Below are 144,179 nucleotides of genomic sequence, written 5' to 3'. Positions count from 1 at the left end.
AATGGAAAATTTTAAAACCACAACAGAGTATCAACAAAGCCCACAGATGATTATTTGAAAAGTCCAAATAAGTTTGATACGGTAAACCAAGAAAGTTTGATAAGTGATCAAGAAAGAACTAAGGAAAGAAAAGCACAAATGTCCACTATCTACCCTTCAAATCATATTATGAGGCTAGCATTACCTTGATACCAAAACCTGAGAAAGTTACCTTAAAAAATGAAATCTTGGGTCAGACTTTCTCATGTGATAAATGCAAAAATCTTAAAGAAAATATTAACAGGGGTGCCTGGGTGGCTCAGTCAGTTGAGCGTCTGACTTCGGCTCAGGTCATGATCTCACTGTCCCTGAGTTCGAGCCTTGCGTTGGGCTCTGTGCTGACAGCTCAGAGCCTGGAGCCTGCTTTGGATTCTGTGTCTCCTTCTCTCTGCCCCTCCCCCACTCATGCTCTGTCTCTCTCTCTCTCTCTCTCTGTCAAAAATAAATAAACTTTAAAATATATATATATATATATATATATTTATATATAAACAAATATTAACAGTAATGTAATGTATGAGAGCTAAGTTCAGTTTATTCCAGGAACTCAAAGTTGGTTTAATATTCAATCAGTTCAGTAAAGCCAACCACAATAATATAGTGAAAGAGACATCTCAATCATCTTGATTCAGAAAAAGCCATTGATAAAATTCAACTTCTAATAAAGAATATTCACAAAAAGAAATTTTCAAACACCATAGTAAACTTCACACTTACTACAGTAATGGTGAAAATGTTTCCTTTGACATCAGGAAGACACAAAAGGCTATTTGCCATCATCATTTCTATTCAACGATTTACTTACTGTAAGGACTATGCAAAGTATTAAGACAAAGGAAAAGCCAAACAAAGGGAATAGGACTGGAAGAGAATGAAAAAAATGTCAGTATTTTTGGGTACTGTGATTGTGTTATTCAAAAGAAGCTAAAGTATTTTAATCAATCAGGGAGTTTAGCCAGGTTGCTGGACCAAAAAATTAAATGTGTATCTGTTTTTAGCAACAATGATTGAAATTTACAAAATAACATAATTTGTAACAGCATCAAAAACATCAAATACACAGAAAATGCTTCTAACTAAGACCTAGAAGAGCACTACTGTAGGCTATTTTTCTGTTAATACCACACTGGTCTTATTGTATTTTATATCTGAGAAGGTAAATCTTCACTCCTTGTTCTTTTTCTTTAGAGCTGTAAGTTTATTTCCCTATAAATTTTAAAATATTTATGTTTGTAAAAAAAAAAAAAAGTAAAGATTTGGTATTTTTATTATGATAGCATTGACTTTATGGAAAATTGACATTATGATTGATATATATATGCCTATGTACATACATGAGCAAGATACACATCTTCCTTTCTGAGTCAAAAAAAAATAGAAAATTCTTTAGTATCTAACTGAGATGGTTACAACCCCTTTTCATGTATGATATATAGACCATCTACATGAACTCAAACAACCATCATTGGATGGTACTCTAGATCAGGACTTTTCCAACCACATGTTATATGGTTAGTGGGTTACAAACACCCTTTTACTCCATCAGATAGAATTACCAAAGTGCTTCTTGTGCAGTGAGATTAAGCAGTTTTTCATCAAACTTTAGCTTAGGGGCGCCTGGGTGGCTCAGTCAGTTAAGAGTACAACTTCAGTTCAGGTCATGATCTCATGGTTTGTGGGTTCGAGCCCCACGTTGGGCTCTGTGCGGACAGCTCAGAGCCCGGAGCCTGCTTTGGATTCTTTGTCTCCCCCTCTCTCTGCCCCTCCAGCACTCATGCTCTGTAACTCTCTCTTTCAAGAGTAAATAAACATTTTAAAAAAAGAAAAAAAAACTTTTACTTAAGCAATATACACACATATCCACACACAAATATCTATACAGATATATAGAGACTATGATGTAAAAATGTGTTTCTTATTGGGGTACCTGGGTGACTCTGCTCGTTAAGTGTCCAACTGTTGATTTTGGCTCAGGTCCTGATCTCTCAGTTTGTAGGATCCAGCCCGGTGTGGGTTGTGCGTTGACAGTGCAGAGGCTGCTTGGTATTCTCTCTCTCACGCCTCTCTGCCCCTCCCCCACTCACACACTTGCTGTCTCTCTCATTTAATATAAATAAACTTAAAAAAAAAATCTGTTTCTTATTGTTGGTTGCAGTCCAAACATTTTTAAAAACCATGTTCTGGAAACTATTCTTAACATAATTCTAAGTGTCATTAATGTTCAACACTTGGTATTTACTATAGCATGCACTTTGTAGTAATATCGTTTTTGCTTTAGCTCAAATGTAAAAGTTAGATTTGTGAATAAGTGTGTGATGGGGTAAAATTAAATTAGTTCATGGTGAAAACTGTAGGTCTTCAATGAGTCCATTAATTAGAGATGATGATAACAATCTCATGGAGGTCATGTCTGTGAAAGAGAATGTTCAAGAACAACTGAACTTGAGCTCAAGGAGGGTTCTAGAAGGGGCACAAAGTGTTTCAGAGGCAATGAGTGAAGATAAAGGACGGGTCAGAGGAGGCATTTCTCCAGCTCTCCTCTGGGTTCCCATCTACTGGTCTTTTGCTGAAAACAATCCCTGAGCTATACTCTTTATGCTTTTTACCTGCTTTAGTCTTCCAGACTTTTCCTCAGAGGCTAAATGATCATCCTGCCACCAGATCTGGATCCCCACCTTTTCCCTCAAGAACTACCCTGGCAATTTGGTCTCCTAGCTCTCTGGCTAAGACCTCTGTCTCCTTTATGATGTCTCCCAGGCCACCTCAGCTAGAGTTTAGGCCAAAAATATTGGGGTGATGAGATGAGAAGAAAACCATCTTTAATCTCAATTCCTGGGCTTGAACTTCTCCAAAAAGAAGAAATCTTATCAGTCAAATATCGGCATATGGTGTAGCAATTCATGAAAAACATTAGATTTACAGAACTAATAATCATAATAATAATGAGTTAATATTTCTTGAGCATCTGTTTTGTGCCAGGCATTGTTTCAAACAGTGTACGTGAATTAACTCACTTAATTTTGCCAGTAACACTGAGGAAGGTAATGTCATCCTGAGTCTGCAAATGACACTCAGGAGTTTTTAAGGAACTAGCACACAGTCTCACAGTGAAAACTTGCAGACAATATAGGGGGAAAAAAAAAAAACAAAACTAAGTCTCTTTTCCCACCCACCTCCAAATACCAGCAGGGAACTCATTTCTCAAACTCTTCACCCACAAGAAAGACCTGAGAACTTTTTTTTTTAATTTAAGAACAAAAAGGTCAGAGAGTTAAAACACAGTATCAGTCTCTTCCGAGACTGTGGTTACAAATCCGTGATCATGAAAGAGTTAAAACTCTGCACTGTTTAAGAACAATCAGTTGACCTTTAAACACGCTGGTTTGAATCCAATCACCTTTCAACAAGCATGAAATCTGGCACAAAGTGTACTGACACACACCAATTATTTTCATAGTGTACATGACTGAGCTCACAATGTCCTGTTTAGAAAAAAGAATTAATGTTCGTTTTCCAAAAGCCAGACTTAGAGGCTGGGTGTCTCTGTTGGTAGGATTATCCTTTGGTAGCTATCTCCAAAGGTGCTATTAGAGAAGGCCTAACAGAAAAAGAACAGTTTTTTAAAGAAAATAACTTTTTCATCTTCTCTAAGTTCTGTTCTATGAAATGATTTTGTCCCACTTTTTAACATCGAAAGTAAAAACTCCTGGGAAATAATTCATTTCTATGCCCAGTTAAGAACTTCACAGATCTGTTTAAGAGAAAAACTATCCCTTCCAGGCAAAGGGTGAAATGCCCAGTCCTTCTCTGAGCAAATGGATTAAAATGCAGAGATTCAAAAGCAATTGTTGAGTGCCTGCTCCTTAAAATCATTCTTTGCTTTTCAAAAGTGATTTCCCTGAGGTTCTTTTAAGTGGTGATATTTCCTCATGCCTTCGAAACAGAAGTGAGTTTACAAAAATTCTGTCTTGGGCTCTTTAAGAACATATTGCCTGGCTGTTTTGGGGCCAGAGGTAGGAGCCCTCTGTGGAGGACTGTGCCTGGCAGTCAGGGAGGGAGCTTCCGGTCAATTCCAAGACTGTGTTCTTTATTGCCTCCATTGCTCTCTATCTCCAGATGCCCTTTGTGTCTCATCCCACCCCATTCCCATCAGACGGTTACATGTAATGCTAACCCCACACCTCAACCATATTCAAGACCAGATGTGTTTTTTCTTTGTTTAATCCTTTGCCTGAGGACCTACTCTTCTGAGGTTCCTTCCCAAATCTCAGCATCATCCTCTGTCAGCATTCCACTCCAGGGACAAACTTCTGCTGACCATGCCCATGTTTGCCAGGCCCTCCTTGCCACAATATTTGACTTCCCTCATTCACTCCCTGTCATCTGTGAATCCAGAAAAAGAACCATCAGGATCTCATAGCAACATGGGCAGTGACCCCAGGCAGGTGTCCAGATCACCATCACCCACCAGGCACTTCTGCTTGGGGGTCAAGGGAGGGCCTTGGTTCAGGAGAGGGCACCGTACAGCTTGGGCACTGCTTACAGACCACGTCAGAACACATCCAGCAGCCTGAGGCCCTGGCAAAGAAGGCCCCTTTCAGTCTCCTATCAGTACAACTTGGTTACGGGGATAGTCATGAGGACTCCTCCAAAATGAAAGGACACTTCGGAGCCCTGGATGAGCGGGATCATTCCATAGATGTGCCAGGCAAAACAGGCAACCAAGACTTCCACAGGCCTTACTCCCTGCCCCTGTCCTATTTCTTGTTTCTTCCTAAGAACCAGAGCTCTCTTGCTCACTTCTGCTAAGTAGCCACCAATTCCCATCCCATTTTCCTACCTCCAGAACTAATTATGTGTTAAAGTCTAAATATAATCATCAACCCCAACTCACAACTGATTCCCCACCTCCCTTTGCCTTGCCAAGATCTGGGGGGGCAGGGAAATGAGGGTGTCTCTGTGCTATTACCAGCTCAACAACTAACAGAGACACTCCTGTCACCTGAGTACAGGTGTGAATCACCACCGGGCCCACATTTGACTTTTGTAGTTTTACTCCTTGCAGCAGACAGGGACTCCCCTGGTCACATCACCCTAATATCTGTGACACCAAAAAAGACTCCAAGCCCTTTATGTGTAAAGAATGGCATGGCCATGTATCTACTTAACATTTTCTATTTCATTAAGCAGGGCACACGATTCTGTGTTGGATGAGAGCTGCTCAGGATTCCCAAGCCAGCCACCACTTCCTCTCCTTTGTCAGCACCGTGCACACCCCAACCCCCACCAGAAAAAGCAGTGTGGCCATGAGAAAAATCAAGCATGAGAGACCTGAAGACAGAAGACTGAGGATTCAGTCTCAGTGTTGTTTTTAACTGAGTAATTTTGGCCAAGTCACTACAAATCACTTAAACCTCTGAGATCTGCCTCCCCCACCCTTTCACACTAGCAGGTAAAATGTTCAGACAGAAAAACCTCAAGAAGATACATACACCAAAATAGAGTAACCTTAAGATCTGTCAAAGGGAAGAGCTGCTGTCATGTCCCAAGGTGGTGAAGAGCTCCATCTGAGTGTCAAGTTTTGAGGCTCTGATGGGCCTGGAGCCCAAAGTTCTCAGCAATCCCATTTCACCCCCTGTGGTGTAAAGACCAGAGCAGCTGAAGGAGAGACTTTGAGAGTGGGGTGAGACAAACACCCCACCCCATGAACTTACTTTATTCCCATGGCACATCAACTTCAGCAGAAAATTCCAGCTTTGTGTTTGCCGCCTGGTCCCACTTGAATGGGAAGTTCTGCTGAGGCCCAAGATAGAAAACAGGAAGTCAGCAGAACTGATTTTCTTAAGTCTCAAATGCAAAGCAATGCACTCAGTATGGATGAGAATTACAGTGAGGCGTAAAGTGCCTTTTTAAAAGGAGATCACATGGCTACTGTGTACAAAAGACATCTACTCCAGGGAAGAAAGGAGCCATGGCTTAACTTCCTTCTTTCAGAAAGGAGAGAAGCAGAGCTGGATTGACAGTGAGGTAAAGGCTGCCCAGAGTGTTTTATCAGAACCAACTGCCACTGAAAATAACAAAGTGCCTACTTTGATGCCCAGACACTATTCTGAGCTGGTTCCTCTGAAGACACTTTTCTCCAACGGAGCAGTTACTGAAGTGGCTCGCCTCCCAACTTCCTGATCACTGTTCACTGTATCACTAATTTCTTAGGGCCCCACATTAGAAACTTACAAGTTGGCACTCCAAACTCATCCCCAAACGTGCTCCTTCGGGGAGTTTCCAGCAAATATAGACAGCTCCATCTCGTTGCATGGGACACAAATAAGCCAGTTCCATTGTAGTTCGACTCTGATTTGCCACACCGGGCCATTCCCTGAGCCCTCTCTGGTCTGAATCCTTTGTACCCCAGTCTTTCCACCTGCTTTTATAAGACTGCCAGGTGAATCTTGGCAACATTCGCTTTCCTCCCATTATGCCCCACCTCCCAGGTCTGCTTCCCCAGTGCGCAGTGATAAAATTTAACTTAGTCGTGAGTATTCTCACCCTATCAACCTGGCTCTGGTGGTGTGTTCGACGAGAGGTGCCCGAGCTGGCACCAAGTAGATTGGGTAAGAACCTATCTTCAGTAAGCTTCACCACACTGATTCACTCTGAGAATGTGAGCAAAGTAGGAAACCTCTCTGCACCGCAGTTTCCTCATTTGTGGAATGAGGATACTAGCCCCCATCTAGTTATGAAGGATCAAATGGGTTAACACATACAAAGTCACCAGAGTGGGTTCTGGTAAGAAGAGTAATTAATGCTTATGGAGCGCTTCCCACATTCCAGGCTCTGTTCTGACTGCTGTGCATGTTTTTATGCAGGTATTACGTTATCCTCACTGTGCAGAAGAGGAAATTGAGGCAAGAGAAAGTGAAGTCACTAAAACCACATAATGAATCAGTAGGAGAGCCAGCACTTGAATTCAAGCAGTCTGACTCCAGACGCCGAACATGGAATTCCTCGTTTTACTGCCTCTCCTGAGGCAACCTGTCCTTCCCTCCTGCTTCCACTGGCTAACACTGCCCACACATGCACCCTAGGCCTCCCCTCTGTCCAAGCTTTGTCCCACAGTCCTGTTGCCCCGGAGGGACACCATGTTGCACTCTCTCTCCAGTCTCACCTGGCGTCTTCAAAGAAGTGACTCTATTTTCTCTACAATCAAGTATACCACCCTCTCCTCTTTGTATCTTGCCCCCACTTATGCATCAGCTTGTAACTGCTATCCAGTTCTGTCATCTATTTCCAGAAACTCCATCAGAAAAAATGGACCACACCCCCAAATTCCAGCATGTCGCCCCAAGAAACATGTTATTTCCACTAACACCTAGCTGCTGTTACCAAGCCACATCTCCCGACTTCCATTCATTTATCCAGCAAACATTTACCACACATCAGCCATGTCTGTTTCAGTACATGAACATTACATGGGCCCTGTCCTCTCGGATCTCACAGGCAAATGAGATCAATGTTTATGTAGACAACTTTAACAAGTTGTGATAAGTAGGCAACGCATGCTGTTAATGGGTCCTTGCTCATGCATCCTTTATGTCGGACACACAGGCTACCACGCTGCCCCTTCCTTTTCATCTCCACGGCCACCCCATGGTTCACTGCTCCCTACCTTATTCCTCAACTATTGCAACCCCCTCCCAACTTACCTCTCTTATTCCACAGAACCAGCCCACCCACCTCCTGCTGCCAAATAACCTATGTGGTCATGCTCATATTTGAGGAGTATACACATTGATAAACCAAGCGCAAGGCCCTGATCCTGGACAAGCAATGCTGCCTAGGAACTTCCCTGACTTTCTATCCTGGCTTTGCCCCGTTCCCTTCCGCATACATGCACTTTGCCTCACATACCACACCTAAGAGAGACTTCCTGCAGTTCTCCAAAAATCATTCACCTTCCTTTTTCCTTTTGTGCCCTTTGCCGACTATCTCAGTCTGTGAGCTTATCTTTCTCTCTGAAATTCAGATGTTGCTACTAGATTCAGGCGAAGTCACCTCCTCCATGAAGCCTCCTCTGCTTCTCCCATAAGGTGTGATGGTTCCTGATTTGCTAAAGTCATGCATTTGGGTCTCCTTTATGGCACTTTACTTGTACCATGCACTAGAGTCACTGAGACATTTTTCCTTATGGCCTCTTATCTTCAGAACAATGCTTTGTCCTTATGATCTTTGTCCATACAGCACCCAGCAGATTGTCTCAAACATAACAGGTGCTGAATGAATAATGAATATGCTCTTTAGTCTTTTTATGTGATATTGTGAGAGAAGCATCTCATGAGGACAAAGGAAAAAAACTGTTTTTTTCTTTTTTATTGTTATCATCTAATCATTTATACAACAAATCTTTTAATTTTTTGAATGTTTATTAATTTTGAGAGAGACAGAGCATGAGTGGGGAAGAAGCAAGGAGAGAGGGAGACCCAGAATCTGAAGCATATCCAGGCTCTGAGCTGTCAGCACAGAGCTCCACAGGAGGCTCGAATTCACGAACCGTGACATCATGACCTGAGCCAAAGTTGCATGCTTAACTGACTGAGCCACCCAGGTGCCCCTATCCAACAGATCTTTCACCCCTAGGCAATATACTAGGTATAAGGAGTACAAAAAACAAACAACAAACAAACCCTGACACAAAGGACTGCACTCAATAAACATACATTCTCTTTCAGGGCCATTGGCACCAATTACACATAAAATAATAAGATACATACAAAATAATATGAGCTCCCAAGTTATGGCAACTCTGCCACCAACTAGGTGGGTGACCTTAGGCAAGTCAGACTCAGTGAAGGAAGAGTTGGTAGGTGTTAAATGAAAACTCATAGGCTGTCCATTAATTGAGGATTTTAACTGTTGTATGGCATGCTTTGCTAAGGGATGGTACTTCCTAATAAGTGCCAGTATATTTGCAAAAATTATTCATGCTAATTAATTCTATGGAAATCGAGTAGGCAGCAACTAAGGAAAAGTAAAAACCAGAAGCTGTAATTGATAATTAGTGAGAAAAATTATAAATGCTTCACCAGCACAACCACAGAAGTGAACCAGTGACATTCAAGGCCATGAAGTTTAAGGTGGTACCTGTGGCTGGGCTCCTCCACCAGCAGACATATGAAGGCTACTGTGAGATGCCCCTCCTCCTCCAAAACCCCCAAAATGGATATTCAATTACCTTCCAACGGTTCATGATTTCAAGTATGTAAAAATTAATAACCAGAATGAAAATATATTTTGTCACCTTAAAGAGAGTCAATGGCTGCCAGATAAGCAGAACTTATCTTCTGGTACAATTGAAAACACATCTTCTTACAAAATGACTCAACACAGAACGGTTATCACTCACATTATCATAGGAAAGCGAGGCCACAGTGGCAAACGCAGGCAGTGCATAAAACATGAAGGTCATTGGGGCGCCTGGGTGGCTCGGTCGGTTAAGCGTCCGACTTCGGCTCAGGTCATGATCTCACGGTCCGTGAGTTCGAGCCCCGCGTCGGGCTCTGTGCTGACAGCTCAGAACCTGGAGCCTGTTTCAGATTCTGTGTCTCCCTCTCTCTCTGCCCCTACCCTGTTCATGCTCTGTCTCTCTCTGTCTCAAAAAAAAAAAATAAAATAAAATAAACGTTAAAAAAAAAAAAAAACATGCAGGTCATTTAAGAGACTCCTCTAGGCCCAATTCTGTGCTCATTAGGCCTGGTTACTGACGGATTTGCTATAAGGTCTATCAATAGAATCGGATGATCCAGCTGATGAGCATTTTGGTTTCTGGGACAGTTGTCTTTGTCACCAGAAATATGTTATTCTCCTTGACCACATGAGTCTCATTAGCTAATTAATGTGACTTCTCACCTAAGAAGCAGATGCACTCTCAGTAAACTTAAACCAAATCAAGTTTCTGAACCTGGTCTAAACCTTAGACCTTGGAAAATGCTGCTGCAAAGACACCTTGCTAAGGCTCCAGAAACACAACTGGATGCCCTTGTGTTAGAGGTCTACTTCCCCCTGGCACATAACATGTACCCTGTCTGTAAACTCTTCTAGCTGTTACTTAAACTAGGTATGGACCAGGTTTCCTTTTCCTTGTGCATCATGGGGCTTAGTTTGGAGCAACCCTCTGGTAAGCTGGAGAGGTGCTCTCTCCAGGGCTCCCATATTCTACCACCAGTATTTCCCACATGGAATTGGAAACATGTGTGTGCAAGTCAGCCTCCCTCTGTGACATGGGCAAGGACTTCTTTTTGCTCATCTCTGTATCTCCACACTTGGTGCTTGGCACGTTCAAAGTATCCCGTCAATGGTTGAGAATCAAGCCATCACTCAGTATCATCAAGAACTTACTGAGGATTTATACGTACAAAATTCTGAACTACAAATGGTATGGCTCCTATCCTCAAGCAAAATCAATGAAAAACTTAAACTTTGAACCATGATTTGGTCGTATGTATGGGCCTTTATCAAAGAAAAACAACTCAGCAACCAGAAGTAATTTCTACACAACATATTCTCTTTCTCCCTTTCTCAAACACTGTTGAAGGGATTCTTGCTTGGTGCACAGCAGCGATTCATGAAGACCCCTTCTTTTCACAGTCTTACTTCACCTCACACAAGCTCTTTCATGCCCCTCTTCTTCTGATGCTCCCCACAAAACACCTGTTCTAGATCTGGTCCTCAGAGCTCACTCCTACTATCCCTCCATCCTTCCCCTTAATTCTGCATCACAATGGCCCAAGAGAACTGGTTTGATAGTATCAACCTTGCTTGAAATGTAGAGAAGAAAAAGAAAATGAGTAAGCAAAACCAGAAGCATTCTTCATAGACAGTGAAAGAACACCTTGAAACTATCATACATTAAAAATGTTGGCCTGTTTAAATACAGATACAACTTACAGGTGCCAAAATGAGCAAGCAACGGTCCAAAGAAAAGAGTTTACATTTTTTAAGCATCCACAGTGTTAAGAGACTTGTGAAACTTAATCACAAAGTATTTATTGAGCACCTACTCTAAGAACTGCTTTGGAAAAGGATGTGGTGTTGGGGTACCCAAGACTATCCCTACATTCAGACATGTACCACATGAACTCACAGAACTCGGCTTATTGTTATTACAGCTAAGGTTTTGTACAGCAATATACTAAGGATACACAGCCTATCATAGGGAGAAAAGACTTAGGGCAAGCCTGGAGGACTCCATATACAGACTTTCTTATGCTCTCTCCTTCCCATGAGAAGTCACAGATACAACGCATCCTTCAGCAACAGAAATGCAGCAACATGTGTACAATGATTCAGCCTAGGGAAGCTCCTTAGAGACTTAGTGCCTGGGGTTTTTACTGAGGACTGGTCATGTAGGCACTCTCTGCCTACCACATTATAATTTTTTTAACATTTATTTTTGAGCGAAATAGAAAGAGAGAGACAGGGGAGGGGCAGAGAGAGAGAGAGAGAGACACAGAATCCGAAGCAGGCTCCAGGCTCTGAGCTGTCAGCACAGAGACCGACATGGGGTTCAAACTCACGAACCATGAGATCATGACCTGAGCCGAAGTTGGACGCTTAACCGACTGAGCCACTCAGGCACCCCTAGCACATTAAAAATTCCAGACTCCGGGGCGCCTGGGTGGCGCAGTCGGTTAAGCGTCCGACTTCAGCCAGGTCACGATCTCGCGGTCCGTGAGTTCGAGCCCCGCGTCAGGCTCCGGGCTGATGGCTCGGAGCCTGGAGCCTGTTTCCGATTCTGTGTCTCCCTCTCTCTCTGCCCCTCCCCCGTTCATGCTCTGTCTCTCTCTGTCCCAAAAATAAATAAAAAACGTTGAAAAAAAAAATTTAAAAAAAAAAAAAAAAAAAAATTCCAGACTCCTAGAGGGAAGCAGTGTTCAAGCATAAATTGTATTTTTGCACAAAACTCCAGGCACAATGAGCCATAGCTGTGAACCAGCACAGTGAACCAACACTCAGAAAAGCAGGTCCCTAGATACCAGCCAAGAGCCAACCTTGCCATCAGTCCTTTTTAAGGGTAGCAGCCTGAGGTCTCCTATGTTCACTCTTTTCTGCAGAGATACAAAGACCAAGTTCTTGCCCTTGAGGCAAATAACATTTAGAGAACTAAGATGTATACCTTAAACAGGCAGAGCCCCACAGTAGATGTAGCATGCTAACACGAAAGCAACATTTCCCAAAATGTACTCGATACCACCTTTATCACAATCACCAGGGTGTTGGTCAGCCTACTGGCTAGAGCTCAAAGCATCCAAAGCAGTTGAAGGATGGAACATGAGTCAGATCCAGGAGTTCTGGTGAGATTACGGAAAACCCTGGATACCACCATGAGAAATTTGAATTTGATTTCACAGCCATGGGACACCAGTGATTTTTATTTATTTTTTCTTCACCAACTAATTATAAGTTCAAAGCAACACTGTTTGAAGACGCATTATGTAGAAGAGAGTAAAAGGGGAGGAGACCGTAGGCCAAGAAACCAGAACTTCAAAGGAAAGAAAATGATCATAACTGATACCAGGGGCCATGTGCTAGGAGTTAAGCCACTGGCCAGGTGCATTCATTCTTGTGTTGGCCTTCTATGGTAGGTACTACTATCCCCATTTCACACATAAGCTTGCCGATGGCACACAGTGGATTTGAACCTGGATAGTGTGATTGTAGCACTCAGGCACTTACTCAGTATCCAACAGAAGATATGCACCAACACAACATCAGGATAACAGAAAAGTGGTGAGCCAGTGCCCATAGCGAGGAAGTGATCATGCAAACTTCTATTATCTCATCCTTTCCTCCTTTTGGATGCCTTCTTCTAAGATTGATAGAAGACAGAAAGAGAAAGGTAAAACCAGAAATGGTCACATTTTTCTGAATGGGAGGTGAAAAATCAGGAGTCACAGCTGCTTCTTGACCCAGGTAGATAGTAAGAAACCAAGTGTCGGGGCTCCTAGGTGGCTCAGTCTGTTCAGCCTCCAACTTCAGCTCAAGTCATGGTCTCTCGGTTCATAGGTTCGAGCCCCACATTAGGCTCACTGCTAACAGCACAGAGTCTGCTTTAGATCCTCTGTACCCCCATCTCTCTCTGCCCCTCCCCCGCTTGCACTCTCTTTCTCAAAAATAAATAAAACAAAAAAGAAACCAAATGCCATGTCGCATCTTGATTTAAAGAAAGGAGTGGAGACTGTGGCATTTTTTTATCTTTAATATCTCAGAGATTTACACTATACAAATGCTCCTTCCTGTTTATTTCCTTCTGACATAATTCAACCCAAACATCACTTAATAACTGGACAATGCTCAAGACTTTGATTTTTAACACATCTAAAATTAACACTCCAGAATCATCACCAGCCTCATCAAGATTCATTTGTTGATCACTTGACTGCATAAAACGTTTTGCAGCTGCTAAAGCAAGACACCGACCCCAACGACTTCAGAGGACACAACACGGTAATTTGCTTAATCGATAAATCTCTCTCTTGGTTCTTCATGAAACCCAGAATTAAGCAACAAGACATGACAAGCCACTGTTTATGGGGAATTAATCTGCTGCCTCAACTGACATTAAGCAGGAGGCCAAAGGCCATTAAAACAAGTTGAAATTAAAGCACCAAAATAACTCAGTCTTAAGACACCAAACTTGTCATGTTGGAAATGACTCTAAAATCTCTATTAGCTATTAACACAACTTCTAAGCGAGCTGTCCACAACTTCCGCATTCTGATTCCCTATTAGCCCATTTCAACACTCAGAAGTATGGCTAAGAAATGACAAAGAGAAACAACTTGAACAAAACCCCCAACAGCTTTGACATCACCCCACAGGCCTGTGACATGTATTGTGCTATTGGGGAAAATTCTCTTCCCCTAAGGAGTCGTGGCTGCAAGAAGCTACACGCTTCTTTACTGTTAAAATATGGCAACAGTGTACAAAAGAAGATACAACCTGCCCTCCAGGAGTCTCACAAGGAAGATGGGGCAGATACAGCTTAAAAAACAATTCAAACAGGCACAGGTAAATATGCATCAAGAGCAGTAAAAGCATGGGCCATGGAAATCCAACGGCCTCAAGATGAAGCCTGGCTCCACAAGTCACCGTCTTAATCAAGTTTAATAACCCTCCCTGTGCCTCAGTCTCCCCTTCTGAAAAACTAGCTGAATAATAATAATACCCACCTCACGGATTCTTGTGAATCATGAATAAGAAAACATAGAATGCTCAGCACTTAAAAGGATATCAACAAATGTTAGCTGCTCTTATCACAGAATAGTTGTTTTTGTTTTTACTATTACTACTCCTCCTCCCACCATGGCTACTCCCATCCATGTCTTGCCCCATACCTTAAAGATAAGGAGGCTTCCAGGCTGCAGGAAGTGGTCCAGTTCTGAAGGAATCACTCATCTCAGGCAGGGAAGCTAGGAAGCTCATGGTTTGTGAGAAATGTCAAAGAAGGCTATTTCAGATGGAGGAGATGGCTGTAAAGAGGAGTAAGCATAGCCTGCATAAAAAGGATAAGTCTGCTTTAAATGGCTTCTTGAGCTGAGGAAAGGCACATGTTCACAGGTCATATGATTTTCCAAGCTGGAAAGTAACTTAGAAATCCTTAAGTCACTCAAAAAAAAAGAAGAAGAAGAAGAAAGAAAGAAAAAAAGAAAAGGAAAAAAAAGCAGCTCTTGGAAAGCCACAAAGATCTTATGCCCTCCTCTAGTGCTGTTTGAGATTTTGGAATAAATTCAGTACGAAGAGGGGGGGTAAAAACGATGGATCCAAGGGTACCTTTGAGGGAAAAAAAAATTGTTTCTATTTTGAAAGAACCATATTCCTTGGCTGGATCATGTGGCAACAATGTTAACACTGAATGGGCTCGTTCACCACTAGCTTTCCTTCCTCATTTATGGGGAAAAAAACCCCCAGTGCCGGCTACTCTCATTGGCAAGCTCTTTTGCTGCTTTTTATTCAAATGCCCTAAGACACCTCCACACTGCCTCTGACACACCCCAGGACAAAAAGACCCTGAGGGTCAAGTGACTGGCTCTTAGCCACACAGATAGTTGATGATGGAGAGAAACAGGGATCCTGCTAACAGAGAGGAAGGTTCAGAGGAAGAGAGGAAACAGAAACGACAGTAAGGGCTTAGAATAACTTGCTGTGGGAAATCAAACGGCGTGAGCAACTACGTAGATCTGAGCAAAAGCCAGACTGGAGCAAAATGATTTTTAAGGAAAAGCATTTTTACTGCTCTATGAAGTACACAATAAATTAACCCTGTCAGATTCCTTAGCTTGGCACCATTTGCTATCAGAACACAAAGCGAAATAGCAACACAGTATATTTAAAGGTAAAAACCAGGTGTAATACTTCTCATTTGAGAAAGTTTCCTTTTCTAATTGGTGCCTAACCCATTCCAGGAAAAAGTTGAAATGAGGGTTTTTGTTTTTTGTTTTTCCACACCTAGTTATAACAAACTTTGGTTCAGCGCACGATCTCACAGTTCGTGAGTTCGAGCCCCACATCAGGCTCTGTGTTGACAGCTCAGAGCCTGGAGCCTGCTTCAGATTCTGTGTCTCCCTCTCTCTGTGTGCCTCTCCCCCTCTCATGTGTGCATACGTGCTCTCTCACTCTCTCTCAAAAATAAAAAAACATTAAAAAAAGTTACAAACTGAGTGCACAAGAACTTGGACTTTTTTGGGTGTTCCCCAAGTCCAAAGTCGAGTGAGTTCTGCTTCCCTTAGAAACGTCCTCTTGTTCTGGCAGCTTGAAAACATTTAGAATGCTCCTCACCTTATATTTTCATTTTAAGCAACTGGTGGCAGGGCATTTTCCAGGCAGAGTCCTCATTTTGGAGACCTTCTTCCTTCCCAGTACAAGTGTGTGCATATTGACCTAGACCTGTGCTTGCGACAGATTCTTAGCAAATGTTTGATGGTGACCCTGGCTTTCTAGGGTCAGCTACTACCCTTAGCTATGCTTCATAGCCTTTTCTCAAAAGGGACAGGGTGAGAAAGGGACTTCAAGACCAGAATTTATTCTGCTTAGCGACTTCCCCTACTACTTATCAAAGGCTTGGCCGATGGGAATGTAGGGCAAGATGCACACACCCATTTTTCAGTTACCATCTAAAATCAAAGTTTAACACACTTGTAGCATTCTTCCTGCTGACCAATAAATCATAGTGTTTTCTCGAAAGACAACTTTTTTCCTGGAGACTGGCCAACAGAAAAATGTGGGCAGCTCCATAGTTTCTATACAGGAGGAGACTGGGAAGGAATCTATCAAGAGGAACATAGGGGACTTTGCTTAAAGCTGTGTTTGCAAACATGCTTCTGTTACACTCATTGCAGGTTTATAGGGCCACTACTTGGGCTCCCACAAACAAGGTACCCTCTGGCCTCCAACTGGAGAATGAAGGAAGAGATGAAGGGCCGGAGCGGGACAAACTTGGCAAATGATGAAAATCTAATGTCAGTGTGTCCACTCCAGTATGAATCTGTGTTTGGGGCAGGGAGGCTTCCAGACACAGGCAGTTAAATAGTTCAAAGGCCTTGTTGGAGGGATGCAAGCACATCATTTTCTACCCATCCTCAATATTTTTTACCTTATTCATATTCTATGTAGGTTTGGGGGGAAATATAACATCTGTGAAGAGATACCACCACAAATGGTAGAGAATTCAAAAGTTACACTAGAAAATATGATGAAATGTAACACCCTTCCCACCTCTATCTCCCAGCCACTCAACAACTGTTACAGTTTCTTGAATATACTTCCAAAGCTGTTCTATGCACATACAAGTACATAGGTACGTGTATTTTTATGAACATTTATAGAAGACACATGGAGGAGTAGTTTTCAAAAATTTTTTTGGTGATCCACAAAAAGCAAAGAACCTTCTCTTCCATTCCATTGACGTTACTATGTATGCCCAGTACCAGGGTGCTGTCATCATCTTAGCTTGGTACTCTATGTTCCTCAGAGCATTTGTGTCCTCTCATTATTGCTTGGATTCAATAATTTCCCTGTGTATTCTTCCCCTTTTATTTATTCATATAAACTTTACAGCTTGTCTAGACATGTGGTCCTATCCTGCATTATAGCCTGATACCAATTGTTTTTGTTTGTATGGGTAAGGACTACTGACTTTTTTTTTTTTTAATCAAGCTACAGTACTCAATTCTCTTATCATTGCTGGCAGTGATCCTTGTTATTTTTGTTTCCTAGGCACAATCGTATTATTTCCAAATATGATTATTTTACCTCCTCCTCTCCAACTTATACATATTTCTCTTCTCTAAAATGTTGGCTAGTACCTCAAGACTGGCATTCAACAAAGTGAGGACTGTGACATCCTTGCCCTGATTTAATTTGAATACTTCTATTGTTTGTACATTAAGCATGAGCTGACTTTTGCAATAAGATAAATGTTATATTAAGGCAGCATGAATTTAGTTATATTTTATGAGGTGTTTTTCCATAATCAATAATGGACTCTCATAAAATTTTCAGCAACCATGGTTGGGAGCACATGGCTTGCTGTTTTAATACACTACTACAGTGAATTACATTAGTAGGTTTCCTAACACTAAGCTAACCTGCCTTTGCTCAAATAAACCTCACTTACTCATATTTTACTCTTTTTTTATTGTCATTCTGAATCCTGTTAATATTTCACTCAACACCTTTGCACTGATACTCACAAGGGACATTGGTTTTTGGTTTTCTTTCTTTTCATTGCTGTTCCATAGCAGATTTTTGTGCTTATATATCCTTTACTCTGTAACCAGAAACCAGTGGCTTGGCTTTATCTAGAAAAGTGTGAAATCAATTGAGTAATCAATTAAGGTTTGAAGAGTTGATCTGGGAAAACATTTGCACCTCATAGTTGGGGAGAGAGGCAGCCTCCACACAACTTTTCTCTTTTTTTCTAGTATAATTCATCTCTTTAGGTTTTCAGATTTTCTGGGGTCAGCCTTGGAATGTTATCTTTTCTATACATTAAATGTTTTATCCAAGTTTTTAAAAATGTATTTGAACATGATTGACCAAATAAGTCTCCTATAATCTCCTTTAACTTTCTGACATTATTTCTCTATTCTTGTTTACTTATTTCATCCATTCCTGCTTTTTTCCCTTGCAAAAATAAATGAGTGCTGCAACATTATTCACAGTAGCCAAAAGGTGGAAGCAATCCACCTGAAAATAATTCAGACATAGAAAAGGAGGAATGACATATGCTAAGTGGATGAACCTTAAGGGCATTGTGCTAAATGAAATGAGCCAGACATTAGAATTGAGACAAAAAGACATTGGAATTTACCATAATGTGGGGGGATGGAGAATGGGAAACTATTGCTTAACAGGCACAGAGTTTCTGTTTAGGGGGATTAAAAACATTTGAACATAAGTAATGACGATGGTTGTACAACATTGTGAATATAATCAATGCCACTAAACTGTATGCTCTAAAATGGCAAATTCTCGTTAAATATATTTTACTACAAAAACACTAATTCCAAAGGATATGTGCACCCCTGTTTACTGTATTTACAATAGTCAAATTATGGAAGCAATCCAAATGTCCATCAATTGATAAATGGATAAAGAAGATGTCATATATATGTACAATAGAGTATTATTTAGCCATTAAAAAGAATGAAATCTTGCTATTTGCAACAACATGATCATGGACCTTATGATTTCACTCACATATGCAATTTAAGAAACCGAAGGGGAAGAAGAACAGATCAGGAAAAAAAACAGACTCATATAGAGAACAGTTACCAGAGGTCAAGTGGATGGAGGGGGACTGGTGAAACAGATGCAGATTAAAAGTACACTCATTTTTTTAAGTAACTTATTGAGAGAGAGAGAGAAGGTACATGGGAGCACACGCGGGGGGGGGGGGGGGGGGGGGCAGAGAGAGAAAGAGACACTCAGGCAGCCTCCATGCTATAAGCATGGAGCCAGATGCAAGGCTCAATCTGACAAACCATGAGATCATGACCTGAACCAAAATCAAGAGTTGGACACTTGACTGAGTCATCCAGGCATCACAGAAGTATACTCATCTTGATGAGCACAGACATGGAATTACTGAATCTCTATATTGTACACTTGAAACTAATATAACACTGTATGGTACCTATACTATAATTAAAATTTTTAAATTTTTAAATTTTTCAAATAAAATCGAGTGTAGCCAACAATATTTTTTCCAGACCCAACTAATAGACTTAGTTTCACCATTTTAAAAATTTCTACAATTCATTTGCTTTTGCTTTTATCTTTATTAGTGTCTTACTCTGTTTTCTCTAATTCACATTATTTCATAAATTCTGGTTTTGGGTATTTAAAATTCACTAAATTCTTAATTTTAAGTATTTAATGCTATGAATTTTCCTCTGCAATTTGGCATTGCTTTATCAAGATCTCAGTCTCCAATATGGTGTTTTAATTTTTGTTAATACAGAGTTAATTTTTCTGACTGCTCAATCAATACTTCAAAGGACAGTATAACGTTTTCTGAGTATATAGCTTAATGTGTATCCATTAGAGCTATCCTACTCAGGTCATTCAGAGTCCATATTCTTTCTTTCTTTTAGCTTTATAACTATTGGCCGTAGTTAATAGGTAAGATTTAAGTTTTCTGTTATTTGAACATTTCTATCTATTCCTATATTTTCTGTAACTTTGGCACTGGTTTTCATGACAAATTTTTTAACACATTAAGTTATATCACGAGTTACATCTTTTACTGTAATCAAATGTCCTTTGTATCTAATTTAATGCTTTTTATTTAGAACACAACCATATAGTTATGATTGTTGCTTTCTCTCTCCCTCTCCCTCGCTCTCTTGGCATTTTCTTTGTTGTCTGTTTTGTTGGCTTGGGCCGCCCTAAAAAAATACCATAGACTGGGTGACTCTAAAAACAAAAATTTACTTTCTCACAGTTTTGGAGGCTAGAAAGTCCAAAATGGGGGTGCCAGCATAGTCACATTCTGGTAAAACTTTCCTGGCTTGGAGACTGCCACCTTCTGCATCTTCCCATGGCAAAGACTACATTCTAGTGTCTCTCTTTTTGCCAGGGCACCAGCTCTATCAGATCAGGGCCCCACCCTTTCAACCTCATATAACCTCAACCACTCTTTAAAAACTATCTCCAATATATAATCTCATAGAGGGGTTAGGACTTCAACATATAAACTGGGGCGGGGGGGGGGGGGGGAGGCAGGTTGGGACATGACTCACACTAAAGCAATCACTGCACAACTCTACACCTTCAGCCTTTCTGGGCTTCACTGTTCTACACACGTCTCCTATATTGCATAGAACTGAACTCCACATTCTTTGTAAATACGAGTCTCTTAACAGGTGAGTGGGACAATTTACATTTATTGTTAAGGTTATATGTTTGGTCAAATTTGGGGACTCATTTTGTTGTTTTCTAAGCCTTTGCTTTGGGACATGATGGGAAAATCTTACAGGTACACATGGCAGAGTAAGACATGATCATAGTTGAAAGTGAAGACAATCTAATCAGAAAGCTTTAATATTTGTCAGCCAACGTTGAGGCTCAAGTCATGAGTGGGACATGCAAGAAGGCTGAAAGGGATGGTAATTAGTATTCCTCTCCTTGTTTATCCTCTCCTACTGAAGAATCCACACCAAACTCCTCATAACCCTTCTCAAAAGCAACAATGTCCTCACAGGCCTCAGAAAACTCCCCTTCCTCCATGCCATCACCCACCTACTAGCGAACAAAGGGACACTTGGCATTCACCAGGTCATACTTGTGGTCCAGGCGAGCCCAGGCCTCAGCAATGGCTGTGGTGTTGCTCAGCATACACACAGCTCACTGTACTTGGGCCACATCTCCACCAGGTACCACAGTGGGGAGGCAGGTAATTAGCACCAACTTTGAAGCCAGTGGAGCAGCAGTCCACAGACTTGATGCTGCACAGGTCTTGATGGGGGCATGGCAGCAATGCACCTTTAGGAACATGATGCCACAGCATGACAGGCAGTAAGCCATGTATTTACCATGGTGGAGGTCACATTTCACCCCCTGGTTGGCTGGCTCAAAGCATGCATTAGTGACCTGTTCTATACAAAGCTGTTCATGGTAGGCTTTATCAGCAGAGATTACAGGGCATATGCAGCCAGAACAAAGTGGATGCAGGGTTAGGGCACCAGGTTGGTCTGAAATTTTGTCAGATCAACATTCAGGGCTTCATCAAATCAGGGAGAAGCAGTGATTTAGGAATTCAATAGCAAGGTTTCGAGAACAGACACCACAGATGGACTCATTGCCATGAAGGCAAAATCAGACCGCTCCACGGTGGGATGGGTAGTGAAGATGGAGTTGTAGAGCACAACTACATCTGTGGACATCTGGGGGGCTGGGTAAATGGAGAACTCCAGCTTGGACTTCTTCCCATATCAACAGAGAGAGGGAGGTGGACCCAGAACCAGCTCCCCCTTCAAAGCTGTGGAAACCAAGAAACTCTGAAGACATATGCACTCGTCAGCCAGTTTCCAAAATCGGCCCAAGACAAGGTCAATGATCTCCTTGCCAGCAGTGTAGTGCCCTAGGGAGTAGTTATTGGCAGCCTGTGAAGACCTGCTCAGGGTGAAAGAGGTGATGGTAGGTGCCAGTGCAAAATTCATCAATGATGGTGGGTTCTGGATTTACAAACACTGCCCTGGACACATGTTTGCCAGCACCCATCTCACTGAAGAAGATGCAAGAGTCATCCCCTCCCCCAGTGGTCTTCTCACTTGGCATCTGACCATCAGGCTGGATGCCATGTTCCAAGTAATATGGCTCCCAGCAGGCACTGCCAATCTGACCACCAGCCTGGCCAACAGGAATGAAGATGCCCTCATACATGGTGGCTACAGCTTAGCAGGCACCAGCTACAGAAGCAGACACTGGGTCCTGGTTACTGTTGCCAACAAACTAAGAGTCAAGGTAAGTCGCACACTCGGGTACTCATATTTTATGTTCTTATTCCCTTCTCTTGCTTTTGATATTCCACTGTGTAATCTGTTTTGCTATAATGTCACCTTGATTTTTCCTCCTTTTAATAGTTTTTTTTGTTTGTTTGTTTCTTTGGTTTTTGTTTTTGTTTTTTTTTTTTTTTTTTTTGGTTTTTCTTGCCTAAATGAAAGACTTTGTCTTCAAGGGCCAGTAAATGTCCTTGGATACGTGTCAATGCTAATCATTCTGTATCAGTTTTCTCTGGGCCACAGTGCAGCCTTTTCATTTGGAGACTCAAGTCTTATTTAATTTTCCAAAGCATTTTACTGAGTATCATCTCCAGGCTTCTTCTTAAAGGATACCAATAATGCATACGCTGCAATTCTTTTGCCTTCCAGATCTTTCGGATTCTCTTTCATCCGTTCTATGTTTGTTCATTTCTAGTCTATTTTTGCTTGCTTTTCTTAATCCTGTTCCCCTCTTCATCACGGATGTCAGCAGTGCCTGTTCTCCTTTGCGTTTATTCCAAGGTGCTTGCATTTCAATGGCGGCTCTATTTTTCTCTTCTGCTTCCTTCCTGAGCTCTAGAAGTTCTTGTTTCATCTCCATCTGTGATGTCCCTGTTATTTTCCCCAAGCTCTCACTTGCTCTGCTTACACCTGTTTTGTTAACTTGCCTTAATTCATAGCCATTTACTTACTCATCATTTTCAACATCTTGGTGGCCACTTATTATTGTGAAGAACCCTTTCTGCCATACATATATCTGTCCCTCCCTCATGCCTTTTGTCTTATACCATCTTTACATGGAACCTGTTCTGGTTGCCTTTGTGTACTCATCTGTCAATTACATACACTCTTCTGGGACTTTGGAACTAGTTCATGTTGGGAAGGGGCAGGGCAGTACTTCCAGGCTAGCAGAAATTCTCCCTGGTTCAGGGAGAAACCCATCATGACAGGGTTGTATATGCAATTAACTTTAGCTTTTCCCTCTCTCCAGCCAACAAACACAGGCAGCTACAGCGCAAGGCATAACTTGGCTTCTCTTCCACCCACCTCACCAGGAGACAGACAAAAATGGCATTTCCACAGTTTTTTTTTTAATTCAACTCTGCCTTTCCCATTTCTCTGTGTGATGAAGTAAGGTCTAGGGATCTAGGTTCCCTACCACCACAAGTAGATGCCATTCCTATGATTCCAAAGAAGAAGAAATTGGTTTTGCCCCCTCAGAACACCATCTGTGTAAGAAAATGTTTTCCTTCCAACTGTGTCTGAAATCTACACCTACAAACACCCCTTCCAGGAGCCTTCCTGGACCTGTACTTGATCTTTACTGCATTGGCAGCTCTCCACATGTATTATCTTTTGCAGGTTAGTCTTTAGTTTTATCAAAGGTGACATTCTTATTTCTGCCCTCCATTTTTCTTTCTGGAAAATTCTAAGAAGTATAGAAAAATATCTTTAGTATGTCCTGTTAAATCAAAGCCCCAGTATTTATAAAAGGTATAGATTAAAGTGAACACAAAGATTAACTTTAGGGAGAAAATGTGCTGGCAGGCAGACACGTATCCTGAGAACTGATAGTGGAAGGGAGGGAACAATTACTTTATCAGTGCCTCAGCTGAGGATAAAAGAACCCATGTTCGGACTATGTATATGCTAGTCCCTCCCTGTAAACTCATTTCCCCCCAGCACCAGTGTTTTGTCTTATACCTCTCCTTAGAAACTTTGGTACTCAAAAGGTGGTCCGTGGACCAGCAACATCAGCCTCAGATGGGAGCTTGTTAGAGATGCACAATCTTAGGCCCTAACTCCAGCTCAAAATAGGAATCTGCATTATAACAAGATTCCCAGGTAACTCACATACACAGTAAGTTTGGGTAGCAGCATCTGGTCTCAGCTCTAGTATCCCTTCCCTCCGCTGACCCAGTCATCTGAGGCTCCTTTGTTGCATACTCCAAAGACATTTCTTCTGAGCTCTCACTCTGTAATTATCCATTTACTAGAATATGTTTAGAAAAACATATTCATCTGTATGTCCCCCACTAAGGTAGTGCCAAGCTCCCTAACTATCCCACAACCAATAAATAAATATTTCCTGAATGAGTAAGTGCATGTCTACCATATTCTATTTATGTCTCAAACCATCTTCAGTGCCCATTGGCCCTTGCTCATTCTCCCTTCAGTGGCCTCCATGCATCAACTCATCCATGTCTATATCCACCTGCTAGAACTGAGCAAGGAAACAAAGGAATGAATGGTATCTCAGAAAATCCAAGAAATCTCATCATTCAGTGCCATTTTCCAACATGTTACATACTTGTAAACGGCACAAAGAGATCCTGTTACCTGAGTGTTATTTTGGAAAATCTCATCATTATTCCTGTGTGGGAAGGGAAGACATTTCCCTGGCACTGGAGCAGACACCCAGCGCCCACAGGCCCAGCTCAGAGAGGATGTGCTGCAGCAGGAAGGTCCCAGTGACAGAGGAGGGGCCAGACGGGGTGGGAGACACTGAGAGGAGCTTCCCCTGCTGCTGTGCTCACACTCAGCTCCAGTAGTGCAATTGTTCCTGTCCACTGCCCTCACCAGGTGTAGGGGAAAGTGCCATTCTCAGCTGCAGGGGGCTGTTTTGATGAGCAAGGAATGAAAAGTGACAGCTTGAAACTAGTTTCCCTACGTGGATAATTAAACCTTTACTAAATATAGTAAGTTTAAAATGAATGTTCACAACACTGAAACAGAACATGCTAATTCTAAAAATACAGACTCCCTTGCTGTGGAAGTCCTCTCAGGAAAAGGGGACAGTGAAGCTCAACGATGATTTCATCCCTCCTGACCTCCACCCCCCACCCAGTGAGCCAATATGTTCCAAGAGGAGGGTCACCACATGGCAGGGGGAGAAGCCAGAGCTGTTAGCAGACACTCCATGAAACTCTGAGGAAACTAATGGTAGGAAATCAAGGAAGGAGAAGTGATAAGGCAGAAGTGCTCTCTGTGGGATCCTACCCAGCACCAAATCAAGCCAACAAGCTCTTGTTTTTTTAATCAATAAATGCAAATCTTGAGTTCGTATGGGAAAGAAATTTCATTAGCTTTGCATTGGAGTCCATGATGCATTTTGTTAGAAAGGACATTCCAGTAAGAAAAACTTTCTTTGAGGAAAGTAAACTCTCTAGGGAGGAACTTTCCTGAACGATTTAATCACAGATGACCTTGACTCTCTATGACCTCAAAAGCGATTACACCCAGATCTCAAAGAAGGCTGTTCTTTGATCATAAAATTCTCCTTTGCAATTTACGTGGTGTAATAACAACCTGTCAACAAAGCTTCAAAGAGTTGTCTTCACTTGGTATTCTTGTCTTCCCAACCTGCTCTCTCTGGAGCCCACTGCGACCAGAGTCAAAGTGTGTATCATGGGCATAATGTCCCCATGTTGTTCCTTCCAGTGGTCAGCCCCTAGTTGTGCCAGGAGCATGTGGCAGGGCTGGTCACCCCCTTCCTGAAAATCCTCACCTTTCACTCATCTGGTTCTTGATCCACCATTCCCTGATTCTCCTCTGACCTCAATAGGGACAACTTCACTGGCACAGAAAGTTGCATTTTGCTGATATGTGACCTCATCTTCAGTGACCATGCTTTCTATTTTTGGAAGGCTTGAGTTTTCTTCACAGCAAAACCAAGTATGTGAATATGATACTTTGCTCTTCCAAAATGTAATGTGTCACTGAAAGTCACATTGTCTCTTCAGAAGGCACCATCCTCAGGGGTCGCAGCACTGCTACATCCTCTGTGGTTCAACCTCAACCCTTCAACTTTCCAGTCTTCCCTCAGCACCAGTCCAGTGCAGTAGCTCAGTGGCACAGCTCTAGACAACAATAGCCAGTTAATTCTCTACTGGAGAGAGGGGAACTCAGACATCCACATAAAACTCTGGCTACCCTCAGCCCAAAGGGTACAAAGCCGGAAATTTATTTCCTCCATAATTTCATGCCACGAAGTTATTTGTACTGCTTATCACATCTATACTTAAAGATGTGATAAATACAACTAAGAAATTATTCCAGAAGAGAAGACAGCAAGAGTTTTGGTGTGTTTTTGTTTGTTTTTGTTTTTAAAGAATTGGGGGCAGGGAATGAGGGGGATTTGGGGCCAGGAAAACTCTTTTTCAGGGGTACAAAGGGCTACTGTGCTCCTCCCACTCTGTAATTCTCAATATAACAATCTGCCATCCTTCTTTTCAAGGAAAAAGGCCATGTTCACAATAAGCTCACTTCACTTACTCCTGTTTTAGCACTTGTGACATTCCTGACCTGTCCTCCAACTCCACAGGCAATAATCAAACCAGATCAATTACAAGAAATTACAACAATTTTACACATTCTGAAACTAGCTGCATGAAATTTCAGTTGTTTTTTTTTGTTTGTTTTCCAAATATATCAGTCAATAAGTTAGACTTTAAAGGAAATCCTTGTTGTTTCAAGAAGTCTTTTACCTCTGTGTGAAAATTACTTCACCTGACAAATGCTCAGCCATCTTCTGTAAATGGTAACTCATTTGTAATCTACAAGTTTATAGAGCTAAAGAATTCTTTTAGCATAACTTACATAAAAGACATTCTTAACCTCTAAAATTTAATGGGTGTTTTATATTGTGTTTACTTTTTCCATGGGAGCCAAGAAAGAAATCTAGCATGTCTGACACTTTTAAGAGATGTGCTTGTTCTGTATTCTTAATCCAATTCAAAATGTTCAAAGTTCAAGAGAAAGTGCTTAAAAGGAAGTAATTTCAATGTATATTTATGCCACAATGACATTTGTAACATATGTATTATATAATGTATAATTTATAATTTCTAGAATTTACTTTGTAAAATTTTCAAATAGGATCTATCAATATTTATGAAAGGGTGGAAGGAGTTGAGATATTATCTACTTTTTTTTTAAATACTCCCCTTTTACAAGCATATGGTCAGTTCTTTGTTCATTGTCTTAGAGAAGTGGTAAACTGAGGCAGAAAGCAGACAAGGCCTCTGAAATTTCCTAGCATTGATTTCTGAGTATGTGTGTGACAATAAACACTTAAGGCTAAGAAAATGAACTGAGGTCTTTACAAAGTGTCTGAGACAAACTAAAAAGGAAAAGATAAGAATTTCTTACCTCACCTTACCACCACTCCAGAAGAAAATAAAAAGGCTTCTCTACAAAGGAGAGCAGAGCCTAGGGGTCAGGGTGTCCTAAGAAAAGGGTCCCCCAGAAAGACAGTGGCTGCAGCCAGCCTCCATGCAGGGATTCTGGATTCTCAGCCCTTCAGAAAAGTAGGAAACTGTACCAACACAGCCCTCCAAGTAGAGGATGACTGTAATAAGACAAGACACCACAGTAAAAATGCCATGCAGACAGGCACTGGGAGTGACTGGGCAGGCTTCTGCAAGGCCCAGGGACTCAGGACCAGGACCACATGTGTAGACAGTCATTCCCCCCAACAAGTGCTTAGGACCGAGTCATCTTCAACATTATCCACATTTCCTAGAATAAAATATTTCCCGCAGATAAAAAACATTAAGACATAAAAAGTAAACAAAGCAGGTGAGTGACAGAACTGAACGTAGTTCTGTTTTCTTTTTGATATATCGTGTCATCCTCAGAAAGTATTCCAACCACTGTATCATGAGACATCCTAATGGCCAATATAAGTATTGTTTAACTAACTGTCTGGCATCACTAAGTCTAGAGACATTTGCTTTCTCTTGTTGAACGTAGCCACGTACGTTCTCATGTTGAACGTAGCAGGGGAAACCCTGCTAAAAATCAAACATAAAATTTAAATGTAGGTTGTTGAATTTTCAACTTCAGCAGAAGTCACAATCTTGCCCAGGCTCTTATGTGAAAATGACAGCACGGATTTGGAAAGAATGAAGTCCTAGAATGTGGAAAGACCACAGCTAGTTATACTGAAATGAAACTTACAAACCTGAAGGGCCGGTTCCCCCTGAGTCCTCCCTATCAGTGGAAGTAGCCTGCCTTCTTTTGTCTGGGGACATCAGCCTCTTGTAGCCACTCTCTTCTCCAAAAGCATAATTCTTATCAGGCTTCAGGGTGTCAGGCACACAATGTAACACGGGAGCAAAGAGCTCACTCTCCAAAAGAACTCAAAGATTTTGCTAAATTATTGGCATAAATCTAAGAAATACACGTGGAAGTAGATTCTAAGAGTGTTAGAATAGGAGGACCAAACAATGTTAGATTGGGCTACATTTGTTGATAGGAGTGTATTTACTAGAGATTCTGAATTTAATGTGTTAGCTCATGTAGAGAGAAATGGCTATAACAACTGATGTGGCTGGTTGACTGAAACTTGGTCTCAAAAGTGGTCTACATGTAATGAGGTTGAAATATCAGGGAATACCAAAGCTTAGGTAGATAGGAACGTTCAAGCAGATTTATCATGTGTTAGCTGCACAGTCCCAATTATATTCCCCAAGGCCCAGAATATACTCACTTCATTAAACATTGGTAAGTATACAATTGGGTAGAGCACCTGTAACCTCAAAAAGGATTGCTCACCTTGCAGACCAAGAGTGACCATGAAGAGTTTCATTGATAGGAGACCCCTGATGTCAATGGGAAGATAGGATTCCAGAGGAAGAGAAGGCATGAGGCGGCAATTTACCACCAAAGACCAGGAGAACACACTCACAATGAAGGGGACCAGGGATGTAATGGTGATCTGTTAACAGGATTTAGCAAGAAAAAACTCTAGGTCTGGTGGCCAAATACCTAGCTTGAGTTGAAAGGGAAAAAGTATGGGGAAGACTTCTCAAAGAGGGCATAGTGGGAAGAAATTTATCTTGTATGTGAATTCCTACCCAAGGGCATCCGCTATGGAAGTTCTTTTAAAAAATTTTTTTAATATTTATTTTTTAGGGAGAAAGAGAGATAGAGCATGAGCATGGAAGGGGCAGAAAGAGAGGGAGACACAGAATCTGAAGCAGGCTCCAGGCTCTGAGCTGTCAGCATGAAGCCCAACATGGGACATGAACTCACAAACTGCAAGATCATGACCTGAGCTGAGATTGGATGTTCAACTGACTGAGCCACGCAGGCACCCCATCTATGGAAGTTCTTTAAAACCATGCTGGCTGACACCAGTCACATTCTTTCCCAAGATATTCCAGTGTTACTCAAAGGCCCCCTGAGCTTAGTGGCCAGAGTATCAGGGTTGGAGGCTCTGAAAAAACAAACCAGATCTCTCCTTAGTAAGGCTGACCTGGCTACAATTACTGCCTATTTTCTCATCAGCCAATAGCAGAGATCAACACTGAGCCCGTGATGTGGTACCATTTACCAGGGGAACCAGCCAGCCACCTGGTAACAGCTTCATTACCTTGGACTTATTTCCATTAAGGAGAGAATGGGGATTAATCCTCACTGTACTAAACCCAAACTCTGGATAGGGATTGGTCTTTCTGCCTGTAACACCCCTATAAAAACCACCCATGAACTAAAAAAATGCCTCATCCACCATCATCATATTCCACACAACACTGCTTCTGATCGACTTATTTCATAGCAAATTAAGTACAACAGTGGACTTATGCCCAACTAATCCTATGTTATTTCCATCACATACACCATTGCCCAAAGCAACTGGGCTGATTCAAACTCTGGATGGCTTACTGACCACTCAGTTATAGCTCTGTTTGGGACAAAACACTGTGAAAGACTAAAGCTTATGCCTTGACTCCGACTTCGTATGGTGCTCTCTCCCCCATAACCAGAATACATGGAACTGGAACTTAAAGGGTGGAAATAAAAGCAGCTCTTCTCACTAAATACCTAACAATCCTTTTGTAGAATTTTTGCTTCCCTTCCCAGCCACTCTGAGCACTGCTGACTTGGAGGTCTAAGTTCTCAAGGAGGCAGCACTTCTACCAAGGGACCTAACAATGGTTCCATTAAACTGTGGGGGAAAAGGCCACTTTGAACTCCTTATGCCACTCAGTCAACAGAGAAAAAAAGAAGTACCTCTATTGGCTGAAATGATTCTGTTTACCAAGAGAACTGGGGATGCTACTAAACACTGGAAGCAATGAGGACTATATCTGACATACAAGGGACCCTCTGGAAGCAGCAGCAAAGTTAATGTTAAACTATAGGAATCAACTTTTTCAAAACTGCTATTATTGAGAACTCAGACCCTTACAATGAAGGTTTGGGTCACTCAACCAGGTAGAGAACCCTGATCTAAAGGCAATGAGAACAAGGGCAGGCAGTAAAAGAGACCAACCACAGGTAGTAATGACAGCCTCTTAATTACTGAAATAAGAACTGTATAGTTTGTATTTTCTCTTTGTATGCTGTTTGTAGGAGTTTATATTAACCATTTTTCTTTTTTCTTCCTTTCTTCCCTTCACTATTTTATAAATAAGTTGTTTAACTTAGCCTGTAGATAAGAGAACACCCAATGGGATTGTGACTGAATTTGGAAATTAAGTAATACAGGCAGCTAAGGATACAAATGACTGTTGACATTTTATGTCTCCTCATTCAGAGGAAGGGGTGAGAACTTCTGCTCTTCTCTGAAGAACAGAGTTGGCTTTGTGATGTACAAAAGTTCAAATGTGGGGGTGCCTGGGTGGCTCAGTAGGTTGGGCATTAGACTTCAGCTCAGGTCATGATCTCACGGTCTGGGAGTTTGAGCCCCGCATCAGGATCTGTGCTGACAGCTCAGCACAGAGCTGACAAGAACCTGGTTTGGATTCTGTGACTCCCTCCCTCCCCCTCCCTCTCTCTGCCTCCCTCCCCCACTTTTTTAAAGGGGCACCTGGGTGGCTCAGTTGGTTAAGTGTCCGACTTGGGGTCAGGTCACATTCTCACTCTTTGTGGGTTCAAGCCCTGCATCAGGCTCTGGGCTGAGAGCTCAGAGCCTGGAGCCTGCTTCAGATTCTGCGTCTTCCTCTCTCTCTGCCCCTCCCCCACTTGTACTCTCTCTTGCTTTCTCTCAAAAATAAACATTAAAAAACACTAAAATTGTTTTTTTTTTTTTTAACATTTATTTATTTTTGAGACAGAGACAGAGCATGAACAGGGGAGGGGCGGAGAGAGAGGGAGACACAGAATCTGAAACAGGCTCCAGGCTCCAAGCTGTCAGCACAGAGGCTGACGCGGGGCTCCAACTCACGGACTGTGAGATCATGACCTGAGCCAAAGTCGGACGCTTAACCAACCGAGACACCTAGGCGCTCCGAAAAAAAAAAACACTATAATTGTTTTTTAAAAAGTTCAAATATTTATCAAAGGATGTGTGTGGAGACTAAGGTGCCATAGTAGTTCACTGCCAGTCATTGATTTATTACCTCCCAACTCCAGATCCACCCTTCCCTGCCCTACTCTACACCCTGGGAACACCTCTCCCCGGACAGCTGGTGCCATATTCTGTTTTGTTGGTACAATTCAAGGGGAGAAACAGCAAGGTATAGCAGAATGAATATTCTTCCATTCTTCCTGGGTCTTCTGTCACCAGCTGCATGTAGGAGACCCGGTGGCACCTGCCCTCCGGCAAATTTCACCAGCTCCCAATGAGGGCTTCCAAATGAGTTTCACTTCCATCCCAGGAGACCTCTTTCTTGCCAGCAATATGTAGAACATCCAGTGGTACCCCCTTCCAGCAGATTTGCCAAACCATAGTAGGCACTTTCCTGCTCATGGTACTAGACCGCTGGCACCCCAAAAGACAGCTGACTGTTCAGCAGCCTTGGCCTCTGACACCTGAAAGAATTGCACTAGGCAGCGGGCTACACACAGCCTGTCCTTCTCCAGTAACATCTGGATCTCAGCCTTGGGATGAGGGTGAGTGAACCATCTCTATATGAATTCCTTCCTTGAGGATTGACTGTCAGCTCTACATAGAGTAGCCACAGATACTTTATTATGTGGTAGTTATCGTAGCTACTTCCTAACTTGGTATTCCTGTTTTTTAGAGTCTAATCTACCCCTTTTGTAATTAAACAGGTTTTTCTAACTAATAATTCGCCATATTAAATTTTCCCTATTCAAATTACTGGTGTGACTTTGGTCTCCTCTCTGGACACTGAGTGATACAGTTCCCTTGAAGAAAGAATCCCCTTTAGAAAACTTCTAATTTTTCTAATTTTTCCCCCCCACAAACGAATATCAAAACACTACAGGACTTTGAACAGGATGTTTCACAGTTGGAATTATAATATTTGCCTTTAAAAAAAAATGTAGTGTTTATTTTTGTGAGAGAGAGAGAGAGAGACAGATCGAGTGCAAGCGGGGGAAGGACAAAGAGAGAGGGAGACATTGAATCCGAATTAGGCTCCGGGCTCTGAGGTGTCAGCTGACTGAGCCACCCAGGCACCCCTAAAATTCAGAAAACAGTCTGACAGTTGCTCAAAATGTTAAACATCCAGTTCCCATATAATCAAAAATTCCACTTCTAGGCAACACATGCAAGAGAAATGAAAGCATACACCACACAACTTGTCCATGAATGTTCATAGTAGCATGATTCATAACAGCCAAAAAGTAGAAACCATCCAAATATCCATCAACTGGTGAAAAAAATGTGGTATACACATAAAATAGATTATTTAGCCATAAAAGGGATGAACATAGGGCACCTGGATGGCTCAGTCGGTTGAGCATCTGACCTCGCCTCAGGACAGCAAAGAACCTGTTTTGGATCCTCTGTCCCTTTCTCTCTCAAAAATAATTTTTAAAAAATCAACATTAAAAAAGAGGGAATAGATTTACATGTTTTAACATGGATGCATCTTTAAAGTTTCATGCTAACTCAAAGAAATCAGAGCCAGTTATCAGAGACCATACATTGTAGGATTCCATTTGAATGACACTTCAAGGACAGAGTGATCTATACAGACAGAAAGTTAATTAGCATTGCCTAAAGCTGGGGCAAGAGGAATGAGCAGGAATGGGGACAGACAGCTAATGGATATGGGATTTCTCATGGAAAAGTTCTCAGATTGTGGTAATCTGTACAACTCTGAAAAATATGCTCAAAACAGTGAACTGTACACTTTGAATACATCAATTTAAATGTATGTGAGTTATGTCTTAATACAGCAGTTTTGAAACTCTGCCTTCTAAAAGTGGCTTTAGCTCTGCCAGCGTAGCTCCTGAAATGTATCCAAGGGAAGCGAAAATAAAACCAAGAACTAAACCCAATAAATCACAAAATCTTTTAACATTTTATCTATTCCTTGGTTTCATTTGATTTGCTTTTAATAAAAATTGTTTTTGAAAAACATCTGAGAGGAGAGTGGATGACTTTTCTCAGAGGTTTTGTAATAGTCTGTTTCATCCAATTGCCTGAAGGGTATGCTTTGTGAATGTGATTTAATGATTCTAAATCAATGGTAAAGATCACCTCAAAAGAGATAATAACCAGGAAAGTGTGATGGAAAATGCCACAGGGTGTCCCTCTGGTTCCAGCTCTTTGAAGAGAGACTAGAGCTTTGGAAGGCACCTTCACCACCCTGGACCTCTCTGCTCATCTGTACTATCAGCATGTTGAGAGAAATGGTCTCTGAACATCTGTGTCCCCAACATTCTGGGAGGCTGAGATTCTGTTGGGGGGGGGGGGGGCGGCGGCGGAAATGTAAGCAAATTTTGCAAATGAAAGCAGACTTCTGTTGAATACTTTGGTGTGATGGCCTACATGAGTATCAGATATACCCAGGGCCATGGTCCCTCCAGGGTCACCAGAGAGGCTCTTCTTTAGGAAGCCAGACAAACATCAAGGACAGGCTAGATGACAATCAAAAAGTAAACTGGACTCTTCAGATTGAGGACCTTTGAATGAGGTTACAAAACTTGCTGTACTTGTTACCAGTTTTCCTAAGTAGCTAATTCCTTTTTTTTTTTTTTTTCATAAAAGCTTCTGTAGTTATTCCTGGTTTTAAAAAAATGGGCACTTTTGAAATAATTAAATCCTTTATATAGTTTTCTTTCACATTACTCATCTATTCTTTGCTCCCTGAGGATCTTGCAAAGCAATGAACCTCAGGAAAAGTATAGGAAATACAGTTACTTTCTTTCTCCTATTTCTTTTTTGTGTGCAATAAAAGATTCCCCCTAAGAGCTCTCCATCTTAACTCCAAATGGACAAGCTAAATCTAATTCTAATTGCTATTCATATTAACTAATCTCACATTTAAATCATGCTGATGCCATTTTATCAAGGCTTTGAAAATGGCTTAAGCAATTTGTCTACTTCAGTGAACTGTAAGCTAGCTGTTGCTCAAGGATTTTTCAATTTTAATTTTATTGCTTCAAATTTCACCTTACTTATTTTCCTAGGTATGCACAATGGTCAGATGCTCATTGAATGAAAACCTTCAACCCAGAAGACAGAAAGGGGACTGGACAACCTTTATCAGATATAAAATAAAAAATTAAATATCCACTATTAATATGCTTTCATATGTACAATATATGTAGAATTTGTATGTAGAGTATAAAAGTATATCAAGACAAGTATGTATAGGATATTTGATACAGATATACATTAATGCCGTAAGATACAGACCTACAATAAAAAGTAAATACTTCTTTTAAATGAAAAAAATACAACAAAGTACAAATGTGTAAAAAGTGATAAAGATAACAAGTGTTAGAAAATTTGGGGAAAAAATATATTTTTATTAGTTGCCTGATACATTTCTAGAATACTTTTATTCCTATGGTTTTAGCTGAATACTTGCTGGGTGCCTTGTCCTAGGACAACATTTTACAAAACATTAAGAACCATCTCTTTTGTCCATTGTACGTTCTGTTGGGTCCTCTGTCAGTATGACGGGATCATGATTCTGGAAAAAGTCATTAAACATTGTTGAATGAAATATTGCTCACCCTAACAAGTCCCAACAAAAAAAGGGCAGGTTGTATCAAAATCAATAACCTGGTCATAATGCAGTCTTGACATTCACACCCTTCTGTTGACTATAAAACTTGGCTGTGTCTACAGTGTCATATTCATTTTCCATCTGCTTTTTCACTTTCTGCTTGAGGAGGTCCTGGTTCTCCTAGACATGTGGGTGTCTTGCCTTCAGTTTTTTTAACTGTAATTTTTGGTTATCTTGTTTCTTTGCCCTATCTTCATGATTTTGAGCATCAGAGCCTTTAGTTTATATAGTGACATGGTTTTTTTATTTTGAAGCTTATGCTACCTTCTTTCATCCAATTTTTGTTTTTTCTCTCTCTCTAGGGAGACTTCTTTCATATCAATAGTGTCATAAATTATTTAATAACTTAAATAATATCAAGTATAAAATATCTAACTTCTACAACATAATTCATCTGTCATCAGAACCTAACAAAAACAAGAGCGGGCAAACTCTTTAGTTAATAAAGGGTCACATAGTATATACTTTTCAGCACTGAGGGCCTTACAGTCCATCTTAATGACACAACTCTACTTTCACAACACTAAAATAGCCACAGACATTATGTAAATATATGGCCATGACTTTGTTCCAGCAGTAACCTGGATTTGGTCCCCAGTCCATAGTTTGTCAAACCTTACCCAAGAGCAATTTTAATGTTTATTTATTTTTGAGAGAGAAAGACCGAGTACGAGCAGGGGAGGGGCAGAGACAGAGGGAGACACAGAATCCAAACCAGGCTCCAGGCTCAGAGCTTTTAGCACAGAGCCCAACGTGGGACTCATATTCGTGAACCCCTCAAACCCACAAACTCCAAGATCATGACCTGAGCCAAAGTTGGACACTTAACCAGTTGAGCCATTCAGGCGCCCCTCAAATCAGTTTTCAAACTGCTGCTACATTCTATTGACCTACACAATTACTCCTACTACCAATCTCCTTTAACAATTCTTAGATTGCGTACACTGACTTATTAGTGAATATTAGGAGTTTGGTCCCCTCGACACTTCTTTCTTCTGTTTTCCTTCATTGTTGGCAATAGGGTGAGCCATTTCCTCTGGAACCATGCAATTTCAGCAGCATAGGATACATGGGAAGTGCTGAAACAATCCAATACACTAGGAAGCTTAAAACACGTGAGCTCACATACATACTATTTGCAGTATAGCAACAGGTTTGAATCTTAATCAGAAATTCTGATAAACTCTATTTTGTACATTTCCTCTCAAAAAATATATGTATGGTGCACTGGTAACTGATATGCAGTAAATGTATTGTTGACAGCAGACAATTACCATTTGACTGGAAATTAATGAAAACAAACTTAGCAGTGTACAAATTGGAATAGTTTCCCCAGACTAACTTCTGGTTCTCTACCTTTTTAAAAAATGTTTATTTTGAGAGAGAGGCTACTTGGGATTCCTTCTCTCTGCCCCTCCCCAATTTGTGTGCACGCACTCTCTGTAAAAATAAACTTAGAAAAAAAACCAGAAAATAAACCGGTTTACTCTACCAAACATCTCCCCCAAAATGTTTAAGTGAATAAAGTTGCATCCAAGTTCACATAGTTGGTGGTATAGGACATAATTCTGCCCTATCCTCTGTGCAGTATATCTTCCAGTTTTATGAAGACTGTACATGAGACAGTCCCAAAGAAGAGTTTTTGAAACCACTCAAAAACCTTTGAGTGGCTCACACTCAACCATGGTGGCTCACAGAACCCTGTAATGTAACCTGCCAGCCCCCAGAAATAAATTACAATACATGTAAGTCAGCATTTTCCAAGCTATGGAAGAAACAATTCTTAAAATACAGTTGTGAGTAAAAGTTTTATGTTCATTAAATACACACAAAGAACCAAGATGCATAGATTGTTTTAAAGCAAAAATGTATTTTTTTTTTTTTTACACTCTAAGATACAAAGTCCCCAAAATAAAGACTAGAATCAGACTTTCTCATACTCATTACTATGCAATAAAATCAGGAGAGTCAGCTCTGAAAAATAGGTAGATCCATCAGTCAGAAATTTTCCACAGGGTAAATTTGTCAAGTACAAATACTGTGGGTGCTTCATATATGTTATGGATAGAAAATAGGGACTTTTCCAACCCAAACTATTGTATAAGAAGGAAAGCTATGTAAGTTTCTTCCTTGGACTGCTGAAGCACAGCAGGGGGTGTGAAGCGGTGGGGAACAGTAGCCAACATTCACTGTGAATGGACTTTTGCCAGACATGGTGCAGGGCATTCTAGTGATATTAGCTCACTTAATCCTCCTCACAACTCCATTATATAGGCAAAGAACGTTAAATAACTCCCATAGGTTCACAAGTTAAGATATATACTTCTACAGAACTCAGAGACTCAAATCACAATAGAAATTAGAACACATTTCAAACTGACTTACAATAAAAATAATACCTATTAAAACTCAACCGAAGCTACTAAAGCCGTGCTTACAGGAAAATTTATAGCCTTATAGGCATTTATTAGAAAAGATGAAATCTGGCTGCAGGCTAAGTGTTTATCTCACACAACTGAATCAAGAGCAAATTAACACAAGGAAACCAAGTGAAGACAATAAAGATAGGACATAGAAAACAAATATACAATACAGAGGCAAAAAAGCCTAAATCATGTTACTGATAAATAATTCACTTTAAAAACCTAGGTGAAAACAAGCCCACAACCACGCTCCTGGGCCTTGGTCTGCTCATAATCTCCATGGGGTTCAGGTAATCATGAAGTACATCATTTTTTAAAAAGCAACTCTGACCATTTGTACAAGATAGGACCAACACAGTAAGTCAAGTCTGCTTTTACAAGTGGATTTCGACAGTGAAATCACTGTTATTGCAACACATTTGCAGAGAATTTTTTGAAGCCCACACCTCTTCTATGTTAAAGTAGCTCCCAAGTGTTTTATAGGGTAAGAGCCCTTAAAAAGTCAATTGTAGCTTATGTGAAATAATATATTTCTTATACTGAACAGAAAACAATTAGGTTACTGTTTTAATGCAAAAAAGAAGAAATTCATTAAATAACATTATGGGATCAATAAATTTAGAAAACTGAAACGCCATTTCACTGTTAAATGCCTAGGTGAAAGGAATTGTATGTGCTTACCTGAAATGTTCCCCCAAGTCCTCACAGAACACTCCGAACTCTGGTATATGTAGCAAAAATTAATTCTATGACTCACTGCACTGGTTTCTCCTTTTTATTTAGGGGGTTTACAAGCCCATTGGAGCATAAACTCTCGTGGGTCTCGGGGTGTGGTCTCGCGACAACACCATCTCTATCACCTGGGACTTGTTAGACATGCAAATTATCGGGCCGCATCTACAGAACCAACCTTAGCTACAGAACCAACCTTAACAATCTGGGCTCTAACAAGCCCTCCAGGTGATTCTAATCCACACTGAAGTTTGAGAACCCCTGCTCTAAGGTAAATTGAGAAAGACTTCCAGAAGCATCTCAAAATGGCATCTCCACCTGAAGCTAAAGGAAACGCACAGGGCTCTGCCCATCCACAGGTGTGGGCAGTTTATACAGAGCTCTTAATGGCTCTGACTAAAGCAGGAGCCTAATTATCAAAGCAGAAGCTTCCACAGCATCTCACATAAGACGGGTTCTACCTTGCAAAAATGTGCTGTAAATAGCACTTCCCTGCATACTAGAAGAAATGACAAGAAATTTAATGAGCTTATAACAAGATATACTTGCCTGAATAGTTGATCATTCGCCAGAGTAGAGCTGTCCTACCCCTAAAAAAGGACATTCATAGGAAAATAGAAGCAAAGGAGAAAGCTGAGAAAACCACCATTCCAAGGACAGCCAATTAGTAAATGGCTTGATTGAATGAAAATAAGATCCACCAGCACTTTATCACCAATTATCCTAAGGCGACAATGGCTATATTTACTCCTTTATATTTTCCTCTGCCTTATTCCTGCCTCTATTTTGAGAAGAAAATGAAGAAAAATGTTTCCCCTGAGTTTCCCTAAGCTCACATTTCTCCAACTAACAATGGTCACAACAGCCACGAGGGGTCCCTGGGGGGTTTAGAAACATGGGCCTCTTAACAAAGAAAAGCAAAACACTTGCCTTTCCAGCATGGTGTTCTTGTTGTCCTGTTTTTATTTATTTATTTTTTTAATATACTTTGTCCTTTCCAAATCAGACGATAGATTAAACTGAAGTTCTGAGTGGAGCTCACTGATGATTAGGGGGGAAAGGGAAGTGTGCACATTTTACTACTCTTTCTTTCTCTGCCTGATTTCTCCCACCACGCACACTGCCTGTAAGTAATTGCAGCACTCAGTGGAATTTTCTAAAGGTCAAGCCTCTCTCCTTCCTTCAGAGAGCCTGTGGAACAGTGAGCTAGGGAGGTAACAGCCCAACATCACAGCCCGGGTTCTAACTCTGTACCTAGACCCTGAAAGAAAAACATCTCTTTTTAGTAACTATTTTGTATTCCACTTTTTTAATTGCAAAACTAATACATGCTCATTTTAACTGATAAAATAATCCAAAGATGCATCTGTGGTATAAACAATATTTAACATAAACACATTTGTAAGGGACATTGGTGGGGAAATCTTTCATTGTGTGAATTTGGCTGTGAACATGTTAAAGGGGGAAACAGTATTCTCTTCCCAAAGGATTCACACATCCCCACCAACTGGTGTCTGGTGCAGAGCACACACACACTCAGCTTGCACCAACACCCCTAGCTGGACTAATGCATTCAACGGAATTGAGAAAAGACTCCATGGCCAATTGGTACCAGTAGGGGTAAAAGTCTAATGGTGGCCATGCTATTATGGACATTCTAAACCACACTGCTCTGTGACATGACCTCTGTTGTGTCCTCCATGGCCAAGGTCCCTGCCAAATTCCTGAGCCTAGTTCTTCTATATTAATCTTCCAACTACTTCTGTGAGCCCCATTTAGCACATAATTTGGAATATTCTCAATACTGGCAAAATCTTTTGCCTTTAAGGGTAGATTTGAGTTTTGAAACAGCCAAAAGGCATTTGGAAAGAAGTGATGATACTAATGAATACTATGAATACTATATATGGACATACACACTCACAGACACATGAATGAGACATGATTATTATGAAGTTAAAGAAAATGGTGCCAAAAATGTCTTGAACAATGGAAACATTGTTAAAATGAGTGCATTTTAACATTAAGAGCTCACTCTTTAAAAGGATGAAATTAATGCCAATGTTTATTTCTATTTTTGTAAATTAAAATCAGTCTTACTACTACCTATCTGGTATGCATTTTATACGAGCCCAGGCATAATGGGACCTCATGAAGAGCCTAGAAATTCTTTATTTATTTAAAAAAATTTTTTTAATGTTTGTTTATTTCTGAGACAGAGAGAGAACAGAGCATGAGTGGGGGAGGGGCAGAGAGAGAGGGAGACAGAATCAGAAGCAGGTTCCAGGCTCTGAGCTGTCAGCACAGAGCCCAACGAAGGGCTCGAACTCACAAACCATGAGATCGTGACCTGAGCCAAAGTCGGTCGCTCAACCGAGCGAGCCACCCAGTCACCCCGAAATTCTTTATTTTAATAAGAAAAAGACAGGCTTCCAGATCCATAATTTAATTACTTTAAACCTAGAAACTACAATTCAGTTTTGGTCTGCCCAATATTATATTTTCTACACTATGATAATAAAAACAAAATAGCTTTCTCCTGACAGTACACCTACATAAATAAAACCACTATTTGGAATAGCATTTTTATGACCTTAAACAGAAGCAAATGTTTGGATTATCTTATTTTAAGTTGCCGTGCACTTTTGATACTCATATCCATCCATGTATAATTGTCTAACATTTAGTGGATGCTGGAATACATTTTTATTTTCAAATCTATTCCATGAACTGGGCACGAAGTTTTTTATTTTCTCCAGTGATTGTTTTTGTACCAGTTTTATTTATATGTTTCACATACCATACAATTCACCCATTTAAAAGAGCAATTCAATGATTTTTAGTATATTCACAGACTTGCTCAACCATCACAGCTGTGATTTGTTTCAAGAGGCAGTAGCCAAAGCAATAAGAGACAGAAAAGGAGCTCCCTTTCAAGTTTCAAGCCGAACTCAACACCAAAAAAACAAACAATCTGATTTAAAAATAGGCAGAGAAGAGGTGACTGGATGGCTCAGTCAGCTAAGCATCCAACTCTTGTTTTTGGCTCAGGACATGATCTCACAGTTTGTGTGTTCAAGCCCTGCATAGGGCTCTGCACCTGGCAGCATGGAGCCTGGGTGCAATTCTCTCCCTCTCTCTTTCTCTCTCTCTCTGCACCTCCCCCACCCTGTTCACACTCTGTTGCTAAATAAATAAATACATACATAAATAAATAAATGTTTAAAAATGGGCAGAGGACCTGAAAAGACATTTCTCCAAAGATGATATACAGATGGCCAACAGACATATACACAAGCCCACATTGTGGCTATTTTGTCTGATGAATCGTATATAGCTGTGGAGTGGAAAATTCATTCTCCCTACATGGAGATGGCATGAGGAGGGAGAGAAGGGAAGGCAAATCAAAGCAGTTTATTTATGGTTGCTAGTCTCATCTTCCTAACTAGACTATCCTGCTGGGCAGTAAGAAACTCAGGATTTAAATTAACTAAATTTAAACATATTGGATAACTTCTTATCTGATGCAATCAAGATTAATATTTGATTTAAAAGTTAAAATGAGAAACTATAAAATATATAACAAATACTATAATCATTTTCATTTAAATCATAAATACATACATTTAATAAAGTGAGTCCACTTAACTTGTCAAGATGATACATGATTTTTCACAACATAGTTGTTCCACTTTTTAATTATACAACTATTTTTAACTCTTGATTCAATCTGGTACTTAATAAATGGTAACATTTAGGACTTTATTGACCTATACTAGTTCTGGATTTGATTCTCTCTTTGCTTCTCCTCTTTTTCAAATTGAGATAAATTAATTTAATTAAGATTTTATATGATTTCTACATTATTCATGCTATGGCCTTAGTGTTTATGTCCCCCAGTAAAATTCATATGCTGAAACCTTAATCTCAATGCAACTGTATTATGAGGCAGGACCTTTGGGAGGGTTCTAACTTCAGAAATGGCATTAGGGCCCATATAAGAAAAAGTTAGAGGTGGACCTGGGTGGCTCAGTCAGTTAAACATCTGACTTCAGCTCAGGTCATGATCTCACAGTTAGTAAGTTTGAGCCCCAGGTCTGGCTCTGTGCAGATAGCTCAGAGCCTGAAGCCTGCTTCAGATTCTGTGTCTCCCTCTCTCTCTGCTCCTCCCTGCTCATTCTCATTCTCTCTCTCTCAAAAATAAATAAAACATTTTTAAAAATTTTTAAAAAAGAAATTTAGAAACTCCTTCCTTCTCTTGACAAAGTCAAACTTTCCATGCTGCCCACACTATTTTAAAAAATACAACTACCCTATGATCCAGCAATTGCACTACTATTTACCCACAGAATACAAAATTCAAAGGGATACATGAACCCCAATGTTTATTGCAGCATTATCTGTAAGTGCCAAATTATGGAAACAGCACACACAATGGAATATTACTCAGCCGTAAAAAAAAATGATATCTTGCCACTTGCAATGATGTGGTTGGAGCTAAAGAATCTAATTCTAAGCAAAATACGTCATTCAGAGAAAGACAAGTACCATATGATTTCACTCCTATGTGGAATTTAAGAAACAAAACAAAGGAGCAAAGGGAAAAAAGAGTGAGGCAAACTAAGAAACAGACTCTTCACTATAGAGAACAAACGGATGGTCATTAGAAAGGAGGTGGGGGGAGGTTGGGGGAAATAGGTGATGGGGATTAAGGAGTGCACTTGTGATGGAAGTGTTGAATCACTGTATTGTACACCTGAAACTAATATTACAGTGTATGCTAACTAAAATCTAAATAAAAACTTTAACAAAATTCTATCATAGTTAAAAGCTGAACACTGAATCTTTGCATTCTTATTATAAAAGTCTTAATCCCACTCCTAGTCCCATAGTTTCTCACACTCCTACCCTCACTACAGAAAGATGCCTTGGCCTGACCAGGAATAAAGTCATATACACAGAAATTCAGGACAGGAGAGTACATAGAACATTTCAAAAAAAATTACCCTCTGTTAAACACTTCTACTAAGTGAAGATAATGAATAAATAAGTGAACAAGGGCAAGATAAACTTGCATAAGAAATAACAGGACAGAAAAGAAGCAAGCTCACAGAACACTCAGGAATGTTTGCTTGATACATAAACAAAGTCACTGAGACCATGAACCGCTTCCCATTATTTGTCCTTAGGAAATAAAAATACATCAAAAAGAATTGAAATCAGGATCTCAAAGAGATATCTGTACCCCCACATTCACCACAGAATTATTCACAATAGCCAAAATATGGAAACAACCTAAACGTCCATTGACAGATGAATGAATGCATGAAGAAGATGTGGTGTATATATACAATGGAATATTATTCAGCCTTAAGAAATGAAGGAAATCCTGTCATTTGTGACAACAGAGATAAACCTGGAGAACTCGATGCTAAATGAAATAAGGCAGACCACAGAAGGACAAATACGTTGTGATACCATTATATGAGAAATCTAAAGTAGCCAAACTCCTAGAACCAGGGAGTAGAAGGATGGTTACCAGGGACTGAGAAGAGGGGAAATAGGAAGGTATTAGTCAAAGTGTACAAAGTTCAATCATGCAAGATGAATAAGCCCTAGAGGCCTACTGAACAGCACAGTGCCTGTAACAATACTGTAGTATGTACTTAAATACTTGCTAAGAGGGTAGATCTTACGTTACGTGTTCTTACCATACACTACACACACACAAAATAAAGAAGGTAGAAGAAAACTTTTGGAGGTGAAAGATGTTTATGGCATAGATGTGGTGCTGATTTTCATGAATGTATATTTATCTCCGAACCCATAAAACTGTATACATTAGAAACGTACATCTTTTTGTAGGTCAATAAAAACTTAATAAAGTGGCTTAGAAAGGAGATAGAAATAAAATGCCACATTTTATAAAATCTGGGACACCATTAATTTTTCCACCACTAAAAAAATTTTTAGATGCTGCCAATTAAACAATGACTCACCACCAACTGAGAGATGCATCCTAGTTTCAGAGATGCTAAAATGTGGAGAAAAAAATGTCTTAGGTGGAATAAAATATGGTAGCAGAGATGAATGAATCCTAAAAACAAAAATTAACTGATCACTTTCAGTTACGTTAGAGATACAAAAAAAGATTGCTACCAAAATAAAAAAAAAAAAAGAACTAGAATAATCAAAAATATTTTCGCCATTTCTATAACACACAGAATACTACAGAAAAATGTAACAAGGATGCAGGGTTTTGAAACAGGTATTTAAGGTCTTCCAAAATGCAATTAAAAAATGAAAAGGAATATAACAAAGTAGAATCATGGAAATGCCACTTCTTCCTGGAAAAGCTGCTGAGCGGTCAAAATCGTCATAGGAAAGCACCGGACTCTGTCTTCCCGCGGAATGGCTGGTTCAGGAGGTTTGCAAGGTCTGCGAAAGCACCCAGAGCTACTCTGAAAGATGTTTTCTTTCTTTTTCTTTCTTTCTTTCTTTCTTTCTTTCTTTCTTTCTTTCTTTCTTTCTTTCTTTCTTTCTTTCTTTAAGTGTATTTATTTTGAGAGAGAGAGAGAGAAAGAGTACGAATGGGGGAGGCGCAGAAAGAGAGGGAGAGAGAATATCCCAAGCAGGCTCTGCACTGCCACACACACCTCGATGTGGAGCTCAAACTCACGAACCATGAGATCACGACCAGAGCCAAAGTCAGACAGACATTCCATCAACTGAGCCACCCAGATGTCCCTCTAAAAGATGTCTTCTGAGACAATTGCACAAGCTGTAAGACGTTTGATGATCTCTAGATACATCTTTTTGCCTAAAGAACAGCAATACAAGTCCTGCTGATTACATCCTTCCTTACCGGCTACAAACTGATAACATGCATAGTGATGGGAAAAGAGTTTCTTTACATTAGTATATAAATGAAGCATCCAAATGAGTTTTCAAACTATACTATACTATACTCCATTAAAAAAAACTGAACTACAGAAAGGCATAGCATCTAAGTATGACCAATGTTAACTGCTTCTAATTCAATGCCCTGCTTATATCTATGAGGGGCTATAAAAGTTTATAAAATTGGGCTTTTGATTATGAAAATATTCAACCCCGGTAATGGGAATATTCGCATCTTTTCACACATAAAAAGGCTATCAAGTCAAGAACATTTTAATGAAATGAGGAATAATTTAGAGATGCTTATTTAATACTCTCATTTTATATTGAGTCAATTAAAAAAAAACTACATAACTTTGGTTTTGACTTAATGATAAAATTCAAAACTAGGCATTATGACATGAGTCATTTGATCTAACAGGACAACTTGAAGCTCTGTGCTCACTCTATTACCCATGTGGCCAAGCTACTGAAAATTGCCATGAATGTTAATAATGATATGAAAAGGGAGTCTGGTTTATATAAATGCAAGTCAATACGTATTGGGAAAGGACCATTTATTGTGATGGATGTGTTCACTGAATGTAAAAAGAATATTATTGAAGAGAGAGTGAAAGGAAGAAATCTATAAATATCCAGACTCCCTGCAGTCGAAGGGAATTAACTACATGGAAATGAAAGAAAAGCTAAAGGAAAACACAGAGGTCGCATGTGGAGAAAATATTAAAAGCATCTCACTGCGGGCAACAAGATTAAGGCGATGCATTTGTGGAGCCAGTTCTAACATTCATTAAATGTTATGAAACGGAACAGTACAGACCCAGAGGCATGGAATATATCAGGCTGTTGAGGGTAAAATAGAAACGGGCAAATAAAAGGATCACTCTTTTAAATAAAGCACAAGGAAGGTTCATCAATACCAATGATTTTTTGCAACCTTCGTAAATACACCAGTATAAATGAACACAGGCATGCCTTGTGAAAACTTGGAAAGAGAAACCATGATGTAGCCCCAACCTAAGCAGGATTCCAAAGCAAATTCCAGAGAGCACGGTGTCTGGATGTACTGGGCAGGAATAAAGTAGAAGAGGAAGTCACCTTGGAGATGTTACTTGAGAGATGCGGTAAAGCTCCTCACTTAAGATAATTCCCTGCCTGCTCTACCACAGGTCATGAGATCCCCTTATCAACCACTCCTTTAGATAAAGTCATTTAAGACTCTTTATTAAAATACTAGTATTATACTGACAACATGGAATGACAAATGACTTCTGACTGCCACTAGTGCCTTATTTTGCACCAGACCCACCTAGGAAATGTCTTTTTGCCCTGCCTTCGTCCTGGTGGACACGTTTTTCAGGGCTCAGCTTAAATATTATCTCCTCAGGGACATCTTCCCTATGCCTCCAACTGCCCTGGAAAAATTGCCTTTCTCTTCTCTGTGTCCCTGCATGCTACGGGGCACAGTGGCTCCAAGGTCATCACCTACAGTTACGTGGAGGCATGTGCATTTTCCTCACTGCTACATGCCTTCAGAATTAGACCTTTCTTCCTGCATCATTGCTGAGGGTCTGCATATTAAGGGTCTAAAAACCAAACCAAAACAAAACAAAGAATAACTGCAACAGCTCTAATTATTTGGATAGCTAATAGTCTTTCTGAAGAAACGAAGTGCAGCCTGGATTAGTTATGCTGAGGGCAAAGTCGGCATGACAGTGGAGACCCTGAAGTGAGAGGGCAGCACCATGCAGACACTGGGCCCTTCTGTCAGCTCGTAAAGGGCGTCTCATATAAACACCAATGCTCAGTACATACATGAGCATGGCTGACATGGGGGGTGGGGGTGAAAAGGACCCCAAAATGAAGGGGCACACATGGAGGATAGAGGGAACCCCCCCAGAAGTGCCCTCTTTCGGAGATCTGCTTGGATCAAGCCCACATACCTCACCTGACAGCAACAGGATTAGTGTGGTAAAATGCAAGAGTATTGGATCATCAAAGAGAAGAGCACACCTGAAGTTCTGCATTAGTGTCTGAGCACTTCTCTGAACCTGCCTCCTCATCTGCATCTATTTGCCCGCTGGGATTTGAAAAGAGTTTGTCAGAAAATACAGGTGAAATCACTGCACCAAGGGCTCCAGAAATGAAAAGTACTGGGTTTTTTTTTTTGTTTGGTTTTTATTTTTTGTTCTTGTTTGTTTGTTTGTTTGTTTTTTGGTCTAACCAACAAGACAATGTAGGTAATGACAACATAAAAGCCACCTGTTAGCGAAAATAAACATATGCACAGAGACTGAAGGCTGGCTCTGGCAATTTCGGTTGGCACGACCGAGTACCGAAAATTTGTGAATATTTTGTAAACAACTGTGATGACAGGTGCAAACATATAACAGAAGTATTGACACTGATGAAGAAAAATGTTCTGGTAGCTATTGGGGATTAAACCAACCAGCCTAATCCTCTAAACAGAGACAAACAGCAGTTCAAGTTAAATTAGGCACATTCTTTTTTTTTTTTTTAATGTTTTTATTTTTTTATTTTTTCTTATTGGTGAAGGAGAGAAATACAGAGTGTGAGCAGGGAGGGGCAGAGAGAGAGGGAGACGCAGAATCCAAAGTTGGCTCCAGGCTCCAAGCTGTCAGCCCAGAGCCTGACACAGGGCTCGAACTCACAAACCACGAGAACACGTCCTAAGGTGAAGTCAGATGCTTAACTGACTGAGCTACCCAGATGCCCCAGGTTAGGCACATTCTAACAAGCCTAAGGATGAAGATAAAATTTCTTTTGGAAAAAGGCGATTCATGATGCATTAGCATTCACTTTAAACTTACCCTGACAGGCTTTCTTCTATTTTCATATAGAACTGAGTGTGCTAACATGTGTTTTACTCAAAACAAAAGCAGAAGAGCTCAAGAGACAGAAATAGGAAAATAAGCATAAAGCAATAAGGGGCAAAGTGTGGGAAAAGGTTTAAAAAAAAATCACGAAACACCAGAACCAGAAGAGACCTCACAACTCACCTAATGCAAATTTTGTCATCTCTGCCCATATTATTTTTTTGGCCAACACTGGCATTTGGCATTTTGTTTTTGTTTCAAATACTTTGGCGTAGGACTTGAATGTTCCATCTTCTACTGGCCCTTCTACTACTCACAACCTCTACTATCTTCCTGTCCCCAGAAGACATTGGAGTTTGTGACCTCTGAAATCCAATCCCTTCATTTTACTGAGGAAACCAAAGCCCAGAGAGGCTGTGATTCACTCAAGTTAGCGTGACTCACTAACCAATATTGGTGCTACAAATTCTAGTGGGAAGGACCTTTCGGTAACAATTCAGATGGAAAGAAGGGACTAAGAGTCTTGCCTTAAGGTTGACATTTGCACAGCAAATATACCATTTCCTTAGTTCTGTTTCTTTCAGGTGCGGGAGATGAAAGTCTCCCCAAGCTATGCCCTGGTACCACTGCCACTGCTCACAGTGTTCTCTCCACTCGCCTGTATATCTCTGGTAAAGTCACTTAATCTTCTCAGTGACCTCTAAGGTGTTTTCTGGGCTACGCTTGTTGGACTCCTTGCAGTAGGTTGGTGTCGTCAACTCCAAAAGCATCGTTTGCAAACACGTTTTATCTCAGATTCTACTTCTGCACTTATTATAAGGTGCTTGGTAAAGAGATGAAAAATGAGTCTGAGGAATAAGAGGTAACCAAGATTTATTCTAAGGAAAGAGAGCCGGCAGTTACTCCCACGTTGTAGAAAAGACAGGCGACTTGCACAAAATTATCCTACCTCTGTTGTTGTTTTTTTTCTCAAACTCAATTTTGTAGACAATTTTTTTCACTTTAAAATCTAGTAATCTGACATTTAACCCAAATTATCCGCTGCTGCATTGAGATAACTGTTTATTCTCACCATGTAGATAGCCCACTTTTGGAGAGTGTTTAGCAAGCAATAGAGCCCTGTGAGGTTTTGGAGAAAAATATGGTGATACAGGAGTCAAAACAGTACCCATAGTTACTTATGTTACAATAAAGTTTATCAGTTTTTAAGTTTCTTCTTTCCACAACTAATGGATTACAAATTATATAAAATATACATAACTTTTAAATAAAATCCCTAGCTTTTCCTTTATGGTACAATCATTACCAACACAAGACTGTTCCCACTGGGTCCATCTGTCCCAAGTCCTGGATGGTCAGGACTTGTGAAGAGTCTTCCTAAACCAGACACCTCCAACAGCTTTTAATAGATCAGTGAATTCCATTCTCTGTGAAGAGAAGAGTGAGGAACTTTCTGAAATCAAAGCCTTTATGGTCTTTAACCAATAATGGTGGTTAATCATACTTGGCATTTGGATGAGTAGAAAGTTCAAAGAAATTTACAAATGATGTCAGTGTATGTTTCAAATGTTAATTATTGCTTCAGGTAATTATTAAGAGGTAAACAGTGAAAGCAGTATTATCCAATCAGATTTTACCACCCTCTACATGCCATTTAGAAAAGTCTTAAATTTTTTTCTAAGTATCAGAAAGCTTTTTTTTTTTTTTTTTTAAATAAGATTGAATCTTTAAGACAAACTTGCATATGGGCAAAATCCCAGGTTTGATTAAAAAAAAGGGGCGCCTGGGTGGCACAGTCGGTTAAGCGTCCGACTTCAGCCAGGTCACGATCTCGCGGTCCGTGAGTTCGAGCCCCGCGTCAGGCTCTGGGCTGATGGCTCGGAGCCTGGAGCCTGTTTCCGATTCTGTGTCTCCCTCTCTCTCTGCCCCTCCCCCGTTCATGCTCTGTCTCTCTCTGTCCCAAAAATAAAAAAAATAAAAAAAAAAAAACCGTTGAAAAAAAAAAAAAAGGCAGAATCAGTAGACAAAAAGGCTCATTTCTGCTGTTATTGTCCTCTATGCCTCATATTACGGTCTGTTTTAAGATCTCATGTGAAGAAACTTTCAGCCACATGATTCTAATCTTCAAAACATTGTTCGCATGGTATGACTTTGCTTTTTTTAATAACTGAGTCTAAAACACACCTGATTTTTTAAAAATATAAATACATATATATATATATATATATATATATATATATAGAAATAAACTGGAATCAAAGGCTCTTAAAATCACAGATTGCATTTTATCCTAACATAACTGTTTTTCACAGGAAATTGTTCTGCTACTTTAGTAAATTATCACTGAAATGTTTGTTGCAAAGAGTCTTCCAAAGGGCACAAGTTCTTAGTTGCAAACAGTGAGCAAAAGACCTCTTCATTCCCATGTCAGATAACCCTACACTGATTAAAAGTACTTCTATTTTAAATATCAATTATAGTTTCCTAGTTCTTATGAAAATAAAATAATCTTCAGTCTCTGGTGTTTTCTTTGTTTTACTAGAATGCTCAAGAAGACTACCTTGTTATTACTATGAGAGAGAGGCTGGCAGCTATAAGGAAAATTTGTGGAGGTTGGAAAAGGGGAGAACACCTTCTGTTATATGCTCTAGAAAAGTATCTGGAATCTGTTCTCAGTTTTAAAAGAAGAGGCCCAACAGAGATATTATATAATGAATACACCCAGCCAAACACATATGTTATTTTTTGCTTTGAGACAGGTATGTTTTATGGGAAATATAATTTATTCTAGGTCCTCAAATGAGGCAAACAATTCACTTAACAATTCTCCAAGATGGAATTTGCAAAAACTATAGTTTTTTAACTAAATCTTAGATCCACTGAATTATGAAACTTACAGAGCAACACAAACGTACACTGAACAAGCAACAACTTTCATTTTTTAATGGGCTAGTACCTTATTATCTCATTGTTGTTCCCATTTCATTTCCTCAAATGGAAAGTTGAAACACTGAGGTTATACCGACACTAAAACACACAAAAAATCCACGAGAAGTTACTCATTGTATTCTTAAATTAGTGAATATACACTCCAGTTATCCCAGGGAGTATATTTCTTCTACAAAATTAACTAACAAATGCATTTTCAAGTTGATAAAAAGAAGCAAATTCTCTGTTTATTAATGCTGTACCAGATCCCAACTTACAAATTACTTGCGTACCCAGGAGCAAATATTTTCTTTAAGTCCTAATAATCATAGTTTGTTTTACAGTAATTTGTTCACCTGGGAGACCCAACATGTAATGATTCAAGGTAGTATACTTTTTTGCAGGTTATGTTGTCTTAGGCAAGTAAATGCAAGTGCAAAATGATTCCAAATGCCACAAAATTAGAATTTCCAATGCTTCATTTTGAAGTAAACACTTCAAATTTGAGCCAATGCTATAATGATGGAGAGACATACAGTTGAATTGCCTCTTGCTACTCATTGTAGTAAATAATAATTATTTCGTAAATAAATATTTATTTAGTAACAATATTGGTTTTAGTAAATTACTCCAGGACTTTAATGTTTAATGTCCGTTTTTGTTCTTCAAGGCAAAAGGAAAGATGTTAAAGATTCAGCCACCCCATATAGTAAAGAGGCATTTTAATTGATTCCTTTCTCAATCATGCGAAAAGATTTTGTGCTCTTCTAAACATAGAAATATTCAGTTTCCTATTCTTATACATTAACAGTTCACAAATACTGGCTCTTTTTAAGTTACATTTCCTATAAAAATGTATAGAAACGCTCTTCTGGCTGTGGGAATCCAAACAGAGCTCCGGGAGGACACAAATGCTAAGTCATGACTGATACATCTGCTACATTTGCTAGAGCCCAAATATGACTTCCCTGAAGGTAGATTCAAGAACACAATGATGTATGAGAAATGAGAATGAAGAATGGCTGAATTCCATTACATGGGATATACTCAACCTTGAAATGTGCCTTAGAACCCTCAAATTTTCTGTATGGAACACTCGTTTGATAAATTCCTGATCGCAGTCTCTCAGATCAATGATAATCCCTATGACATTTTCTACTCATCCTGCCTATCACAATACCTTAAAAGGCATACCTACAAAGCCAATACATGACTGCACCAGAGAGCTTCTACCAAACACTCTAGTTTCATCACTGTTGCAATTTTTTTTATAGGGATATGTAGGAAATTCAGTGAAAAATCTTTAGTAGATATTCATAGAAAGTGACCAGAAAAAGAGTGGAAATGAACTTGGCAAGGTAGGTTAGGGCACTGAAAACACTGCCAATAAAAAAGAAATTTGAGTTCTTAAGTTTTACAAAGCATAGGCCAAAAAAACGTCTTGTGTTACACAACGTCTGAGCTTATACACAAATATCAAACGGTGCTCATAAAAACCATGAAACAACGCTCAATGGGAGACAATAAGACATCGGAGTCAGGAGCCTGGACAATGCAGTCACAGCTGGTCGTGACCGCTTACTATGCTGTTCACAAGATGGGTGATCTTAGGGCAGTTACCCAACCTTACTGAGTCTTGTTTCCTGAGCTGTAAATTGGATATAAATTCGAAAGTAGCAAATACAAGAATTTAAGAGTAGACTAAACATACCTGAAGAGAAATGTGCTGGAATGGAAGAAAGAGTAAAGAAATTATCCAGAATGCAGCACAGAAAGGCAAAAATATGGAAGGTACATGAGAGATTAAGAAACAGAGAATAATATGAAAAGATCTAAAATATGTTTAAAGAATCAAAAGCAGAGGAGAGATTGTGAGAAAAGGAATATTTAAGAGAGTAAAAGACCTTGATCCTCTTATTTAAGAAGCCCCACAAATAACCAATCAGAATAATCACTCAAAGAGTACATTATATAAACCAGAAATGTCATTGTAAACTGCAGACCACCAAAGATAAAGAGAAAATCATAAACAGCAGCTGCCAAAACATGACACACTATCTATAAAGACTGTCAACAGACTTCTCATCAGTAACAATGGAAGCCAGCTAACAAATGAATGACTACAAGGTACTGAGATACAAAAACCTTCAACCTAGAATTCTATAAGCAGCAGAAATATTTGTAAAGAATGAAGGCATTCTTTATACAGAATTATACGCTTAAAAATGATTATAATGGCAAGTTTTGATATAAGAAAAACATAAAACGTAAAATACTAAAAACCACTGAATTATATACTTTAAAAGGGTTAATTACATGATATGTGAATTACATCTAATAAAGTTATTTATTTAAAAAAGGAATGAGGACAAAATGAAAAAGACAAAAACCAGCAAATACTAAGTTCTGAAGAATGGACTCTAAGGAGAAATGTGGTAAAACATGGGTAAGTCTAATAAACAAATACTATATATAAAAACAATATAGTATGAGGTTTAAAAATTATAAAGTTAAAATATATCAGAAGAATAATACCTCATTTGGGAGGGTGTTGTTAGTGCTTTAAGGTCCCTGAACAGCCTCCGTGGAGGGTAAAAGGTATTTACTGACATTAAACTTTGATAAATTAGTATGTAAAATGTAATTTCCATGGACCCAATAAGAAAATTAGAAACAGAATATTGAGTTTCAAATTAGAAGAAAACATGAAATTAGGTGTAAGATCCAAAAAAAGTCAAGAAAGTAGAGACAAAGAGGCGTAAAACATCAATAAATGTTTATACCCAAATATAGAATTTTATTAAATATAATTTGTTACAAAATTTTGACTAGAAACAAAAATTGTCAAGTTGGCATCTTAAAAAATAATCTATATGATGGTTATAAGGGACACAACTAAAATATAATATGGAAAGACTGCAAACAAGTACATTGCTAAAGATAAAGAGTGACAGTTTATAATAATTCTAAAAAATGAAGGAGGGAAGGAAGAAAGGAGGGACGGAGGGAGGGAGGGAGAAAAAGAGGGAAAACGAATTGGAAGGTGTATTGTATCTATCACTTCATAACAAATTACCCCCAGATTAAGTGACTGGAAAAGCCAAATATTTATTATCTCACAGTTTCTGTGGGTCTGGAATCCAGGCACAATGAAGCTGAGTCCTCTGGCTCAGGACCTCAGGCTTCAGTCAAAGCGTCAGCTAAGGCTACCTTCACCTCAAGGTTTAAGAGAGAGTGTGCTTGCAGGATCACTCACGTGACTGCTGGCAGGCTTCAGAACAGCCACTTCCAAGATTGCTCACACAGCTGTTGGCAGGCCGCACGTCCTCGCTCACTAGAAGGCAGAGACAGGAGTTCCTGGCCTGAGGGGCCTCTCCAAAGAGCAGCTCCCGCAGGTCATATGGCTTTCCCCTCAGAGCAGGCCTGGGAAAGAGAGAGGGAGGGCAAGCAAGACGAAAACTGGGTCTTTATGTACTCTAATCTCAAGAGATATCCTATCACTTTTGTCATATTCTATTTGTTACAAATATGTGACTACACCCAACTTAACATTCAAGGAAAGATTACACAAATACCAACAGGCAGGGGTCACTGGGGACATTTTAAATGCCACAGACTGCAGAAATGAAAAACAAAAACTGTCATTGTTTGCTTATTATGTAGTGAATATGTAGGAAATTAAAAAAACACACTAGATGTTTAGAATTAATAGGAAAGACTAGGGGCACCTGGGTGGCTCAGTCAGTTGAGTCCAACTTCAGCTCAAATCGTGATCTCACGTTTCTTGAGTTCAAGCCTCACATCAGGCTCTGTGCTGACAGCTCAGAGCCTGGAACCTGCTTCAGATTTTGTGTCTCCCCCTCTCTCTATGCCTTCCTCTCTCTCTCAAAAATAAATAAACATTAAAAAAAACAGGAAAGCCTAGCAGGGAGTTTGGATACAAATATCAGTACACAAAAATCAGTTTTATACTATATATAAGCAAGAAGCTGAAAGTGGAAATTTTAAAAATAACCCCCTTCACAATAGGATCAAACAAGAGGTATTTTTCAGTTAAATAATAACTAGTGAAGTTAGGGATGGATACTATTTACTTTTGCGTATACTTGAAATTTTTGATACTAACATATTTTTTAAAAGTATCAAATACCTAGGAACACATCTAACAAACGATTTGCAAACCTTTGCAGAGATTTTTTTTTCTCATTTATTCTAAATAAATGGAAAGATAAACTATGTTCATCCACTGGAAGACTTAATATTGTAAATATAGCAATTATCTCCAAATTGATTTATAAATTCAGTACAATCCAAATCAAAATCTCAGAGGTGTGTGTGTGTGCACACATGTGTAAAGCTTGACAGGCTGATACTAAAATCTGAATAAAAATGGAAAAAGTAAAAAAACATATACAGTAGAAGTCTTTGGCTAAACCATACCCATAACACAAAGTAAAACCATAATGAGATACCATTATACACCCACCACATTGACAACAATTCAAACTCTGACAATAGCAAGTTTTGGTGAGGACATTAAGCAAAAAGAACTCTTAGACACTGTCAATGGGAAGGTTTACCGGAGCGCAAAGAAAGCAGAAGTAGACTTATTCTTTGCTCTAAACATCATTCTAAGATCTGAAAACAAATCCTGAAATACTAAAAATCTCCCATTCCTTTACCTATTCGGAGGGAAAGGTGGTATCCAAACCAAGAAGAATACTTTTATCCACTTGTAAGTAAACAAAATCTGAGTCACATGTAGGAGGCATTCTGCAACAAAAGAACAGGGCCAGAGCAAAGGCAAGGGAATTCAGTCCAAAGCCAACTAGTGACTGTTACTCTTAAAATTTAGGGCAATTACTTATAGAAGAAGGCTTCCAGATGCTTCAATCTAAGTGTACCATTATTTGCAAAAGGGCAAAGCAAACTGGGTCTTTAGGTACTCTAATCTCAAGAGATATCCTATCACTTAGCCACAACGGACAAAGGCTCCTGAAGGCTCATAAAAAGCCTAACATAACTCATTTTATCATAGAAATAAATGAATGATGTGAGGACACTGGCCAAGATGATGAACTTCAGCATCTGAAGATGTTTTCTAATTGAACGAAATAAATACCAAAAAAGAAACACCACAGAGCATAAAAAAACAAAAACCAGTATTTATTTACATTCCATTTACTTTCCAAAGGATGAGGAAGGTGGGAGAAATACAAAGGAAGTAGTCTTGTTTTACTTAACCTATTTGTGCTTTTCATGAAACAACAAAGACCTGACTCACAATCACAGGAACAAGGGGACCCAAAAAGATTACTCAGTTCAATTTTCCATCTCCAGCCAAGACTGAAATGATACCAGTGCAGGCAAATGAAAATCAACCCCAAATATAGGTGAACACCAGTTAATATATGTTCTAAAAGAACCAGCTTTAGTTAAAGCTGTCATAACATCCAACGAATCTGCAATAAAAGACACAGTCATCATAATGTGGAGCCTTAAGACTCTCTGTACAACAATGAAAACCAAATTTTACACAAAGAGAAGTCACAACTATTAAGCTGTGAAGTCAAGAGCATCACAGTAGCAGTACCCAGTGTCTCTCTTATTCAAGTACATACACTATTTTTAAAACTTGGTTATAACAAAGACATCAGTAACTGAAATGTACAATTATTTTATTAACACCATGAAAGATAACAAATAAAAAAATAAAACTACCCACAAATTTTGTAACAATTACAGACATGCATATTAACCATACCACTATACATTTGTCTCAACTTTTAACTGATTTGTACACTTTAAAAATAGCATTGGGTTTTACAAAAATACTGATAATGGCTCAACATTTTAGGAAGTCCGGTAACTTTCTATTTTCCGTAGCCTCTATTTTCTGCTCTTCTTTCTTCCATCGCCATAATCCTCCTATAACCACCAATTTGCTCGAGGCAACAGCAACAGAGATCTCTAAGAGCTATGTAAGCACTACATCCGAAAACTTCTAGTTCTTTGAAATGGTTGGAAAGGGTTTTTTAGTGCCCACATCAGGAGCTGTGGTTTCGGTTTCGGTTTTTCAGGAAACAGAAGTGCTTCACTTTCTGGTGTAGGAAATCGTTCTTGGTAGACTTCAGGATAGGATTTTTGAAACTAAAAAAAAAAAAAGATTCAAGATGAGTCAAAAAAAACCCACATAAGGGCCAATAAAATTAGGCGATCTAATTTTAAAATTAAAGACTTTCTGATCTGATTCCATACAAGTTGTTTTTGTTTTGTTTCAATGTTTATTGTTCTCTATCAGAAAAGAGAATAACAAGACAACTAATCGTAATCAAATTCACTCCAACACAAATCCATTTCTTTTGGTAAGATCATTTGATTCCACTTGCTATAGATCTAATTCAATTTAAATTTAATCAAAGCTTCAAATACACTTCTCATTTTGGTCTTATTTCTTAAAATTTCCCCCACTGCTAACTATAAATAGACTTCACTTTAAAAATATTCACAAGTAATCCTGACTTGAAAATAACTTATGTTCTACACAGTTAAAGAAAATTTTGGCCCAACTACATTTCACGATCTCCCAGCTTCTCCAACTCAGTCCCACCTGCTTCTGCTCAAATGGAAGGGAAAACATTCCAGTATATATGACTTTATGAAAAGCTTAAAGAGAGGCAATATGCTTTTCCTTCATCCTCAACACTGAACTCTTCTCCAAAATTACTGAGAAAAATACGATTGGGAGTCTAGAACTCTGGTGATCTGTGTATAATCCTATATGCATGATGTGATCAGGGATCAAGCTTGCAGGAGTCAGACTTCAAAAATAAAAACAATTCACTTAATCTGGAATCAATACTTTAAGAATGGTCGAAGCAAATCTAGTGTGAGTTAAACACTATTCAATGAAACCCTAAACCTTGTTCCTAGCAGGAACTAAAAACTTTTAGTGCTGCCTGAGGCAAAAAAACAATTTGATACTGGTGATCTAAAACCAAAGCCTTTCCAGTTTTACACATTTTCTATTTGCAAATTCAGTATAATTTGCCTTTCAAAAAAAAATCAAAAGGAACCTGTCCTCATTTGATAGCTTCTCTGAATTTAAAGTAATTACTCCACTAACACATCAAGCCGCATACCAAAACAAAGGACAAATAATAGAGAAGAGCTCCACAAATGAAGAGTTCAACAATGGTAAAATATCTACACTGGAAAATAAAGACGTGGAAAACAATGGTAAAATATCTACACTGGAAAATAAAGACGTGGAAAACAGACCACAATTGTGTAAAACAATGAGACTGCCAGAATGTATAAATTGAGTAATATACTTTCAAAACTGCTATGTCATAGAAGATGAGATTTATATGAAACTTAGTAAAACAGAGAATAAAGAGAAAAAATGTAAGAACAGCAGGCAGAAGAAATGACTTCTAAAGAATATTCTTCTTTTACCTGCTTCAGTTTTTTCTTCTTCTCTTTGCTGGAGAGTTTGGCATCTGTTATGACTTCTTCCAGCAAGGCTGCCAGAGGTTCCTGAGAGCCGTATGCTCTCTGGTATTCAAACTCCCCTGGACTGATCTGACGGCAAAATGATGGAGCAGATAGAGTGATATCCATATCAGCTCCTGGGTATTTTATCTAAGGCAAAAGGATTAATAGTGAATGGAATAAGTATATTTTCACATAAACTGCAAAAATTAGTTCAGATCAAATACAGCATATCTCCTACTAAGAGTACCACATCATTCTTCAATTTGGGGAAAACTCTTTGGTAAAAGGTAACAGTGTTTCTATAACTTCAAAAAAAATATCACAGCCACAGTTTTAAGTAAGAGATGTTTACCTTTTTAAACCCAAGATCCATTTTAATAAATAAAAAACCTGCGTGTTCTTTTAAATAAAATCTTAAGTTGAAACATAAACTAAACATGTTGACAAAAATGATTCAAAACAATTATAATATTGACCACACTTAGTGGATCCCTTCCCACATCTGGAGAATCTGATCCTCTCTTTCTTGGGGATGGACAGAGAAACACATATAGCTTGGCTGTTATGTAGAGAGAAGTTCTACAACCATCTCCAAATATGTTAACACTGAAAATCAAGAAAATAAATATTCAGACATTGTATAGGGCAAAAGGGAGAAGGAAGAAAAAAGAGGAAACATAATACCAAGACCTATAAATAAACGAGCATCCATTAAAAATATTTAATTTCAGGGCCATTTGGGTGGCTCAGTTGACTAAGCATTGGACCTTGCTCAGGTCATGATCCCATGGTTTATGAGTTCTAGCCCCACATCAGGCTCTATGCTGTCAGCACAGAGCCTGCTTCAGATTCTCTGTCCCCCTCTCTCTCTGCCCCTCCCTGCTCAATCTCTCTCTCTCTCTCACAAATAAGTACGTAAAAACTTTAAAAATATATATATTTAATTTGCATAAAGCAAATATTAACAGGTATAAAGGGAGAAACTGACAGTAATACAATCATAATAGGAGACTTTAACACCCCACTTACATCAATGGAGAAGTCATCCAGACAGAAAATCAACAAGGTTAGATGGACGTAACAAATATATACAGAATATTTCATTCATATACAGCAGAATACACATTCTTTTCAAATGTACATGGAACACTCTCCAGCATAGATCACATCTTAGGCCACAAAACAAGACTCAATAAATTTAAGAAGACTGAAATCATATCAAGCATCTTTTCCAATCACAACAGTGTAAAAGTAGAAATCAGTTATCAAAAGCAAACAAAAAAACAAAAAACCTGAAATAAACAAAAACATGTGCAACTAAATAACCAATGGATCAATGAAGAAATCAAAGAAGAAATTAAAAAAAAAAATACATGAAGACAAATGAAAATGAAAACACAATGGTCCGGGGCACCTGGGTAGCTTAGTCAGTTGAGACCCAAAATCTTAAAACTCCCAAAAGAAAACATAGGCTATAATCTCTTGGACATTACCCTAAACAACATATTTATGGATATGTCTCCTCAGGCAAGGCAAACAAAAGTAAAAATAAGCTCCTGGGACTACACTAAAATAAAGAGATTTTGTATAGCAAACAAACAAACCAAATCAAAACAAACCAAACAAAAACAAAAAACCCCTCAATAAAACAAAAAGACAACACAGTGAATGGGAGAAAATATCTGCATATGATATATCCAATAAAGTTATAATATCCAAAATATAGAACTTATATAACTCAACATCAAAAATACAAATAATCTGATTTAAAAATGGGCAGAAGACTGGAAAAGACATTTTTCCAAAGACGTACAGATGCCCAATAGAAACATGCAAAGATGCTCAACATCACTAATCATCCAGGAAACAGAAATCAAAACCACAATTAGATACTACCTCATACCAGTCACAATGGCTAGAATTAAAAAGACAGGAAATAACAACTGCTGGCAAGGATGTGGAGAAAAGGAACCCTCGTGCACTGTTAGTGGAATGTAAATTGGTGCAACCATTGTGGAAAATAGTATGAAAGTTCCTCAAAAAATTAAAAACAGAACTACCATATGATCCAGTAATTCCTCTTCTGGATGTTTACCCAAACAGAATGAAAATACTAATTTGAAAATAAATATGCACACACCTATGTTTATCACACACAAAGAACAAAACCTTACTGCCATTTGCAACAATTAAGGATAGAGCTGGAGAGTATAATGCTAACAGAAATAAGTTAGAGAAAAAAATTACCATATAATTTCACTCATATGTGGAATTTAAGAAACAAACCATAAATAAATAAATAAATAAATAAATAAATAAATAAATAAATAAAAAGCAAAGGGAAAAAGAGAAAGACAAACCAAGAAACAGACTCTTAGCTATAGAGAACAAACTGATGGTTACCACAGGACAGATAGTGTGGGATGGGTAAAAAAGGTTATGGGGATTAAACAGTGCACTTGTCATGATGAACACTGGGTGACGTACGGAACTGTTGAATCACTATATTACACTCTTGAAACTAATATAGCACTGTATGTTAGCTATACTGCAACTTCAAAAAAAAAAAAGGTGGTATATACATGGAACATTACTCAGCCATAAAAAGAATGATATCTTGCCATTTGTGACAACATAGATGGACCTATAAGATATGTTGCTAAGTGAAGTCAGATAGAGAAAGTCAAATACCATATGATTTCACTTATATCTGGAATATAAAAAAACAAAAAAAAAAAAAACAAATTTACTCTCATATACAGAAGAAGGGGCACAGGGATGGGGGGAGATAGGCAAATATGAAGGGAATTAAGAGGTAAAAACTTCCAGTTAGAAAATATAAATAAGGCACAGACATGAAAAGTACAACATAGAGAATACAGTCAATAATGTAACAAGTTGTATAGTTACCATACTCATTGTGAGGAGCACTGAGTAATGTACAGAACTATGGAATGGCTATGTTATACACCTGAAACTAATGTAACACTATGGCAATTATACTTCAATTAGAAAGAAATTAAAGCGTTTTTTTTAGGTAATAATTTTTTTCTGTACATGTTCCTTAAAATGTTTTATTAACTGTTAGATATTAACAAATATTATCTTATCCATTTGCTGATAGGATATATTAAAACATCCCATTGCAATTGTGGATTTTCAAGTCAACTTGTAATTTTGTCATCATTATACATTCTGAGCATCATAATGTGCATACAAGTTCAAATATTTTTTCCTCCAATTTTATTTTTTATTAAATTTTATTAAATTTCTCATTATTCTTAATTCCAAAAATTTACATCACGGTTTTGCCAGTGCCTTCTTGCCAAAGATTACCAGGATGACATCTGTGCTCAAAAAGAGAGAGGTAGAATGAATTGTACTGCTAAAGATGACCACAAACCATAAATAACAATGGGATTATATTGGGGTACCTGGCTGGTTCAGTCGGGGGAGCACGCAACTCTTGATCTCAGGGTTGTGAGCTCAAGCCTCACGTTAGGTGTAGAGATTACTTTAAAAAAATTAAATCTTGGGGCACCTGGGTGGCTCAGTTGGTTAAGCGTCCGACTTCGGCTCAGGTCATGATCTCACGGTCCGTGAGTTCGAGCCCCGTGTCGGGCTCTGTGCTGACAGCTCAGAGCCTGAAGCCTGTTTCAGATTCTGTGTCTCCCTCTCTCTCCGCCCCTCCCCTGTTCATGCTCTGTCTCTCTGTGTCTCAAAAATAAATAAACGTTAAAAAAAAAAAATTAAAAAAAAAATTAAATCTTTTAAAAAACAACAACAGTGGAGTCTATCAATACGAAGGTGGTCAAATGGTCTAGGATTTGGACTTGTGAAACTCTTATAGAAATTAATACATTTAAAAAGCAGACATTTTTACAGGGGGATTGGGTACAAAGCACACCCACAGACCCAGAGAAGACCCATGCCCAATAAAGGCCTTCATGCTAGGCTGAAGGGGAAGACTTTTCTTTGCATGGAGCCAGTCTGCAAAGAGGTGATGTGGGTGTTTTATCAAATGCCCAAGTTTCAACAAAAGATCATAAGGCATACAAAGAAACTTGGAAACATGGCCCACTAAAATCAAATCCTAAATCTCCAGAAAGCAAGCCTAACAAAACACAGGCCTCAGACTTTAGTAGACAATGATTTTTTTTTTTTTTTTTTTTTTTTTTTTTTACTTTACACCCAAGTTAGTGAGCATGTAGTGCAACAATGATTTCAGGAGTAGATTCCTGAACGCCCCTTAGGTCAATAAATTTTTAATTAAAGAATTTTACATGTGATTCTTTGCACTGCCAATCACCACAGTTTCTCCAAAATCAGAATCATAATCTTCAAAATAGCCCTTTTGAAAAGCACTTTGGTTCAATCCACAGTTGTCACTGTCACTCCAGAGTTCTTTTCAGTTGGACTTCTTTGATCTCCACTTGAATATGGACAGACTTCAAAAATTCGCCACACATTTAGCGTCAGAGTAGATGGATCTGATCTTCCTGGTGCTCAATTTCAGACAACCTCTAAATGTGAATGAGTGCAAATCATAATCACCCCTAAACTATCCCACCCTAAAACTGTACAGATTGTTGGGATATGCCAATACCTAAGACTTAAAAAATTTGACTATTACATCTTTCACATAGTTTTAGCAGAAAGACGTCTTGCAGTTCTTCCTACAGATCTAAACACATAGTTCTGTGAATACAGAAAACCATACATATACTCTATGAGGAGTTTCCAATGATGTAGGTCTAGAGACAAAGCCCCATCAGGATAGACCTCAGTTAAAGTGTTCCATCTTCCCAAAAATATAATACCTTTTGTTCTTCTGCAGCCAGAAGCCTAGTAAGGAAAATTCTAGATATCTATGATTAAAGATAGCAAAGGAAGAAGAGGACTGTAGTCAAGGCTGATAAAAGGTTGGTGTCAAAAACAACACATACCTCACAATTTATCTATCCCAGGATCAGCTGTGTAATTTCCCCAGAACAATCCAAGTAACATTGTTCATTTTCAGAGAAGCACTTCCCTAAATCTCACATGCTGTAGGGGCTGAGTAGTCCACGAGAGAACAGAAATCTCTGAATACTGAAACAACTGGTCAGCAATTCTACTGAGTACTTCCAACAGAGAAAATGTAATTGGACAAATGAGTGCTTACTGGTTTTATGTAGTGCCAGAGCAGTGCCCTCCTCAAGATCATGATAATGTGCAGTTAAATGAATCAGCACAGCTCAGCCTTCTGATCCTCAACTGAGAGCAAAGGGCTCAGTTATAAGCTGCTGCAGCATATGCCTGTGCTATGGGACACACAAACCCAGCAAGCATATAGAGGAACATAGCTACTGCTATCAATTCTCCCTGCAGAAATTCAGTGAAGTATTTCTTCTTTACCTTTTTTATAGGTTAGGGTCATAGAAATATTGGGCGGAGGGAAGATTTAACTAAAACAGCACTAAGGTTATACTTTTTACCCATTAAAACGGCAAAGGTATATGTGTTAATGATAATACCCAAAGTAGCACAAGGGTGCAAAGAAATGAACACTTTCTTAGACAATTCATGGGAATATACATTGGCATAATCATTCTAAAGGGAAATTTGGCAATATGCAATCAATACTTAAAATACACTCAAGGCCTTTGACCATGCAATACCACTCATAAAAATTTATTCTTACAGGGACACCTGGGTGGCTCAGTCCATTGAGTGTCTGACTCTTGATTTCAGCTCAGGTTGTGATCTCATGGTTGTGATATGGAGCCTTGCATCAGGCTCTGTGCTGATGGCATGGACCCTGCTTGGGATTCTCTCTCTTTCTCTCTCAAAATAAATAAAAACAAATTATTTTTAGAAAATAATCAAGGATTACCACCACACACCCCCCCAAAAAAAATCTAGCTACAAAAATATTTACTGGTAGGTTGTTTGCAAAACAGAGGGGGAAATGGAAACAATCTAACCAAAGAAACCCATTTAAATAAATTATGGTATATATCCATATTACCGAACACTATACTATCAATAATAACAATACTGTGGAATGACATAACACTAATGATGATGATAATATTAACAGAAGCTACCAACTGAGGGCCTAGTATGTGATAAATATTATTCTAAGCACTTTACACATCTTAAGCCATTCAATCCCTAAAACAACCCCAGGAGGTAGGTATTGACCATTTTTATCCCACTCTACAGATAAGAAAAGAGGGATGTCAGGTAGAGGCTGAAGCAGAGACATTTTATAAAATGTGCCCAAGGTCACAGGGCCAATAAAGGGTATATCAAGAACACAAGTACCACTTAGCTCCAGGGTCTGAGCTCTCAACAACCCTGGTGTCAGTCAAGAATATTTAGTGATATGGGAAATATTTCTTGTTGTACTATCAAAAGAAAATACGGTATAAAAGAAAAGAGCAAGAGTGAGAGAGAGTGAGGAAAGGGGAGGGGAGGAAAGGGGAGGGGAGGAAAGGGGAGGGGAGGAAAGGGGAGGGGAGAAGGGAAGGGGAAGGGAAAGGGGAGGGAATGGAAGGGAAGGAAAGGGAAGGGAGAAGTGGGGAGGCAAGGCAAGACAAGACATGACACAGAAAAACATCTGAAAGACGATAATACTAACTGAATAGATAGTGTTACTCTTAGAGTTTTTGGTGTACATTTTCTATAGTTTCCAAATTCCTTCAATAGATTAGGTTGACAATTACCCAAAATTTTTTGTTTTAATTTTTAAATTGCATGCTGAAACAGGTGAACAGTTATTCACCCTGAAAATACTTTGGGAGGTAGCAGCTCACTGGTCCTTAATCGTGGAACCTCAAAAAGTGCTTAAGCAGAAAGAGGGCCAATCATTCCAAAGGAGGTAAGCAGACCTTTTGCTTGCATTTATCAAGTTTCTGCTCCCACAGGCTGACATACAAACCCCACTTGGGGCCCACATAATAGTTATGCATTACATTTCTTCTGCATCATTTTAACAGAACAATAGTAAAAGCTACCTTTCAACGAGTACCTGCTGTAAGTCAGACATATTTATGCTAGGGGTTTTACAATACAGTATTCTACTCTTAGCAACAATTTTATAGAGCAGGTATGGCCCATTTTAACACTTGCAGAAACTAAAATTCAGAGAGGTTAAGAGACTTGCCCAAGGCCACAAAACCAGGAAAAGGGAAAACCAGGAACTGGCCCAGCCAGGACTTTACGGCTCTAAGGCCATTCTTCTACCACACCACGTTTTATGGAGGCAGTGTGGTATGACAGACCACGGATTCTGGAAATTGAGTTTATGTGTGTGAATCCTGGCTCTGTGACTTAAATTCTCCATGCCTTAGCTCACTCATCGAAAAAATGCAAATATCAATAGTATGTCAGTCACAGGGCGATTATGATCAAGACATGTATTACACATAAATCATTTCCATCAGGAAGTATATGCAGATTCTAAACAAATTCATTTAAGGAAGTTGCAGTCAGAAGTATGCAGTATTGATTACATAACCAAACCAAGTAAGCATTCTGTAAGTTTTCAATAATACCAAACACATACAGAGCTTACCATGCAGCAAGCCCTGTTGGAAGCACTTTGTACAGATTTATTCACTTACTTCTTCCCAACAAGAGGTTCCAAGAAACCTAGCAAGTTTACATGACTTTCTGCTGGCAATTTTAAAGGACTGGTAACATCCCTTTCTTTACCTGGACTCTTCGTAGATGAGCCACACGCTCCTCTATGGAGGTCTGCAAGGCCAAAGGGACTTTCAAAATCTCTTGGTAATTGTCCATTAGAAATGTCACCAACCTCACAGCTAATAACTCATCCAAGTCTACTTCATCCTTGGAACACAAGATGCAACGGGAAAATGTCTGAACCATCTGAAACAAGAAGGGGAGGTATTTTTTAATGAAACACAGATGAAGTCTTCTTTCCCTACAATGAACTGAGTTCCATCTAATTTGCAAAAAACAAATGTGACTAGTCAGGGAGAAATGGCCCACAGGACAGGGTACACATCTAATCTGGCACCTGGCCATACCTGGTCATCTGAGATGGGCTGATTTTTATCAACCAGTAAAACAGAAGATGCGTCTCATCTCACAGAGACTCAGCAGACATGCTTGTCTGAGCAGTTTTTAAAGCACACCCCTTTACAGACAGTTTTAAACATATATGAACGAATTCTGAAAATTATTATCACTACCATTACTTGAATCATGTAGCATTTCAAAGTTCAAAGTACTTTAAAGCCATTTAGTTTACTAATATCCTTATTTCACTACTGATTTTTTTAAAAATCTGCTAGCACAACATATATGCCTCAACAGTTATGTTTTTTCCCAGTTAACTGTAATTTTCTCTAGGATTTTGGGTGTACATTTGACAATCACATTTGGACAAAATCATTAGACTTTGTAACAAGTTCGTTAAATGATGAGACTTTACAAAAAGCAGAAATATAAAAAATATTATGTAGCTGCTTTCATAGAAGGTATATTAACTATTTCCTTCTTTAATACCATCCTTTGGATAGATACTTTTTCCTTTTCCTACTAATTTTACTGCTGACAATCTTATTTTGAAACCTACAAGCATGAAATCATGTAATTCTGCTTAATTAGACTTCATTTCATCAACTTACTGCAGAGGATCCTTTATTTTTCATTCACATGTACGTGTACAGAGAGACACGCAGACAGACATTTTTTACCTGGAGACTATGGACCTTAGGGAATCTGAATGCCTTGAAATTGTATGCAAAATTTTACATGTGTATCCTTCTGGGGAACAGTGCAAAGTTTTCTTCAGGCCTTCACAAAGGCCCATTAGCCCCATTACCTATCTACCCAACCAAAACTAAGGTCAAGAATCCCTCTACTGGGCACTGAGTGCTCCTCTGATCTTACCCCACACTTCTAAAACTGGACCAGAGGACCCCCAGAGGTACACCATGGTTCACCTGGACGTGAAAAGGACATACACCTCAAAGAAGCATCAAATTTGCTCTAAGACCTCCAATTTTGAGGAAAATTAAAAATTTTTGTAATAAGAAATTCTAAACATAAACCCTATTTTAAAAGACATGCTAACATTAGCAAAGTAGAATTTAAAATTAGCATACGTGGTACACATGGGTGGCTGAATGAGTTAAGCGTCTGACTTTGGCTCAGGTCACAATTTCACGGTTCGTGAGTTTGAGCCCCACATCAGGTTCTGCGCTGACAGAGCGCAGCCTGCTTGGGATTCTCTTTCCCTCCCTCCCTCTCTGCCCCTCCCCTGCTTGCTCTTTCTCTCCTTCAAAAATAGATAGATAGATAGATAGATAGATAGATAGATAGATAGATAGATAGATAGAGGCGGCTGGGTGGCTCAGTCGGTTGGTTGGGCGTCCAACTTTGGCTCAGGTCATGATCTCACAGCTTGTGAGTTCGAGCCCCGCATCGGGCTCTGTGCTAACAGCTCAGAGCCTGGAGCCTGCTTCGGATTCTGTGTCTCCCTCTCTCTCTGCCCCTAGCTCACTCGCATCCTGTCTCTGTCTCTCTCAAAAATAAATAAACATTAAAAAAATAATAATAAAATAAATAAACAAAAAAACCTCAAAAAATAATAAAAGAAAATTAGCATACATTGGTAAGCAAAACTGAGAATATTTTATGGACCCTAAGATCATAACCTGAGTGAACAAGTTCTCAATCTCCCTGCCAGGCTATCTGATCCAACTCTGTATTTTACTTCTTTCCTCTTCACCTCATTATACAGGCTGCGTCCACTTGTTATAGTGACAAATGCTTCACAACCCTTTTTGTCCTGGAGGAAAGAATACTGTTTTGAGAGACCACTTATCCTCACTGTCCACCCTTCCTTCTCTTTATGTTGACAGTAGGCCCTAGGCAGCAGACCCCTTTAAACTCAGAGCCTATCCCTACTCACTCTCCACTTTGCATTATGTTATTTAAGACACTAACACCCAAAGTGTTTAGTGTCGGGGTGGTTTCCAAGCGATGGCTCTACAAGCAAGCCTGCCTTGCACCTTCCTCTGGCTGCCAAGCTAGTAAACTCTACTCAGGTGGATTTTATTGCCAAAACTGAAGTCAAGTTAGATGGTAGAGATCAACCTACCAGTGTTCGGGTACCAAGGCCATCACACAGGGGTGGCATCTCCTTATTTAGGCAGATTCTTGCCATCATCCTCATCAACAGCTGTAACTTTCTCCTATTTTCGGGTGGCAGGAGGAGGCAGCAAATCTGAAATGCTTCAATAGCCATTTTCTCTTTCTGTAACAAACCTGATTTAGAAAGAAGTTTTTAATCTTTTAAAACCAATAGCCAACTTGACTCCATTATGTTTACATTTTTCAAATTATGTACTATTAAAATTATATAGAACATGTACACATATCCAACTACACTGGGCCAAATGATTATAGATCTAATGCATTGGCACCGAAAATACAAACCATCAACTAAGGATGACAAATATATAAAACGAATACAGCCATTTCCCTCTCTCAGATTTTTTGTAGTATTCTTTCCCAGCAAACCAAGAGCAGTCAGGTTAAGTCTAACCTAACACTCAACACTCACAGTTACTATAGGATGAAGACAGCATGAGCAAAGATATGAATGTGCCACTGCTGCTCTGAATTGCCCCCCTTGTATTATGTCCCTGGGATGAGCAGGGTCACCATCTAACAGGATTCTCACGGACTGAAAACAGGTCCGATTGGCCTACAGTCAGACCACTACCAGATGGCTGCACTTCTTTCCAAACAACACACACCAAATAACCCTTCCTCACACATAAGCTGTTCTTCCTAGCTAAGTGTACCGATTCAATCATGTTATATGCCAGCCCTCCTCAACCAAACTACAGTCTTCTAATACTGTGCTAAAAATCATGGTTCTCTAATACTGTGCTCTCTTCAACCACATTTGTCCCCAGACACATCCACATCCAAACCCTCTAATGAGAAGAAACTGCTTTCATCAATTTATTTGTTCCATGTCCAACCTCTTCAAGTTCCCAATGGTTTCTCTTAGAGGCAAAACCATCTTTGGCAACCAGTAAGTATTTCTGACCATCTATGATATGCCAGGAACTGTGCCAAGTCCTGGAAATATGAAAATATGCCAGGTCCCTCACTCTGAAGAGCTGATGTGCTATGAGGAGACACCCATTAAAAAATTGTAAATGGGGGGCGCCTGGGTGGCTCAGTCAGTTAAGCGTCCGACTTCGGCTCAGGTCACGATCTTGCGGTCCGTGAGTTCGAGCCCCGCGTCAGGCTCTCTGCTGACAGCTCAGAGCCTGGAGCCTGTTTCAGATTCTGTGTCTCCCTCTCTCTGACCCTCCCCCATTCATGCTCTGTCTCTCTCTGTCTCAAAAATAAATAAACATTAAAAAAAATTTAAAAAAAAATTGTAAATGGCAAAATGTGAGAGGTGCTTCAAGAGACATCTGCAAGGGTAACATTAGGGAAATTATAAGTCATTCCTTAGGACACACCACAGGCTTGGCATGGAAGTAAAGCTGGAAAGGTCAACAGAGATGAGATCCAAAAAGGCCTTGAACGTCAGACTAAGGAGCTTGGGTTTGGCCCTGATGGCAGTGGGTGGGCATGGGAGAGAAAAGGAGGCAGAAGGGGAGCTTTAATACACCAAGTTCAATCCTAGATGTTCACTGAAAATACTGCTGCTGATTCTCATCACTAGACCTTCTTTGAACTCTATATAATCAGGTCTATGAAAAGAAAAAAGGTTTATGATCAAATATTAATTCTTTCTTTCACTTATCCAACAAATATTTATTAAGCCTTGCCTGTATTCCAGGAACTATTTTAGAAGAGGACATACAGTAGGGAATAAAAACAAAATCCTTGCCTGATGTCATGGAGCTTACTTTCCAGCAGATAATAAGCAAAGAGGTACAAACATATGGCAGGTGGAAAAATGCTATGGAGAAAAAAGAAAGGAGCAGGGGAGTGATGGGATGTGCTCAGAAAAACATTTCTGGTTTTTTGGGAAAGGTCTCTAAGGAGGTGAAATTTGAGCAGAGATCTGAAAGAAATGAGAGTAAGCCAGAGAAGTTATCTGAGAGACAAATTTCCAAGGTGGAGGAAAGAGCAATGACAGAGATTGTGACACGAGAGTATGTTTGGAGTGTGTGAGGAAAAGCAGTGAGGCCAGTGTGAAGAGAGAGGAGTGTATAAGAGCATTCAAACAGGAAAGGAGGTTAGAGTGGAAGGTAAGAGCCACACCAGGCAGAACCTTGTAGGCTACCATTAAGAATTTTGAGTTTTATTATGAGTGACCTCAGAAATCACTGGAGGGTTCTGGGCAGGGGAATCATTAACCTGAATTACTTTTTACTCTGGCAGCTCTAGAGAGAAGAGATTGTAAGGGGGTAACACAGAAGGAGGAAGATGAGAAGCATGATGACAGTCTGGATAAGATAGAAGAAGTGGAACTAGTAAGAACTAATTAAATTCTAAATCTCTTTCTCCACAAAGCCTTCTACTTTTTCCATAAAGCTTTCTATCACATTAGCCCACAAATCCCTTCTTTTTCCAAATTATAAACACCTTTTGACAGATTTTACCTTATTTTATTATGATTCATGTATATATACAATATGTATATTGTATATATGTATTGTTTTACGAAAGAGAGAGCAAGCTAATTGAAAGCATAATCCATTTCCTTTGGCAAGCCTTACTTCCTGATAAAGTACAGGTGAACATTCAAATACCTATTTGTCGATAGAGTATTACACGGCTATTAAAAGTGGTAAATTTTGAAGTTATGGAACAATATTTCCAGTACAATATTTATGAAGAAAATCACAATAATAAACCTTATAAAAATAAGGTAGTAAAAAGGAAAAGATCAAGACTACATCAATTTTCTTTTAATTTTCAGATTTCTTTGTTGGGACACTGTTAAACTAACACATAAAAGTTACATTCATCAAATCTTTTAAAAAGTCTAAATTCTAAACTTCCAGTTGCTTAAATCCCAAACTTGGAGTTGGTCATGATTCTGGGTTTTATGAAAATTAGGGTGAGAATGTATCAGTAAATCCATCTCAGGAATTAATCTACACAAACCTACACAAATAGGAGACAAAGTCCACCCTTGACTCGCATACATCCCAATAACTCACTGGCCCCCCTGTGAAGCCAGGGACTCCCTTCCTTCTGCCACGGATCCCAAGTGAGAACTCCCTGCAATTCATTCCAATTGCCAACTTCCCACCTCCTGTAAAAAGAGAAGCAATGCTACTGATCCCTTCCTCCATTAAATTCCTAATCTGCCCCAAACAATGCCGCAGCCTCTGGCTGTGGAGGAGCCACCATCAATAGTTTGAATGAGGGAAGCTCCTGCTGAACAACACTCCAGAATGTGGAAGGAAGGAGGGTTGCTTATGCCCAAAGCTTGAAGAGTAACATGAAACTATGAGGCTCCTAATACTCCCTCCTGGAGCCTGGAATGCATTTTACCAGAGGAAGGAAAAACAAAACAAAACAAAACAAAACAAAACACTGTAGGGACTGATTAGGCCTACAGTACCATTAGATTTTAACTACAGCTAAAATTCATAATGAATTAAGTATATTCTGTAAATTGATCTTATAACTTAGCTGTCCTTTACAGCACTGCTTCTTGGGGAGGGAGGCAAGGAGCAGAACATTGTTCTAAACAACATACTCTGAAAGGTTTACAACAAATTCTGTCATTTTGACATAATTTAATAATTTATCAGATAAAATTAAAAAATTAAGGTGTTCCTACCTCCCAAAAGGTATAAAAATTGGTACTCCTAATACCCCCTACTTGTTCTTTTTTTTTTTTTTTTTTAGAGAGAGAGAGTGTGCATGAGTGGGAGGGTAGGGGTGTCAGAGAAAGAGAGAAAGAGAATGAATCTCAAGCAGGCTCCACTCTTAGCCTGAGGCAGGGCTCCATTCCATGACCCTGGGATCATGATCTGAACCCAAATTCAAGAGCCAGACACTTAACCGACTGAGCCACCCAGGCACCTCTATTTTTTCTAATTATACATTATCACCTCCTAATATACTACAGAATTTACTTTTTTGTTATCTACCATTGTTTCCCCTCTGACTTAATAAAATGTAAGCTCTACATGGGCAGGGATTCCTTTTGTTTACTGATACCTCCAACAGGTAGAACACTACCTGGTAGATCACAGGTGCTTACTAAATATTTTCTGTGGTGAACATGTGAATGAATGACTATATGAATGAAGGAATAACAATGAGTCCTCCCTTGCTAGGATTGGAACTAGAATATCTGGCTTAAGTCCCCGGTCCCATTGATTGTATATGCTTGGACAAGTCACTTAACCTCCATGAATCCCAATTAACCCAGCAGTAAATTGTGGTGGACGGCCATAAAACCGAATCATTGTACTGAACTGAGGGCCCATAGGCTATAAAAGAAAGCCTACGTGAATTGAAACTTTTAATAGCATTGATGATAGCTGCTGCTGCTGCTACTACTACAATTACTACTATTAAATTAAAGCATTAAGACTAATACCAGGGTGGAAAATAGGATGCAAATCAGATGCAACTTTGGCTAGATTTTCTTAAAAGGTCAGTTAAGAAATGTACTGTGCACTAGTACACAGACATGAATTTGGCTCTGGATCTCTGTGATGAGAGAATAAATAAAGTCCCACAATGCCCCAGCAGAACTGTATTACTGAGTAACAAATCATCTAAGAATGCCCTCCTCAAGCCTATATGCCTCAGCAGTTGCATAACCCTATGACAGAGGATGGAAAAAAATATAAACATATGTAAACATCATCTCATGCAATGGTTATGTCAACTTGACCATGCGTAATTCAGAAAGACTCACAATTATGACTTTTTGGTTCACTGGAACAATCTCATGCCCACATTATTATTAGGTAAAAACAGCTATGTCTGACTTACTGATGTTAGAAGGATCTAGAACCCTTAAATTTTTCTTGACTTTTTAGCTGAAAGAATGTGGATGCCTTTGTTGCCATCAATGACAGAATTATCACAATATTTGGTAGTTGGCCCCTTGTTAACCTAAAGATTATAGAAGTCTTTGTTAGAATTAACTACTAATGTATAATGTACAACGCTACAGTCTTAAAACTTAGGTGAAAGTTGTTCTTTAGGCAAAAGGCTTACCTTTCAACAGCGTTTAATTTGCTAACTGATATAGCAACTGTGTGGCTGAACACAAGATTTCAAGGATGAATTACAACAGCTGACCTGCTTTGGTTGCTTACTCCAATCAAATAATTCAAATAGATAAAAAGTTCACTGAGAAAAACACAAAAGAAATTATCTCATGTCCATAAGTGGCAAGAATTAGGAGTAGGGACTCACCTGACATGAAAGCAACACTTGCTACAAAGCTATAGTTAAACAGTATGATGCTACCATGAGAAAACATAAAAGACCAACACGACAAATTTGGAAGTCTAGAAACAGGCCCAAGTATGCTTGGGAACCTGATATATCACAGAAATGTCATCACCAATCAGCAAGGAAAGAATGGTCTGTTCAAAAAAGGTGTTTGGAATAACCTAATAACCATATGTCAGGAAAAAAATTGAATCATTAAAATTAAATTATTAAAAATACAGAAAATTCTGACTCCAACCAAGATAGAACAGCAAGGCCCAGACTAACCCTCCCTCCACAAACAGCTAGAAAACTGGACAAATTTTATGCAATAACAATTTCTATACATGGGATAGCAAAACAGTACCATAATTCCTGAGAAAAGAGAACAAAACAAACAAGCTCTACAATTTCCCCACATTATGCCTAGAGACACATTCTAAAACATGTATCAGACACAGAGAGCTCAAGCAGACGGAAGAGACAGACTGGAGTTTGTGGAGGCTGAGTCAGCTGGACATTGCAAATCAGAGTTCCAACTGCAGGGAACTAAACAGAAGAAGGGTTCCATAAACCTGCATAGAAATCCCCTGAGACTCTGATGAACACTGAAATGCATATACATGATTAAGGCAAAACTCCAGGAGGTCATACAAAAAGCAACCAGTGAGCTTTGAGCTGAACAGTTCCCAGAGCTCACATAGAAGAGAGCCCTGCTGATCACTGAAGGCATTCCACAGAAAACCCAGCAGGATTATGCTTCAATAGTAGGACCAAACTTCACTTCAGTAAAGGTTAATCTAATCTGGCCTTAAAAACAGCTTTAAAAATAAGACACAAATGCATCAAAAAGAAATTCAATTAAATTAACTGCTTAAGAGAACAAAGCTTACCCTCTTCAAAGGAAGATAACAAAATTCAGATACTCAACAAGGGAAAACATTTTGTTCAAACAAAATCACTAGACATACCAAGAAGCAAAAAAGTATGACCCATGGCAGGAGAAAAAATTAGTAGAAAATCATAAAAATAGCCACAGATAAAGAACTTAGAGAAAAGTATGTTACAAAAGATATTCTATGTTCTCATATTATTAGAAAATATATAAATACAGGAAGGAGAAAATGGAAGATATAAAGAAAAACCAAATGGAACTTCTAGAAATGAAAAATCCTCATCCTCAAAAGAAACACTCACTAGGTGAGAACCATAGCAGATTAACACTTCAAAAAAAGAAAACTTAAATTCACAGTAAATGAATCAGCCAAAATAGAAGCAAAGTAGGCAAAAAAGTAGGGAAAAAAATAAACAGACTGCAGCAAACTGTGGGAAAGCATCAGATGACCTAAACTCTGTGTCATTAGAAAAGTAGGAGTCACAGAAAAAAATATTTGAAGAAATAATTGCTAAAAATGTTCCAAATTTGGTGAAATCGATAAATCAACAGAGTAAAAAAATTCAATGAATCAAAGGGCAAAAAACACAAAAAAACTCTTAAAAGCACATTATAATTAAATTCCCAAAATCAGTGATAAAGAATATCTCAAAAACAGTCAGAGGGAAAAAAAGGCACATTACAAACAGAAGAACAAAAATAAGTAATGACCATAGACTTTTCTTCAGAAACTACTTAAGCCAGAAGACACCTTCAAAGTGCTAAATAAATAAAATTATCTTAGAATTCTATATCCATTGAAAATACTTTCCAGAATTAAGTATGAAGAAAGACGTTTCAGAACCCCAACCTCCCACTAAAAATCTACAGCCAAGAGACCTATACCATAAAAATGTCACAGGACATTATTCCAGCAGAAGGAAAATGATACCAGATAGTAATGATACCAGATGGATCTGCATAAGGGAATGAAGATTCCCAGAAAAGATTAATATGTGAATAAATGAAAAGAATAATATGTGAATAAAAGATTGCTTTGTGTTCCTTAATTTCTTTAAAAGAAAATTACCTGCCCAAAGAAAAAATAACATACAGTAGGGCTTATTACAAATGTTATAAAACAATATATCACACAAAATGGATGATGATAATATCAGAAAGGATAGAAAAGATTAAAAAAAGGATACAGTAACATGATAACATATGTGAAGAAATATGATATTTAAAGGTAAGCAAAGGTTTCTTGAGACAAAAAGCATGAACCATAAAAGAAAATGATAAAATAGACTTCATCAAAACTAAAAGCTTCTGCTTTTTCAAAGACATTGTTAAGGAAAAGAAACAAAAGACCACAATTTGGGAGAAAATATTTACGATACATAATCAAAGAAAGGACTTATAGGCAGAGTATGCAAACACCTCTTACAACTCAATAAGAGAACAAACAAGCCAATAAAAAGCAGAATATTTCAATAGACACTTCACAAAAGAAGATAACAGAAAAGCCACTGGGCAAATGAAAACATGCTCAATATAACTAGTCATTAGAAACATACAGCTAAAAACCACAGATATAGCACTACCCACCTACTAAGTGAGCTAAAACAAAAGACTGACAGTATCAAATGTTGACAAGGATGTAGAACTACCAAAACTCTTACACATCATGGGGATGTAAAATGGCACAACAATTTTGGAAAATACCTTGTCAGTTTCATAATGAAAATAAATATACATTTATCATATGACTCAGCAATTCCACCCCTATTTACTCAAAAGGAGTTAAGATACATGTTCATACAGCTTTATTCATAATGGCCCAAGAATGGATACAATCCACCTGTTCTGCAACAAGTAAGTGGATAAACCAATTATGGTTTGTAGTATATCCATGCACTAGAATACTCAGCAAAACAAGCCAGATACAAAGTACATAGTGTATAATCCCACTTGTATGAAACGCTTAAAAATAAAACCTAATCTATCGGATAAAAAGCTTCTATTTCTGGTTGTCTGGTGCCAGTGGTGGCGTTGGGGACTAAGAGAGAGCACAAGAGAACCTTCAGAACTAATGTAAATGACCTGTTAATTTAATGCTAATTACGCTAGTATAAACTCATCAAAACTCACTGAACTACTTAAAATGAGTGCATATTAATTGTATATTATGTATGTTAATTATACCTTAATAAAGTCAACTTTATAAAGTTAAAATAAATTATTTATTCATTTAAATAAATTAAACAAATCAAGAGAAATTAGAGCCCTAAACATGAAAAATGCAAAACTTAAAAATCTTAAAAGTACAGAATCTCTTTGTGAAAGATTTCTTAAGATACACAAGTAAATTAATTTGACCAAAATAGAACATAAAAGGTTTTTTTTTACCTTTTGATTAAAACCAAAAGAGAAGCCACAGACTATGAAATATTTGCAAGACACAAGGTATGAAGAATTAGTACCTAGAATATATTTTTAGAACAAAGAAAGAAAGAAAGAACGAAAGAAAGAAAGAAAGAAAAGGGAAGGAAGAAACCAAGAGAAAAAAATGGGTAAAAGACAGAAAAAGTATTTCACCCAAGAAGAAATCCATATGACCAATAAACAGCAACAAGATTGCTTTTCACACACATCAGATTGCAAAAATTAAAAAGCCCCAGCAATTGTTTGGCCTTGTAACATGTAGCAACAGGGCCAGTTGGGGATCTTAAGCCACGTTTGGGGGTTTTGGGGGGTTGCTGACACTGCTGCCACGTTTGATCATGTACAATGAAAGGCTTTGATAACAAACACAGATTTCTACCAGACAAGTTACAGCATCGATGACCAATCACAGCAATCCTATGACTATGGAGGAAGTGGAGGACCCTATAGCAAACAGTTTGCTGGCTATGACTACTCACAGCAAGGCCAATTTGTCCCTCTAGACATGAGGCAGCCATAACAGCCACATACTGGGCCAATTTTCCAGCCAACTCAGGCATACACTCTAACACATTAGCTTGTCTATGGAAAACACTTTGAGGATAAGCCACCTTTATTAGAAGAATCAGGTATCAATTGTGACCACATCTGGCAAAAAACATGAACAGTGTTACATCCATTACAAGTGGCAGATGGCAGCATCATGAATGTGACTGATCTGGCACGACCAATGGTTTTTTGCCTTGCCTTTGGAGCCACATTGTTACTGGCTGGCAAAATCCAGTTTGGCTATGTATGTGGCATAAGTGCACTTGGATGTCTAGAAATGTTTTTGTCTACTAAGCTGAGTATGACAGGTGTTTCATTTGGTTGTGTGGCAAGTGTCCGTGGATACTGTCTTCTTCCCATGATCCTACTTTGCAGCTCTGCAGTGATATTTTCTTTGCAAGGAATGGCAAGAGTCACTCACTGCTGGAATTATTGGATGGTGCAGTTTTTCCCCTTCCAAAATTTTTAATTCTGCATTAGCCATAGAAGAAAAGCCACTTCTAGTAGCATATCCCTGTGCTTTGTTGAACGGAGTCTTTGCCCTAATTTCCATTTAATGAACTGAATTTATCTGGCATGTGGACATCACTGGGCCAAAAAGGACTCTGAACTCTTAAACTAGACCAGAGAACTGCTACAGGGCATCTCCCATGCAGATCTAAATTTTGGCTTTTGGCACGGTAGAAGTAAAGATTATCTTTCGTTCATTTTTATAGAACTTCTGAATACTATCTTGGATTTACCTGCAGCATGAGTAGCTTTAAATGTTTGTGCTTATACAAATAAGAAGTGCTATTTCTTTCCTGTTCCTGTGGCCTTTGAAAAACCAAGTGTTTTTTCTTGTAAACTATTAAAATGCTTTTGACAGAATTTTAACAACTGTGGGAAACTAACCACAGAGCTGATAACCTTTCTCAAAACCACCCAGTCATAGTTAAGAAGACACAAGACTTATTGCAGAAATAGTTCTCCAAGGGATTAAGAAAGAAAAATCGCCTGTATTCTCCAGTTAGATGAGCTTGAAGCAAAAATGCAATCCCAATGTAGAGTTTTAGGAGTTTGCCCTTCAAAAATTTGATATTCCTTTAAATTATTTCATGGAGTTTTGCTAAAATTCAACAATATAAGAAGTTCACAATCTACTTTATTGTAGATGGAAATATGAACACCTGTTGAGATTAGCGTTGAATAAACCATAATGACATAGACTGGCCATGTTAATGTATATAGTTGAATCTCCAAGTTTCCGGGGGGGGGGGGGGCGGGGGTGGAAATCAACACTTTTTTGAGAAAAATACTTAAAATGTCACAATTTCAGTACTGCAGTTATTGATGTAAAGTGCATTTGATGCTTAGTAATTAAATTTTTCCCAATTAAAAAAATTTAATGCCTGATGAAACCAAGTATTGGTAAGAAAAAAAAAAATGGTCCAACAGAAATATATTTCTAATATATTTGTAAGTTGCTGTGACTCTGGAAAGCAATTTGCTTCAACTAGTAAAGATGTAAATAGCAAACAGCCCAGTAGTTCAGCTTCTAGATATAGAGAAAGACATAGATGTTTTGTATCACTGCACAGTATATGTGTTAAATTAGGGTGATGGGCACATAGATGTCTCTTATATTACTCTCCACACTGACAATTTAACCACTATCCTCCTCCCAAATAGTACTTAAAGTGAAAGTTTGGAAATCAGATTTCAGGGTCACTCATTTCATGTCATTAGAGAATTATTTTTTCTACAGACAATATTTCCAATAAAAATGAACACAACAACTACTAAATCTTGGCTTCTATATATCATTCTCTACTCACAGGAAGCAAGAATCCTTGAAGAAATGCCTGAGAAAGAAAGAATAAGGACCTTTCCTGCCAGAAAATAAGAAAGTGTTCCAAGAATGATAGGGATGTGGTTTAAAAAATATATAATACATGAGCTAGTTTTTAAGGACCTCCTTCAGGGATTCCAATTACATGTATATTAGACTACTTCATATTGCTCTATATGTCACTAGGGCTATGTTTGACGCATGTTGATTGTTTTGTTTCTGGACCCTGTTCCCTCTGTGCTTTCTTTAGGCTAGCTTTTATTACTGTATATTCAAGTTCACCGATATTTTCTTCTGCAATGTCTAATCTGTTCCTAAACCCATTCAATGAAATTTCCACTTATAATATTGTGTTTTAAGTCCTAAAGTCCAATTTGGTTCTTTTTCTCTGTTTTTTGTTATGAAATTATCTTTAAATGTACAATTCAGCAGTTTTTAGTATATTTATTAAGTTAGGTCCATCACCACTATCTAATTCCAGAATATTTCTGTCACTCAAAAAAGAAACCCTCATACCAATTAACACTCACTCCCCATTCTCTTCTCCCCTCACCTCGTAGAAAACACTAATCACAGCCACAGATTTGCCTGTTTTGAACATTTCATATAAATGGAATCATACAAAATAAGGTATTTTGTGTCTGGCTTCTTTCACTTAGAATAATGTTTCAAGGTTCAACCATGTTATAGCATGTAACAATACTTCATTCCTTTTCATGGCTGCATAATATTCTATCGTGTGGATATATTAAATATTTTCATTCATCACTTTTTTTCTTTTTAGTTTGTTTTTTAATTTCATTTTTTATTTTTTAAAATTTACATCCAAATTGGTTAGCATACAGTAAAACAATGATTTCAGGAGTAGATTCCTTAATGCCCCTTACCCATTTAGCCCATCTCCTTTTCCACAACCCCTCCACCAAACCTCAGTTTGTTCTCCATATTTATGAGTCTCTTCTGTTTTGGCCCCTTCCCTGTTTTTATATTATTTTTGTTTCCCTTCCCTTATGTTAATTCGTCTTGTCTCTTAAAGTCCTCATATGAGTGAAGTCATATGATTTTTGTCTTTCTCTCACTAATTTCACTTAGCATAATACCCTCCAGTTCCATCCACGTAGTTGCAAATGGCAAGATTTCATTCTTTTTGATTGCCGAGTAATACTCCATTGTATAGATATACCACCTCTTCTTTATCCATTCATCCATCGATGGACATTTCGGCTCTTTCCATACTTTGGCTATTGTGGATAGTGCTTCTATAAACATGGGGGTGCATGTTTGCACCTTCGAAACAACACACCTGTATCCCGTGGATAAATGCCTAGTAGTGCAATTGCTGGGTCGTAGGGTAGTTCTATTTTTAGTTTTTTGAGGAACCTCCATACTGTTTTTCAGAGCGGCTACACCAGCTTGCATTCCCACCAACAATGCAAAAGAGATCCTCTTTCTCTACATCCTCACCAATATCTATTGCTGCCTGAGTTGTTAATGTTAGCCAAGCTGACAGGTGTGAGGTGGTATCTCACTGTGGTTTTGATTTGTATTTCCCTGACGATGAGTGATGTTGAGCATTTTTTCATGTGTCAGTTGACCATCTGGATGTCTACCTTGGAGAAGTGTCTATTCATGTCTTTTGCCCATTTCTTCACTGGATTCTTTGTTTTTTGGGTGTTGAAGTTCTTTACAAGTTTTGGATACTAACCCTTTATCTGATATGTTGTTTGCAAATATCTTCTCCCATTCTGTCGGTTGCCTTTTAGTTTTGCTGATTGTTTCCTTCACCGTGCAGAAGTTTTTTATTTTGATGAGGTCCCAGTAGTTCATTTTTGCTTTTGTTTCCCTTGCCTCCAGAGACAAGAGGCAAGAAGTTGAGTAAGTTGAGTAAGAAGTTGCTGCGGCCAAGATCAAAGAGGTTTTTGCCTGATTTCTCCTTGAGGATTTGATGGCTTCCTGTCTTACATTGAGGTCTTTCATCCATTTTGAGTTTATTTTTCTGCATGGTGTAAGAAAGTGGTCCAGGTTCATTCTTCTGCATGTCACTGTCCAGTTTTCCCAGCACCACTTGCTGAAGAGACTGTCTTTATTCCATTGGATATTCTTTCCTGCTTTGTCAAAGATTAATTGGCCATACGTTTGTGGGTCCATTTCTGGGTTCTCTATTCTGTTCTATTGATCTGAGTGTCTGTTCTTGTGCCAGTACCATACTGTCTTGATGATTACAGCTTTGTAGTATAGCTTGAAGTCTGGGACTGTGATGCCTTCTGCTTTGGTTTTCTTTTCCAAGATCGCTTTGGCTATTCGGGGTCTTTTCTGCTCCCATACAAATTTTAGGATTGTTTGTTCTAGCTCCGTGAAGAATGCTGGTGTTACTTTCATAGGGATTGCATTGAATATGTAGATTGCTTTGGGTATTATCAACATTTTAACAATATCTGTTCTTCCTATCCAGGAGCATGGAATCTTTTTCATTTTTTTGTGTCTTCAAATTCTTTCATAAGCTTTCTATAATTTTCAGATTTTTTACCTCTTTGGTTAGATTTATTCCTAGGTATTTTATGGTTTTTGGTGCAACTGTAAATGGGATCAATTGCTTGATTTCTCTGTCGCTTCATTGTTGGTGTATAGGAATGCAACTGATTTCTGTGTGTTGATTTTATATCCTGCAACTTTGCTGAATTCATGAATCAGTTCTAGCAGTTTTTTGGTGGAATCTTTTGGGTTTTCCATATAGAATATCATGTCATCTGCAAAGAGTGAAAGTTTGACCGCCTCCTGGCCCATCTGGATGCCTCTGATTTCTTTGTGTTGTCTGATTGCTGAGGCTAAGACTTCCAATACTATGTTGAATAACAGTGGTGAGAGTGGACATCCCTGTCTTGTTCCTGACCTTAGGGGAAAGCTCTCAGTTTGTCACCATTGAGGATGATATAGCCGTTGGGTCCTTCACATATGGCTTTTATGACCTCGAGGTATGCTCCTTCTATCCCTACTTTGAGGGTTTTTATCAAGAAAGGATGCTGTATTTTGTCAAATGCTTTCTCTGCATCTATTGAGAGGATCATATGGTTCTTGTCCTTTCTTTTACTGATGTGATGAATCCCGTGAATTGTTTTGCAGATATTGAACCAGCCCTGCATCCCAGGTATAAATCCCACTTGGTCATGGTGAATAATTTTTTTAATGTATTATTGGATCTGGTTGGCTAATATCTTGTTGAGGATTTTTGTATCCATGTTCATCAGGGAAATTGGTCTATAGTTCTCCTTTTTAGTGGGGTCTCTGTCTGGTTTTGGAATCAAGGTAATGCTGGCTTCATAGAAAGAGTTTGGAAGTTTTCCTTCCATTTCTATTTTTTGGAACAGTTTCAAGAGAATAGGTGTTAACTCTTCCTTAAATGTTTGGTAGAATTCCCCTGGAAAGCCATTTGGTCCTGGACACTTGTTTTTTGGCAGATTTTTTATTACTAATTCGATTTCCTTACTGGTTATGGGTCTGTTTAAATTTTCTATTTCTTCCTGTTTCAGTTTTGGTAGTATATATGTTTCTAGGAATTTGTCCATTTCTTCCAGATTACCCACTGGCATACAATTGCTCATAATATTCTCTTATTATTGTTTTTATTTCTGTTGTGTTGGTTGTGATCTCTCTTCTTTCATTCTTGATTTTACTTATTTGGGTCCTTTCCTTTTTCTTCTGGATCAAACTGGCTAGTGGTTTATCAATTTTGTTAATTCTTTCAAAGAACAAGCTTCTAGTTTCATTGATCTGTTTTTTTGGTTTCGATAGCATTAATTTCTGCTCTAATCTTTATTATTTCCTGTCTTCTGCTGGTTTGGGGTTTTATTTGCTGTTCTTTTCCCATCTCCTTAAGGCATAAGGTTAGATTGTGTATCTGAGATCTTTCTTCCTTCTTTAGGAAGGCCTGGATTGCTATATACTTTCCTCTTATGACTGCCTTTGCTGCGTCCCAGAGGTTTGGGGTTGTGGTGTTATCAGTTTCATTGACTTCCATATATTTTTTAATTTCCTCTTTAACTGCTTGGTTAGCCCATTCATTCTTTACTAGGATGTTCTTCAGTCTCCAAGTATTTGTTACCTTTGCAAATTTTTTCTTGTGGTTGATTTCGAGTTTCATAGCATTATGGTCTGAAAATATGCACGGTATGATCTTGATCTTTTTGTACTTACTTAGGGCTGATTTGTGTCCCAGTATATGGTCTATTCTGGAGAACGTTCCATGTGCACTGGAGAAGAATGTATATTCTGCTGCTTTAGGATGAAATGTTCTGAACATATCTGTTAAGTCCATCTGGTCCAGTGTGTCATTCAAAGCCATTGTTTCCTTGTTGATTTTGTGTTTAGATGATCTGTCCATTGCTGAAGGAGGGTGTTGAAGTCCCCTACTATAATGGTATTATTATCAATGAGTGTCTTTATGTTTGTGATTAATTGATTTATATATTTGAGTGCTCTCATATTTGGAGCATAAATGTTTACAATTGTTAGGTCTTCTTGGTGGATAGACCCCTTAATTATGATATAATGCCCTTCTTCATCTCTTCTTACAATCTTTATTTTAAAGTCTAGATTGAGTGATATAAACATGGCTTTCTTTCATCGGCTATTAGCATGATAGATGGTTCTCCATCCCCTTATTTTCAATCTGAAGGTATCTTTAGGTCTAAAGTGGGTCTCTTGTAAACAGCATATAGATGGATATTGTTTTCTTATCCATTCTGTTAACCTATGTCTTTTGATTGGAGCATTGAGTCCATTGACATTTAGAGTGAGTACTGAAAGATATGAATTTGTTGTCATTATGATGCTTATAGAGTTGGAGTGTTGGTGGTGTTCTCTGGTCGTTTCTAATCTTTTGTTGCTTTTGGTGTGTATATATATATTTTCATCTTTTCCCTCCTCAGAAAAGTCCCCCTTAAAATTTCTTGCAGCGCTAGTTTAGTGGTCACAAACTCCTTTAATTTTTGTCTGGGAAACTTTTTATCTCTCCTTCTATTTTGAATGACAGCCTTGCTGGATAAAAAATTCTTGGCTGCATATTTTTCTGATTCAGCACACTGAATATATCCTGCGACCACCAGGTATCAAGCTGTGGAGTTGCAGTCTTTGCGCTCCCCTTGTTTACAGTCTTAATGGAATTTAAACCCTCTTCTTTCTCCTTTCTCCCTTTTCAGTTTAGTCCCTGCGGCTGTTTCCAATTTTCCACTTTCTCTCCAGCTGCTTTTGGGGAGGGGTGCTTTTCCCATATCCCCCCACCCCGTATCTGTCCTCTCTCCACCCACAAAAGCACCTCCCTTCTCGTGGCTTCTCGCTCCCCAAGTTTACCTCTCCCCACCACGTACCTGCTGAGTTCAGTGGTTCAAGTTGTGCAGATTGTTGTGTTAATCCTCAGATCGGTTTTCTAGGTGTATAGGATGGTTTAGTGTTGGTCTGGCTGTATTTCATGGATGCAAGACACACAAAAAGCTTCCATGCTGTTCTGCCATCTTGGCTCCTCCCTCATTCATCATTTCATGGAGATCTCCATTATTTCCACTTTTTGGTTGTTATGAATAATGCTGCCATCAACATTTAGTGGTTGTGTGACATATGTTATCGACTGTTTGGTATATAGCTAAGAGTGGAACTGCTGACTCATATGGCAATGTTTAACCTTTTTTAAAGAAATGCCAAACTGTTTTATAAAAAGGCTATGCCAAAGTAGTTAAGACTTGCCCCAAGAATATATCCGGGGGACGCCTGGGTGGCTCATCAATTGAGCATACGACTTCAGCTCAGGTCATCCTCTCATAGTCTGTGAGTTCAAGGCCCATGTTGGGCTCTGTGCTAACAGCTCAGAGCCTGGAGCCTGCTTTCAATTCTGTGTCTCCCTCTCTCTCTGCCCCTCCCCCACCCCCATCTCTCTCTCAAAAATAAATAAACACAAAATACACCTGGGATTCACACCAATGTGTTCTTCCTCCCTTACACACATAATTATCAACATATAATCATCAACCTGCTTCCAATAAACTCTACTTGGTTTTAATTTAGTTTTAAAATTGACGGTCAGCAATTATTAATTGCTAATTAAAAGATTACACTCTTGAATTAATACCATACTCTATATCCTTTATTAACACTGACAGATATATTTTTCTTGACTATTCTAAGAGTCCTAAAGAAAAAAAATAATAATTTTGGAGTAGGTTTAAAAAGTTTATCTGTCAGCCATCCATCATCGTGTTATATCATTAAGGAGTCTACCACCAAAATCTTCAGGAATCTGAAAAAAAAAGTCTTCAAGCTCTAGTAGCCATTAAGTAAATCTATATTTTAAAAGAAATTGAACCTAGGGAATAAAGGAGACATAAACTAATAGCATTGCTCAACCACATCAAAGCCACAACTTGTAATCACAAAAATATTAACTGGTAGGAAGTTTAGAAAACTGGCAGGGGAATACTTTATAAATTATTCTTTTTAAATATTTTGGAAAGTTTCAAGAGGCAATAGCATAAAAAGTCATAGTCCTAGAATTCCCTTAGCATTAGAAATATAGATATTATAGACAAGGGGAAAAACATGGTCCCAAAGACATTTAACTGTGCCCCAGTTTATCACATCACTATACATGCCAGAGAAAAATAGAAGACTAGATTAAAAGTAAAAATATTTGTAGAATGTGGCAATTTGCAACACTTCCATGCCATTAATCTTGATGAGAGTAGATAGTTCTACTACATGTAAAAGCACATGAATTTCACAAAATACTTTTTGAACTAAAGTACAAGATCTTCCACTACAGAAAGGAATTTTAAAAGCGTGATAGTGGTTTTGAAGCTTATTTTTCTGTCTTTAAAAATCAGAATAAAAAAATAAGAGCAGCTAATATATATTATATATATATAATATATATATAATATATATAATAATAAAACTAATTTTTTTATGGGAGAAGAAAATAGTTAACATTAATGGAATTAACATTAAACATACTTTATTATGTACCTAATAGTGTTCTAAACACTAAACATTATCTCGTTTAATCTTTACAAAAACTCTATAAGGTATTTAACCATCATTAATCCCACTTACAGATAAAGACAGTGAGGCTTAAAGAAATGAGGTCACTTGCCCAAATCACACAGCTAGTTAGTGGCAAAGTGGGGTGTGAGCTTACTTACATGGTCTAGGGCAGACACGCCTCAATACCATTCTATATTACTGACTTTGTCCATGTGGCCAATTATTTCCTAAGGATAAATTCCTATAAGTAGAAATGTTGGCTCAAAGAATATGCACAAATATTTCATACGCAGATAGTCAAAATATCACTCTGCATTCTTCAACTGGGGGCAGAAGTAGATGGTAAAAAGAAGAGAATTTCTCAACATAGTGAAATCTGAAACTAGTTCCTTTATACCAGAGAGAGCACATAAAACCATTTCTTCTCCTCATTTCTCTCTCATCAAGTAAAACTACAATGTAGTGTGACCCTGAAGAAACCTCCAAACCACTTTAAAATGCTAATTCCACCACAAAAAGAAGGACAAATTGAATGTAACTCTAAACAATATGATCCATAGGGGCCGCCTGGGTGGCTCAGTAGGTTAAGTGGCCGATTCTTGATTTTGGCTCATGTCATGATCTCACAGTTCATGGGTTCAAGCCCCACATCAGGCTCTGGGCTGACAGCACCAAGCCTTCTTGGGATTCTCTCTCTCCCTCTCTGCCTCTTCTGTGTTTGTGTTCTCCCTCTCCCCCACCCTCTCTCTCTCAAAATAAATAAACTTAAAAAAATATATATGATCCATAAGTAAAAAGTTATTTTTTTATCGAAATTTAAAGGACAAACCACATATAGCATAAGCATCTTTCACCATTAACTACTATTACTAGTAATATCTGAGAAATATTACACTTTGAGAGATTTTCTCATTCATTAAATCCTCATAGTCATCTTACTATGTAGGTAAATGGAGATGAAATTTAAAGTAGGGGTTTTTTTCAAAAATTTTTTACTACAACAAAAATTAAGAAATATATGTTACGTCACAATATATACGCATATACATAGGTATTTAAAACAAAGTCTACAAATATACCTACTATGTATATTCTGTCTTTTTAACACTGTTCTACTACAGAGAATTCACATCCAACACACAGTTTCTGAAATAGTGGCTTACAAAGACTCCTGAATTTGAACCAAGGCTCTTGTATAACAAACATCCGGGAATACACAGCCAGAGCCAGAGATATTCTGGTCAGAGCTCAGGAGACAGATCGAGGATGAAAGTAAGGAGTGGAAATCCTTAGCACATGGGTGATCCATGAAGTGGTATGAATATGATCAAAGGGAAGACGTATGGGGAAAAGCTGAGATTTGAAGCGCCTGTAATACTTCAGTCCTTCTTGGCAACCAGTTCCAAGGATATTATTTTTCAATCTGTCCAAATGTCAAAGCAGGACTCACTTTTAGTTCTGCTTTTGAATGTTGGAGTGCGACATAATGCTTTCCTCAGTTCAAATACATGCAGAATACTTAGATTCTCAAAAACAGTTTAATCTGATTTCTCTGTTTCCTAACTTCTTTCTCATTGCTGACCATTACGTTTATTTTCTTTCATAAAATGTTACTGACAAAAGCACACTATAGAACTCGGGGAAATGATTGCAAGAGAATTTAGTTTTAAAATACACATGATGGTATACAGTTGAACTCAATGCACATCTTCAACAAGTACTATTGGATTCTTCAAGATCATAAACTACTACTGATTTTAAAGAGCTTCTTGGGGGCTGTTTTAGGTTTAAAGAGCTCCTGAGGGATATTAGTAGGCTCTCCTCATTTTATAACCAAAGAGTTTAAAAGACTAACTACTTTATTCTTTGGATTAATTTCACTTTGCTGAACAAAAGCTAAAAGAGTAACTTTCATCATTTCTTCAACCTCAACATCACCATAAAAATACTGAGTCTTCCTTTGCAAGAAAATGACAAGTACCTTTGGCAGCCCCAAAGGTAACTCGTTTCTTGCATTTCAGAATGATATACTAGTGCTTATCCCAATCATGGATTATAAAGATGTATCACAAGTAGTTTCACATTAAAAAAATCTTGCTATCATTTGAAAGAAGATATGGCTAGCTAGCAACATATGATTATCCTATCTTAATTTATACATTTTGCCATTTTTTTGTATTTTTCAAAACAAAAAAAATGAAACTTAGTAGGAAAACAAGTGTAACCCACTACTTTAAATTTCATGTTTTCATATCTAAAAGTATAATAGGCATTACTGCCATTTACCAATGAAAAAACCAGGGTCTAGAAAGGCAGAGTGAGTCATCTAAGTGGGTACACCTCAGTGAACAAACCAAGTTCTTGAGTTTGGAGATGTTTCCATTGGTAAAATAAGAATAAAATAATGAACAAACAAAAAAAGAATAAAATAATGAAAAGATAATAATCCACCAAATAATTCATCTTTGAGACTTTTTCAATCAGGGAAACATTTCATTATTTAGCCCCAGTGATGAAGGATGAGTGAATAAATAATTGAATACTCAAAAAAATCCAAGTGTTCCTTATGATAAAAATAAGTAAAATTAAAATAATATTCTCTATGATTAGAGATTAGGTGACACCTCAGCCATGAAGATCACATGACAGGCTTCAGAGCTGTCAGTGCTTTGTATGACAACTACCTTTGTCACCCTCCTTCCCATTCTCTAGTGGTTACATCAGATTTCCATTCTCAAATCATTACAAACACAAATTTTTATTTCTGTAAAGTAGAAATGGCATTTCTACTAATATATGCTATGTTATCAATAAGCGATCCCTTATGGGAGCTTCAAAAAAAAAATACTGAAATATGAAGACTTTTGAAAGGGCCCAGCATTCCCCAAAAGGCCAGTGGGATCGAGTCTGTTCAGCCAGAGAAGGAGAGACTCAAGAAGACTCAAGTTTTCGAACAACGAAAGGAATAAAAAAAAAAAAAAAGTTTCATTTTCACAGAGAAGAGGTATAAAAAGGAAAAGGTTTATACTAAGGCAAAAGAATTCAGACTACACATCAATTGGTCAGAACTCCCTGCCTAAAGAAAGACATATCAAGAGAGACTATTTCTCTAGGGGCTTTTAAGGAAACACAAACAAGTCGTCTTTGAATTGCTTAAAAGTAGACACAGATTCACCTACCACAACATGATGCCCTTTCCTACATGAAGAGTCCCAAACTGCTATAGCACTTTTATGACTTCTTTTGCTTTCAGGCTGAGAAAGTCCTTCACCCACCCAACATCAACTATATTTTAGATGTACATTTTTTACATTTAATTCTCTAATTCAGCTGGAATTTATCCTGATGAATGGTATGAGAAAAGTCTTAAGTTTTTTCCCCCAGAAGTTTTATCAGCTATCCTAGTGATTACTGGTATATTTACAAACAGCTTAGATATTTTGTTATAGCCAAGAAATACCTAGGCACTTTCCTAAATTGCTATATTTAAGGAGCAACTAACCCCACTTTATTCCAGCAACTGACTTAACAGTAGTCATTTTATTTGGAGGTGATTCAACATCCTTACCTTGGCTCATCTACATCTTCAAAAACTCCAGCCATAAGCCCTGGGCTCTGAGAGCAAAGAGAACCACCAGCAAGAACTTTGGACTAACATGGGCAAGAGCCCTCTGTCTGGTCAAGCAAACCAACTAGGCACTCTCTGAAAAAAAGAATTGTTTTCCCTTAAGAATTACTATGGGACACAGACCCTAAGATAACTTGAAGAACGTAACAAGAGGAAATAAGTCCATGATGGCATATAGCTCCACAGGATATCTGAGAAGTCATCAGACAAAAGAATCAAAGATTGGAAAGTTAACCCTTATAGGTGTCTCTGGCTTAAAAAATACATAGAAGATCTCAGCTATTTAGTTTGATAATCCAGTGTACGATCAATCTAGTGAATTTCAATGGCATTTTCTAAACTTGACATTTTAGAAGCTAGGGAGCAGGAAAGAGCTACTCAGTATTCCAGCCTCTGAGCAAATAAACCAGGAGCCAAAAGCCCAAGTGCCTGCAGGAGCAGACAAAAGGGATAAATGAGCAAAGAGTCAAGTGAACTTAGCTTCAGAGTCTGAGAAGCAGTGGGAAGCACTGCAAATTGGAGTTTGTGTCCCTGGAACACTTGCTCCTTCTAGTGGCGGCACTAGCCACACAGATGCGACAGTTGGTGCCCATGTAAATTCAAGCCCAGAGCAGCCACATTTTCCACTTTTTCTCTTCACAAATTTACAAATTCTTACCTGAACTTCCTGTTTCTTAAAGTTTGGCAATTAATTACATTTTCTTTTTAAAACACAGGGGTCGGTGTGCCAGGGTGGCTTAGTCGGTTGAGCGTCTGACTTCAGCTCAAGCTCACAGTTTGTGAGTTCAAGCCACACGTTGGGCTTTGTGCTGATGGCTCAGAGCCTGGAGCCTGCTTCTGATTCTGAGTCTCCCTCTGCCACACCCCGCCCATACTCTGTCTCCATCTCTGTCTCTGTCTCTCTCTCTCAAAAATAAATAAACATTAACAAAACAAAATAAAACAAAACACAGAGGTCAAATCAGATGTATTTATAACTCAGATCTGGCCCAGAGATCACCAGTTTGGGAACTAAGATTATAACATTATACAACCCACAAGTCTCTCAACTGTCCAAACACCATCCCCTGCTGCTATGCCTTTTTGTGCCTCCTACGGGTGTCCATTTTTCCTCAATATGACAAATTACAGCAAGCTACACAGCTCAGTGGATTCTAGGGTACACATGGAATGGAGTGAAGGATGCTACACCATCTCATTCACCCCACTTAAGAGTCAGCCAAATTCTATCTTAATAACAAACTGACATTTTAGAAATGAAAATTTATTATTATATACAGCTATGTTGTTTGGTCAGACTGCTGACCCAAATTAAATCATTTTCTAGTGATTAAAGAATAATTCTCATAGCTCCAAAAAATCTTTTTTTTCTTTTTTTTTTTTTTTTGTTTAAGAACTCTTAGATTTTTTTTTTTTTTCACATATCAATGACTAACAGCTCTCAAGGTCACAACTTTTACATCAAGCTAGCATTATTTCATTCTAGAAGCAAGAGAATCAACCTCAAAAAAGCCCATTAATTAAACTGAAAACTATTTCCACTGAAAATGCTATAGGATTTTTAGCTGCTACACAAAGTATGCTGATTACCTACTTTATTACTTACTTATCTAATCTAATAGCATCCTACTGCAGTCCAAGTAAGTCAAAAGGTTTGAAGAATTGAGTCAACCACACCAAGATTCAACCTATATATCTGCTTTGCACATATCTATATATAATACCTTTTCCCACAGACTCTTAACAAGATTACTATACTAGATGATCTTCATTGATCAAATGATGATCAAATTTATGATAATCTATATGTCTTTATATTTCTCCTTTTACTACATGAGGATCTAAAATATATGGTTTTCATCGCAAGGTGTCTCAAACATGTTCACTTGAGAAGGACTGGATCAGAGAAGGATAATAAATCTTGACTATCTGCACACATTAGTCTATTCTTGCTGATACTTAACTGCCAAAATTCTCCAATCTATCCATCCTTCTCCACCCTAAACCCTGTATAAGTGATACTTTAGAAGGAGGCTGATTCTGACATCAATTTGGAAATAATCAGCTTTAATTCCTAGCAGAGATCAAAATGAACAATTGTGGTAGAACAGATCAGTGATGTCATAAACACAGCTGATTCACACTGGAATCTGTTCTCCAAAAAAAGTTCCAAGTACTTGTGTTTCCAAACCAGATCATTTTTACTACATAACATTATGAAAATGGAAAATGAAAAGAAAACCTAAGTAATTTTTATTCCAGTCTTTAGAATTCTTATTTTACCAGTGGCACATGGCAGTGAGTGGCTAAAAGAATCTACTCAATGAATCCAAATGCATATTAAACAACAGCCAGTATTCATCATTAGGTACTATGTTCAAAAGGACATAAGCACTCGATCCCCTTTGGTTGAAAACAAAATACCAAGACAGCCCAGTGGTCTCAAACACCTGTAACAGGCCTAATCCTCTCATCTGTTCCCAATACTAATCCCTCTAAAAACAACCTCACTCTTAAGCGCATGATTTATAGTTTTGTACTTTGTTTCTTCTTATCAGAAAACTTACAGAATCTCAAAATTTAAAGTACTGTACTATGAGATCAGGTAAATTACTCATACTATGAGTATTTTCTATGGTGGCATCCATACTTTCCAATAAGATGGAAAGCGGAAGAAAGGGCAGGGCGGGGCAGGGCAGGGCAGGGGGCTAAGCCCCCCAGTACTCAGGAACAAGAGCATGCAAATTCCTACTAATTTACATAACAGAGTACGATATCTACACAATGATCGGTCATTAAAGCAAACAATAAAAGAATAATATTTATTGAACAATCACAATAGCAACAGGAAAATCTGATATGCAAGAAGAAAGGAACAATACCAAAAAGGCCTACAGCAATAACACTGATTTTTTTTTCCTCTCTACCCTGCTTTTGTGACACTGTAAATTCTGACATACAGATCTATGTGAAGAATAGTAACAAGTTTCAGAGAATGATAAAGTTACTATATTTATTTTTCATGTTACAAATAACAAATAGCCCTACAGAAACCTGTTCCTTCTATGAAAAGAAATTAGATTTCTAAATGAAAATCTGTCTCCCATACATGACTGTTCATAAAGGCACATCCAGAGGAGTATATCTACTGCAACAGTCGATATCAAACTGACATTCTTCTCTACCAAAGAAGTTGTACTGTTTTGCACAAAAGTGACACATAGCATATTATTCTTTCTTATCAAGTAAAAACTATTGGTCCTTGACTTGAGCTTCTTAACAGAGCTTAACCATTTTCTTTTCCTCCTTCACAGAGCAGGACTGTAACCAGGCAAGCACCTCATCCCTTTTTATTTTAGAAACGCTATGGAGGTTTGACTAATGGAAATCTCAAGACACTGGAAAATGAAATGATTCCATATCAATAATACAGACACACGTTCATTATATTCCAACTTACCTAATACACTGACAAAGGCATCAAAAAGATGAAATGTAAGTAGAGGCTCTTTCAAGTGACCATAGTAATCTGCTATAGTTTTAAAGACATCCTTTTCAAATCCTAAATACATAGGCTGCTTCAAATCTGAACAATTAGGCCCTGTTAAAAAAAGAGAAAGAGAGAAAGAAGAAACATTACTGGGACGATCACTTATGAGGATTAGTCTCTGTGCATATGTATGGTGTGTATAGATATTCAAGATCACAAAAGTTTTCATGGGGAAAATTGACGTTATTTAAAAGGACATTATACATTTGCTTACATGAATACTTTATGTCTAAATCGAAATCTATTATAAAACAAGGAGGAAAATCAATGGCTTACTTGCATTTTAAGAGAAACCCACTCTTTCTTTTACATCTTCTGAAAGGCATTTTTATTAAATGTAGACAATGATTATTTTGTTTGAAATATTTGATGTTTTCCTAGGCTTAACACAGTTGACCAAGGTGATAATTATCTCACATATGTAATAGACAAGTTATAAAGCAATTTTCAAAGCTTTTTAGTATTTTGTCATTGCTATATTATGAAATCCTAGAATCAGAGTTGAGTTAATCTATTTCTGCCTCTAACTAAATTATTTCAGACTAATAAAAACTTACACTCTTTTTCATAAAGATATTCTAAAAAGGAGATTTTACACTGGGTCCTGTGATTCATTTTGATTGTAAAACTCTATGTGATCCTCAACCAACCTTTAAAAGATAGTGTATCAGGCAAAGCATATTCCAAAGTTAGGGTAACAATAAGAAGCCTGGAACAATGTGGTCCCAGCCATATCCCATGCAAACAGCAAGGCAAAGATCCAGTTGTATCCGGGACCAAAGAGGAACAAGAAGAAATGCCTAGCCCTCTACAGATATAGCAGTAAATGCCCCCAAGAATCCACACACAGACTACAGATTGACATTGCCAAGTGGAGAGACAAACCAGAGCTGCCCACGCCTTGGGGAAATGGCAAGTAGCCTCATGAGGGAGAGTTTGGCCAGTCTTCTCAATTGCTCTGACAGTGTGGAAGGGAGAAGCAGTGCAAGTGCAATGGCCAGTTCTGGGCTAGCAGAATACAAGACTAAACAACTAGATCCAAACAGAGCTCTACCCTCAGAGGAGAGTGAAAGATAAAGCCAGTAAAAACTAAAAGAAAGCCTTCCTCCAGTACCACTGTAACTAAAGAGAAAGGATCAAACTAAAAAGAACAGATAAACATTCTGGGCCTTCCCATCCCAAGGCCAATGGGACAAAGTGAAAATGGCTTTTTCTTGGTCTCCTTAAAAACCCTCTCACCTTTTAATATTCTGTATACACTTGTCATAAAATAACTTAATTTGATTGACTAAAATAATGAAAATTATGAGAGACTCTTGTTTGGTACCATGTTAACCTAGCAGCCAACATAACCATCATTCTTGCCTGCTTCCTCCTTTGAAATACTCCAAGCTTCATCGATTGAAACAATTAGTTTAATGTCTCACTAATCCATAATGCCACGAATTACTTCCTCCCAAGATAAGTATGCGGTTGATTGTAAGCAGCTGTATCCCTGAACAAACATTTCATCATTCTTGCTAAAAATATGCAAAACAAAAACAAAAACAGTTTCCATACAAATGCAAATGCATAGTAGGCCCCATGAGAGGAGGCCATATTTCTAAGATCTTCTGTTTCTTAATCATCTTGAACTTCGGAATAGCTTTTATAAGTGTTATTCCTGACAGATCTTGGAAAAGAGTTGTCTGTATCCGTTTTTGTTTTTGTTTTTTTTTTTTTTTTTTATTGAATGCAATGTACATGCACAAAGAAAACACAGTTAACCTGGTTTTATACTTAGTATCAGTTCATCATGCTGTGGCCAACCATGAGGCTGGACAAGGAAAGTATGCAGGCCTATGTGCACATGGTCTACCAATGGGCCTCAGAGAAAGAGGTAGGCAGGAAATTTACAGAAAAGGAGGCAAGAAGCCTTCAAAATATCACATAAACCAGCCAGCCTATCCTTTTTGTTCCCTATTACATGACTGTAATGGGAATCTAGACTCAATAAGGATAAGAAGGATAAGTAACAGGTCATCACTTTGATAGACTCAAAGTAAACTCAAGGGGCCAAGGAGAATTTGGAAAATTTAATAATGTCACAAAACTATTCAAAAGGATGTTCTTGCCTTTTGGTCACTTTTTTTGTCTTTGAAACATAAATAAGCATTTTTATGGATATGCCAACTATCTGTAAAACACTGCACTTGATACATGTGAGACATGTCCCTGTTCTCAAGAATTTCCACCTAATAATATAACACCACCACACACATGGAGAACATTATTAAGTTGCTCTTTACATCTTTCCTCTCCATTAATAAGTAATTCCAATTATTATAATATTCCTGCAGAAGTTTTTGTGGCTTTATGTATACATCTTACTTGCAGGAAAAGTTACAATCTTCACAACGTTTTGATCACTGAAAAATCTGTATCATAATCCCACCTTAATATACATTATACAACATATTATAGCCTAGATTTGTCATACTGGCTTCTTCTATTCTTTCCCAGTTCATCAATTATCAAAAGCTTGGTTTGCCAGGAATTTAGAAATGGGTAATTTAACTTTGCATTTAGACCTTCTATCTCATCATTGCCAACTCTGTCCAAAGATATAATTTAAATTTAATTTACCTCAAATGGTTGAGTGGGAATAATAAAAAGCACTCTCCCAAGCTAAAACCACTCTACGTCTCAGACGTCCCAAAATATTAACCAAAACCAATGAAAATTTAATAGTTAAACACAGAGAACCTTGGGCTTCATACAAGCTAATAATTGGTATTCATATTCAGAATGATAGTATATAATCATTGTCCACATATTATGACTGGAATTACCTACAGTAAACTGCCTGGTTATCTTAATTTCATTCTATAATCAAACAAAACTAACATCAATTAAATAAATCATTCAGGGTCTACTAACTCATAATTTTATTATACCTGTCTCTGTACATGCTAGTTCTACCCAAAAGGTACCTCTCTCAGGCCATCTGTGAGGCTTAAAGGCTTCATAGACCAAATATCACCACTATTAGCAAAAGAACTAGAATTCTTCTCATTAAAATCACTTGTTTGGGTTAAGCCATTAACTATTAGAATCCCTTCTTTGGGTTAACCCTTCTAAAAAATCCCCAGAAAAAAAGGGCAATGTTAGTGGGATACTATAATACATTTTTCACAGTGCCTACAGCATCCGATGATGTGGATATCACATGCCTGTGAAATGGACTGTGGGTGCCTATGAAAATCCTCAGAAGGACCATTGTGATCCAGGCCCCTTCATTTTACATCCAATTACTGAAACATCCCTTCTTGTTTCTCTGCACGCCAAGTTCTTCTCCTTCCAAACCAGCCTGCTTATCAGTCAGACTAGTCTAAAATATTTCTTTCCCACTTCAACTGGTGCCCTATAAAAAGCCAATAGTAGATAGGATCTGCTGAGCAAATGGAGATGTAAATATAGGGCATATTTAGGGATATATGTTTTAGGAATAAAATACATGCTTTAGAAATAAAAATGTGTAAACAGTCAACAGGCAGCTATCTGTACAATATTATATTCAATACTACTAATTTTTCTTTACTGTGATGAAGCAGTCAGAAGTAGTAGTATGGGTAAATCTGTAGTGTGATTATATGCACTAGAAAAAAGAAGCACAAAATACCTTTAAAAATGTTCTATAACTCAGCCATTTCACCGAGTCACAAATTCATCACTAAAAGCACACAAGTCCCAAAATAATTAACTGCCAGTCTCACAGGTGTCAAATCAATGTTCAGGCCATTGAGCAAAAATATTTTCTAATTCAGGACCTAATTTCTGTTAATCTCATAAAACTGGAGGATAATTAGTACTTACAATTTGCCAAACACTTCATAGCTGACAGTACCCAATGAGGAAGTTCTTCTGCAGAGAAATGAAAATAAAAAGAAGATATTTTACTCAACTGCATATAACTCAAAGAATTATATACACACATAGTATCATAAGAATATATAACTTGCCCAAATAATATGAAACCTATCTGCCAATCGCAAACCACAAATCACCTATGAATATAGCCGAATGTTTTAAAAACATGGAAATTATTCTTTTGCAGCAGTGTTCCAATATGCTTTTATAAATCATGCCTACAAATTTCTCTAAGGATAAGATGCACCTGTTGAAGCTTTGGTGAAAAGTAGACATCTGACAGTTTATTCCAAAGAAGCAAACTAACAAATCAGTTATCCTAGGAATTAAAGAAGGAAAAGAAAAAACAGAAAAAGCAAAAATATTAGTTATCAATTGTATTTGTGAATTCAGTTCAGCAAACAGCTAAAAAAAAAAAAAAAAAAAGGTAAATTCTGTATGTCCAATGTCCAATATAAGTATCATTTTACACATTTCAATTTTCAAAATGTTTCAGGGCAAGAAAGTGCTACTGACATACTAATATAGGCTACTCCTTTTAGGACAGTCTTAAAATAATAATTGTTAACACAGCTACAAAAAGTCCCAGCTGAGCCTTTTTTCTGGAGTCTCTCCCCTCCTCTGATGAGATGGACCTCTGATGAGATGGACCATCACTCATGCTTCCCCTTCTCCACTTTCTAAAAACTGCAAGGATACTGGCTGAACTGTGTTAGATCTAATGAACCTGAGGCTCTTCTTTCTGAAGAACTTGATAAGACAAAAGATGACTGGTCATCTAACTGGTAGGTAAAAGTATTCATGTTTGCTGCACTCAAAGAATGTGGAAGGATTTTAGATGTATTTCAAAGGCAATACCTCCATCATTCTATGTAAGTTAATTTTATATGTTGATATTAACCTGACAACTCACAAGGTCACAAATTCGTTTGTTTCCTTAATGTCCATCATTCCCGATACAGAGACTATATGAAAGAAGTGTTTCAAGTTTCAATGACACATTCTGTTCCTGTCAGGAAACATGGCCTAGAAAAACCTCTTCCCCTCTCACAGCTGCTGAGGCTCCTTCTGGTAGAGTTCCATCTTGTTGCCCAGGAGACTCCAGCTCTAAATTTAATAATAATTTATAAAAACCCAAAAGTACTATACCATCTTCCCACATCCAAAGGTCATTCTAGTTCCAGCTATTTCCAGGATCAAGGGTTGGAAGTAAAGGAAGAACTGTTCAAAAAACCCATCTAATTCTGGTCCATCCCTGATCCAAGCGAAGTAAGCTTTAAAATCAGTAAATCAGTTAGGGGATTCTGGCCCACCATGGGTACCATGACCTTATTTTTCCAAACAAAAAAAGAGGATAGGCAGCTGCCTAATGTCTTTTTTTCCTGATTTGTAAACTGGCTTGGAATAAAAGGTATAAAAAAAATTGAAGCACCTTCAGCATTTACAGAACTACCCTTATTAATTAAAAAAAAAAAAAAAGACATAAACCAAGACTATTCTGGAAAATCTACCACAGAGACACCATAATGAAAAGGTCGGGGAGAACCTAAAATCAGTCAAACTCACCTGAAACCTAAAATTAATCTCTCCAAGACCCAGTTCTAACTGACTTAAGCACTCAGGTCTTAAACTTACCTACTTTTCAGGGATTTTCTGTGAATAATATAGAACCACTTAATGCCCAGTGTGACTAACATTGAACTAGCCTCTGGATGGACTGTGCTGAGGCTTTGACCTTCCATGACATCTCCTTTATGCACACAATCATTTAAAAGGCATGAAAGTGAGAGAAGGCTATACATAATGAGGAGGTACCTTCATTGAGGGTTTGAGGAATGGTCAAAAAGAAGCTGAGGGAGCTGTGCAGCCAGCATAGTGGATCAAATGGGACCACAGTGGTTTTTATGTACTTACTTGACTTGTCGTCAAGGATGACAACTCCCTGCTTGCTCACACTATATACATTATGGATGATGAACTTGGAGTTGACCAGTTTAATATCTAAGACTTCTTCCAAAGAATCCAGGCCAAGGACTTTCTGTAAACTGAAAAGATATATGATAATTAATTACTTTTAAAAAATCATTATTACCCAAAAACCCGGCATGTAAAAGATCAATCTTCAAAATGTGCTGCTTTTAGGCATTTTATACAATCTTTGGCAAAAAGGCTAGAAACTAAATATGACAAAACAAATTTAAAAGATCCTTGGGTCATTAACATGTTGCTTCACTAATTTAATATAACACCTTCAATGCCAGGAAAAACATTTCATAAGATACGATAAAAACAGAAAATAGCTTACCCAATGATGAGAAACTGCTATTAGTACATGTTTGTGAGGGAACGAAAATGCTTTGTAACATCATTTACCTTAATTACCTATAGTACAGCAAGTATCTAGGAGATGAAATGTACCACTGTGTTTCATTAAACATAAAACTTCAGTGTTACTAGAAAGTTGAAGAACTTTTAAACTTCTATTCTTAACTGTCCTATAAATGACAAGAGAAAATTCCCAGAATTCAGTTAAATTATGTTCGCTAAGCAGCATAGCTGCAAATAATGCAAAGTTAAGCTTTTAATACATAATTTCAGAAAATTAAATATGCAGAGAGTAGTAGAGAAGCAAACCACAAAAAAAAAAAAAAAAAAACACTGAAAGTTCTCATTAATATCAAATGCACATACTATGATAATGTCATAGACTTCCATATCTCTTCTACATTGGCCTCCGTCAGCTGTCTGCGGTAGACAAGACGGCAGGCCGGCACCTCTCCAATAGCAATACTGTGACGCTTGAACCACATCTCAGAGTTCTAATTGGGGGAGAGTAGAAAGAAAAAGAGAGTAAATATTTCAACAGGCAGTAGTATGAGAAATTTCTTTGACTTGGTTATTTGTAATTTGATTTAAAATAATAACTAGAAATATAAACTAACTTTCTTTGTACTGACTGCAGAGAAGTATAACTGTTAAAGATCAGGTCATATTATAAGTGAGTATTTGTAAATTGCAAAAGAACTATAGCAATAAACATGACATTGACTAGCTATTTTTTTCCTGTGGGAATTTCAACTAATCAACGAGGTAGCCATGAAATAAAATTGTATTAATTCAAAATTAAGTCAAAGAATACCTATCCAAAAAAAAAAAAAAAATACCTATCCATATTCACACGCTGTCCAAACCGAGTGACTGTTTAAAACAAAATTAAAGTCTATTACTTTCAAGAACTCTCTATTTTTTATAAGCAAAAATCAAATAAGTACAATTTAAAGAGCAGCCCCCAGATCTTAGGCAACTGCAGAAGGCAGAAAAAATAAGAGCTCCCCGGAAAACTGAGACAGTAGGAAGAAAAACTAAAATTCAGAGAGCTTAAATAATTTGCTCAAAGCCACACAGCTTTACCAGTTCAACATTCTTAGTATCTCCTTTCTCACATAGTCTACTAAACGTTTAATTCTTAAAACTTCCTTTTTATAATCACAAAGAGAAACATTGAGGTTTTACAGACAAAACATGTAAGAAATCACTTATAAAGATTTTCTGTAATAGTTTTTTACAAAAGTATCATTACAGAAAAATCTTATAAATTTGGATGAAAGGAGCCAGAAAGTTGTTTTATGATTTTGTTTTTAGAGAATTACTGAATTACAAAAGAAAGTCGAAGACCGTGTAGATTTGTGAATTTTTTTTAAGTATCTAAATTAAATTAGGTGTTCATTTTTGAAGGCAGGCATGTAAATTGTTGCATTTGCCTAGAAAATCTACTTCCAACTGAGAACAAACTGAGGGTTGATGGGGGGTGGGAGGGAAGGTAGGGTGGGTGAGGCATATTGAGGAGGGCACCTGTTGGGATGAGCACTAGGTGTTGTATGGAAACCAATTTGACCATAAATTTCATATTTAAAAAAACTGCCACTAGGCAACACACACACAAAAAAATCTACTTCCAAAAGTTACCTTTTATAAAAAAAATTTTTTCTTACATTTATTCATTTTTGAGAGACAGAGAGAGACAGAGCACAAGCGAGGGAGGGTCAGAGAGAGAGGGAGACACAGAATCTGAAGCAGGCTCCAGGCTCTGAGCTGTCAGCACACAGCCCGATGCAGGGCTCAAACTCACAAACCGTGAGATCATGACCTGAGCCAAAGTCAGACGCTTAACTGACCGAGCCACCCAGGCGTCTCCAAAAGCTTATCTTAAAGAAATACCATGGACATACTCAACTAATTATCTGTAAAGACATTGCTCATTACATTGTTTACCAGAAAACTAGAAACATGGTATATACTAACAGTAAGGGACTAGATACATAAACTATATTGCTTTATGTTAGACAAGATACAGATACTAAATATGATGTCAAATGTTTAAAAACATGGAAAAAGGGGGTGACTGGGTAACTCAGTTGGTTAAACATCCGACTCATAATTTTGGCTCAGGTCATGATCTCATGATTCATGAGTCCAAGCCCCTCATTGGGCTCTGTTCTGACAGTATAAAATCTGCAGGGGATTCTCTCTCTTCTCTTCTCTTTCTCTCTTTCTCTGTCTCTGTCTCTCTCTCTCTCTCTCTCTCTCTCTCCCTCCCCCTCTCTCTCTGTCCCTTCCCTGCTTGTACACTTGTTCTCTCTCTCTCTCTCAAAATAAATAAACTTAAAATAATAACATGATGGGGCGCCTGGGTGGCTCAGTCGGTTGAGTGTCCAACTTCAACTCAGCTCATGATCTCGCGGTTTGTGAGTTCAAGCCCCGCGTCGGGCTCTGTGCTGACAGCTCGGAGCCTGGAGGCTTCTTTGGATTCTGTGTCTCCCTCTCTCTCTGACCCTCCCCGTTCATGCTCTGTCTCTCTCTGTCTCAAAAATAAATAAACATTAAAAAAAAAATTTTTTTTAATAGTAACATGAAAAAAGAAGCAAAACATTGTTGTAAGTGAAGAACACAGGCCACAAAAAACTCAACATGATCTCCTTTTGGAGGTAAAAATGTGCACAGAAAAAAGGATACAGAAGAAAAATGTTAATATTAATTCTCTCTGGATGATATCATGGGTGATTTTTTTTTTTTCATCTCTGCCTGAAAACAATTCTATTGAATAAGTGAATTACAGCAAAAGCAGTTAACAGTTACTGACTACCTGTGGGCCAGACACCATTCTAAGCACTTTATAGATATGAACTCACCTGATTCTCACAACAAGCCTACCTCAGAAGGTACTATTATCATCTCAGTTTCACCAATAAGAAAACTGAGACACAAACACAAGGACTAAAACAGAGAAACAAGTCCAAATAAATAGTAAATGGAGGAGCCAAGATCCAAACCCGGTCGACTGGCTCCAGAGTGCACAATCTTACTTTCCATACTGTTCTGCCCCTCAGCAAACACAATGGTTTCATTTTAGTATTTTATTTTTTATCTGTGTAAGTAGCTAGGCAAGAGAAAAGACAGGATAAAAAAACCACCGAGCAAAGAGGAAGCAAAGATAGAAACAGGGAAAGTAAAATAGAAATAAATGATGAGCTGAAGTTCTTTTTAAGAAAGATGACATTTCTTTATTGACTAATAACCTCATCATTCTAAAACCTACACCAAGGCCCAAGTGGGGACACAGATCCTGCTCTGCCATTCTTCCTGTGAACCATGCTCAAGAGGTAGCAGCCTAAGCTTTGCTGGAATTACAATGAGCAGGGAGCTCAAACCTCTACCACTTGAATTAAGGGGGATGTATAAGAAAGAGAAGGCGAGACAAAAGTATCAAAACAAATACAGGTACAGATGACCCTGAGAGGCCTGAGAAAATTGAAACTTAAAAGCTTAAGTTACGGGAAACTGAAACCTAACCAAGCTTAACCAGCTTGTTCCGCTTCTGTACAATTGCTTGGCGCGCCCATGTATTCCTGATCAATCATTGTTGCCTGGCACATCCGTATATTCCTGATCAACCATTGTTACTTGGCACATCCGTGTACTCCTGATCAATCATTGTTGCCTGGCACATCCGTGTATTCCTGATCAATCATTGTGATACCCGTACCCCCGGTTGTGGTCTGACCTAAAGGCAGGAACCAATCGAATACTGTTAAGTGTCCAACTTTAAACACCAACCAATCGCAGCTCTGTAACTGTGGAAAATTCCTGATTTCCCCATGACTTGTTTGTACCTGTCTATAAAAGGGGTGTAAAAACCTCTCTCAGGGCCTCTTGGTGTCACCGGCAACGGGGGCGCAGAGGTCCAGGTTCGAACCTGCAATAAATGACCCTTGCTGCTTAGCTTTGACTCTGGACTCTGGTGGTTCGTTTTTGGGGGTCTCTTAAACTCTGGGCATTTCAACCCGGGAAAGGATAAGCTTTGGGTTAAAATGGTTGATGAATCTAGGACATCGGTCTACCACTCCAGGGCTCCTGAAAAATTAGAAAATGACAAGAAAAGACAGAAGTCATTGTCACTAGGGCATTAAAGTATGCTAATGAGCATTTGGTCTTCTGCAGGTGATACCAGGAATATTACAACTTCATAGAACCAAGTGGAATAGAAAATGAAAGTAGTTATTATCGATGACATAAATACATATTAATTTACGGGATTTTATCTCCTTTGTATAAACAACACTGAAGACCTTATAATGAAAAAAATGTCTGTTGAATAGCCACTCTGCCAATGGGGTCATATCAGATGTTTAAATGCAAATGTTAAAAGAAAAAAATGTACCTGATCTCATGGAACTTATATTCTAATTTTCTCTGGGACAGAAACTATCAACTAGACCTCAATTAAGTACTCCTTGTTAGGAATTAATTAAAAGTCCTCAAATACCCTAAGTCACTTGACTCTGTTTTCTAGTTATCTATTTTGGTACTGTATGCTTCACTAGACTATGAGCCTTTTTAGAGTAAAAACTGTATCACATATTACTGTGTCTGTGGAGCCTAGCACAATTCATGGCACACAGTAGACGCTGATTCAATATTATCTTTGTTGAATAAATAAAGTAATTAATGACTTCCAAATATGATCTTGCCTTTAAGTTCCAGGATCATTATCTCCATCTGCCTATGAGACACTTCCATTTAAGGTAAGCCTGGTTTATCACCAATCATATTTAAAACCAAATTCATCACCATCCTGACAAACCTGCAAGTCCTTAAAGGAGTCCTTATTTCTGTTACTGGTGCCACTCTCTTTCTAGAATTATCTTTGATAAAGCCTAAGCTTCTTAGCTATTCTCTTCAAACTGAAAATACAATCTCTTTAAAAAATAAGTGTTTTTTCTTTTAATTACATTGCCTAAAAATATGTACATCCCACCTTCGCAAACAAACGTATGAACTGGACATCTAGTCCTATTGGACTAGACTAACTTAAAACACTGGTGTGAGTACAATTCTTAAAAACTGCCATATAAAAGTTTTTCTTTGTATTTTATGTTTTAGCATCGTCTCAATCATGGTAGTTTTCTACTGGGAATATTTTAATGAAAAAGAGTACCAAAAAGATTAGATTATTCAACAATAAGCTTAGGTTTTCCAAAACTAACAGAATCTACCTTTGATCATCTATAGTGTCAGGGGTCATTCCACAATACTTCACATCCTAACCTTCTCACTCTCAACTAGTAATAGAACAAAATCCAGGAGACAAAGAGGGAGAAGAGTAAATTCTAGAACACAAGAGAATGAGATTATAAGGGAGTTGTCACATAAACCTGCTTGTTCTGAACATATGAAAATAGGTACCATATATATGCCAAAGCCTCAACAGGCAAGAGTTCAACAGCTAATCTTTCCTTGTCACTGTTCTCTCAGCTACGGACACCTAAGATATTTTAAAGTACTTTCAGACCATTGTTCCTAAGGGACCAGTAGAAAAAAGACTAAGGCTGGTGGTTCACAGATCATATCCTATTTCTGGTAGCTGCTAGACCCACCCCCAGCCACCGCCACCACCATCGCCCCACTCCACCCGGACCATCCCACCCACTCTTTTAGTAACACACTTACCATCACAAGTGGCCTCACTGGGATGTTCTCTTGTGAAGTCCCTGGTGGGGGGTCATTCCATTCTGGAAATTTTATAGCATCTTTTTGGTATGTAGGCTTCTTTGGATATGGTTTCAGGGGTGAGGAAGGAGGAAATCTAAAAACCAAGAAGGAAATCTCTATTATTTCAGTCAATGGGAGACACAGATATTTTAACAACAGCCCCCATTTCTTCTGTCCTTGAGAATTTATGTAATAATTCCAAACTTCAGATAATGGAATTCTCACTATCAATCAGAGTATGAATGCTCAAATTATTACACATGGCTCACTAGGCCCAACATACGACTTTTTTCAAAATTCATTCATTATGTCTACTAGAAAACATTTATGAAGAAAAACAGGAATCAAACCTGTGACACATTATTAAATAAATAAATAAATAAAATTTGTTCTCTTATCAAATGATTTTCATGAATAAAGATGTTCTTAATGGACTGCTGGAGCAAGCCAGTTCTTTCACCCAGCTGGAAATCCTTAGTACCTCACAACTCTCTGAAATGTCTAGGTGGTACGTATGCAAAAGAAAATATGGACCAATGAATGCTCAGCGCTACTTGCTGAGGAAGAGCATATCAGCACAAGAATCTTTTACCCTAATGTTCATTTTTATAACTATTTCAAAAGAAGATTAATCAATCCTCTTTCCCTTGAATATGGAACACTTCACAGTGAGATGGAAGCCTCAGTCCTGGAGGAGGTGAAAGCTGCCCAGTGTCCTTCTGCCTTTTGATCCCCTCCTCTGTCCCCATACCGCCAAGTCACTGGCAACATCACTCCTTGGACCAACACAGAGAAGCCTAAATACGCTAACTCTCCTCAAATCAGTCTAGGCCATACCTGATAAACAACAATAGAAAGGTAACTAAATACATACTTTCCTCAGAGTAACTGTTCTTGTTAGTTTGTTAGAAAAAGACAGGCTGCAGGACATTGAAAAGGTAACACAAGATCTCTAGTTCTTCATGTTGACATGGAAGTCAGTAGGTAGTTTACTTTTCATTTATTTAAGCCAAAATAAAGGTTTAAAATCTTATCCATGATACCTGTAGGAAAAATAATCCAAATAAACTAGAAAGATCTTATTCCTAAGGCAAATGAAGACAGAAATAGTTTTCAAATGCCTATAGTTTACCAAAAAAGTTTGTACTGAGGTGAATCAGAAGAATCACAAGTAATAAGCACTATGAAGCAACATTTCAAAAATAGTCACAATAGACTTGAAAGGGATGGCTAGAGGCACCTGGGTGACTCAGTTGGTTAAGCGTCCAACTTTGGCTCAGGTCATAATCTTGTAGTCCTGGGTTTGAGCCCTAAGTCCGGCTCTGTGCTAACAGCTCAGAGCGTGGAGCCTGCTTCGGATTCTGTGTCTCCCCCTCTCAATGCCCCACTTGCACGCTCTCTCTCAAAAAAAATAAATAAATAAACATTAAAAAAAAAAAGTGATGGCTAATGAAGATAAGTTTCATCTTCTCTGAAAAAAAATATGCAATGACTATGCTTTATTTGAAAAGTCAATGAGAAAAAAATGAAATCATTAAATCAAATTAAAGATAAATAAACTGAAAGCTTAAATTTTTTAATCAAGTTAAAAGACAGGCATTTTCAAACAATTCCAAAATATAAATTAAATCTCTAAAGCCCATAAAAGTTACTCTACTTCTTTTTTTTAATGTTTTATTTATTTTTGAGAGATAGAAAGACAGAGTGCGAGCAGGGTAGAAGCAGACAGAGAAGGACACAGAATCCGAAGCAGGCTCCAGGCTCTTAGCTGTCAGCACAAAGCCAGATGCACGACTTAAACCCACGAACAGTGAGATCATGACCCGAGCCAAAGTTGGACACTTAACTGCTTGAGCCACACAGTTGCCCCTACTCCTTAAGTAAAGGCTGGCTTTTACTTAAGCCAGCTTATTTCTAAGAAGCCAACAATCGTAACACAAGTCCTACTGCCAACATACAGCACGTAGGCACACACTCAGGTACACATAAACACTCTCACATTCAAACACACATGTGGTGGGGGCGCCTGGGTGGCGCAGTCGGTTAAGCGTCCGACTTCAGCCAGGTCACGATCTCACGGTCCGTGAGTTCGAGCCCCGCGTCGGGCTCTGGGCTGATGGCTCAGAGCCTGGAGCCTGTTTCCGATTCTGTGTCTCCCTCTATCTGCCCCTCCCCCATTCATGCTCTGTCTGTCTCTCTCTGTCCCAAAAATAAATAAAAAACGTTGAAAAAAAAAAAAAAATTTCAAACACACATGTGGTGTAGCAAATTGTCTCCAGGGAATTCGGAGATCACCCACTTCTCAGTTCTTTAAAAATTAAACACCATCCCGGGGTGCCTGGACGGCTCAGTCGGTTAGGCGTCCGACTTCAGGTCAGGTCATGACCTCACAATTCATGAGTTCAAGCCCCACATCAGGCTCTCTGCTGTCAGTGCAGAGCCCACTTTGGATACTCTCCTCTCTCTCTCTCTCTGCTCCTCCCCCCACTCTCTCTCTCTCACACATCCTCTCTCAAAACTAAACATTAAAAAAAATTTAAACACCATCCCTACTCCCACCCCACCACTAACACCCACTGCTTATCCCTCCAACTCTGTCAACTAAAGTTGTGAAAACTTGACCTGTGCTCCAGCCCTAGTTCTCTCCGGAACAGTCTTTGTGTCCTCTGGAAAATAACAGTGTCTATAAGTTTATTCATTTGTCAAACAAAGGGATTAAATTGGATGATCCATAAATGTCCTCCTGGGTTCAAAATGCGTTTCTTGTATTCCCACACCCTGAAACAAGTAATAGCTTCCAAAACCCACAGCAGCAGTTCCTAAGTGGAGAACTGTGATTGAAGTGATACCAGGGAGTCACTTTCTGCCTTTGCCCTGAGAAGATGCCCTGGGAAGATCAATAACAGATGTGGTGTCTTTGCAGCCACCTGGCCAGAGATGAAATGCAGAAGAGCTCCCTCTCATGGACTGTTTTTATTGTGTGTATTGAAAGTTTTCCATTTAATTCTAACACTTTAATCATGTCTTCTCAGGCTTCAAAGGCTGTCACAGATGATCTAATCCAACTGTCACGTTCTTTACTTATGGAAATCAAGGCCCAAAAGAGGAAAGCAACTTATTAAAAGACTCACAACTAACTGGCCATGCGAACAAACCATCTTGCACAAAAGATGTGTAAGCCCTTTAATAAGGACATCACAAAACTTTATTGAAAGACATTAATGAAGTAAATTGATAGATGTATCATATTGGTAAATAAGATTCAATATCAATATTCAACAGCAAAATGGCAATGTAAATATTCCTCATGAAGACATACACTTACAGAGAAATTCTAATTAGAATATAAAGTTTTTTATGAAATATGATAAACTGATTCTAAGTTTACATGGAAATGCAAGAGGCCAAAAACAATCAAGACATTCTTAAAGAAGAAAAACAAAGTGAGGAGACTTACCCTACCAGCTATCAAGGCTAATTAAGATAATATGGTAGGGCTATACTGATGGCATAGACTATGGATTCTCAGCCTCAGCATTATTGACGTTTGGGGCTGGATAATCTTGTGTGGAGAGCTATCCTGTGTACCATAGGTTGTTTAGCAGCATCCCTGGCCTCCACCCACTAGATGCTAGTAGCACACCCTCCCAAGTGTGACAACCAAAAATATTTCCAGACATTGTCCCCAGCAAAATGGCCCCCAGTGGAAAATCATGGGCCCAGATAATCTAAAACAAACATACACACTTATTTAGAAACGTGGTTTATGGCAGACCAGACATTACAGATCAGTGAGAATGTATGGACTGTTCAATAAAGAGTTCTGGTCCAAGAGTTTCACACATGGGAAACGTGAAATTGCACCCCTGCTGTAGACTGCACCTCCAAAGATATTTTACAAAGGCACTTCCCTCCCACATCCTTCTCTGCAAGTGGTATTGCCACCACTCTATCAAGAGGCAGAGTGTGTTTCTCTACTCTTTTGGTTCTGGGTGAGACTCCCTCCAAGGACTTTGGTAACTAGGATGGCAAGAGTAAGAGGGTGCCAGTTCTACAGCCTGTATTTGCTTCAGATCATTAAGAAATAAATTTTATACTTCAAGTGTGAAAAAAGGGTGGGGGGGGTGTGCCAGTTCTGGGCATTAGCCTTAAAATGGCCTGGAATGCCCTTCCTGCCTCTAAGAGCTTCCACTCTTCTTCCCAAGCTCCCTCATATAGACTAGCCATCATGTAAAGAAGGGGGAGTACTCTGAGACCAGAATACTGCGAGGCACCTAAGCATCAAAAAGAGGTCCTAGAAGATGAGACACTGCATGGAAAGAAACTTGAGGTCAAGTATATGGCAGTTCCAGACTTGTGCATGCAGAGGTCATCATGGAGGTCCATTTTCCAGCCTCAGCAGTCCCAGCCAATGTCCAGCTAAGACTTCCCAAACTCCTGACTCACAAAATTATGTAAAAACAACAACTGTCTTAAGCCACTGTGTTTGGGCATAGTTTTGTTACACAACAACAGATAAGCTGAACAGAAATTTATTTATATCAGAACAGGCAGTCAGTGGACCTCTGAAGAGCCTCAGGGAGACTTGTTACAGGAACGTGGAAGGGCTGTGAGAAGGCTGAGGTTGGAGGTATAGGAAAGACCCATGTTGCCTAGTGGCAACAATTCCAGTCAAAATTGTCCCCTGCAGTGACATGGAAAATACGAAAGGTGGATTTGGATAAGGAGTTTTCCAAGATGAATGTTGAAAGTGCCAACCAGTCTCTTTCAGTCTTGATAACCAGGTATGGACGGACAAAGATAAACTAAAGAAGGACCACTTCAAATTTTAAGCAGAATTTAAAGGAAACATAAAAGAGCTATGACTTGATTCATAAACAAAACTATTTCTCATCCCCAGTCTCTCTCAACAAAAGGTTCTCAAAGTAAAATGGCCTTACAACCAATATCAAATTCAAGATGTTTCTAGTAAGACATGGTCCTTGGGTAGTTGCATGCATGGCTATAAAAGACTTTTACTATAACCTTAAAAAGATTTAAGGCAGTACCTTATAGATCATCTTGGTTAAAGTTAGAGTTTAAGAATCTTGAAGGTGTTATATCATGGCAGACTTATAAGTAGCCCAGGTAGAAAAGAGCCTGTTTCAAAGACACTTGTGTGACTTTTGTCTAATGGAATAAATCAAAATAAAATTCACAGAAAAGCCACAGCACTTTTAAGACACTAATACTAGCAGAATCACCATCCACTTGGACTAAAAAGTGAACAGTTCAAAATGCAAAAAAAACAGTCAAGAATCTCAAGCTTCTGTAAGCAGGAAGTTTATCAGAAAGTTATTTCACTGCAAACATGAGCCATTTTTTATGGAAAAGGAAAAAGGACTAAGTGTGCAGAGACAAGACTCTAGGGGGAAGAGCCAGGAACCATGTACCATCACTCACAGGAAGCAGAACTGGGCCCTAATCAAGGAATGGTAGACACATGTTCAACTGCATTTTAGAAGTGCTATGGGCTAACATTGTTTTATGTGATGCCATAATGGGACAAATTTAGAGAGTCATGATGCAGAGGATGAATGCAGTTTGCCAATGAATGGCATTGTGGCCAAAGTGTATTTTGCAAGAATGGCCACAACAGTATTGCCCATCCTTCCCCAATGTGACTCTTCTCCAGTGTGACTCTTCCTCAATGTAACTTTGATGAGGTCAAATATTCAACAGGATGAGATGATTTCTCTACCTCTTTGAATGTGAACAGGCCCTTTGGCTGCTTTGACAAATAGAATATGGCAGAAGTGACACTTTGCTGATTCCAGGAATAGACCTTACCTAGCTGGCAGTTTCCTCTTTTAGCCTATTGTAAATTTCCTCTTTTAGCCTATTGCAAGCAAATACTTGCTCTTGGGATGCTCATTCTTGGGACATAACCTCTTGGAAGCCAGCCACCATATAAGAATAGTGACCACCCTAACACCATCGTCATGAAAAGTATAACCCATGTGAAGATGCCCAATACAATCAAATCTCATGAGAAAAGAGAGAGGGGCCAAGAAGCACAAAGGCACCAACCACAACTCTGAGCAGAGAAAGAAGTCTTCTTGGAAGTGAATTGTGCAGCCCAACTGATGCTTTATGGGTAATGGGCAAACTGCCAGATGTGCTCTTGCTCAATTCTTGACACAAAATTATGAGCAGAATAAAATGCTTAAAGCCACTAATGTTTGAGAAAGGTTGTTTCTCAGAATGAGAATACCAGAACAATCCCAAATTCACACCATGAATAAAAATCATAGGTAAAAACCTTAAAATTTAGAATACAATATAAGAAAATATCTCTCTGACTTTCAGTAATAAAAGGACTCTTGTTAAGCAAGATACAAAAACCATAAAGTAAATGGGGCGCCTGGGTGATTTAGTCAGTTGAGCACCCGACTTGGGCTCAGGTCATGATCTCATGGCTCGTGAGGTCGAGTCCCATGTTGGGCTCTGTGCTGACAGCTCAGAGCCTAGAGCCTGCTTCAGATTCTGTCTCCCATTCTCCCTGCCCCTCCCCTGCTTGTGCTCGCCACCACCCCCATCTCTGTCTCAAAAATAAATAAATATTTTAAAAACTTTAAAACAATATAAACTATTAAAAAAAGATTGACACATTCACTTACATTAAAATAAAAAAAGTTCTGCTTATCAAGACACAATAAAATGAAAAAAAGGAGATCTTTGCAATCCAAATAATTGACAAAATAATTGACAAAAATTTTATCAATCCAAATAATTGACAAAAAGGATTAATATCCAGAATATACTTTTTTTTTTAACTCCTAAAAACATATAAGAAAAAAAATCCTATAGAAAAAGGGCAAACACATGAACCAGGCATTTCCAGATGTGGAACCAGGAATGATGAATAAACATATAAAAGACACTTGATCCATCAATAATCAAATAATATCACAACAAGACAGCATTTCATACTTACCAGATCGGCAAAAGATCAAGTCAGTCAATATCAAATGTTTTCTACTACTGGATAAAACTTAGCATAGCCGCTATGCTATGTTGGCATTACCTAGTAAAGGTGAACAAATATGCAGTATCTTCTAAACTAATTTCACTCTATGTAACTCTGGTTAGCCTAAAGAAACTCTTACACATGTACAAAAGGAGACAAGTCCATAAATGTTCATGGCAGCACTGCTTATAAAAGCAAAAAACTGGAAGCAACCCAAATCTCATTGGAAAAGGAAGAGATAAATGGATTGTGGTATACTGATAAAATATAAAGTAGCTGAGAAAATTCCTTAACTATAATTAAATACACCAACATGGATGAATCTCAAAAATCATGAGAACTAAAAGTCAGAAAAGAATACATACTGTTTGATATCTGTTATATAAATTTCAAAGCAGAGAAAAATATTTCAGGAGCCAAAACGATCCAAGGATAAGTGTTAAAACAATAGAGAGAAGCAAAGAAATGATTAACACATAAGGCAGGATAGTGATGATCTCTTGGAGAAGAAAATGCAAATTGTCAGTGAACAGGTGTTTACTATTCTTATATAAACCATTCAGATAGTTTATACACTCACCTATGGCATATATTTTAAATACAACTGACAACATTTAAAAAGAGCAGAGCTCCCTCCAGTGGGTTATACTGGTCTTTGCTTTTAAAATTCTAAATTTAATTCTAGCATTATGATCATGGATTCCAAAATTATAGTCTCTTAGAAATGATCTAGTTGTACACTGAATAAAATGAGACCAGAAAAGGAATCAGCACCAGCTAATCATCCAACACAACAACAATCCAGGTCTTACCTGTATTGCCAAATTTTGGTTGGAAAAAAAGCAGTTAAAAATAAACCATTCTGGGGTGCCTAGGTGGCTCAGTTGGTTGAGCATCCAATTCTTGATTTTGGTTCAGGTCATGATTCCAGAGTCATGGTATCAAGCCTTGCATCGTGTTCTGTGCTGAGCATAGAGCCTGCTTCAGATTCTCTTTCTCTCTCTCTCCCTCACCCCCTCCCCCTCTCCCTCTCTCCCTCTCTCCCTCTCTCCTTCTGCCTCACTCCCCAGCTCATGCATCTGTCTCACTAAAAATAAAATAAATAGTAATAAACTATCCCAGAACTTAATTTATTTTGACAAATTTACTTAAAACAAATTAGAATTTATTAACTAATCAATCAATTAAAATATTCTAGGGCATCTAAACTGCAAGGAGAACATAGTTTATAAATCTTAATAAATTTGAGTCATAAATGACACAATGCACTAACAAAGTTCTTCCCATTACATATGCTAAAATTGTTTCTTTAGCATCAGCAGAAATTTGCAGCATCTACAGCTTTTGCCAGCTTGCCTCTTTGCCTTAGTCACCTAAGCCTCTGTACAAGAAAAGCCAGGCAGAAAGTGATTATAGGAGCTGACCTCTCTGAGACTGTGGTTTCCAAGAAACCCATGCATTAGGCAAACCAGTAGCAATTTGCTGGGCTCCAATGTCCTCTGTACCCATTCAATGTATTGTTCAGGACCAGTAGTGGTATATAGTACAGTATTGTGTAAATGCTGAAAAACCGTAAATGACTATATTTCACAAAAACTGCTTAAAGGTGTATCAGAAACATAAAGTAACTGAGGGAATGAGAATAAAAGATGAAGCTGGAACAGTTGCCAAACTAAGGAAGCCATGAACTCTGAGATCAGAAATCGTTCCTTATTCCATATGAATAAAGATTCCATTATGAGTAAAGGATCAAATAAGATTTTTTTAAGGAAGGGAGAAATGTGATCTGGTCTGAAAGACACTCTTACCTTATTAGCAATAACTATTTAGAAAATGAATTCCATTTACAACAGAAGAAAATATAATATCTATAACTTAAAGAAATGTGTGAGATCTACAAAGAAAGTCACCACTATTTACAATAGCAGCAAAAAACATGAACTACTTAGATCTAAATCTAACAAAACTTGTGCAGCATAAGTACATGCACAGCAACAAAGCACGGCTGAGAAATTAAAGACCTAAATGAACTGAGAGCTATGCTATGTTCATGATTTGGAGGGCTCAATTTTGTTAATTTGTCAAATTCCCCGAATTGATCTATAGAGTCCATACAATATCATTAAAAATTTTGACGAAATTTTTATAGAAATGCACAAGGAGAGTCTAAAATTTATGTGGACAAGCAAAAGAACTAGAATAGTCAAAATAATTTTGAAAAATAACAAAGTTGGAGGACTTACACTAACTGATTTTGAGAGTTATTATATGTCTGCAGTAATCAAGACTGTTGTACTGGAGATAAGCTGGACATACAGGACAGTGGAACAATATATAAATTAAGTCACAGGACTTAATATGATGTTATGTCCCATATCCGCAAGAGTACACAGCCCAGGATCAAGGAGTGGAAGTAAGAAGAGCCCTACTGACCATCCCTCCCAGTGACCCATCCCCACAACTCTTGGTTCTGCAGTTAGAGGTCCTGTTCCCAAAAGAGAAACAAGTATTCCTGCCAGGAGACATAGCAAGTACACTTTAGACTCCTTGCAGCAAGGAGCAGAGACAAGAAGAGGGGCTGCTGTCATGGTAGGGGTAACTGATCCTGACCAGCAGGAGGAGGGTGGGCTGCCCTTCACCTGTGGGGGCAAGAACACCTTGTTGTATGGAAACCAATTTGACAATAAATTTCATATATTGAAAAAAAAAAAAAGAACAAAAAAAGAACACCTATGGCACCTATTGGTACTTCCTTGTCCCACTGTAACTGTACATGGGTATGGACAGAAACATCAGCCTGAGAAGTGTATGGTTGTCAAAGGTCCAGACACTTTCAGGAATGAACTTTGGGGTCACACTATGAGGTAACACACCCAAAGCTTGTCAAGGTGATAGCTGAGGGTAAGGAACTTTACAGTGGCAAGAGGAGAAGAAAGAGGATGAGGACCAGCTGTAGCCCTAAGACCAGCTGTGGCAACAAGGGATATATTCTTCTCAGTAATTTCCATCTCCTGCATGTCGTCTCAGGAGGAAAGTCCCATGCCCACGCAAAGAGAAGCAGATGTGTGCAGCACAAGTGATTGACTATGCCAGCCATGGAGGTGCACGGTCCCTACCTCCCTTCAAGAGGCCAACAGCCTCCAAGACAGTCCCCAGGCTCCAACCGCTGTGCCTTTCAGGCTTTGCCTCAATGCTTCCAGCACCTCAGTGAGTACACGGTGGGTATTGGAGCTGGGCCAATTCAACCAGAAGACATAGGACTCCTCTAGAAAGCAACTATTGTCCAAGGACTCTCCATCAACCTGGCCAAGACTTTCTCAGAACTGCACCCTATCATCTTAGGTCCTTCCTGCCCAATTCTTTCCCCTCTGCTTTCCCAGAGATCAGACCTGCATCAGAGTCCCAGCCCCTTGCTCCCTTCCCCTTTCAACCATTCCAGACAGGCCCCAAATACTAGCGTTAATTTCCTTTCACATCTAGCCCCATCATGGCATCTCCTTCTCTTCTCAGAGACTTGAACTAACAGACTCAGGCCTGTCTCACTCCAGTGTGTTTGTTACAGTCCTTCCATTACTGACTTCACAATTATACTTAACTGCAGCTCACTTGATGTGGGAAAAGACTGAGCCACTCAGACTCAGGAACAGGTGGAGTGATTATTGCTTAACTTCTCAGTTTAAAGGGACCTTATTAACCTTTGAACTTCTTTCTCAATGAATACTAGGCATTGTGTCAGGTGTGAGGGACACAGATAACAGCAAATTCTTTCACAGCCTTATCTTCCACCACACCCTTCCTAATAACACCTTCCACGTTCTTATATCCTTCAAGCTCACTTGTGATGACCACTTTTATAAGCAATTCCCTCCACCATGATTGACCCTCTCCCTTGCCTGGCAAACACCCACGGACACATCAAGACTGAACCCAAGCATCACTTCTGGGCAAAATATTCTCTGACGTACACAAGCAAAGTTGATTCCTCAGTCCTCCTATAACACACCCTAATCATGGCATCTGTGATAATGAATTCAGATTTATCAGTCTTCCTAACTAAAATGGAACTCTTTGAAGCATGGGTCATGCATCCAAAGTGTTTAGCACTGTGCCTGGCATAAAAAGTAGGTACTCCTAGATGCCTGAGAAGAGTAAGGGAAGCAAAAAGAGGACAGCAACAAGCAGCACACCTGAGGATCTAACTAACAAGGACCGTAACAAACAAGGACCAACACCAAAAAGAACCCAGAAGTATTTTGCAAGTGGTGAAATGCTGACTGGACACCAGTTGCATAAAAACACTGAAACAGGGGCACCTGAGTGGCTCAGTCGGTTGAGCATCTGACTCCAGCTCAGGTCTTGATGTCACAGTTCATGGTTCAAACCCCATGTCAGGCTCTGTACTGACAGTGAAGAGCCTGCTTGCTCAGCAGCTCGCACATGAACTCTCAAAATAAATAAACATTAAAAAACAAAAACGGTGAAACAGACTATGCTTTCTGACACTCCCATAAAACACCTGTCAGGCCTCTCCCACTGCTAGTTTGCAGGCTTATCAAATTCAGAGAGTGGCCTGCCCCACCCTTCCACAGCCCTCACAAGTCCACTCTTACAGCCTGCACCTCAAGGTAAGTTCCCACTCTTCTCAGAAACTTCTGGCCTGGGGTTAACTGAGAAAAACTGATGGATCCCCATGGGATCATTTTGTTTTGAGGTCAGAGTATTTAAGAACTACTCCTGGGGCGCCTGGGTGGCTCAGTTGGCTAAGCATCCAACTCTTCATTTCGGCTCCGGTCATGATCTCATGGTTCATGGGTTCAAGCCCCACATCGGGCTCTGTGCAGATGGCATGAAGCCTGCTTGCGATTCTGTCTCCCTTTCTCTCTCCCTCCCCCTCTCCCTCCCCTGCTCGCTCTCGATCTATCTCTCTCTCAAAAATAAATGAACATTAAAAAAAAAAGTTTAAAAAAAAGAACTCCTGTTCAATCTACCTTCTCTGGCCAAAATACCTTTCTCTTCTTCTAAGGGGAGCGTTCAGTAGGTTATGTTCACTGATTTTTCTGGATTCTCTACTGATGAAACTCCATTCTCTATTAATTATAGTCACGAGGCATCATGAATTCATAGGAAAGAAACTTGGGTAAGGATTAAAGGAAAAAAGAATTAAAGACCAAGTGGGTGAAACAAATACAAAGTGAAGGGAAAAAGAAACATGACACAAAACATGAAACACAAGAATATGACCACACATGAATGGCCAGGGTAGAAAGATAAAACATAGGTTCGAAATTAACCTGAGGTAATCACCAAAAAGCCTAAAAATGAGGATGCCACAAAAGTTTATCAGTAACCAGTAGATGCTTTTCATAAGTCAAGACAGTCTATTCAATACTCTGTTTAACACACCTACTTTCCCTGGCACATTTTACATCCAAAGAGGGCAGCGATAATGTAACCTCAGGATGAGCTGAGCCTGGTATAGAACTGTCTGCCCCAGGGCAGAGATCAGCTTACGGCTTATTTTTAGTGGAACCAGCTTACAGCTTATTTTTAGTGGATTCTGCTCCTGCACCTCAGGGACTGCCAGGGTCCTCAGGTGGAATCCATCCCCACAGCTTGGGACAGACTGCACTGCTGCTTACCTTTTGGGCAGTCTATATACACACCATAATCATGGCACTGTTTCCTCTGCCCAAAACAATTCCCCAGTTTTGCTCCTTCAACAGGCACTGCCTGTCATATCAGTTTGAGTTGTTGGTTGCAAAAACCAATTCTGACTAATTTAACCAGACACAAAAAAATTGAAAATATCCAAGTAGGTTACAAAATCAATAGGAGGGAGAGCTGGAGAACTAGCATCAGAAAGGGGGAAAAAAAGTGCTAGGGAGAAAGGAAGCCACAGCAGCACACAGAGCAGGAACCACAAGGGACAGTCTAGTGAGAGAGCGACGGCTGACACCATGGCCTCTGCATGCCTTTGCCTCTATGTGCTCTGCCCTTGCTCCTGCAGGCCACCACTGCTGTCACAAGAAATTCTAAGCTGTCCCTTCCCCTTCACATCTCTCACTTGACATTCAAAGTCGTAGGTAGGAGTGTATCAACCGCCAAGGGCAGGACAGGTCCCTGAACCCTAACTGCTGAAAGACGGAGAATCTCACCTACCTTGGCTTCTACAAGGAAGACAGGGCTCTGCCTCCCTCCAACGCTCACAAAAACAGGGAATCTCACAAAACAGAAAAGGAGCTTAAAATGTTTGGCAGCAAAAAAGGTGAAATGTCCAGTATATGTTTTTTATCAGTACCCCACAACTATAACATGGAAACCTGGACATTCATTCTTGACTTTTATGGGAGGAGTGGGTACAGAGACTCTGAGATACTCATCCAGCTCCAGAGGGTCTAAGCTCCCAGAGACTTTATATAGGAAAAATCCTAAAGATTTAGATGTTCACTAACCGCAGATGTATTTGAAGAACTGCAAGGACTTACAGATTGACAGGTGCCTTGACAAAGGTAAGAGTTAGACTCCAGACCTCAATAAAAGAAAATGCTAAACATCAGTAAAGATTCTAAATGCAAAGGGGTGAAGGGAGAGATCCAAGACGGCAGCATGGGAAGACCCCGAACTCACCTCATCCCAGAGACAAACGGAATCTACACCTACATGTACAGCAATTGCTCCTAAAGAACTGAGGGTCAGTGAACAGCTTCTGCACACCCAAGGATAGAGGGACCACACAGAGAACGGGCAGGAGAGACAGAGACAAGGTGATGATGAGAACACCACCACCACCCCCACACACTATAAACTGCAGAAGGAAGGGATAGCAACAGAGGGCTCTCAGCAGATTTGCACAACCTGGGGCACAGCAAAAATAGCAGTTTCAAGGGCAACTAGACTTTGAGTGGAAGAATCCCGTTTACTAACTCTAGAGCACCCATGGAACAGTGCGGGAACTGCTGAAACTCTCTCGAAGGCTGGAGATGCCAGTGAGGGTCATGTTTTTGTTCCTCCCCTATCTTGACAACACAGAGGGGGGCAGGGCCAAGGCATTCTAGCCAGCCTGCTGCCTCAGCAAGCACAGGGTCCCTGGCCCACACCAGCTCCAGCCATGCTGCCAAGGTGGCCACCCCACCCACCCCTGTCCCAGCTCCACCCAGCCCAACAAGGGCTACCACATGGTCCACTCTGGGAAACCTCCCGGCCCATGCCTCCTCTAGCTCCAGCCATCCCACCTGCATGTCTCCTCTGCAGGGTCCTCCACCCCACTCCAGCTCTGGCTGCACACAGCCAGCCCAAACCACCTCATTCACAGAAACATACACACAAAGTGTATATGAGGAGACAGAAGAATATACTCCAAATGAATTAACAAAACCTCTGAAAAAGAACTAAATACAACAGTGATAAGCAATCTACCTGATAAAGAGTTCAAAGTAATGCTCATAAAGATGTTCACCAGACTGGAGAGAAGAATGATTGAACTTAGTGAGAACTTCAACAAAGTGATAAAATATAAAAAAGAACCACCAGAGCTGAAGAACGCAATAACTGAAATAAAAAACACACTGGAGGGAATTAAGAGCAGATTAAAGGATGCAAATGAACGAATCAGCATTCTGGAACATGGGGTAAGAGAGAACACCCAAGCTGAAGAGCAAAAAGAAAACAGAATTTTAAAAACTGATGATAATAGGTTAAGGGACCTCTGGGACCACATCACATTAAGGGACCTCTGGTACAACAAGCATACTAACATTCACATTATAAGGGTCCCAGAAGGAGAAGACAGACAGAAAGGCACAGAAACTTATTTGAAGAAAAGTTCCCTAACCTGGGGAAAGAAATGGCCATCCAGGTCCCAATAAGACACCTAATAATTAAAATGCCCAAAATTAAAAATAAAAAGAGAATCTTAACAGGAGCAACAGAAAAATAGCAATGAAGCCCTTAAACAATGTGGGGGTTAGGAGCAATGACACCCCACTCACTGCCCTCATGCACCCCAAACCCAAGTCTAACTTTGACTCTCCCAAAACTTAACTACGAATAGCCTACCAGTGACCAGAGCCTTGCCGATGAACATAAACAGTCAATTAACATATATTTTGTGTATTATATGTCATATACTATATTCCTACAATAAAGTAAGCTAGAGAAAAGAAAATGTTATTGAGAAAATCATAAAGAAAAAATACATTTATAATTCTGTACTGCAAAACATCCACGTATAAGTAGACCCATGCAGTCAAACCCTGTGTTGTTCAAGGGTCAGCTGTGGTTATAAACAACAGAAACTCCCTAAGGCTGTCAATTCATTTTTCAGCAGAAACTGTGTAGGCCACACAGGAGTGGAATAATATATTCAAAGGGCTGAAAGGAAAACACCTATAACCAAGTTACTCAGCCTAATAAGGTTATCATTCAAAATTGAAGGAAAGATAAAGAATTTCCCAGACAAACAAAAGTTAAAGGAGTTTATCACCATTAAAGCAGCCTTACAAGAAATGTTAAAGGAACTTCTTTAAGTAGAAAAGGCCAATAAGTATAAGGCAATTCTGAAATGAAAAAAATACACAGGTGGGAGAATATAAATGTCGGTTTTTAGAATGTGTTCAAACTTAAGTGACCATAGACTTAATACAGACTGCTATATATTTGGGATATTATAAATAAACCTCAAAACAGCCCAAAACCAAAAAGAATAAAATACCTAGAAATAAATTTAACCAAGGGAGTAAAAGACACACTCTAAAAACTCTAAGAAACTGATGAAAGAAATTGAAGACAACAGAAACAAATGAAAAGATACATCATGCTCATGGATTGGAAGGTAATATGGTTAAAATGTTGAGAGGCACCTGGGTGGCTCAGTCAGTTAAGCGTCCGACTCTCAGTTTCAGCTCAGGTCATGATCTTATGGTTTCATGAGTTCGAGCACCACACATCAGGCTCTGCACTGGCAATGGGGAGCCTGCTTGGAATTCTCTCTCTCTCTCTGCCCCTCCCCTACTCAAGTTGTCTCTGTTTCTCTGAAAATAAATAAATAAACTTTAAAAAAAATTTTTTTAATTTTTTTTTTAATCTTTATTTATTTTTGAGAGAGAGACAGAGTGTGAGCAGGGGAGGAGCTGAGGGGAGGGAGACACAGAATCAGAAGCAGGCTCCAGGCCCTGAGCTGTCAGCACAGAGCCTGATGTGGGGCCCGAACTCATGAACTGTGAGATCATGACCTGAGCTGAAGTCAGACACTTAACCAACTGACCAACCGAGGCGCCCCTAAAATAAAAATTTTTTAAAGGTTGATACTATCCAAAGCAATCTACAGGTTTAATGCAATCTCTGTTAAAATTCCAATGATAATTTTCACAGGACTAGATAGAACAACTAATCCTAAATTTTGTATGGAACCACAAAACACTCTGAAGAGTCAAAGCAATCTAGAGAAAGAAGAACAAAGCTGGAAGTATCACAAACCCAGATTTCAAACTATACTGCAAAGTTATAGTAATCAAAACAGTATGGTACTAGCATGAAAATAGACATGTAGATGAAAAGAAGAGGAAAGACAGCCCAGGAATAAACCCAAGCCTATAGGGTCAACTAATAGACAACAGAGGAGGCAAGAACATACAATGGGGGAAAAGGTGGTCTTTTCAATTAACAGTGCTGGGAAAACTGGACAGCTACATGTGAAAAGAATGAAACTGAACCACTTTCTTACACCATACACAAAAATAAACTCAAAATGGATTAAAGTCCCAGTAATTTCCTAGATATTGCCCTTAGCAACATATTTATGCCTCCTCAGGCAAGGGAAACAAAAAATAAATAAATAAACTTTTGAGACTACATCAAACTGAAAAGCTTTTGCACAACAAAGGAAACCATCAACAGAACAAACAGGCCACCCATTAAGTAGGGGCAGATATTTGCAAATGATGCATCTGATTGGGGGTTAATACCCAAAATATATAAAGAACTACAACTCAGTAGCAAAAACCCCAAATAATCCAACTAAAAATGGGCAAAGGACTTGAAGAGACATTTTCCCAAAGACATAACCAGTGTCCAAAAGACACATGGAAAGATGCTCAACATCACTAATCACCAGAGAAATGTAAATCAAAACCATGAGATACCACCTCACACCAGTCAGAATGGCTAGAATCAAAAAGACAAGAAACAGCAAGGGTTGGGAAGATGTGGAGAAAAGGGAGCCCTTGTGCAGTGTTGGTGGAAATGTAAGCTGGTGCAGCCACTGTGGAAATCTACATGAAGGTATCTCAAAAAATTAAAAAGAAATACCGTATGACCCAGTAATTCCATATTAGGGTATTCACCTGAAGGAAACAAAAACACTAATTTAAAAAGATATATGCACCTCTATGTTTATTGCAGAAGTATTTACGATGGCCAAGATATGGAAGGAGCCCAACTGTCCATCAACTGTCAAATGGATAAAGAAGATGAAAGAGAGAGAGGAAGGAAGGAAGGAAGGAAGGAAGGAAGGAAGGAAGGAAGGAAGGAAGGAAGAAAGGATGGATTTCCAGTCATAAAAAAGAATGAAATCTTGTCATTCGCAACAACATAGGTGGACCCAAGGAGTATTATGCTAAGTGAAATAAAGCAGACCGAGAAAGACAAATACCATATGATTTCACTTACACACGGAATCTAAAAACAAAACAAATGAACAATAACAACAACAAAAACAGACTCATAAAGACGAAGAACAAATTGGTGTTTGCTGGAGGGGAGAGGGGAGAGAAATTGGTAAAACAGGCAAAGAGATTAAGAGGTACAAAATTCCAGTTATAAAGTAAATAAGTCATGAATAAAAAGTACAGAAGAAATATAATCAATAATATTGTAATAACTCTGTATGGTGACGGAGAATAACTATACTAATCATGGTAAGCATTTTGTAATGTATATAACTGTTCATCACTATGTCATACACCTGAAACTAACATAATACTATATGTCAACTATACTTCGATTAAAAATAAATTTTAAAAGTTAAAGTCTGCTCCACAACCACATATTTAAGAAACTGCACCAAATTTATCCCTATGACTTCCTGACCTTAAATTTCTCCAGTCAGGCCATTCTCCTCTCTCCTCTCCTAGGAAAGCCCACTTAGACATTTCTGAACAATAGCCTCAGTCTTGCTATCCTCGTCACTTGAAATACCCTCTCTCTTCTCATTAACCAGATCCCACCACATTCTTGGGACCCAGGTTGAAGTCCTCCACCTCCTGCTCCATGAGATCTCAAAACACTCCCACAGCAAGTGGGTCACAAACACAAATCCTGCAGTGGCCAGGCAGACAACATCACCATGATACAGTGCGGTATAATGGAAGGGAATGGTGGCAAGAATATCAAGTGCAGTGGGTTTGCCCCAACTAAAGACTTTCAGGTTCACAATTTCTTAAGACACTGTGAAAAGCTCAGAATTATTAGGAGCCTCTGGGGAAAGGAACTGGGTAGCTGGAGGAGAGAGGTGGAATGGAGATTTTTTCATTGCAAATACTCTATTATACTTTGTAAATTTTGAACTACATTAAAGTATTATCTTCCCAAAATACCCAAAATTGGGAAAAAAAAAAAAAACCAAGACGAAAACATTTTAATCACTAAAAACACTATGCCAGTGAGACAAAACAGATGTGTCAGTCCAAGGGCTATCAGTGTAACACCTCTAATTTATTACCTGTTCTGGTTCATTTTGGTTAATTAATTAAATAACACCCTGTTTCTGCTACTTATCTTTTTCATATATGTATACTCTATCTCTCCAGAGGATGCCAAGTTAGGGAGGAAATGAATCATGTCATATTGCATTAGAATGACAAACGTGGGAAAACTACTGAATATTTGGAATCATAAACATTTAGAATTTTAAAAGTCCTTAAAGATCTAGGTTATCACGTCATTTTATTTATTTTTCTGTTCATTCTTTTTATTTATATATATAAAATTTATTGTCAAATTGGTTTCCATAAACACCCAGTGCTCATCCCCAACAGGTGCCCTCCTCAATGCCCATCACCCACTTTCCCCTCTCCCCCACCCCCCATCAACCCTTGGTTTGTTCTCAGTATTTAAGAGTCTCTTATGGTTTGTCTCCTTCCCCCTCTGTAACTTTCTTTTTTCCCCTTCCCCTCCCCCTCCCCCATGGTCTTAAGTTTCTCAGGATCCACATAAGAGTGAACACATATGGTATCTGTGTTTCTCTGCCTGACTTATTTCACTTAGCATAATACTCTCCAGTTCCATCCATGTTGCTACAAATGGCCAGATTTCCTTCTTTCTCATTGCCAAGTAGTATTCCATTGTATATATAAACCACAACTTCTTTATCCATTCATCAGTTGATGGACATTTAGCTCTTTCCATAATTTGGCTATTGTTGAAAGTGCTGCTATCAACATTGGGGTACAAGTGCCCCTATGCATCAGCACTCCTGTGTCCCTTGGGCAAATTCCTAGCAGTGCTATTGCTGGGTCATAGGGTAGATTTATTTTTAATTTTTTGAGGAACCTCCACACTGTTTTCCAGAGCAGCTGCACCAGTTTGCATCCCCACCAACAGTGCAAGAGGGTTCCCGTTTCTCCACATCCTTGCCAGCATCTATAGTCTCCTGATTTGTTCTTTTTAGCCACTCTGACCAGCATGAGATGGTATCTCAGTGTGGTTTAGATTTGTATTTCCCTGATGAGGAGTGACGTTGAGCATCTTTTCATGTGCCTGTTGGCCATCTGGATATCTTCTTTAGAGAAGTGTCTATTCATGTTTTCTGCCCATTTCTTCACTGGCTTATTTGTTTTTTGGATGTTTTTTGGAGTTTGGTGAGTTCTTTATAGATTTTGGATACTAGCCTTTTATCCAATATGTCATTTGCAAATACCTTTTCCCATGCCATTGGTTGCCTTTTAGTTTTCTTGACTGTTTCCTTTGCAGTGCAGAAGCTTTTTATCTTCATGAGGTCCCAATAGTTCATTTTTGCTTTTAATTCCCTTGCCTTTGGAGATGTGTCGAGTAAGAAATTGCTGCAGCTGAGGTCAGAGAGGTTTTTTCCTGCTTTTGCCTCTAGGGTTTTGATGGTTTCCTGTCTCACAGTCAGGTCCTTCATCCATGTTGAGTTTGTTTTTTGTGAATGGTGTAACAAAGTGGTCTAGTTTCAACTTTCTGCATGTTGCTGTCCAGTTCTCCCAGCACCATTTGTTAAAGAGACTGTCTTTTTTCCATTGGATATTCTTTCCTGCTTTGTCAAAGATTAGTTGGCCATACATTTGTGGGTCCAATTCTGGAGTCTCTATTCTATTCCACTGGTCTATGTGTCTGTTTATGTGCCAATACCATACTGTCTTGATGATTATAGCTTTGTAGTAGAGGCTAAAGTCTGGGATTGTGATGCCTCCCACTTTGGTCATCTTCTTCAATATTACTTTGGCTATTCGGGGTCTTTTGTGGTTCCATACAAATTGTAGGATTGCTTGTTCTAACTTCGAGAAGAATGCTGGTGCAATTTTGATTGGGATTGCACTGAATGTGTAGATTGGGTAGTATTGACATTTTAACAATATTTATACTTCCAATCCATGACCATGAATATTTTTCCATGTTCCATGTGCACTCGAGAAGAAAGTATATTCTGTTGCGTTGGGATGCAGAGTTCTAAATATATGTCAAGTCCATCTGATCCAGTGTATCATTCAGGGCCCTTGTTTCTTTATTGATCCTGGGTCTAGATGATCTACCCATTGTTGTAAGTGGGGTATTAAAGTCCCCTGCAATGATCACATTCTTATCAATAAGGTTGCTTATGTTTGTGATTGTTTTATATATTTGGGGGCTTTCAATTCAGTGCATAGACATTTATACTTGTTAGCTCTTCCTGATGGGTAGACCCTGTAATTATTATATAATGCCCTTCTTCATCTCTTGTTACAGCCTTTAATTTAAAGTCTAGTTTGTCTGGTATAAGTATGGCTACTCCAGCTTTCTTTTGACTTCCAGTACCATGATAGATAGTTCTCCATCCCCTCACTTTCAATCTGAAGGTATCCTCAGGTCTAAAATTAGTCTCTTGTAGACAGCAAATAGATGGGTCTTGTTTTTTTTATCCATTCTGATACCCTATGTCTTTTGGTTGGAGCATTTAGTCCATTTACATTCAGTGTTATTATTGAAAGATACAGGTTTAGAGTCATTGTGATGTCTGTAGGTTTCATGCTTGTAGTGATGTCTCTGCTACTTTGTGGTCCTTGCAACATTTCACTCACTGAGTCCCCCTTAGGACCTCTTGTAGGGCTGGTTTAGGGGTGATGAATTCCTTCAGTTTTTGTTTGTTTGGGAAAACCTTTATCTCTCCCTCTACTCTGAATGACCGACTTGCTGGGTAAAGGATTCTTGGCTGCATATTTTTTTCTGTTCATCACATTGAAGATTTCCTGCCATTCCTTTCTGGCCTGCCAAGTTTCAGTACATAGGTCTGCTACTACCCTTATGTGTCTACCTTTGTATGTTAAGGCCCATTTATCCCTGACTGCTTTCAGAATTTTCTCTTCATCCTTGTATTTTGCCACTTTCACTATGATATGTCATGCAGAAGATCGATTCAAGTTACGTCTGAAGGGAGTTCTCTGTGCCTCTTGGATTTCAATGCCTTTTTCCTTCCCCAGATCAGGGAAGTTCTCAGCTATGATTTGTTCAAGTACACCTTCAGCCCCTTTCTCTCTCTTCATCTTCTGGAATTCTTATTATACGGATATTGTTCCATTTGATTGCATCACTTAGTTCTCTAATTTTCCCCCTCGTACTCCTGGATTTTTTTTTAATCTCTTTTTCTCAGCTTCCTTTTTTCCCATAATTTTATCTTCTAATTCACCTATTCTCACCTCTGCCTTTTCAATCCACACTGTGGCCACCTCCATTTTATCTTGCACCTCATTTGCAGCATTTTTTAATTCATTATGATTATTTTTTAGTCGCTTGATCTCTGTAGCAATAGATTCTCTGCTGTACTCTATGCTTTTTTCAAGCCCAGCAATTAATTTTATGACTATTATTCTAAATTCTTGTTCAGTTATATTGCTTAAATCAGTTTTGATCAATTCATTAGCTGTGGCTACTTCCTGGAATTTCTTTTGAGGAGTATTCTTCCGTTTCGTCACTTGGGCTAGTTTTCTGTCCCTTACTCATTTTAAAAACTTGTTGTGTGCTCTGCACCTGTGAGCACTGCTATATTAAAGGAGGGTCAGACACTGTCCAGGGCCTGGCCCTTCAGGAGGTGTTTTTTCGCAGACTGTTACTTGCTTTCTGTTATTGTGACTTTGGTTATTTTATTACCGTACTCATAGTGATATTTTGGACCCTCCACCAGGTGTGCTTTGATTTGTTCCTTGCAGTAGCCCTATCTTTTTTCCAGCTTTCCCATTTTTTTCCTGGTAGATTCAGTCTCTTTTCCTCCCAGGCTCTGATGTTCAAAGTCCTTTGGCTTCTGCACTTCTTTGTTTGAGAGACACAGGAAGTATGGACCCCCTACTTCTCCCCCATGTTGGCCCCTCCAATTATGACAGGACAAGGACCCAGGATTTGATGAAAAGAATAAAAACAAAAGAAAAACAAAATCACACACACATTTTGAGCTTACTATGAGAATACAGGATGCCCACTAGAGGGAGCCATAGTCCATTAACTTGAAGGTGAGGTCCGTAAAAGTGTTCCCTTCAAATGGATAATGAAAAAATTTTCCCAGGGCCACAGGATGTGACTAAAGAGCCACGGACCTAAACAATTCAAATTTATTTCTCCAGAGGTACAAACGGAGATCTTCAAATCTCCAGCATTAAAAAAAATGTTATTAGCATACAGTAAAATTGATGTGTTTTTTTTTGGTCCACAATTCTATCAATTTTAATACATGTATACATTTGTACAACCACCACAATCAGGAAACAGAACAGTTCCATTTTTCCCAAGAACTCACTCCTCTGATTTTACAGTCACATCTCCCCCCAACACACACAGTGGCATTCCATTTTATAGATGTAAAATGTTTATCCACTCACCCACTGAAGAACATCTGGTTTGTTTTCAGCTCCTGGCAATTACTATAGAGCTGCTATCAATATTCATGTACAAGTTTTTGTGTGAAAATAAGTTTTCATTTTTCTAGGGTAAATGCCCAAGCATGGGAATACTGAGTTATACAGTACATAGAGGTTCAACTCTAAAAGAAAATGCCAAACTTCTCTCCACGGTGATAACCAATCCAAGCTTCCTACCACCAGTAGAGCAGATTTCCAACTGCTCTGCATCCTCTCTAGCACTTGATATTGTCAGTATTTTTATTTTAACCATTCCCATAAATATGTAGTAGTATCTTATCCAGGTTTAATTTGCATCTCCCTAATACTAATCATAAAAATCATTTTAGGCATCAGTAGCTCTTGAGTTATCTTTGGTGAAATGTTCATTCAAGTGTTCTGTTCATTTTTTAATTGGGTTGTTTGTCTTCTTACTGTTGAGTTTTTTTAAGTTCTTTATATATTCTTGATACCAGTCCATTGTCATATATATGGCTTGCAAAGTCTCTCCCCATCTGTACCTTGTCTCCTCAGCCTCTTAATAGCGTCTTTCACAGAGCAAAGGTTTTTAATTTTGATGAAGTCCAAATTATCATGTTTTTTTTTCTTTTATGAATCATGCTTTTGGTGTCATGTCTAAGAACTCTTTACCTAACCCCAAGGCATAAAGAGCTTCTCTGGTTTCTCTAAATTTTTCCTAGTTTTACATTTAAATCTATGATTCACTGCATAAAGTACACAGTTTACATTTGAGGTTCATTTTTTTAATATAGAGGATATATATCTAATTGTTCTAACACCATTTGCTGAAGACTACTCTTTTTTCCTTTAAACTGCTTTTACGCTTCTGTCAAAAACCAAGTGGCCAAGTTTGTGTGTGATTCTGGACCACCAATTCTGTGCCAGTAATCTAAGCATCCATTCCTTCACCAACACCACAGTCTCCATTACTGTAGCTTTATGTAATAAGTCTTAAAACTGGGCAGCATGAGTCTTGCTTTTGTAAATTAAGAATGTGGAAGTAACATTATTCAATAGAGCTGGCAATATCTACCTAACAAATTCTAGTTTCAAATTAAAATCAGTATTTTGGAAATAGGACAGGAAAAAAAGCAAATATGAAGGAAAGGGAACAGAAAGAATACAGGAAACAAAGAGAAAGAAGTAGGAACATGAGAGAGACACACATAAAGAGGTAGAAACAAAGGAAGAGAAAAAGGGGACAGGGAGAGGTGGGAAAATAGAGGAAGTGGTTCCCTACACATCAGATCTCAACCACTAAAGCTGAGCCAAGCAAATTCCTATCTGTGAACACCAAACACCTTCCCACTTACACGATCCACCAGAGCTAGCATCAGTAATGAGAACAGGTCAAGGGCCAGGTATCTCACCAGACCAGGAACCTCATCCTCCTAAAAATCTACAGTAGGACAAACACTTTTCTCATTAAATCATTCAAAACAAGCAATTATCATAATATCGACTTCAATTTTTATATGACCCATTACATTAGTCTTAAATACTCCTATATAACTGCCTGTTCACATAAATAAACGGACACATTTGATGATCAGCATGAACTTTCCTTAACTAGAACACTCCTGGTGTTTGGTTTAGATATTTCAAAGAGAAACATCCTTGGTTCTCTTTGGATGAACTATCCACCCTGTCCACCTCCCAGGGTCGCCATGAAGATCAAAGGAGATCATGGAAGGGAAATTGCTTCATAAACTGAAATATTTCATACAAATATATATCAATGCCTCTCCTCATTAGAGGTATAGGACCAGGAAACTTTGTCAGACACAGATGAAAGCATCTAGCTCAACTACATAGACCCTTTAGTGAAATCTAAAATGGTCTTTAGTAGCAGCAAATTCAGAATTCTTTCCAGACAATGGCATTATTAACAAGAAGGATGTGGTTCGGTAACTAGCTCTGGGCAGTTCTCTGCAACATCTCTGACAATGATGGACATTCAGATATTGGGATCTTGCTTTCCTTTCTTGCACGCTAAAATTCACTACTTCCTTCTATTTTCTATACTTACATCTTTGATTCTGGGGGAAAAAAAATCATGGTTAACAAATGTAACTGTAGTCACAGAAGAAATATGACACACAGTCTTTAAGAACTAGAAATAAAATTTGGTACATTCCAAAATAAAAGCTTAACTTTCTGTTACAAAATTCTCCCACATATACTGTGTGTGCATGCGTGTGTGTGTGTGTGTGTGTGTATGTGTGTGTGTGTGTTTTCTGTCTTCAAAAAAATGCTGTAAGAGCCTTTGGTATTTCATGTAGCTTTCTGTAATTCACAAACCCAAGAAACCACCCACCTCCTGCTATATTTGTAAGTGCTTAGGTTGATGATGTTTACCTCACTTCCTTTATTTGACAACTTCTTTTCTTTCTTTTAATACTTATTTTTCAGGGACAGAGAGCACGTGAGCAGAGAAGGGGCAGAGAGAGAGGGAGTGAGAGGATCTAAAGCAGGCTCCCCGCTGACAGCAGAGAACCCAATCTTGGGCTCAAACTCATGAACCGTGAGATCATAACTAAGCTGAAGTCAGACACTAAACCAACGGAGCTACCCAGTCATCCTTTGACAATTTCCTGAAGACAGAGGATCATTAACTGTATTACCTGGTACTTAAAACATTACTGGAATTCTGTAAATACATAAACGCATGTTGGGTACACCAAATGCATCTTGTTTATTACTGTGTGTTTACTCATCCAATCACTATCTAATAACCTAAGTCAATCTCACGTTGTGGAAATGGAGGCAATATAGCCTATCGTAAGAACACAGGCTTCAGACACAGACATCTCAATTCAAATCCTACTCTTACTACCAGCTGAGTGACTCTGCAGAAGTTAGTAACTTTGGCCTTAATAACTTCCTAATCTTTAAAATCAGGATAATATGCTACATCGACAGATGCTGAATTAAATAACAATAACGTGACAAGTCAGCACATCATCAGTGTGTGAGTACCTTAGCTCCTTCCTTGCCAGCAAGACTCCTCGGCTATCTGTTCCAGCCTCCTTGATACTACCTAGGAAGGCTTGATATTTAGAAGCATGTTCTGGAATTTCTCCACCTTACTGACTCTCCATCTACTTTCAAATCTAACCTGCCTCTAGATCCTCATCTCCCTCATCTGCTTCCATTATAATCCGGCAGCAGGACGTACTCTGCTAGGAAAGCAGGTGCAAGCAGAGCAGGCAGGGCAGCCCCCGTCCCACTCTTCTCTGGAGCCCTGGCACACAGCTGCGAGGATCCGAGCTCCGGTCCTGGAAGCTGCACGCGGGCAACAGCTGCCGCCTCTCTCATTAGCTCACTCTCAATTCAGGGCACATGCTCCTTAACAAATGCTTTACTTATCTGAATAGATTTCATCTGACAGTAATCTGAGAAATTGGCAAACACCAGTGGTTAACTCAGAATACTTCCACTTGGGCAAATGGAAAGCTATGAGTTTTCAGGTGGTAAACAACAGAAAAAAATAGTGCTCCGTTTATGATTCACAAGTATTAGAGAAAGTGAAGAGAAAATCGCTATTTAAAGGACAAATGTACTCTGGCTGTACACTCGATGTTTTAAATCGGGACACCTGATTAAATCTTCATCCTGATGTGAAGCATGCTCTGCCAAGGCAGGGGGGCCGGCTCCTAGAGCATTCTCCCATTTCACTCTTCTGAGGACCCTGAAAGCCTCCTGAGATGCAAGGGATGTTACCCAACGTAAGGTGGTCACAAGAGAAGAGATTGCGAGTTACTCATCCAGAGAATCTTTCAGAAGTGTTCTAGCTAAGTTGTGACGGGGTACAAGCAATTACAGTTTCCCAAGAGAAATAATCACTTACAAATCCCCAGGGAAGTATGGCATGCAGAACCAGGGCTGGAGTTTCCACTGCCTGATGCTAACAAGCACTACGGTCTCAGAATAAGCTCAAATCACCCAAGATCCTAATTAAAAGTTGGATGAGCAAGCCAGAAATAACTGCCAAATGGAGAGACAACTAAATGTCCCATGACAGTCTTGCTATCTAGAAGCTGGAGATTGCCGATGAAACTCCATAAAGAAGTTAATGCTGGGGCGCCTGGGTGGCGCAGTCGGTTAGGCGTCCGACTTCAGCCAGGTCACGATCTCGCGGTCCGTGAGTTCGAGCCCCGCGTCAGGCTCTGGGCTGATGGCTCGGAGCCTGGAGCCTGTTTCCGATTCTGCGTCTCCCTCTCTCTCTGCCCCTCCCCTGTTCATGCTCTGTCTCTCTCTGTCCCAAAAATAAATAAAAAACGTTGAAAAAAAAATTAAAAAAAAAAAAAAAAAAGAAGTTAATGCTAAATGTGCAGCAGTGTCTGGTCTTAGCCTTGGGGCTGGTGGCAACCCTCACACTGCTCTGTGAGCTTCCTCAGCAGCTAGTCCACAAAAGAGCCAAACAAATGGTTCAGGGAGGAAATAAACAGGTTTTCTCTGCTCAAAGTCATGGGTCCCAGGGACCCCAAACTCCCTTACTAAATGTGTTGTAAGAGCATGCCTAATTTTCTTTTGGAGTAAAAGAAAACAAATGTTAAGGATCCATATTCTCCATTTCTTCTTTTAATCCCTTTCAGGTTCTCACCCCTTTGGTAGGCCTGTCAGTAACTCAATACTTACTCTTTTCAGGACATGTGCAGCTTCATTCCTCTAATACTCTCCCAGTCCCCAAAGCTTACTTAGGTAGGTCCCCTCCGCCTCCAGCAGTAAAACAACCTAGCATGTAGTGAGAAGGAAAGTCTGAGCGAGAGACATGCATTTTTCCCTTGGGCGATCAGGTGGTAAGTGACCAATCACAAAATAGCACTAAAACATGAGCAAAAACATTTGGCGGAAAGCAGACATACATCAGGGAATTCTAGTACAACGCTTCATACAGGCTCTGAGATCTGCCTAAAGATCAGACCCACTCTGCCGCTAACCCCCTGAATAAATACATTCTCGTTGCCAGAGAGGCCCGGCCCAGAGCTATTTCACCCTTTCCTATTCTCTAGAAGCACTGAGCCACTGTGATCACCCTCCCAGATGCGCAAAAGGCAAGAAAAGATGTCCTTTCTGAAAACTCACTACAACAAAACACGGCCAGGGGGCACTCTACAGACCTAAGAACACGGCAATAGGCTTTATTGTGACAACACATTCAGGTCTTCACTCAACAAATCACAAGGACGAGCATCATTCCAGTGGACAAGAGAGATACTTTCACATGAGGCAGTTTCAAGAGACTGACCAGAGCTGCCCGTCCTCCCCCTTAAGGTTTACTTGTCACCGTTACCTGTACAAGTGACGATTGTCTTCAAAATCTTCCTGACCCCATTTTCCCTTGATGTCTTCAATAACATGATTCTTAAGGAATTTTTTCAGCAGCTGGACTGTTTGCTTGCGGGTCACCTCGGGGCCAAAGTTCTGACTGCACCTCAACAGCTCATGCAGCCAATCCACAGCTTCAGCCGCCGTGAAGCAGCGTTCATAACTTTTAAAACGACAGCGATGTTTCCGTAAGGGCATCCTAGCGCGAAAAAGCTCAACTGTTTCATTCCACTGGGGAAAAAAGGGAGAAAAGCATGTAGCAATCAATTGGTTTTGTTCAAGTTATTACATCCCAAATATTTAAGACGATGAATGCAGTTTTTCCACTTAGAAAACCGTCTTAATAACAGCCTCGACTTTTTTTTATTTACAACCTTCACACTTGAAAGAAAAATAACTTTTAAAACGGTATTTTATATTTTAAAAAACTGTATTTTATTCATTCAATAGGTATTTACTGGAGATAAGACCAGAAAGTTGTCCCATTATGTGAATTTAATGGATTTTTACATTAATGACAAACATATGATCAAAAAAATTGATAAACCAGAGCCCAATATGCCTAATTCACTTCTTGGAGCTCTAATATGATTTTACATCATTAAGCAAATATGTATCATTTATTACATGAAAAGCATCAAATGGAGAGAAGAAAAGGTATATGTACAAGATATAGTCCTGATGTCAAAACATGTTTAAAACTCCTGCAAAATATTTTCCTCTTAAAAAAAAATCTAGACATCCACCCCTTCATCCGCCTTCCGTAAATTAAATGAAATGTTCACATAAGGTATCCTTCCTACATAATTATACCAATTTCTTTTTAGGACTCTAGGCTTCCTGCCAGTACTCCTAAAAGTATTAAAACCTCATGGTCTTACTCTTCTAACCACTGTCCCTTCTCCCACTCTTCTCTTTCTGTATCACTGCACAAAGTGAATTTTTACTTTTCACCTCCTTTCCCATTGAAATCAGAAAATCTTTTTCTAATAATTATAGTTTGATTTTTTTTTTATTTTTGGTTTTGTTTTTTTTTTTTTTTTTTAGAAAGACAGAGAGAGAGCATGAGTGGGGGAGAGGGGTGGAGGGAGCCAGAGAGTATCTTAAGAATATTAAGCAGACTCCACGCTCAGGGCGGAGCCCGACAAGGGGCCTGATCCCATAACCCTGGAATCATGACCTGAGCTGAAATCAAGAGTTGGAATGAGCCACCCAGGCACCCCCAGGGTAATCTCTTACAACAAATTTGGGGCTCAAACTATTCTAGGGCTAGAAAGCAATTGGGGCAAAATCAAGACCCAAGGAAGATGTGCAAAATGGCACATGTCCCTCAGGCAGTTAGTCTCAGAATATAATCTGAAATCTGTTCTGTGGTTTCCTCATTAAGTGGTCATTTCATTATAGCACCTATAGCTATAAATATAAACATACTTTTAAACAATATTCACATATTTTTAACCATTGTTGTTGTTTATTCTCTGCTGACACCTAGCCTTCACGTTAGTCCTGATCAAGCATATTGGGAGTGGGAAGAGTTAATAAAAAAGATTTGCATTTATTTTAGGTTGACTGAATTATCATAATCATTATCAGTTAAACTTAATACATCGTACTTTATACATTACTTAATAAATGTAATGGAGACATGGGTTCCTGGGATCCAATATTTCAAAACAGAAGTAAACATGCCTATTAATTGACTCAAGCTGGTAAGCAGTTCCTCTATTTATTTTAATTAGGTAAGTAATAATATACACTGTAACAAATTAAATGCAGAAGTGTATACAATTGAGCCTGCCCAGTCTCTCTCCAATCCCACATACCTATCAAACATATGCACATATATATAGATTTTTCCTGTTTTATATATGTGTGTTATTTATTATTACTGCTGTTGTTTGCTTCCTTTTTAAAGAAATACGATCAATCCTGTTGCACACATTACCCAACTTGTTTTTGCACTGAACATAGCATGGATGTCTTTCTATATGAATACCTGTAGATCCAGCCCATTCTTAGGAATAAGTTGTTGTTTCAATGAGTATTGTGGTTTCAATGAGTTGTTACTCATTCTTATGAATAAGTTGTTGTTTCAATGAGTTGTTTCAATAAGTACTCAAATAATGAGTATTTGTTGTTTCAAAATATTCTTATTTTAAAAACCTAAAGGACCAATGTTTTTATTTATTTTTGTTACGATGGATTTCTAGAGAGGATCAGCATATTTAAATCAGATTAACAATTTATAGTGATACCAGCAGCGTATGCGCATCCTACCTTACCTTTGTCCATCACTAGATGTTACTATCATCTAGATGTTACTGTTTCTGCCAATCTGCGTTCAAGAAATGGTATCGCTTAAATTTTGTTTGCATGTTGCTCTCTTCATCTTTAGTAATTTTCATTTACTCATCTGAGACTTGACATTTTTCTATTGGGTAGTCTCTTAATTTTTTTTAAATGTTTATATCTAGCATTTAAGTCAAAGCACAAAGAAGTCAGGAAAGTTAGTCTATTTTGCTCAGTTCCATATCCCCACAACTGAAGGCAGTGTACATGTATTTAATAAAGGTGTATTGAATTAAAAAATATGGAATATTAATCTTTTTTAAAATATATTAAGAATGTTTTCTCCTGGCTTATCAATTTGTTTATGTAGTCTCTAGCTACATGAAGGTTTTATTGTTGATGATGATGCTTTAATGAAACAAATATATCTTCTTTTTCTTTATAGCTTCAGGGTTTTCCCCTTTAGAGGAAGGAAGTTGGACATTTTCCCATCCTGATGTATTAAAAGTATTCATCAAATATTTTAGAGTGATTTTTTTTTTTTTTTTTTTACTGTTTGAATCTACAACTGGAATTTTTTATGGGAGGAGGAAGAATACCCTTTTTTCAATGAATTGAAATAGTAAATTACCTTACATAGTATCTTCCTTGATTCTGTTCTGAATCAAGATCTGAACTCTTTTTTATCCCACTGTGCTACTTGTGTTTTCCTGTGCTATACTATACCACAGGAAATTACAATTAATTAATTACAATTAATTAATTGTGATTACAATCAATTAATACTAAGTTTAAATTTCTTGTAGGTCAAGGTCACCTACAGTCTTTTTTTTTTCCAAAAAAAATTTTTTGAACATACTTTTACTATTCTGTATGAGCTTTTCATTCAACGCATTTTCCACCGAGAAAAAAACAATTCATTATGATAACACTTTTACTGACTCTGTGGACAGCTGGTTTTCATTATGCACTAGAAATTTGCTAATAAGACATATTTATCAAAAATAAATTATAAAAAGAACTTTTAATTTATGTTGCTTTTTAATGGCATTTATCATTATGGATTATATTTACTTAATCCATGAAATGCTTTAGAATTCTAAAACCTAGTGAGAACCATGATTTTTGTTCCCACTTATTTCCAAAACTAATAATGTTGCTATTTCATTACTCTGTAAAAAAAAGAATTAAGTTCTCCGTAAAACAAGTTACAATTCTCAATCACACTTAGAAGGAAAATAACCTACATCAACAAAGAACAAGGCAGAGCTTCAGAATGTGATTTTGTTCTACAACATATTACATTTGAAGAGATAATCTTTACAGCAAAGGGGATAAAACAGATTTCTTTGTGATTAAAAGACTTTTTTTGTTTTACTTATTTATCCCTTAAACTAGGGATCTGAAATAAGGAATCAAACAATTGTTTTTGCTTCACATCATGAGCCAAACTACAAAATACAGCACTGAGTGTTGAAATGTGCTTCCTGTTCTTTTCTCTAGGATAGTTATTCTATTTCCTTCCTTCTTAGTACCAAAAATATTGTGATAACGGTGCTACAATGATATAGCACCTGGGAGCAGAGACAACCAAACTCTAGATCTAGTTGTACTTGCCGCGTACTAACAAGACAGGCCTAATCGAGTCAGTTCACCCCTTTAGGTCTCAACAGAATGGCGGGACTGGACTAGACAATCATTCACATCCATTCTAGTTCTCAGATTCAATGACAGCTGTGTTTTAAAGTTTAACAGTTGCTTCAAATGCTATAAATAACTCAGAATTAAGTTCAAAGAAAGAATCCATAGATAATAGGAGTTTTTAAAAAGCTATTTTCTTTCTCCTCATTATTTCTATTAAACTGATCAACTATGGTTGCCCCTTAAACAACGGGTTTGAAATACGTGGGTCCACTTATACACATTTTGGTCTATAAATACAGTACAGTACTGTAAACGTATCTTCTCTTCCTTATGACTTTCTTAATAACTTTTTTCTCTAGCTCATTTTAAGAATGCAGTATATAATACATAAACATACAAAATACAGTAAAACCCGGATTACAAGTAACTTGCTCTGCAGGTGTTCCACAAGATGAGCAAACATTTCTAATAAATTTAAACAAGAGGTGTCTTGCAATATGAGTTGCACGTGACACCAAACATCATATGATCACAACTGACCCAATGGTTCTTCTCTCTCTCTCTCTCTCTCTGTGGGATTGTGGGTGATCATCTCCCGTGCTCGGACACTCGGTCTCAGGCCATGGTGATTAGCAGAAATCAATGATTTTTTAGAACGCTGGAAGGTGCCCACAACTGGCACCAGTGTATTTTTTGTCACTTCAAAGCACCTATGGACGGTCCTTTGCTTTTCCATACAAGAGTAAGCTTAGGAATGCTTTGCTTCATTCTAGGTCAGGCTGCCTGCAGATACAGACCCTATCCTCTGCTGCCTTATTGCCAGTCTCATTAAATACAGTATGTGACAAGAGCTTATTAATACTGGACTGTAGTCAACATCGATGTGAGTGTATACAATGGCCCCTATGCAGAAAAAAATTCCATTGAGCCAATAGATAGCAGTGATTCCATTAATGACAGTGAAAGTCATCCTACATCATAACCCTCCTCTCTCGTCCCCCTCACACCAGCCAGGAAGGTTTTCAAAGGTAAGTGCATGTTCATTTGTTTATTTTTCTTTATATTTTGTATTTTCTTTGTTATTTTGTATTATATTACAGGATTGTCATCATTTTCATATGAATATTTTTGGGTTGTGGAATAAATCATCTGAGTTTCCATTATTTCTTACGAGGCAATTCGCTTTGATATAAAGTGCTTTGGATTACAAGCAGGTTTCCGGAACAAATTATGCTCGCAAACCAAGGTTTTATTGTATGTGTTTATTGACTATGTTACTGGTAAGACTTCTGGTGAATAGTAAGCTGTTAGTACTTAAGTTTTAGGTGAGTCAAAAGTTACACACAGATTTTCTTTTTTTAAAATGTTTATTTTATTTTGGGGGTACAGGGGAGAGAGGGAGCAGAGAATCTGAAATGGGTTCTGTGCTGACAGCAGAGTCCAATGTAAGGTTCGAACTCAGGAACCATGAGATCATGACCTAAGCCAAAGTCAGATGCTTCTGACTGAGCCAGCAAACACCCCCAATTTTCAAATGCACATGGGTGGGCACTCCTAACCCCCATACTGTTTAAGGGTAAACTGTATTTGTATGTGGGTTACAAAAGTGAAAGCTATTTCAAAGAAGATGAGTAAGTTGCTAATCAACTTCCACATTCATCATGTAATGACTTAGAATCTGTCATCTGATTTTTGGCATAAAAAATTCACCAAATCCATAAAACGTTATTTTCAGATAAGACTTTGATGCTTTAGAAAATGAAGCTGTACATGGTTTGAAAAAGTACAGCAAGGCATGAAAGGAGGAAGTAATGGTCTGCTCTTGGAATGCCAACAGATTTTCCCAAGCTTTTCCTGAAGATTGGGTTGAGGGTGATGCTGGGAGAAGGGGGAAATGGTAAGTGGGGAGAGGGAGATGGAAAGGGGAGCTGGGATAAATAAGTAAAGAGAGGACTGGTCACAAACTTCATGATTTACCTGGTAAGAGGTGTAAGACACAAGTGAATTATGCTTGGGGAAACATACATTTTATAATGAGGGAGAAAGATGACTGAGATTACTGATAAATCAGAAAGTCTCACTTTTTAAAAAAATTTTGCTAATGTTTTTTGGGCTTTCAAAATCTTAGTTTAGGATCAAGGATCTCAAACAGAATAAAGGTGACAAATGAACTGACTACCTGGGAAATTCTGATAAAATTGAGGTGCGTTCATTAATGATTCGTGTAATTTTCTGCTTAACTTGATCAGGCTTGGCTAAACTTGACCTGTATATCACTCCTTGGGGGATGACAGCCTCTGGAGGACAAAGAACACATTCCTTTATAAATTCCTTTGATAATATTTTAATGTGACTCAGAATGAAGCGGTGTCTTGTTACATAGGTACTCTGCATCCAAGAAAAGTAGTGATTCATACAATTCAGTGAGATTAAAAACAGTTCCAATTCTGATGTAACTTGTTTTAGTCTAAAGCAGGAAGGATGAAAACTAGTTACTCCAAGATCCTGAGCCTCTCTGTTTCCCTTGCGTAACTACTGTGAATAAACTGGGGGAAGAGGGATGTGACTTTTCCCTCCACAAAGGACAGTAAACTTTTTCAAAGTTCCTGATGAAGCACAATCTATATCTCATCCCTAAAGATGGACCTACTAATAGCCCCGACCCCAGATGGTTTCAAATGGCAGAAGCAATTGTGAAGTGGAAGCAGATATGAAAACACGATTTTTTTAAACCCTTATTTGTTCTCTGTCAGCACCATCCACACCTCTAAGAGGCTAGCCCAATGGAAATTCTAAATTTATATTTGCTGAATTTTTTTTAATGAATGAATCATTATGAATGCCTGTAACAAACAGATTGTTTGCAAGGATGAGTGCAATAATTCCTCCCGTGCTGTTCCTACCTTTTCCTGGATATCCGTTAGGTGGCAGAGAACAATGAAACGAATTCCCAAGTTAGACGTGGCCAGAAGTGGTAACAGACCAAGGAGCGATGTCCTTCCTGCCAAATTATCAGCAGGCTTTCATACAAAGCTTCTAAAAACCTGCCAGTGACATTGACAAATTGTCACCACTTACTCCATTACAGTAATCCTCTGAAACGCAAAGCACTAAAATTACTTGCTCCAGGTCACAAAGAAATCAACTACACCTAAGAGCCCTGAACACCAAAGTTCTTCTCCCAGAAGAAAAGACAGCACCCGGGACCATCAGGAGCTGCAAAGTCCCTTTCACATCCATTCGGGTCAACCGCTGATTTAGGTCGGTGCTGCCAGAACCAGAAACGCTGGGAGCCAGAAAAGCGGCTAAGACCCACCACCATCCCGGGGGCACCGTTAGAAAGAACCGCAAGTGTCACCACACGAGACACTCAAGACGGAGACACGCCCTGCCTGGATTGCGGCAAAGGGTGAGTGTTAGAAAGGGTGGGTGGCCGTGAGGTTACGGACTAGGTGGGTCCTTCCTCTCCCGGCAGCAGGCGTTCGATTCCAGAGGACAAAGGGGGTGGGGGGTAGGGTCACACTAGTGTTTCGGATGCTTTATATCGGAAGGCGTCACTTACTGCCGAGAACCAGGCCGACGTCTGGGGACGAAGCTGCACGCACCCCAACGACGTGCTGAGCTCCAGACCCGGTAAGCCTTTCCTAGCGCACCCTCCGGAAAACGGCCGGTTTTCCGGTGGGGCCCGTCCGCACCGGCCGAAATATGTCCCGCCTCCAAACCCGGGCCCCGCCAGCCCTGTAGAGGGGAGGATTGACCAGTACGCGGCCGGCGGCTGCGCCCAGCCCCGGCATGGTCACTCACCAGCTTGGTGGCCCGGTACGGGCCGGGCCCCACGATGCGGTGCTCCATAGCTGGTAAGCAGTGGCGGCGCCGGCCGCCCCTGCGCGGATCCCTGCAGGCTGGCGGCGCAGCAGTTTGAATCGCGAGCCTAAGCGCTACAGACGCTGATTGGGCGACACGGAGACACGTGACGGGAACTGAGGGGCGGGGGCGGGGCCCCGCCTGGTAGGCGACTGGTGGCTGCGTTGGCGTCTCCTGTGAGCTCAGACCAGCTGGGGACCGAGTCGGCTGTACTCCCTTATCCCACCCGGCGCACGCCAGGATGTGCACCTCAGACAACGGCATACATACGCTTTCTTTGGTAGAGGGTCAATAAAGAGTGTATAATTCGGTGATGGAAATCGTGGACTGTGAACAAATCCGAGTCAGCATTCCATATGTGCAGTGAACCTGCAGGTGCTACTAGTAGGATTGGGAGAAGTGGGCAGTGAAATGAAGCGAGTGGACGGCATCTACAAGTGGAGGGACACTGAAACACTGGATAAGGTCACCTGGCCCCAAAGAGTGTCGACAGCCCCTAGAAGCAGTAAAGAGCTGGAAACAGGGATGACTGCGTGGCTCAATAGGTTAAGGATCCAGCTCTTGGTTTCAGCTCAGGTACTGATCCCAGGATGGTGGAATTGAGCCCCGCATCAGGCTTGTGCTGAGCGTGGAGCCTGCTTAAGATTTTCTTTCTCTCTCCCTCTGCCCCTCTCCCCCACTGGCTCTCTCTCTAAAATAAATAAAATGAGGGAAAAGGAGGGGGGGGGGGAGAGGGGAGGCACGGGGATGGCTCAGTCAGGTAAGCGTGGGACTCTTGATCTGAACTCGTTGGTTTGGGCTCCAGCCAGAATCCCGGGGTCATGGAATAGAGCGCCATGTCCTGCTCTGCGCTAACAGCTAAGCCTGTTTGGAATTCTCTCTGCCTCTCTCTGTGCTTACCCCACTCCTGCTCTCGCTCTCTCTCTCTTTCTCGCAAAATAAATAAACTTTTTTTTAATGAAAAAAAAGAGCAGGAAGAGTGCCAATTCATCTATTTTTTCTTTTGATAGTCTATCCCTTGAATTTGAATTCTATATTTTATATCAGCCTAATTTCTGTCTTTTGCCAGAGGGCTGTTTTTCCGCTCAGAATTTTCCCCCTATGAAGTGCTGGTCTGATTTGCTATTGTTAAAGGAAAAATGAGGTCACCACTCTATACCTACAACTGGAGTTTAAAGTTCAAATATGAAAAAAAAAAAAAAAGTTCATATCTGGTCACCTCAGTGAGTACCCGGGATAAGATCAAACCCCCACTTTCATGACAGCCCTCCTCCATTTGCTCCTTTAGATATATAGTTAGCTGCATTTTAGAAAGCCCAGAAAAATTCAGAGATGACTTATATGTATTACTTTTATATTCAGAAAAAACAATACAGATAATATAAAGGTAATTTTTGCTTCCACTGAGTGAATCCTTATCAGAAAGGATTCCAATGAGGCACAAGAGAAAGAAGAAATGTAACTTCAGAACCTTATCCATCCTGGACTTGTCACCAGCCACTGGGGTTGTAAACTGCGATCTGATACAAAATGTCATTCCCTGCCTCCTGAGCATTTTCCCAAGAGTCCATCATGAGCCATACACAAGATAATTACCTTTACTGGAAAAACATATTTCAAAATGATCTACATATCAGAGGCCACAGTCTTTGTGACTGGAGTTTAAATTGGGCTGCTGATAATCTACCGGTCTTTCAGCATCACATAAAAACAATTGGGAAACTGCTGTACATACTCTTCTCTGGCACGTTTAAGTGTGACACCATCAAGATCCTGTAGAAACTTTGACTCAGCCTCAGAACATCTTTATAAGGTACAGTGAGTATTGGCAATTTCACCATCACCAGCTAACTTATCACTGGCATTAGGAAATTCCAGGCTGTGGAGAAAAAAGCAACATAGGCACCAAGTGTATTTAATGTGGGTTTGGAAATTGTGTTTCTCAATCACTGAGTAGGGAGTGGTTGGGAGCAAGTCCCTCACTGCCCAGAGGGTTCCTGACTGCAGCATTCATTCCTCCTGCTGCCTGAAAGGTCTCACGGCAGGTTGGATGGGTCGTTTTGAAAGAACTCCTCTGCTGAAACCCAAGTCACTCACTGCTTATATTAGACTTGAGCCATTTGGATTATGCTGTAACCCCATTCAGTCGTGTTCCTTGGCATTTAAGCTATCAAGACAGTCCATTTGCTGAGGTTCTTAAAAGTTGCAAAATCCGTGACTTGATTTCCATACTTATTAGTCTGTACTGTCATCACTCTACTGGGAAATGTTCCCCCAGAAATTGTATCAATACTATTCACTAATAAGGGCATCATATTCTT

At 38.8% G+C, this 144,179-nt stretch overlaps 2 protein-coding genes, 1 non-coding gene and 2 pseudogenes across 4 annotated transcripts in view; 1 reads left to right on the top strand and 4 right to left on the bottom strand.

Moving 5' to 3' along the window:
* The window catches only part of LOC128778304 (cAMP-specific 3',5'-cyclic phosphodiesterase 4D-like), a 475,712-nt gene extending 461,027 nt beyond the window's left edge, over nt 1-14,685 (bottom strand). The window contains exons 1-2 of the transcript XR_008423854.1: nt 14,430-14,685; nt 5,754-5,832 (exon numbers count right to left, since the gene is read on the bottom strand). The gene's annotated coding sequence lies outside the window, so the exon portion shown is untranslated. The remainder of the gene's footprint in view (nt 1-5,753; nt 5,833-14,429) is intronic.
* Nucleotides 14,686-20,706: 6,021 nt separating this feature from the next.
* Nucleotides 20,707-21,978, bottom strand: LOC109246429 (tubulin alpha chain-like; annotated as a pseudogene).
* A 34,004-nt stretch (nt 21,979-55,982) lies between these two features.
* On the bottom strand, nt 55,983-141,906 carry DEPDC1B (DEP domain containing 1B). Of its 2 annotated transcripts, XM_019414306.2 has the most exons (12): nt 141,799-141,903; nt 140,898-141,038; nt 134,027-134,292; nt 105,562-105,697; nt 100,246-100,373; nt 99,469-99,599; nt 97,501-97,548; nt 93,556-93,696; nt 68,455-68,621; nt 66,036-66,212; nt 58,296-58,481; nt 55,983-56,987 (listed from the first exon to the last, which is right to left on the bottom strand). In XM_019414306.2, exons 3-12 carry the CDS (start codon nt 134,257-134,259, stop codon nt 56,826-56,828), a joined length of 1,509 nt encoding a protein of 502 aa, XP_019269851.1. In that variant the 5' UTR covers nt 134,260-134,292; nt 140,898-141,038; nt 141,799-141,903; the 3' UTR covers nt 55,983-56,825. The 2 variants fall into 2 exon arrangements, with proteins under 2 accessions (XP_019269851.1, XP_019269850.1); XM_019414305.2 differs by lacking the exon at nt 140,898-141,038 and having other exon boundaries at nt 141,799-141,906.
* Nucleotides 62,992-63,122, bottom strand: LOC128778476 (small nucleolar RNA SNORA18). The gene has a single exon (XR_008424062.1). It is a non-coding gene; the product is annotated as a small nucleolar RNA SNORA18 (small nucleolar RNA).
* LOC109246363 (protein YIPF5-like) lies at nt 77,404-78,164 on the top strand (annotated as a pseudogene).
* Nucleotides 141,907-144,179: the final 2,273 nt, after the last annotated feature.

The sequence above is a fragment of the Panthera pardus genome, unplaced genomic scaffold (assembly GCF_024362965.1).
Source record: "Panthera pardus isolate Hobbes unplaced genomic scaffold, ASM2436296v1 HiC_scaffold_2, whole genome shotgun sequence".
NCBI lineage: Eukaryota > Metazoa > Chordata > Mammalia > Carnivora > Felidae > Panthera > Panthera pardus.
Note: the sequence above shows the minus strand (reverse complement) of the source record. Positions and strands in the feature narration are given on the sequence as shown.

What these genes read in the sequence shown, in the direction of transcription:
- DEPDC1B (XM_019414305.2), bottom strand. Translation starts at nt 141,846, where the DNA reads ATGGAGCACCGCATCGTGGGGCCCGGCCCGTACCGGGCCACCAAGCTG. An exon ending in AAGTCTATGACATTATCATA is followed by an intron (nt 99,600 to 100,245) that starts GTATGTGCATTT and finishes ATATCTTTTCAG; the next exon opens with TTTACAGAAAGTCCTTGGCC. An exon ending in GCCTTGGTACCCGAACACTG is followed by an intron (nt 66,213 to 68,454) that starts GTAGGTTGATCT and finishes TTCTTGTTTCAG; the next exon opens with ATGGTTCAGACATTTTCCCG.